Source organism: Ammodytes marinus (genome assembly GCF_949987685.1).
Source record: "Ammodytes marinus genome assembly, chromosome: 3".
Taxonomy (NCBI): domain Eukaryota; kingdom Metazoa; phylum Chordata; class Actinopteri; order Uranoscopiformes; family Ammodytidae; genus Ammodytes; species Ammodytes marinus.
In genome coordinates this window covers 2068838-2213016 of record NC_137232.1, presented here as the reverse complement: position 1 = coordinate 2213016, position 144179 = coordinate 2068838, and the positions used below count along the sequence as shown (strand labels likewise).

At 42.5% G+C, this 144179-nt stretch overlaps 1 protein-coding gene across 1 annotated transcript; it reads left to right on the top strand.

Moving 5' to 3' along the window:
• Positions 1-52987: 52987 nt before the first annotated feature.
• pipox (pipecolic acid oxidase) lies at positions 52988-143473 on the top strand (the record flags this gene model as incomplete). Its single annotated transcript, XM_080053960.1, has 8 exons — positions 52988-53098; positions 69625-69773; positions 73547-73760; positions 82062-82244; positions 91253-91405; positions 97797-97946; positions 106562-106637; positions 143343-143473. 8 exons carry the CDS (start codon positions 52988-52990, stop codon positions 143471-143473), a joined length of 1167 nt encoding a protein of 388 aa, XP_079910086.1.
• Between the last annotated feature and the right edge of the window lie 706 nt (positions 143474-144179).

The window sequence follows — 144179 nt, the reverse complement described above, 5'->3', positions numbered from 1 at the left end:
ACAGGTGTACCTAATAAAGTGGCCGGTGAGTGTATATATATATATATAATGTATATATATACACTCAACAAAAATATAAACGCAACACTTTTGTTTTTGCTCCCATTTTTCATGAGATGGACTTAAAGATCTAAAATTCATTCCAGATACACAATATTACCATTTCTCTCAAACATTGTTCACAAATCTGTCTAAATGTGTGATAGTGAGCACTTCTGCTTTGCTGAGATAATCCATCCCACCTCACAGGTGTGCCACATCAAGATGCTGATCTGACATCATGATTAGTGCACAGGTGTGCCTTAGACTGTCCACAATAAAAGGCCACCCTGAAATGTGCAGTTTTGTCTCACAGCAAAATGCCACATATGCCACAAGCATTGAGGGAGCGTGCAATTGGCATGCTGACAGCAGGAATGTCAACCAGGTCTGTTGCTCGTGCATTGAATGTTCATTTCTCCACCATAAGCCGTCTCCAAAGGTGTTTCAGAGAATATGGCAGTACATCCAACCGGCCTCACAACCGCAGACCACGTGTAACCACACCAGCCCAGGACCTCCACATCCAGCAGGTTCACCTCCAAGATCGTCTGAGACCAGCCACTGAGACAGCTGCTGAAACAATTGGTTTGCATAACCAAACAATTTCTGCACAAACTGTCAGAAACCGTCTCAGGGAAGCTCAACTGCATGCTCTTCATCCTCATCGGGGTCTTGACTTGACTCCAGCTCGTCGCCGTAACAGACTTGAGTGGGCAAATGCTCACATTCGATGGCGTCTGGCACGTTGGAGAGGTGTTCTCTTCACGGATGAATCTCGGTTTACATTGTTCAGGGCAGATGGCAGACAGCGTGTGTGGCGTCGTGTGGGTGAGCGCTTTGCTGATGTCAATGTTGTGGATCGAGTGGCCCATGGTGGTGGTGGGGTTATGGTATGGGCAGGCATCTGTTATGGACGAAGAACACAGGTGCATTTTATTGATGGCATTTTGAATGCACAGAGATACCGTGATGAGATCCTGAGGCCCATTGTTGTGCCATACATCCATGAACATCACCTCACGTTTCAGCAAGATAATGCACGGCCCCATGTTGCAAGGATCTGTACACAATTCTTGGAAGCTGAAAATGTCCCAGTTCTTGCATGGCCAGCATACTCACCGGACATGTCACCCATTGAGCATGTTTGGGATGTGCTTGACCGGCGTATACGACAGCGTGCACCACTTCCCACTAATATCCAGCAACTTCGCACAGCCATTGAAGAGGAGTGGACCAACATTCCACAGGCCACAATTGACAATCTGATAAACTCTATGCGAAGAAGATGTGTTGCACTGCATGAGGCAAATGGTGGTCACACCAGATACTGACTGGTTCTGAGTCCCCAGACCCCCAATAAAGCAAAAAAATGCACATTTCAGAGTGGCCTTTTATTGTGGACAGTCTAAGGCACACCTGTGCACTAATCTTGATGTCAGATCAGCATCTTGATGTGGCACACCTGTGAGGTGGGATGGATTATCTCAGCAAAGCAGAAGTGCTCACTATCACACATTTAGACAGATTTGTGAACAATGTTTGAGAGAAATGGTAATATTGTGTATCTGGAATTAATTTTAGATCTTTAAGTCCATCTCATGAAAAATGGGAGCAAAAACAAAAGTGTTGCATTTATATTTTTGTTGAGTGTAGATACATACTGTCCCATAACCACATACAGTATGTGGTTATGGGACAGAACATGTGACATTAGAGAAAATATTAAATAATCCACCATCGTAGCCTTGTGTCCTTAAAAACACTAAATGGCATGATTTGGAGTCCAAAAGTAAAGATATGACATTTTGTGTTACTGTAAAAGGTTTGCTTATTGCAAACGTTGTGAAGATTGAGCCAAAGTAATGGATAGTTTACAAAGCCCATGTAAAGCACAAAGCTGTAGTATTATATATTATATATGAAATTGATCTCTTCATTGTATTGTTAAAATTCAGGTCTATTCTATGCTTCGCTGGCTTTCATCCATTACACATTATTCTTTCCTGTACATGAGACTGTTGTGAAGTCTAATGAGTATTCTGATGAGTAAAAACCTACAAATGCACACACACACATACACACACACGCACTCTCTCTCTCTCTCTTGGTTGTCCATCGATTTCGATGATGAAGTCCACTTTTAACCTTTTTGTAAACATTTTAAATAAACAGAAAACTTACTTTCTCACTTACTTACTTGTTCCCTATCCTACTACATGGCTACCACAGCCCAAACAGCACAGCCACCTTCTCGACAGACCCAGGCTCTGTACAAGCAAGCTCCAGGTAGTGACAATGCCCATACTACCCATTCCAATTTTTCCACATCTATTTATGAGATTTAATGTGGCTATACAACCCAATCCTAGACCTACATAACAAGTAGGACATGTAAATGTGTCAGTAGACACTGTGGGCTCCACAGGAGTTTTCCTCCTGTCCCTCTTCTGCTGTCTCCTGGCTGTCCTGTCCTCCTCCAGCCCTAGGGTCCCCTCCTTACACACCTGCCGCCATGTGGTGCGGTCAGCAGCAGTAACTTCCAGGTCCTCAGGGCTGATGTTAAATTTCTTCAATGTGGTCTTCATCTGGTCCTTGTAGCGCTTCTTCTGCCCCCCAGCCGAGCGTTGGCCATAACTTAACTGGCCGTACAACACTGCGGGGCAGTCGGTCCTGGGGCATTCTCACCACATGTCCAAGCCATCTCAGCTGGTGCTGGGTGACCAGAGCCTCAATACTTCTACAGTTGGTATTTGCAAAGATTTCAGAATGAAGACGAGAGGGTCTCCCTACGCCTCCGGGTTGTGGGGGGGAAGACTCTGACTGTTGTCTGTGCGTACGCACCAAACAGCAGTTCGGAGTATTCGGCCTTCTTGGAGACCCTGAACGGAGTCCTGCATGGGGCTCCGGTAGGGTACTCCATAGTTCTGCTGGGAGACTTTAATGCGCACGTGGGCAATGATGGAGACACCTGGAGAGGCGTGATTGGGAGGAACGGCCTCCCCGATCTGAACCCGAGTGGTCGTTTGTTGTTAGACTTCTGTGCTGGTCATGGTTTGTCTATAACAAACACCATGTTCGAACATAAGGATGCTCATAAGTGTACATGGTACCAGAGCACCCTAGGCCGAAGGTCGATGATCGATTTCGTGATCGTATCATCTGATCTGAGGCCGCATGTTTTGGACACTCGGTGAAGAGAGGGGCGGAGCTGTCAACTGATCACCATCTGGTTGTGAGTTGGGTCAAAGGATGGGGTAAGACTCTGGACGGACCTGGTAAGCCCAAACGGGTAGTGCGGGTGAACTGGGAACGTCTGGCGGAGGCCCCTGTTCAAGAGATCTTTAATTTGCACCTCCGGCAGAGCTTTTCTAGCATCCCTGTGGAGGCTGAGGGCATTGAACCCGAGTGGTCGATGTTCAAAACTTCCATTGCTGAAGCTGCGGCAGGCAGCTGTGGTCTCAAGGTCTTAGGTGCCTCAAGGGGCGGTAACCCTCGAACGCCGTGGTGGACCTCGGTGGTCAGGGAAGCCATCCGACTGAAGAAGGAGTGCTTCCGGGATATGCTATCTCGGGGGACTCCTGAGGCAGTTGCAATGTACCGACAGGCCCGAAGGGCTGCAGCCTCTGCCGTGTCAGAGGCAAAGCAGCGGGTGTGGGAGAAATTCGGAGAAACCATGGAGAAGGACTTTCGGTCGGCACCAAGGTGTTTCTGGAAGACCGTACGGCACCTCAGGAGGGGGAAGCGGGGAACCATCCAAGCTGTGTACAGTAAGGATGGGACGCTGTTGACCTCAACTGAGGAGGTAGTCGGTCGGTGGAAGGAGCACTTTGAGGAACTCCTGAATCCGACTAACTCTATGTTGGAGGCAGAGCTGGAGGCTGTGGGGGATCATCGTCAATTTCCCTGGTGGAAGTCACTGAGGTAGTCAAACAACTCCACAGTGGCAAAGCCCCAGGGGTTGATGAGATCCGTCCAGAAATGCTGAAAGCAATGGGTGTGGAGGGGCTGTCTTGGATGACACGCCTCTTCAACATTGCGTGGAAGTCGGGTACAGTGCCGAAGGAGTGGCAGACCGGGGTGGTGGTTCCTATTTTCAAAAAGGGGGACCAGAGAGTGTGTGCCAACTACCGGGGTATCACACTTCTCAGCCTCCCCGGCAAAGTCTACTCCAAGGTGCTGGAAAGGAGGGCTCGGCCGATAGTCGAACCTTGGATTGAAGAGGAACAATGCGGATTCCATCCTGGCCGTGGAACAACGGACCAGCTCTTCACTCTCGCAAGGATCCAAGAGGGAGCTTGGGAGTTTGCTCATCCAGTCTACATGTGTTTTGTAGATCTGGAGAAGGCTTATGACCGGGTTCCCCGGGAGATACTGTGGGGGGTGCTGCGGGAGTATGGGGTGAGGGGGTCCCTTCTCAGGGCCATCCAATCTCTGTACGCTCAAAGCGAGAGCTGTGTCCGGGTTCTCGGTAGTAAGTCGGACCCGTTTCCGGTGGGGGTTGGCCTCCGCCAGGGCTGCGCTTTATCACCAATCCTGTTTGTAATATTCATGGACAGGATATCAAGGCGTAGTCGTGGTGGGGAGGGGTTGCAGTTTGGTGGGCTGAGGGTCTCATCTCTGCTGTTTGCGGATGATGTGGTTCTGATGGCATCATCGGCCTGTGAACTTCAGCTCTCATTGGATCGGTTCGCAGCCGAGTGTGAAGCGGTTGGGATGAGGATCAGCACCTCTAAATCTGAGGCCATGGTGCTCAGCAGGAAACCGATGGATTGTCTACTACAGGTAGGGAATGAGTCCTTATCCCAAGTGAAGGAGTTCAAGTACCTCGGGGTCTTGTTTGCGAGTGAGGGAACAATGGAGCGTGAGAATTCTGAGGGCAGCACAATGGAAATGAAGTGCTTAAATCAGTTACAGGGATTAACAATACAGTGACCTGCTCATCAACATGTTTCCTCTCTGAGTAGCTCCATCTGCATAATGAACTAAATATGAGTATAGACTGTGGTCTCCTTCAGGTCCAATGCAGAATTATTAAATGTACTGCTGGGCTGAAAAACATTTTCTGCTGAATGTTGATATGTGAGCTCTGGTCTGGTCTGTGAGCTTCCTGTTGGAAATCTGCATACTTCCTCTGTGATTTGACAGAGTTGCATCTGCAGCCCCTCTATCAGCGCAGCCTTTTACATCAATGGCTTTGAGTCATGGTACTGCTGCCCCTCTGGCTACATACATCCAGTGAAGGCCTTTGGGGCGTCTGATCTCAGCTCTGGTTTTCCAAGCGTTTTAGAGCCAAGGTTGTCCACATGTTGACTGTGTGTGTCTAGCCTTCAGCTGCTGCTCACCTCACTGACAGATGAATCACTACGTCAATGCAGTACAAAGTGTCACACTCACAAACGCAGTGTTGAATCTCCTCAACCTATTTGCTGTTTACACACCTTTGCCTCGCGGCCATGGAAGCTATTCATAGATTAGATCACACATACAGTAGATGCACAGGCATTACTCACCACATTAAAGAGCCAGTGTGCGCTCTCTTTGACCACATACGTACATAGCTTGAGTTAGAGCAAACTATTAGTATTTAGGCTTTAAAGTGTCTTTCACCTAGCCTGGCGCTACCAGACCATCGTACTTCATTTCATTTGTACAGAAGGTCTGGAAGTGCTGTAATTGGCAAACGTTAACTCACTTGGAGGCGGGTGTCTGTTGAAGTTTAAAACTATTGGATCTGCTCAGTGCCACTCTGGATTAGCCAACCAATCGCATAACGTTTGGTCGTGAGCCGGCTTCTGACGGTGCGTTCAGGGAACTCGGAAATTTCCGACTTCACTACATATTGTAGTCTATGGATCTACCGGTACCTGGCAACGGTAACTTGTTAGAGCCTAACGTTTAGTTATTTGGATGAGAAAGGTTGTAGGCGTCCATACTTTCCCGAGCAGATGCACTGGAACACAGACAGGTCGGAACTCGGAACTACCAAGTCGTAAATTTCCGAGTTCCGAGCGTAAGGGAACGCAGCATTCAAGTGAAACTGGAGCGCGACTTCGACCTGTCGTTCTCAGCCACTTCCTCTGTTCGCTGATTGGATACTCAGAAGTCTGTTCGGAAAAATCTCACTAACAGACTGACTACTGAAGGGAAAATGAAATTTGGGCGGAAGTAGGTAGGCGGGCGGAGCCAGGCTATCTTTCACCGCCAATGAAACATGAGTCTGTTCTTATTCTGTATGAGCACAGCTTCTGTAAAGCAACCTCTAATATCATCAGCAAAAGTGAAAAATTAGGATTTAGTTGTACTCTAATATTGGTCCATGTGTTTAATATGTCACCACATTCTACCAACATGGCTGGATATGTTGCTGTCGTTGAACCCTTTTGTTTACACTGGGGTCATCCATTGTCTCTGGACGACACACATAGATTGTGCATGTTTGCCCAGAAGTACTGAGAAAAAAGTGAATCATTTGTTCACGAGAAAACCCGACAATGCACCGTTAAAGATTAATAATTTCTGCATATGAAAACATAAGTAGTTGAACCCATTTAATATTATTGCCCACATCCCTTAACATGCTAGAACATCTGGGTCCATCATCATCCCTTAACATGCTAGAACATCTGGGTCCATCACTACCTGTCTTGTAGGATAATATGGGTTGTGGAATTTGAACTGGGGCGTCAGGCTTTCATTCTTTAGAGACTGTGTGTTTCTCTCAGCTTTAACCCACCTGTGCTGCAGACAGCTTAATTTCCTTCCTGCTGTGCTGTATGCCAATCATCATCATATTATATGATGTGATGTGTGAGAAGAGATCTACATTTCAATTTACCTCAGATTCAAATATTCATTTATATAAGGTTGAGGTTGTCACCGGTAAGAAGTCTCAATCAGGGATAATGTGAATACATGCAGTCTATATTGAGAGAATGGCTTGGTTTTTACATAGAAGAAATGTTTGTGCGACACGGTTTTAACGTGTGTACATCTCATCTTCATCATTTGCAAACAAAGATGATCAGTTTTCCCTTTTGGTGCAAAAGCTCCTACATGTCTATCCGTGGTGGTAAACCTCTGTCCTATACTACCACAACTTGAACACCAGAACTATTGCCGTACTGTCTATTGGGCAGAGGAAGTCTATGCTTACCAGAGGATTAACCTTCTGGTTTTTGGTTTCACACTGAGGACAATCATAAGATACAGTTGAAGATGTTTAGTGTTGGTAGAAGCATTGCTTAGAGATCAATGTCAGACAGCCAGTCCACCACTTGAATCCAAACAGAAATAGCTCAACAACTATCCGCTAACATTTCATTTAGCACTAATATGAGGGAGTCATCTTTGATTTTTGCGAAATTGGCTGTAATGCAACAAAATTGAATTTCATTAGAAATGTGGATTTGTTCAATACTCTGTTTCATATCCAACAGACTCGAATGAACTTTAGTTTGTAAGGACACTCTATGTCTTGGTTAAAGTTAGTTAGTTGCAAGTCGCTGATATTGTAGTGAAACAAATGAAGAATGTTGACGGTATGTATTGCAGAGATGTCGATGGTCAACATTAGTCTGTTACCGCAAATTATTTATTCCCTTTTTTTTCATTGGTGGCACCATAACTTTTCATGGGACTAGCTGTAGGGCTACAACCAAGCCCCAACCTCAGCGATTTTTACCAGCATCCAATAAGGAAGTGACCACAACTGTAGTAACCCGGAAGTGCCACTGGGGGGGTGGTACCAAGATCGAGCAGTTTTTCTTTGACTCACTTGTTAGACAGGCCGTTTTAGAATGCCTCGCTTCTATGGATGCTGAAAAAGCATTTGATAGAGTAGAATGGAATTATTTGTTTTTCACCCTTGAAAAATTTGTTTTGGGTCCTGTTTTCACTTCTTGGGTTAAATTATTATATGTATGCCCTTCTGCCTCAGTATTAACAAACAGCCGTTACTCAAGTAGTTTTGATCTGCACCGTGGGACCCGGCAGGGTTGTCCTTTGAGCCCGCTCCTTTTTGCTATTGCAATCGAACCACTTGCAATTGCCATTCGCGGTAACAAACAGATTCAGGGGATATGGAGAGGAGGAATTGAACATAAGGTATCATTATACGCCGATGACTTACTTTTGTTTGTCGCCAAGCCAGCCACCTCCTTACCGGAGGCACTTTCTGTGTTGGAGGTCTTTAGTCAGTTTTCTGGCTATAAACTTAACTTGAGTAAGAGCGAACTCTTTCCGATTAATAAAGAAGCTCTTAAACTTGATTATACAGCTTTCCCACTCAAAGTGGTGACAGATCAGCTGAGTTACCTTGGGGTATGTTTTACCAGAAATTTTAAAAACCTATTTAAATCGAACTTCCTCGAATTATTAGATCAGGTGAAGCAAATATTATCGAAGTGGTCTCCTCTGGCATTCTCTTTCATAGGTAGAATAAATTCAATTAAAATGACATTACTCCCAAAGTTCCTATATCTATTCCAATGTCTCCCCATCTTTCTCCCCAAATCCTTTTTTCAGGCCCTTGACTCTTTAATGATAAATTATATTTGGAATGGTAAACACCCTCGGTTACGGAAAGCTTTTCTTCAAAGACCCAAACAAACAGGTGGAATGGCCCTCCCTAATTTCCAATACTATTAATGGGCTGCTAATATCCGTTCTTTAGTGTATTGGGTGCATTTTCACCTTGACGACTCAGCCCCAGTCTGGGTAACAATGGAGTCCAGCGCTATTAGCCCATTGTCTCTATCTGCCCTCTTAAGCGCCGCACTTCCACTCACTTCGGCTATTCCCAACAGTAATCCCGTGATTAAGCACTCCCTTCGAATTTGGACCCAATTTAGGAAGAATTTTGGAATGCAGAATTTTTAACTTTTCAGCCAAATTGCAGCTAATCATTTGTTTACTCCCTCGACAGTGGATGGTGCATTCAAGATCTGGCATAAAAAAGGCTTAAAATGCATCGGTGATTTATTTATTAATGATCTATTTGTTAGTTTTTCTCAATTGACAAAACATTTTGGTATCGAAAAGACTAATTTTTTCCGATTTCTGCAAATCAGGCATTTTACGCAGAAGTTAATTCCCCAATTCCCTCACAAACCGCCAGCCAATCATGTCGATTTGTTTCTTTCGGTAAACCCCACATTAAAAGGCTCAATTTCTGTGTTTTTCAACCTTATTTCGAAGTTGCATAGCCCCTCATTAGCAGCTATAAGAACCCTGTGGGAGCAGGACCTAGGTTCTGCCTTCACAGGTCACATGTGGGATTTAGTCCTGGATCGGATACACTCTACCTCCATGTGCGCCCGACATGCTCTTGTGCAATTTAAAGTAGTACATCGTATCCACATGTCTAAAACTAAATTAGCTCGTATGTTCCCCGATGTAGACCCGACCTGTGATAGCTGTAAGAGCGCACCGGCATCACTCTTTCACATGTACTGGTTGTGTCCCACCTTGACTGAGTTCTGGACATCAGTTTTTCAAACAATTTCTGAAGTACTTCAGGATCAAATTGAGCCGAACCCTTACACTGCAATTTTTGGCATTGCTCCAAATCCGGGCTTGCCTAAAGTGAAGTTGAAGGTACTGGCCTTCACCTCATTACTTGCTCGTAGGGCTATCTTACTCAAGTGGAAAGATCCTGCTGCTCCTTCCCACTCACATTGGATTAGAGACATTATGTCATGTATGAATTTAGAGAAAATACGTTATACTACCCAGGGATCCGAGAATAAATTTGACAGAATTTGGCGCCCCTTCCTAAATCATTTTAAAAAACCAACAACAACAATACAAGAGTAGCTACCCCCTCCCTTCTCTTATCTGATTTAATTTTATTTCTTTATGGGTTTTTTTTTTTTTTCATATCGATTGTTTATTTGTTTCTTGTAGCGTGTATTTCGTTTATGTAATTTTTTAACATTGTGTATTGTTTTTTGTTTTTTTTTATGCAGGATTGTTTGTGGTTGGGTGGGGGGTGGGATATGGGCGGGGTGTGTTCGGGGGAAGAAAAAAGGGGAGAAAACTCAATCATTGTACTGTATTTGCTTCGCAAATCCTTTGATGAATAAAAAAACATTTGAAAGAGAGACAGGCCGTTTTCAAAGTCTTATTAAACCTATTTACAGCCTGGTCCACAAAACCATTTTAGTCTGTATGTTTAGGTCATATCTCCATGACAACACTCAGGGGGGTGATTTTTTTTGGACCACGCTAGTTTTTATTTTATCGGAGGTTAAAATGCATTGGCGCGATCTCTTGAGTGACAGCTCTCCGCCCGTTGTCCCTCACTTTGCCTCGGAGATATACGTCAGCTATCTCCCTCCCCCCGACGTGAGGCGGAGTAACAATCTCACAAAATGGCGTGCATTGCACTGTAAAATCACCCGATCATGTTTCAAAATAAAACATAATTTCCAACATAATCTAACTTTTAAAAATTCAAGTCATTTCAAGTCATCTGTCCCAAGTCTAAGTCAAGTCTCAAGTCATGAAGACCAAGTCAAAGTCAAGTCGAGTCTTTTATCAGTGTTAGTCAAGCAAGTCTCATGTCCTCAAATTTGAGACTCGAGTCTGACTCGAGTCAAGTCATGTGACTCAAGTCCCCCATGTCTGCTGAACACATTCAGCATTTTTACGTGTCCTCTTGATCATATGTAATATATTGTTCTGGGCTCCCGGTCAAACCACAACTTATCGTCCTAACAATGGCGAAAACAACACTTTCCCATAGTGTGAAGCTGACGGCAATTTATTAAAAAAGAAAAGGCACAGTGCTTCCTGCATTTGGGTCGGATCGAGTCCGGACAAATTCACACCACAAACGAACTGCAGCAGAGTGCGTATGGAAGCTCTCGACGTCATTGTAAAAGAGGGTAACCCTCAATTGATCTTTCGAGAATAAATAAAGGAAAATGAAGCGCACCGAGACTACCTCTTCAGCTGGGTCTCGGAGCGCTTGTTTGGTCCGCCCCCGAGTGCGATTGCTGTATTCACACCTGCCTGAAAGATGCGCACCGAAGGTGGAAGTGTACCTGAGTTTGTTTCAACCGAACTAAACACGGCATGTGTGAATACGCCCTAAGACTAGCTGGGTGGCTCACAGGCCAACAAGTACCAAAGATCGTTCAATCTTAGGTTATCCACCCGCATAGGAGAGTTATATTCAGTAGGAGAAGACAGTTTTCAATTGGTCAACAGCACAGAGCCCCTTCCCCAAAGATGAATTCTACACAAAAGCATGGCACCTGGGTGCTCTGTGAGCATACCCACTGCGATTAAAGTAATATAAATTTGGTTTCAAAATGTCACCATTTAATTTAGTGGTGTACCCGGGTGTTAATTATCTACACAAAATAATGCTGCTAGTTCTGTATTATGGAGTGAACTCAATACTAAGGACTCTATAGCAGGGCTTTGGACTTGCTTCACTCAAGCTGTTGTATGTTTCTCTTGCTCAGTCCCTTTTTTCCGGCAGGCGGAAGAGTGCAGGACGGTAATTAGCAGATTTAGAACAAGCAGTACACAGCATAGTGAAAGACATATCCATTCCCTTCAGATCAGAGTAGAGCAAGCTGTAATGGATGTAATGTGGAGTGGAGCAAATGGCTTATAGTTCTCTGGCTCCTAACAGCAGCATCACATTAAGGCTCCTCTGCACCTTAGCTCTTACACTGGGGCTTATTTGTCTTAATAAGCAACAGTGTCGCGCCGCTGCTTCTATTACAGTTTTTTTCGATTGCTAACCCACAGTGGGCACAACTGTAGCTCAATGTGCAAAACTCTAACTACAGTCTGCACTACCAACAGTCACTGGAGCTGAACAGTTCACTTCACCTGCAAAATAGGCTCAGTGCAGCAAACACTATGAACCAGCCTCATTGAGATAACACATACTGTCACTCAGAACACACTCAGAGTATAAACACTGGCATCAAACCCCAATACACAAATTACAAACTTTTAATTTTTACTCTTTTGAATAATTTGAGTTACTTCACACAAATAAAGTAATATTTTCTTTGAGCAAAGAGTGAAATTAGTTATTTTATAACATACCAGTTATGTTTAGGTAAACAAAAATAAATGAAAATCAGAAGTTTGCTTCAATAGATACATCTTTTTATTTAATATTTTATTGATTACATTTCCAAATGTAGTATGTATCAGTGTAAATATTCTATAATTGTAATACAGAAATCAATTCCTGTTATGTTGTCATTTACTGTAAGGATGCAACTCTTACATTTTTGTTTGCTTGAAAATTCGTATTACAGATGCAACTTTAGATCTTTGCAGATTGCGTTGCACCCTCAACCCTGCCTCTCTCAATGAGAGACCATGATTCACAACAGGGTCTATCAGTGTTACTGTACATCATCAGAAATTACAGCTCAATGTCTTCAAGGTCTTCCTCCACACATCCAGTCTCACTGCTTCTCTTCTCCCTCCAACAACCTGTCTTCCTATTTTTGAGCTTTCCTTATACTGTATATACAGTATGTTCACTAACAAGTCTAAAACAAGACACCTTCTTAGTGTTTCAGTTTAAATTGCAATCTGCAGTGTTTAAAATGCACTAGGCTGATAGCCATTCTGTTTTGAATGTGTTGTGGGCACAACTGTAGCTCAATGTGCAAAACTCTAACTACAGTCTGCACTACCAACAGTCACTGGAGCTGAACAGTTCACTTCACCTGCAAAATAGGCTCAGTGCAGCAAACACTATGAACCAGCCTCATTGAGATAACACACACTGTCACTCAGAACATGTTCAGAGTATAAACACTGGCATCAAACCCCAATACACAAATTACAAACGTTTAATCTTTACAGTTTGAATAATTTGAGTTACGTCACACGAATTGGGTTATATTTTCTTTGATGAATGAGTGAAATTCTTTCACATGAAATAGTTTATTTTATAACAAACCATTTTTTTTAGATAACAAAAATAAATTACAGTAAAATCAGAAATTCAATAGATATTCTGTATATGTTATTGATAACATTTCCAAATGTAGTATGTATCTGTGTAAATATTCTATAATTGTAATACAGAAATCAATTCCTGTAATGTTGTCATTTACTGTAAGGGTGCAACTCTTACGTTTTTGTTTGCTGGAAAATTCGTATTACAGATGCAACTTTAGATCTTTGCAGATTGCGTTGCACCCTCAACCCTGCACCCTCAACCCTGCCTCTCTCAATGAGAGACCATGATTCACAACAGGGTCTATCAGTGTTGCCCTTACTGTATTTCATCAGAAATTACAGCTCAATATCTTCTAGGTCTTCCTCCACACATCCAGTCTCACTGCTTCTCTTCTCCCTCCAACAACCTGTCTTCCTATTTTTTAGCTTTCCCTATTCTGTATACACAGTATGTTCACTAACAATTCTAAAACAAGACACTTTCTTAGTGTTTCAGTTGAAATTGCAATCTGCAGTGTTTAAAATGCACTAGGCTGAAATCCATTCTGTTTTGAATGTGTGGTCTACAGTTGTGACAGCAGTGTGTTAGCATTTGAGCAAAGTGCTAGAAATCCACAGTGTTGTGCAGGCTGTGGTTAAGTCATGAGATAAGTGTGTAAAGTTTTGAAAATTGTGTTTAAGCAATGAAAAACAATCTAGAGTTTGGTCCACATGAACCGCTGCTGTGCATAGTGTAGTTAGAGTTTTGCACTTGTCGTTCCAGTTGTGCCCACTGTGGTTTAGCAATCGAAAAAAACTGTAACCATGGTTAAAGAGGAGAAGGCTAGATTGCCCCAGTGGCGCCTCCTCAAGTCCTGCTGTCTGCCAGGACATTAGGGACAACATCTCAACACTTAACAATAAGGGTACATTAATTAACTGTAAATTAATGCTTAGTCCATGCTATTAACGGTTAGTCAGTGCTTAGTTTTTAAACGGTTTGTTAATGATTGCTTAGGCATTAACAATGTTTAGTTAACCAATTAGCTAAGCATTAACTAAGCACACCAGTTAGTTAATGCTTAGTGAATACGTATTAAGCAATACCTTAGCATTTATTAATGGTTAGTTATGACAAGTTCATTTTAGTATCCATTATCTAACACTTAATTAATGAAGCCTAAGTAAGTGGTATCATACTTCACATTCAATTCAGTTTATTTAAGAAGGGGACAGTGCAAATTAATAAAACACATGATCATACATGGGTTAAAAATGCCAGAATTAGCCAAATGGCTATTTTTCATCTGTAGTCCCCTGACATCAATGTTAAAAGAAAATACAATTAAACAAGATACATCTAACCTGTGTTTTGTATATGCCAACTCACATTGTGATTTCAAAGTTGCTTGAAAGAATGTGGAAAGAAAGTTCTATTAACATATGGGCTGATTTAGTATGCCACTACACCCACTACATGTCTCCTGCTGAACAGTCCAGCCAGGTTACTGCTCAGTGAACAGAGGTCAGCTCATGTCCCTGTCTCTGCTACCTGAACAGGTGTGGCCTGCATAGCCTGGACTCCCTATGGCCGTGTTCACACTATACTTAACCCTTATGCCCCGTAGGTGGAAATTTGTGTATCTGGGGTCGCATTTTTGAGATAAAGTTGGCAGTGATTGTTTCCTAGCCATAACATTTGGTAAGGAGGTGTGTTTTTCAATGAAGTTTGGATATTCGGAGTTTCATCCATATCTACTTCATTTTGACTGTGTGAGATGTTTTTGTTACACTGGGACCGTTAACGACACGATTTGTACCATTGACTTCCATTATAACTACATTTTTTTATTGGTATTTTTGCCTGCCTGGTGTATATTAGCTTTGGGACAAGCAACCAGCTTTTGCTCATAACACGCTGTTTATATTCCCCACAGCAGTCTGACAAAGCCTCGTTTTTAGCAAGACAAAGTATAGGAAGGTAATAGAGTCGAAGTCTAGCTTTGAAGCTAATTTTTTCACTGATTTTTCGTGATATTTTTAGTCGTTAGCTTCCGAGCTAGCTTCGGGAAAAGCATTGATATTTTGCCCATAACAAGCTCTTTATATTCCCCACAGCAGTCTGACAAAGCCTCGTTTTTAGCCAGACAAAGCATAGGAAGGTAATAGAGTTTAAGTCTAACTTTGAAGCTAATTTTTTCACTGATTTTCGTGATATTTATAGTCGTTAGCTTCCGTGCTAACATTCAGTACAGGCTACTACTACAGGCTATGGACCCGTCGCTTCCAGAGAGGGGCGGGGGCAGCTCAAAGATTGTATATTTACGAGGGGAGCTGCAGCTCGGTTTAAAAAATAGGCCATCGTGAGATTAGCTGAACATCAGGGTATATAGGCATACTACAATAAATGATCTGAACGTTTTTTTCAGCAAACAACTAAAGAAAAACGTATTAAGGACCTCTAAGACCATATAATATTGACAGAAAAGTGTATAATATGTGAGCTTTAAAATTAAAGTGAAAAATTATTTCCCATTTCTCTGTAGTAAACTTGATAAACTTAGGTAAAAATAAGGTCAATAAAAAAAATTACCCATTTTAGAAAATTTAAATGTTCATATTTTCTGTCAAACTTCTGGATTACTGGCCACTGTGACAAAAAATCTAAAGAAAAATGTCAAAGGTGTTCTGATATGGATAGTATGGACTGATGCCTGCATGTCCATGACAAAATAAGATTGTGTGTGTGTGGGGGGGTGTGTGTGTGTTTGCATGTGTCATACGATATTAGGTAGCTGCAAATCTGTACCCCTTGTAATTTCTCTCCTCTCATACACACACACACATGCACTTACACGTGTGCACACACACACATAGACACATACACACACTAAAAAAAAAGCTGTTATTTTGTAGTTTTAGTGATTGGTTTTCATCATAAAAATTCATATTTTGATGATAAAAGGGATACAATGGGTAAATTTTACTATTCTCTTTCATTTTACCCAATTGCATTGTGTTTTCTGCAGTAATATGGGAAATCAGAGGCAAAAACATTTTTTCACTTTAATTTAAAGGCGGGTTGCCAAAAAGTTTTGTTATAATGTAAGTCAATGGTAGAAATCTAACTTTTTTTATTCAATTTGACAATATTCAAAAAGTAATAATTCCCCAAATTAAATTTTCTCACTTATTGTTCAGATGGGTGAGCCGGTTAATTTTTAATTGTGATTAATTAAATCATGACATAGATTGAACAACAACCCCTTCATGAAAAATATGGGAAAAAAAATTGTGAAAAAATATTGATCTTTCATAATTTTAATGCAATTTAAAGGTCAAAATACACAAAGTGTAACTTTTTTATTCAATCTGACATTAAACAAAAAGTAATAATGCACCAAATATAATTGTCTCACCTATTATTCAGATGGGTGAGCCGGTGATACTAATAATAATCAAAGTTTAATAAAAAAGTTGAATATTGAATTTATGTGTATTTTTCAAAAAAGCGGTTAGTGGTATATGATCAAAAATGGCATCTAAAGGGTTAATTTTTATTTGTGATTTATTAAATCACAACATAAATTGAATAACAACCCCTTCATGAATTATTATTTTTTTTTAATTGTGAAAAAATATTGATCTTTCATCAATTTAATGCAGTTTAAAGGTCAAAATACACAAACTGTACTTAACGGTCCCAGTGTAACTTTTTTTTAATAGGGCATAAGGGTTAACAGTGGAGCTGTTGTTATGTGATGCAGATGTGATGTGTGTCATCAGCGTGAGCAGCATATTGATGCATTAAGTGGGCAGGTTTTCAATTGAATTTTGGCCTGTAATGGTAAAATCAAACTTCTGTTTGCCTGCCCGGCTTTTACTTACGTTTTAATGAAAAAAGATTACAGGTTTCATCTTACAAAGACCAAGGGTGTGTGTGTGTTCAGGCAGAATTCAAAGGTAATTTCTTGCCTTGTATCATTCAGACAAATATGGATGTTTGTGTGCACCTTTGGACACGTCCACGGACTCATCCAACTGTAGTGAAAATGCCTATGCTGATTTCATCTTCTCAATGAACTGGGGCCGGTTTCCCGAAGCCTTCTTAGAGCCTTCTTAACCCTACGTCATTCGTAACCCCTTCTTAGAGTTCCTACTTAACATTTCGCCTGTTTCCCGAAACGTTCTTTGCTACGAATCTCTTTCGTACGTCATACGTTGGTAAGGTTGGTCTGGAGCGCCCTCAGAGCCTTCTTAGCTCTACCGTAGGGATGTTTCAGCTCTCACTTGTGTCATTTAACTAATAAATCTGACTGTATTTCATATCAAACGGACACAGCGATGACTGTATTTAATAACAAACTGTTAAAAACGATACAACTGTATAGTGTATATCACGTATATTTATTTATTTATTTAAAGTAAGCTATTTGATATTTCAGCAGAAATCCATTCACTCTGATTCACAAAGTGTTCAAACTATCATGAACGCGTACTTTTTAGTCATCTAACTGACATTAACTGAATGTTTGCGATGTCCGTCAATATGAAAATACTTTATATGTGATTGCCTGCAGTCGGATCGTTTTGATCAGTTTGATATTTAATACAGTCATCGCTGTGTCCCTTTGATATGAAATACAGTCAGATGTATAAGTTTAATGACACAAGTGAAAGTCCCTGCGATCGCTGTGGTATCGCCAGAGATACAACAGACCGACACATATCCTTCCGTTAAAGCACCATGCGTAAAACGGACACGAGTGACATCCCTGTTGCGCATGGAACTGCCACACATTCATGAAGAAAATAATTGCTGGAAACAATCTTAATCTTAATCTCCTCCGCTGTTTCTATATTTTCTATATCTTTTTTTAAATCAGTATAGGCTATGGTAGGATGTTGGACCATGGTTAACACTAGAACCTCCGCACTGTGTTCCACACGGCTCGTCCGGCTCAGCTGAAAGCAGCCGGGCAGAGTGCGTCCAATCCTCCGCCTCAAAACATGTAAACGTGTGAAAAAATTAATTAATAATCAATTAAAGCTTACCTTAAAATAAGTGTGCCATGTTAATGTTTATTGTATGTAGGATTTTAGCTCATTTGGACGCTGTTTTGGCCGTCTGTTTTTATTGATAGGCTATTGGCGATATTATATCTACTTTCAGTTTCCTTACTGACCCACCACGAAACGTGATTAGTGTTCTTAAAGATACTTAGATTATAACACAAGAGGTCCAAAACACAGATGATGATTAAACAAACTAATGTATGACTTTATATTACACTAGAAATGCACGGGTAGATTTGATCATGCCGCATATAAAGAGAACGCTGGCGCTTCTAGTGTTAAATAAATGTTTCGGCCTAGAAGGATTTCTAGCAATCTTTTATTCGCACTGCAATACGTTTTATAATATAGCCTAGAGTTGTCATGCAGCTGCGCAAGAAATGAGCAGGAAATGGAAAATCGAACTCTGAGCAATTGATTTCAGCAGTGTACGAACGACGTAAGGAGTGTTTCTCCTAAGAGACCGTTCGGGAACCACGATTACAGAGGTAAACAACTTTGGTAAGTCATAACGTAGGAGTCTTCGTAGCTCGCTAAGAGAGGACGTTATCGGGAAACCGGCCCCTGGTCTCTCACATCAGACGCCATTTTCTTAATTCACAGAGCGACCGTTGTGTCGGACAACGGGACAGTCTTGAGTTTTTTCGGATATTCATCATTGCCAAACATGGTCAAAATCCAATTTTCTGCAGTTGTGTATGGCTTTTTTTAAATTAGCAATGCGAAGAGCAACTTGATATGAGGCTTTCAAAGCAAGCTCTCCAACTCTAGCTGTGTCCCTCATCACTGTCTGTTGTCCTTGAAGAGACTGCAGATGAGCCTGAAAGTATTCCAGTGTGGTGGTGTGGTTGCAGCTTTGACGGTTTCAAGCTTTCGTTTGAGAGTGTTGCTGCACAAATAACACACAGCAGCAACTCCTTTGCTTCCCTCTCTGTCTAGTTAAATCCCAACTTAGTAGTTTGTTGAGTATTTTCGGGACTCTGAATCTCACCTTCTCCCGCTGGGGCAAGAGCCTCAGGAGGACCTGTAAGGCCTGGAACACACATCCTGCGTCTACCTCTGGAGCGAGTCTGGGTCCGTCTGTTACTGCTGCGTCCCTCTTACTGTTTTCGGCCACACATACAGTACAACGTCTCAGCTGCTGTTGCTGCTGCTGCAGTGCTGCTCCTAATAGCCCTGTCACAATAATCAAAAAACCTTGATCATGGAAATTTTACTTTGAAAGGCAAAACACAGTTTTTTTAGCTTAAATGGGCTTATATCTTATTCCTTGTGTCTCCCTTCTTTACAGGATGAGTCAAATGGATGGCTCTTCTTAAATATGTGGTCACATTTCCAATTTCTTCCACGGTTTTCTAGAAACAAGGGGTGGCACAACTTCCAAAATGCACTACTTAGGCCACTCTCCCCTACCAGGAGGGGGTTTAAGTACATGTTTTTTTTGGCCCTGTGATTTTGTATTTCATCAATAGATATATTGTGGTGTAGACAAACATGGCTTCTGTATTGTAAGACCGCCGCCCGGGGGGGCCTACGAAACCTCTCAGCCCCAGGGCCTAGTGGCAGGTAAAGGCAGCCCTGCTTATTATTGCTTATTAATTCTTGAAGTTTACTCAATATTGTTTGTCTCAAAAATAGAAATACCATTTTAATTATTTGTATGACAATGTTAAATATGTGTTGGGGACCCTCTGCAGTACCTCCACGGACCACCTAGGGGTAGAAGGGGGGTTAAAGACCACTTAATGTTATACTGATACAGAGCGGATTGCCTTCCTAAAGAAATAGGATTAAATTGAACTTCCTGCAGTGGTCCTGTCCTGTGAACACTCATTATTGCTTCTTGACAGCAGGACAGTGCTGTGAGAGCTACCACTATAAAGGTGACAACAGATAGACACCAAGCTTCACATCTGTTTACTCAGCTGCCAGATTCTTCATGCATCTCTAGACACACACACACACACACACACACACACACACACACATACACACACACCTACACCTGTCACCAATGTGAAACCATGGTAATCACACCTGGCAGCAGAAACTATTCAGAAATGCCGTGCAGCAGAAACTAAATGTTTGGCTCTCATGTCTATGTGACATTAAAACTATAGTGGATCTACAGCTCCTGTGGCCAAAGCTCACTGTGATACACAAACACAATCATATTGGATATGTTTATTCATTTGACTGGGTCAGGTGCTTGTCTCATAATCATTACGTTTAGTTTTGATACGTTCAAGAATGTCAAACAGTATAATGGTGCCCCATCTGCTGATATTATTTATAGAAGGTCATCAAAATGCCTTTGACAGAGAGGGAGATAATGAAAAGATGTTGCAGGGTGCTGACCTCATACTCTTAGACAGTCTTCATATGTGATGCTTGACTTTTTCTTTTCTTTTTTCAGATATGATAAAAGGAAAGCTTATCTGAATGTGTCATTCTAATGCATATCAACACACTGTGCTCTGATATCGAGCATTTATCACTACACATTCATCCTTACACTAGTCATGGGACTGATCATGGTGCACAGTCCTGACAATACATCATTATAATCTGAAGCCTTTTAGTTCTTTATCAAGGGGAAAGGGAGAAAGTTCACTGGGAAGATTAGAAGAATTTTATTTTAAGAGCACTTTCCTTCACAAAGTTACAATGTGTTAAGCTAAACATTAGCCAAGATAAATATAAATTCAGTAAAAGTGTTTTAATGTGTTTAAATGCTAAAATACGCATGACATCTTTCAAGTGAAGGATTATTTAAAGGAAAAATGTAAAGAAGATGTAGCCTTTAAAATCTAATACCAAAGACAGAGTTCTTCCAAATCTGCAGAGGATTTGACAACAAGCATTCTCCAGAATGGCTGACTATCTTTGACGTGCCAAAACTAATCTGTTCAAATGAGATCCATTTGCAAATATGACAGATGGCAGTGTTGGCGGACATTTTTTGTTGGCGGATGCTGGCTGTACGGAAGAGGATGAACATTTGTTTTAGGTATAATAACAAATGTGAAAATGTATATAGAAGTGCATGAAGTATATTTATTGGGCAAATTTGGAATAATCAATGATTTTTGGTTCTCATTCTAAAAACTTGATGAAGCAGCCATGTTTTTTTCATTGGTGTGCCAGGTCCACAGAGAGGGATACGGACAGCTGTCTCACCATCCCCCACTAGAGGTTATAGGCTCACATATGCTGCAGTATCCAGAGAGAATGACAGGGGAGAGACTTTCCCAGCACTTTTTCATCTATAAAAACAAATAGAATTGGAAGGAATGTTATAATGTCAGCGTATTACACGGTCGCCCATGAAGTTGGAATTAAACAATTGTGACCTTTTCTCATGAAATGATTGTGACAATGTGAATTATTCTTGATAGATAAAGTGTATATCTCCTCAAAACATTATTGATCAATCTCATCCAAACATATCACAGTGAAAATTAAACCACAATTAACCTTTGCAAACTGTGTTTTCAGGCTTAAACAACATTGGGGCAAGCCAGGGCATCTTCTAGACCCCTTCTGCATCAAGAAATCCTCTCACTGCAGCTGCCCTATGTGGTCTGTGGTTGTGGTCTTGCAGCCTAAAGTTGTTCCCAGACCATTCTTACTTGTGGGAGGCAATAGTTCTCCAGGATGTCCCTGTACATGACTTTTCCCATCCAGCACCACAAATGGTGTTTTTCCTCCATAATGAATACTGGCCCATACATAGTAACATAGCTCCGTCTGCATATTTCCACCTACGCAATATCAACCGTCTCAGCCCGTCTCTCTTACCCAACAGCACATACCCATGCTAGTAAATGCACTGGTCACCTTCCGTATAGATTACTGAAACTCTCTCCTATCTGTTCTCCCTCTCAAACTCCTCCATAAACAACAACTAGTCCAGATCACTCTGCCTGGGTCATAACCAGAAGCCCATCTATGAAACACATCACCCTGTCAAACAACTTATAGACTTTCAAAATGATCCTCCTAATTTTCAAAGTTCTCTATACCATGGCCCCCTCTTACCTCTCTGACCTCCTCCAGAAATACCCTCAAATTTCTGTTTCTTGTTCAATTGACCAAGTTTTTAAAAAATGTAATCAAAACCCTTCCTATTGTTCAATACTCCATATTTTGTTTAAGCCTGAAAACACAGTTTGCAAAGGTTAATTGTGGTTTAATTTTCACTGTGATATGTTTGGATGAGATTGATCAATCAAGTTTTGAGAAGATATACACTTTATCTATCAAGAATAATTCACATTGTCACAATCATTTCATGAGAAAAGGTCAAAAATATTTTATTCCAATTCATGGGCGACCGTGTAGATAAAATAAAATAAAAATGTATCCGCAACACGTCCAGGCATTATCAATAACCTAGACATAAAAAGACAAGCAGGGTAACTGTTAAAGTTGTACAACCACAAAGCCACATATGTGTATATTTATGCCAGCATCTACTGTAAAGGGATGGAGGAGAGCAAGTGTGAACTGCTATCCATAAACCCCGGTGCTGAAGCTTCCCCTCAGTGAGCCTATGTACATCGATCTGACAGGCAAAGAGCAGCCATTAAAGCTGGCAGCATGTAGGGGCCACACAGGGAGAATGGAGCACTTCATCCTCCAGCAGTGTGTATGAAGCAGGGTCAAACACAGTCATTAACACAGCACAGGCCAAGTGGAGCCACTGTGGCCGTGGAACACTGGAAAATATACATTAGCACTGCAGAAAGAGAGGCTGCTATACCTGCACACACACACACACACACACACACACACTCCACCTGAAGACTGACACTGTTCCTTATTCATGAGGCTTCAGTTATTCATTAGATGTTCCTGAGCACACTCTCCTGTTGGTACGGGTAATAATGAATATTTGCAAAGAGGGCCCCTTGATATTTCAACATGACTGGGAATACATTGCCAGCGGTAAATGCCAGGTAAATAGCAAGTGGAGTAGTACTTGAGTCTCGGGGAGAGCTGGCTTCCTCTTTTTTTGGTTGCATGACCTTTTCTCAAATGAAAGCTTATGACACCGGGTTGGATTTCTTGCCAGATTTCAGGCAGCCAGAATGGTAGATAAAGCTGGCAGTCACCAAGTGAGACATTAAAATATGTCCAACATTTCAAAACTGTAAATCCATGCGAGGGTATAAGTAATCATTTAGAACGGAGCCCCCATGGTGAGACAGCTGTCGGTACCCCTCCCTCTGGACTTCTGTCATGAGCAACTCATAATAACAAACTTGATTTTTCGTTCCACACGTCGAGTATTCTCAAGGCAAAACGTTTGCTGGGTCATTCTATATTTCTAGGAAATGACCTTGTATAGGCAACAGTAAAGACCACACACACACACGCACACGCACACACACACACACACACACACACACACACAACATTGTTACATTGGCAAAGTCATTTCTAGTAAATGCTAGAATGCTAGGCTCTAAAAATCTATTTGAAAGGAAAAAGTTGTCCCCAATAAAGATCCAGACCTGAAGGCATCAAAGAATGAAGCAAAGATTAAGCCAAATATGCAATCCGTTTATTAGGCCCACATAGCTTAACCTAATGCAGTCTGATCCAACAGTCTATGTAGTCAGACCTATTCATAGAATTGAGGTTTGGCCAATTAACTTCAACACTCTGTGAAGACATACAGTGCAGCCTCCAAATGATCAGTTGAGTCACTACCTCTCTAAACATTGTTAAAGGTAACATATTATGCACTTTGCTGTCAATTTTATATGGTCTAAGTAGTCCCTAATACTTATTTTTTTAGATGTTTGCTGAAAAACCCGTTCAGATCATTTATTGTAGCAAGCCTCTATACCCTGATTGTCCTCTGGTCTCAGGATGACCTATATTTGTGCGATCTGGCTGGCCCCTCCCACCTCTCTGCCGGGCTTTCTTTATATGGCCATGGGGCTCTCCCACCGTCTCTGCCGTGCTCTCGCGATACTAGAGAGACACTACGTGAGTCGTGACTGCGAGTGTTTACTAGGAGGCTCCGGGCCGGAGCTAAGCTAAGAGAACAGTTTGACATGACCTGACATGATGACATGATTAAAACCAGTGAAAACAGTAGCTTCAAAGTTTGATTTCTAAAAACGAGTCATTTTCAGAATGCTGTGGGGAGTATAAACAGCGTGTTATGAGCAAAACTTGGTGCTACAACAGAAGCTACATGGGCGCTAACGCTAAAAATAAGACTCAGACGATAAAATAAACTAAAAGTGCCACACAAATCAGTGAAAAAAATATTTTCAAAATTGACTTCCACACTATTAAGTTACAATCCTTTGTCCTGATAAAAACGAGGCATTTCCAGACTAGTATGGGTAAAAGAATTATGTTTTTATGACCAAAATATCATTGCTTGTCTCGAAGCTAGCCCGTGAGCTACCGACTAAAAATACCACACAAATCGGTGAAAAAAATATTTTCAAAATTGACTTCCACACTATTAAGTTACAATCCTTTGTCCTGATAAAAACGAGGCATTTCCAGACTAGTGTGGGTAAAATAATTATGTTTTTATGAGCAAAAGCTGAATGCTTGTCCCAAAGCTAAATAGCTATACACCAGTCAGGCAAAAATACCAATAAAAAAATTTCTTTCAGTTTCACTGTTTGCAAAAACCCACAAGTAGCTTCCTATCCGTTGTGTTATTAAAAACGAGGCATAGACTGCTGTGGTTAAGATAAATTAGTGGAGTATGAGCAAAAGCATTCTGTGTTGGTGTATTTAACATTCAGGCTGTAGGCTATGGGCATCTTGTCGCTTAGCGGGGAAAGCAACATGGCTGTTGGTCGGAAAATTTTCCACAAGATCTCATGGGATCTCGGGCACGGGATCTCGGGGCCGTGGACCAATAAGAAATGGGGGGGTGGGGTTATCATAGACTACTGCACGGTGGAAATTTCTGGTTACTAATGTGGGGGGGAAGCATCGGAAGCATGGACATATTTAGAAAATATGGGGATGTGGCTGTGCAGTTTATGACGTCATAAACCGCGAGAATTATGAACAGAATATATTGGGGGGGGAGGGGTGGGGGTTTCAGAGAGGGGGAGAGTGAGAAAAGGAGAGATTGTTTTTTTTTTATATTTTGGCAGTCTCTAGGCACACCGTGGCCCCATGGATATGTTAGAACACATTTAAAAAGTGCATTTAGCATAATATGTGACCTTTAAAGGTTCAGTAAGCAGAATGGTCAGTGTAACTAACTTCCTGTCACTGACTGCAGTTAGCCGTCCCCTCCCTCGTCCCCACGTCACCACATTAATGCACTGCGGTCTTCAAACAGCGAGTTATCTAGCATCATCTCAGATCTATAAGTGTGATAAAATATGATAAAAACCATCAAAACAGACATTGGGAAGGATTTTTACCTGCTCCGCCATTGTAGGCGCATACACATTCACCCATCTGTTGCTCTTTATGTGCACCGGCAGTGAGACGGGTGTCGGTTTGTAGTGTTCTCTCTTCTGATTGGTTATCAGTAGTGGGATCCCCGAAAGGTTTATTTGATGATTACATGCAGAGCGGGTGACTGAGAGATCGGCTTTATGAAACGTGCACACTATATAAGTCCAATCCATTATTATTATATAAGTGATCACTGTATGAATAAAGAGTGATTTAACACTTATATTAACATAAATAAATTGCTGACTTCACCTTTAACAGAAAGTCAACATTAGAAACCTTATGATGGAAGGTTTTACTGCAGCACTGTTATATCAGACTGTAACAATACACCACAGATATTAGATTTAACAGACCATCTTTGGCATGAAGTTACCTACAGCATAGCTTACAAATAGCTCACAACTAGTTTACAACTAGCTAACCTTACCGTTGTGTTGTAGCAGCAGCTCAATACCATGTTGAAAAGTTTCAAGTCTTCTGATGACTACGTTTTTAGGTTTATTAATAAAGGGTTATTATCATTAATATATGATCATTAAACCTGGGAAATGTTTTTAATAAATGTATCTGAAAAGTCGCAAAATGGTCACATTGAACATATATTCAAAAATACACTAACCTACTGTATCCACTCATGGCAATTTAATCATGATTAATATTACTAAGATATTTTTAAGAAACTGAAAGCATAGCCTATAAAGTTGAGAGGGAATGAATACCTTGAGTGTTTAAAGAGGCTCTATTATGCTTTTTCAACTTTTATGACCTATAAACGTTGTTATAATGATTTATAGTCATGTTTAACCATAATAAAGTGTCTTATGACTTACATGCATTTAGACGTATTCCCTGCTGACCGTCTGGGGTGGCTGTGCAGAGCGCTAAACACTAGGGCAGCCGGTCGCGATTCACATGTTCAAATTTCCGGGATTCATTGCGTAGAAAATCCGGATTTTTCCATGTATGGTAATGCTGCAACGTGCTCAGGCACGCTCCGGCCATGCCCCCACCTGCCTGCTCAAATCTGCCCGCGCGCCGATTAAAGTGTTCCGGAAGGTAACCAATCACAACGGAGTGGGGTTTGCAGGAGGGGGGCGAGAGGGCGGAGAAGCACAAAGCCGAGTGTGGAAAGAGAATGCTGAAATCGCTGAGATGAGAGGAAGAGCTTCCCGAAAATCTACATGGTTTTTTGTGCTGTGATTCGTGTCAGGTTGCTCTATAGGAGTCATTAATGAGAAATTAAGACCAGAAATGTAGTATAATAGGAGATCTTTAAGTAACCTTAACCTAACCAGCAGGTACAACACTTTAAACACCAAAAGAACTAACTCATCTGCAGTGTTTGGAATAACACTGCTGCTCATCTGTACAACTTCTCAATGGTCCAAGAAAACATTGGGCAGCAATTGCACTTCCTCCAAAAAAATTTTGGCGAGACAAATGGTATATTGATATACAGGCATAATATAGGAGCCACAGCCAATATGTGTGCTCCGTATGGATTGACTCCCGGGTGACTTGGCTGACGCGCTGTGATGTTTCCCTCAATGTTTGTAGCCTATCATGTAGCTGTGTAGCAATGACTGAACCAAGCGATCATCTCCGATTTGCAACCCGTTTATTCTGCTCACCATGACACCAATTATTGCACATGTGAATACGGAATACATTTGTTAGGTTCCTCAGTGATAACAACAACATTGACAATTGAGCTTCTGGCGGTCAAAAACCGTATGCCCTTCCGGGGTCAAACAACAGGGGTAACCCAAATGACGTACCCTTTATACCTGTGCCTGCAGTAGGACACAGCAACACTCAGTGGTCAAAACATACATTACAACACAAATGGCAAACAGGAAAATGGCTCTTACACATAACATGGGCCGTTTAGTAAAGCTAAATCGTAAAGATCATGAAATGAAAATGAAATCACACTTTGCTACACCTATCCAGAACACACTATAAAGGACAGATCCACATTTTTTAAAAGCCCAACAAACACAAAATGTACATTGATAGCTTTAGTGATTGCTGTAAATGTTGTTCTCCTCCACATGTACTGTAGGAGATAGGGACAGAATCCACAGGCCTCTTTCTGAGCAAAGAATAGGTTGCATTCTAATACCCTTATCCCACCAAAATGAGCGGGTCGATGCAGGTTTTTGAACGCTGATCGACCCTGATTAAAATAGACAATTGTCCCTTTTCCCACTGCCAGCAGACCCCGCTTTGATCTCCAGCTGTGCCGTGAGATGAACAGAGAGAGAGAAGAGAGAACTTTCCTTTATAGTTTTGCTTTTTACAGTGATCATTAGGCTACTGACTTTATTTTAGAATGACTATAGCAGCTATACTGTATATAGCAGCTACTATAGCAGCCGAGCCACTGTCCAAAAGCGCCTGCAAGGTTTATTATTTTTATTTTTATTTATTTATTTTCATGCGTGTCAGGTGTTTGGTGTTTTGTGCCCCCAACAAGGCCTTAAAGGCAGCTCTTGTTAAGGTTAGGTAAGGGTTAGGGTTAGGGTTAAAGGGGTAGTTCTGAATTTTGGACATAGGGCTTAATTTCCAAGTTAGCCTGTGTGTTACTTACAGTGTTGTGCCTGAACGCGTTCAATGAACGATCGTTCATGAACTCGTTCATATTTGGGACGAACGTGAACTGAACGTATGTATTTCTGCCTGATGAACGTTATTGCGAACGCGTTCATTCTGCCGTTTGTGAACGGCGCTCTTACAGTCGTTCAATCGTTCATCGAGTGCCAGATTTCCATAGAAAACCCAGCTAAAAGACAGCGTAAACAGCCCTTAATATGTAGCGGAAAAACACCCAATCTGGCAACACCTGCCACCACAGCGTCGCACCGCCGCTGCGTCATCAAAATGCGAAGACTTTGTAAATTGTAGGCTAATTTGTTTGTAGAACCTGAATGGTATATTTTTACAGTATTGCCTTCTTTGAATGAAATTTCATGTGAATTGTTTCCAGGTTTGGAAAATTATAAAAATGGAAAAACATTTGCACCTTAACCGTTTTTGTTTGAATAATTCCTCATTAAAAAGATCATTCAAACAGCAACTTTTTCCTCATGTTTTTGAGAATATACTGTAGGGGTAAAAGCTGCAGCTGGCTTCTAGTGTGGACTGAATGTTATTGAAATGATTTATGTCATATAGGTTCTATATGGTATGTGGCAATTATTTAGAAAAATAATAGCCTGCAGCAACATATTGAAAAAAAGAACTATGAACTTGTTCATTTTTGAACTGTGAACTTAGTTCAGAATTTTGAATTATGAACTGAACTAGTTCATTTTGAAGTGTGATGAACTGAACTGTGACTGAACTTTGAACTAGTTCACGTAGAAAAAGAACTTTCCCAACACTGGTTATTTATCATTGGAGATAGTTTTCAACACATTGCATTCAGACAGTCTAGTTGCAGAGTTCGCTGGTGCTAGGCTAGCGCAATACTAGCCTGCATCTAAAACGATCTTACCCACTCCACAGTGCACCCGAGGCAAATCAATATAACGCCAGACTATAGATGTAGGCCCTATGTCCAAAATTCCGAACTACTCCTTTAAGGTTAGGGGTAGCGCTGCCTTGAAGGCCCCTTTGGGGGCACAAAACACCATGGTTGCGTTCCGAATCGCATACTCTTTCTTTTTTCTATTCTACATACTACATCCGACGATAAAAATAATCTAGTTAGGATGCTGTAGGCATACTATTGGGACATACTTTTCTCTCTTATTTCATCATAACATTGCGCCTTGATCTTGCCTCTTGCTTTTATATCCGTCGCATCCCCGTTTGTTTTCATATGGAGGCTTTGTCGATGTTACGTCACTTCACGTGCGCACTGGATTGTGGGTCAGAATCGCCCAAATAGGATGCACTTTTCAACACTAACAATCTTGGCCGCATGAAGTAGGACATCCGGGTACTTCTAACTATCCTAAATCTGGCCACAAGAATCGGGACATCCTAAATCTTTTTTCTACATACTATATAGTAGAAAGTATGCGATTCGGAACGCAACCCATGTGTGGGCCAGAATGAATAAGGTTCAACTGAAGTTGTGGAAGAGTTAACAAAAAGTTTTGAGGCACAGGCTTGCAGACCAGTCAATGGAATTGAGAGATGACAGGTCTCTGTTTACTTGTATGCTGATCGTAGCTCCATCACAGCCAAAGATCAGCCTTAAAAAAGCAACTGGCCAGTATGAGTTTACCTCCAAGCTTCCAAGTTTGTAAGAAAAAAAAGATAAAAAAGGGAAATAAGACATTTGTAAAATCCTAATAAAACACCTGAAAAAAGGAAATTCTGGGAACTTTGTTTAACAAAACTAGTGATCCTAAATTCCAAGGTGCTAAATATAAACTTTGTCAGAAAAAATTGAGATTTCTTTCACTGAATCACCCAAGAAGACCTTCCTAACACTCAAAATACAATTTCAAACCTACAGAAATACATTGGCTCCCCTACTATTAGGACTAAAAATTACTTCAATGCATTTAGTGATGTTTTGCTTGGTGAGTACCCACACACTGTTGTATGGGAAAAGTCAAGAAGGTTGGCTGATTCTGTGATACTATAACTGCCAGGCCCTGCACTGCACTGATAGGCGTTCTTATCTTAAAGCTAAAAAATGGTAACTTGTTTTGCTCATTTTACCATTCATCTGAACTGAAATAAATATTGTCTTTTCCAGAATGCTTACATTACATTTTAAAATCACAAAATGTCACTTCTGGGGGCATGACTTCCTTTTAGGGGTTTAGTTTTCGGGTATCTTTTTCATGCCTTATGAGTTTGCAGGTATGTAAGTAGAAAGGAGTATAAAGCACAAGTAAAGGGGGTTATGTGATTTATTTTAGAGAGATATGTTCATCAAATAAACTGATACAAATATTATTTTGATAATGTCTCATAATATTACATATAATATGTTTCTTAATTATAAAGTCATCACATGGGTATAACCTACTAAGGTCATTACTGTTGGCTCACTTAGTCAGAATAATAAGAAAATAAATCATCAAAATTGACTTTCAAAAATCAATTTGAATTTTTAATATAATGATTCCTAAGTCACTAATTTCCCTGTCAGACAATGGCATTATAACACATTATGAAATCGAGGTTGGCCCCTCTTATGTTGAGAATAAGTTGGTTATTTATGTAAGGAAGGGTCCTGACCATGTAATATCCATTCATACCATAATGAATCGTGTCACTCTATAGTGGAATATAGAAGCAAGTGCATTCGGAATAACTGTGCAACATTAGTGATTTGGTCCTTATAAGGTAGAGCTGTACACAGAGGGGTGAATATGCAGTGTGAGGTTAATACTGTGTGGCATGATGTAGCAGGATGGTGGCTGTAGGGGGGTTCACACTTGATGTGTGTGTGTGTGTGTGTGTGTGTGTGACACGGTGAGACAGCGGGGAGTTTGACTAGCTGACCCTCTGCAGCTCTGTCTTCTTCAACATCCATCTGCTCAGCCTGCTGTCTCCAGAGTCGTACTCCCATATGGTTTATCCACAATTAATTTGACGTACCCACCTCCAGGTGTGATTACGGCCTCTTTCATCAAAGGCAGCAATTATGTGCAGTCAAGCAGTTCACTTACATTGTGCTGAACCTGTTGATATTGTCCTGTATGTTTTGTATTTACCTTGTACTTTTTGACCCATTCATTCAAATGCACATAATGGTTTGTGATATACAGGGGATTGCAAAGGGTCTCGCACCACTTACTTAATCAAATAAACAGAAAATACAGTTTACAGTATTTAATGCAATATTTAAAGAACTGGGGCCGGTTTCCCGAAGCCTTCTTAAAGCCTTCTTAACGCTATGTCATTCGTAACCCCTACTAGATTATGAACAAAAACAAATTATGCTACCATAATTATGCAGACGACACACAAATTTACATAACCATATCACCAGGAGACTATGGTCCGATTCAAGCACTAAGTAAATGCATTGAACAAATCAATGACTGGATGTGCCAAAACTTTCTTCAATTAAACAGCGACAAAACTGAAGTAATTGTCTTTGGTGCCAGGGATGAACAATCAAAAGTCAGCGCACAGCTTAAATCTGTTATGTTAGAAAGCACACACCAAGCTAGAAATCTTGGAGTAGTGATAGATTCCGACTTGAATTTCAAAAAACACATTAAATCAATTACTAAGTCAGCCTACTACCACCTTAAAAATATATCGAGAATTAAAGGGCTAATATCTCAGCAGGACTTAGAAAAACTTGTCCATGCATTTATTTTTAGTAGACTTGACTACTGTAATAGTGTCTTTGCAGGCCTTCCTAAAAAATCAATCAGACAGCTTCAGCTAATTCAGAACGCTGCTGCTCGAGTCCTCACTAGGACCAAAAAAGTAGATCACATTACCCCAGTTCTTAGGTCTTTACACTGGCTTCCTGTCACTCAAAGAATTGATTTTAAAATATCGATGATGGTCTACAAAGCCTTAAATGGTTTAGGGCCAAAATACATTACTGATCTGCTGATACGTTATGAGCCGCCCAGAGCCCTTAGGTTGTCTGGGACAGGTCTTTTAAAAGTCCCCAGAGCTAGGACTAAACAGGGAGAGGCGGCATTCAGCGTTTATGCGCCCAATGTCTGGAACGGACTGCCAGAGAGTCTGAGGTCCGCTGAGACTCTCAGCTCTTTTAAATCGGGTCTCAAAACGTTCTTGTTTCCCTTTTAACCTGTAATTTTTTTTTTTTTTTTTTTTTTTTTTTTTTTTGGTAAAATGTTTTAATTCTTTTATTTAAATGTTGTATTTTTATCCATGTTTTAAATTTGTTCCTTTTTTTTTTTGTATTTGTATTCTTTATTTGATTTTAACCCTGTGAAGCACCTTGAGTGGCCCTGTGCCTGAAATGTGCTCTATAAATAAAATTGCCTTGCCTTACTTAGAGTTCCTACTTAACATTTTGCGTGTTTCCCGAAACGTTCTTTACTACGAATCTCTTCCGTACGTCATATGTTGGTAAGGTTGGTCTGGAGCGCCCTCAGAGCCTTCTTAGCTCTACCGTAGTGATGTTTCAGCTCCTGACACTAGTCGCCACCACTGTACAGTTACCCAGAAATCTCTGTTGCGCATGGAACTACCACATTGCCAGTGTTGTGTTTCACCAATTGTTTAGAGTCATTCATGAAGAAAATAATTGCTGGAAACAATCTTAATTTTAATCTCCTCCGCTGTTTCTATATTTTCTATAGCTTGTTTTAAAATCAGTATAGGCTATGGTAGTATGTTTGACCATGGTTAACACTAGAACCTCCGCACTGTGTTCCACACCGCGGCTCGTCCGGATCAACTGACAGCAGAGTGCTGTCAGATGAGACGGACAGAGAGCGTCTGAGGGATCCTCCGCCTCAAAACATGTTAACTTGTGAAAAAATTTATGAATAATCAATTAGAGCTTACCTTAAAATAAGTGTGCCATGTTTTGTATTTAAGATTTGAGCTCATTTGGACGCTGTTTTGGCCGTCTGTTTTTATTGATATTGGCAATATTATATCTACTTTCAGTTTCATTACTGACCCACCACGAAACGTGATTAGTGTTCTTAAGGATACTTAGATTATAAAACAAGAGGTCCAAAACACAGATGATGATTAAACAAACTAATTTATGTCTTTATATTACACTAGAAATGCACGGGTAGATTTGATTAGGCAGCATATAAAGAGAACGCTGGCGCTTCTAGTGTAAAATAGCCTAAATGTTTCTGTCTAGAAGGATTTTCTTACAATGTTTTATTCGGAAAGACTGCATTACGTTTTATAATATAGTGCTGTCTATCTCTCCACCCAGCTACATATTCCATATGTATGGGGAATGTCCCCCACCTGACAGATGACATGGATAACTATTGAAGACACACCAGTATAATACCACCAAGCAAGGGTATATAAGCCGCAGGTGTGCATGATCACTCTGGTTTCCTTGATCAACACCTGATTCTGTGCGACCTTTTCACTCAGAGAACCATTGTTACAATGTCTATCGTATCAAGAAGATCTTTCCACCCGGCAACATATTACATATGCTGTATGGGGATTCTGTAAGATACCTCGCAAAGAAGCAGAGCAGTCGAGAATCCTGAAACCATCGCAAGTGTTCTGACCACATAGACAACCCAATGGGCACACGCCATGCTTCAAACAAACTATACTCAAATGTATAGTAAATACAAACCCCTGGCCAGCAGGACAGTCAGACGCTATCTGCTGTTTCCGTTTACTCAGGTGCTTCAAGCGAAGTCAAGTTACTCCTGAGGGCCCGAAACGCCGCCTTCAAAACAAAGGACAAGGGTCCAGCGTGGCGAGAGCGTACCTGAGGAGAGGCTTTAAAGGTGCGAAGAAGGCCTACAAAAGAAAGGTTGAGGGCCATCTGACAAACAACAACCCACGTCAAGTATGGCAGGGATTAAAACATATCACAGACTACAAAAGCAGCCCCTCTGTGACCATCAGTGCCGACGCCTCGCTGGCAGAGGAATTAAACCATTTCTTTGCCCGCTTTGAGGCAACAAGGCCTTCGGCCTTTTATATTCATTTATTATGACATTGCCTGTCTTTGTCTTGTTCCAAATGTTTTTCTTGTTCTTTCTGTGTCTTGTTTTTTACTATTTCTAACTTTAATTGCTTGTTTGTTTTTTTGTATGTGTAATGCACCTTCAGTTGGCACTCCCAATGTTGTTGTAGGGGAGAACGGGGTAAGTAGGCACACTTTTTACTCTAGTGAGAATTGCTCATCACCTAAACATCTTTCAATAGTCATTCCTACATTAAATTGAAGCTTAAGGTGTTGGCTTGAAATGTGTACCCCTCACTTTTTCTATCTTATTGTAATAAAGAAGAAATTAATCATCAAAGACACCCTTACACATTGTGACAACCAACCCCATCAAGGGGTCGGTTGTCAAACACTATGGGGTTGTTTGTCACAATGTTATCTTAATGGGAATAATCTTAAAAAGAAGGCAAGCAAGTAGAACTAAATTAGAAAGTTTAATTGCATTGTCAAGTTGACAAATAGGCCTACATAACTTAATGTAGCCTTGGCAGCTGGTCTAGTTTGGGATGCACTGGGTTGTTTTGATTTTGTTGCCCTTTTTTCTTTTGCATGCTAGCTGCCTTTTCCTGCTCTATTCTTTCATTCTCTGGGGTGTCAGTGAGGATACAGCTTGACAATTTATTTCATTATTGGGTTCCTTTTCTAGCTGCAGCCTTGAGATAACGTGACAACCAACCCCCCAAAAAATTTGACGACCAACCCCAACTTGAATTTCTTGCTAACATCAAGGCCAACAACCATCTGACAACTAATTAGCTTGCTAACCACAATCTAAACTATAGTTTACCCTTCACACTTTGTATGGGTAACAAGTGTTTTGTTATAATCCCATTGTGTAAAAGCCTAGAAGAAAAATACTGAGGAGCTAAATATTTTCAATTTGACATGAAAAACACAAACAATCGTCTCACCTCAAATTCAGCAGTCTAACTCCAAGGAAGACTATGTAGGTGACCTCTGATCCCAATTCTGGATATTTACATACCAAAATTTCACAGACAGCGCCTTCTGGTTCCGAGATATAACGATTGTGACAACCAACCCGTGTGACAAATTACCCCGTTCTCCCCTATAGTACAATGACAATAAAGCCTATGTTATCTTTTCCTATCTTATCTATCTTACCTAGAGCCTCACTGGCACTTAAATGTGCCTATGTCAGTGACCCCCAGGGTAAGGAGCCGTTCAAGCTAGCCTGCCCCAAGCAAGGCTAATCGACTGGGATATAGCAGCACCCTGACACAGACCACTGACAGCTGGGCCAGCAGACTTGTTGGGGAACCCTAAACGATACTGTATTGTTCCGTGTACTGTTCTGATGAGTTGCACACAAAACCAACTCCCCAAACGTAGTGGATGCAGCCACATTCAGATGGTAGAAGTGGGTGAATGGAGCAGACCAAGTAGCTGCTGCTCAGATCTCTGTTGGAGATGCTGCTTCCCACCTGTACATCGTCCTGACGAAGTCATGATGACCCCTCAGTCTCGGCAGAGTTGTTGCAGTTCGAGGAGAACAACTCTCAACCCCCGATTTATCTGCTGGCTCACCCAGCAGGCAAGTCCCTTCATTGACAATATCTTAACCCATAGGGGACACGTCCATGATCACCAGCTCGAGCCCTCGAAAACCCACCACCTTGTTTTGGTGATACATCTGGGGACATCCACCGAAGCTATACACCCAGCATCTCACACCCTGGCTGGCATTAGGCCCATGAGGTGAAGACAGAGCCCCCAATCGTCCTGAGAGTGCCACCAAGCATGGCTGAGGCACATTCAGAATGCCTGCTGCCTCTCCAGGGTCAAACTAATGGTCGCCCTCCTTGAGAACAGACCCATGCCCAGAGAGATTAGGCTCGTTCGACCTAACTTTCAGCTCGTCTGGAAAGTAGACGAGAGTAGCCGAGTGCAGTCGGGGGAGTGACGAAAATGCCTGACTGAAGCCGGACAGCTCCGAGTCGGACGTAGCGTCCTTGTTGCGGATGCAGTTCGTTTTCTAGTTTTATTTTGAAGGCCTATTAGAAACATATTCGCAGGAGAGTCACACATGCTACAACCGATTAGAAGCAGAACACAACACAAAGACGAGTAAACACTTTAAAAGCGAGGGGCATTTTCAAAACAAGAAACGAGATATAATATCCCCATTCCCCACACATCTTTATCTTTCTTGTTACTTTACTAGAACACCTACTTTTAAGTGATAAAGAATAATTTACAAATCCAAATAAAGGAGGTTTAGTATTTCTCCCTTCACATAACGAATATGATCGGCCTAAATAAAGAAGGTCTAAGAAAAGATCCCTTATTATTATTGTAGAGATGGATATGATGAACTGTATTATGATGTGTAACAAACAAACTACTTGTTGTAGTTTTGGTCTGGCTTTGCGACACTACATGTAAAATACAATTCCCAGACCATTTAGATCACTTGAAATAAGCCTATGATTTAATCTTAATGGTATAAAAATCACTTCACCAAGATCTTATGTGACTCAAGTTTGTGTTCACTTTTAAATATATCTATACAGGAGAGTTACACATCCAAATTATTTCTATGTCAAGGGTTCAGAGGTTTAACTCTGATTAAGTACATTTCTGCTTAAATGCATATTGTGGCGGCCTAATGATTAAACATAAATTAAAATCAAAAAGAATGGATCGTAATTTAATTTTGAGCGGTGATGTCAGACTTTTGCCTAACCAATTGGGGAAACGCATCAAAGGCACGAGGTTTAAACTCCCAATTAGCGCTCAGCTCCGCCTGTCAGCAAGACGTTTCCCATCAGACATTTCGCTCCCGCAGCCCGTGGGGAGCAACTGCAGCGACTTGCTCCAGTGTCTGTGTCCGTCTTGATACCGCGGGACTTCAAAGTCTCAAGCAGCCGAGCCGCAGCCAGCCACGGGTGCAAGTGGGACAAAAAGTCTAACCATAATGCAGTGCGCTCAGCAAGACGAGCGTCATAATTGCGCAGGTCTTAGCAAGACGGCGACAGGTCGAACGAGCCTATTGTCTTTTGGGGAGGCTGGAGCTTGCTCTATTAGGAGTTTGGATTTGAAGTAAATGCTAATGTTGCTTTGTAACTGTTTTTCTTACAAATAAGGCTGTGTTTGCTAACAAGTTGCATTTAGTAGTCGGATGGCCATAGGGAAAAAGCTGTGCAAATGTCTAGTTTTAAGAGTCCTTAGTGACCGCAACCTCCTGCCTGAAGGGGGAGGGGCGAAGAGACCGTGGCCTGGGTGTGCAGGGTCAGCCATGATCTTCCTGGCCCTCCCCATAGGGGAGGGCCAGGAAGATCATGGCTGACCATGCAAGGGGCATGCAAGGGGCAGCCAATCAACCTCTCTGCCGAGCGTATCACCCGCTGCAGCTTGGCCTTGTCCTTGGCCGCTGCAGCGGGGAACCAGGTGGTGATGGCGGAGGTGACGATGGATTCTATGATGGCCGTGTAGAAATTCACCAGCATGGGTCTAGGCAGTTTGTATTTCCTGAGCTGCCTCAGAAAAAACAACCGTTTTTGTGCCTTTTTAGTGAGGGCATCGATGTTTTGCCCCCACTTCAGATCACGAGAGAGCGTCACTCCGAGGAATCTGCAAGACTCCACTGTGGCGACTGGGGTGCCTCCCAGTATGATTGGAGTGGGAGGGGGCGGGTTCCTCCTGAAGTCCACTATTAACTCCACTGTTTTAAGAGTGTTTAGCTCTAAATTGTTATGGTTGCTCCAAGAAACCACCAAGTCGATCTGGCTACTGTAGGCAGCTTCATCCCCCCTGGAGATAAGCCCTACCAGTGTGGTGTCGTCCGCAAATTTAAGGAGTTTGACCGACTGGTGGCTGGAGGTGCAACAGTTGGTGTAGAGGGAAAACAGAAGGGGAGACAGGACGCAGCCCTGCGGGGAACCGGTGCTGATCGACCTCGGCTCAGAGATGTACTTCCCGAGCTTCACCCGCTGGGTCCTGTTGGACAGGAAATCTGTAATCCACCTGCAGGTGTAGTCAGGCACCTGCAGCACAGAGAGCCCACTCTCCAGTATAGGTGGCAAGATGGTGTTAAACGCCGAGCTGAAGTCCAGGAACAGAATTCTGGCGTAGGTCCCTGCAGTGACCAGATGTTCCAGGACGTAGTGTAGAGCCATGTTGACCGCGTCTTCCATGGACCTGTTGGCCCTATATGCAAACTGCAGGGAGTCAAGGAGAGGGTCTGTGATGGACTTCAGGTGGGCAAGGACGAGGCGTTCAAAGACCTTCATGACCACAGAGGTCAGGGCAACGGGTCTGTAGTCATTCAGCCCTGTGATCCTCGGCTTTTTGGGGACAGGAATGATGATTGAGGCCTTGAAGCAGGCTGGTACCTGGCAGTGCTCCAGGGAGGAGTTGAAGATGTCACTGAACACCGGGGACAGCTGGTCAGCACCTCTTGAACAGGCGATTCACCTCCCTCACTGAGACAGAGAGGTGTGGGCGGGCAGAAGGGGTAGGACACAGGGGTGGAGAGGGGAGGGGAGGGGGGAAGGATGGGGAAAGGGAGAGGGAGGGAGGGGGGCAGGAGCAGAGGGGGCAGACTGTTGCTCGAATCGGCAGTAAAACTTATTCAGCTCGTTAGCAAGGAGAATGTTATCCGTGGTCTGAGGGGGTTTTGGTTTGTAGTTGGTGATTTGTTTTAGACCCTTCCAGACAGAGGCGGCGTTACCATCTGAGAATTGATTTTGCAGTTTCTCAGAGTAGTGATGTTTTGCCCTCCTGACAGCTGCCTCAAACTTATACCTGGCGTCTTTAAACCTGCTCTTATCTCCCCTCCGCCAGGCATCCTCCTTCTCCAACCTCAGTCTTCTGAGTTGGGCAGTGAACCAGGGTTTGTCATTATTATAACTGACCCTGGTTCGAGTTGGGACACACGCTTCCTCGCAGTAGCTGACGAATGACGTCACAGTATCAGTGTACGCATCCAAGTTATTACCAGCCTCATCCCCCGCCCACTCCACATAGCCCATATCACAGCCAGCTCGCTCTAACCATGCGCTGGTTCTCTCCTTAGCCTCGCTATTCCATATACTGTACGTCTTAACTACAGGTTTTGACACTTTAAGTCTCTGCCTGTAGGATGGGATCAGGTGGACAATGTCGTGGTCAGATTTGCCCAGCGCAGCTCGGGACACCGCGTTGGTATGCGTTCCTGATGGTACAGTAGCAGTGGTCAAGCGTCCTCTCCCCCCGAGTGGGGCATTTGACCTGCTGCCAATATTTAGGGAGAGCCCGGCTCAGATTGGCTTTGTTAAAGTTCCCTAACACGATCACAGCACTCTCCGGGTATATACGTTCTGCATCCATTATATGCTCGGCAATAAGGCAAGGAACAAAGGAATGACAAGGGTTATATATACTAGACACAACGAGACACAGGTGTAACACATTAGGGGAGGGAGCAGTAATCAAACAGGAGGGAAACTTGACAGGACATGGGGAGGAACAAGACAGACATACCAAAATAAAACAGGAAACACAGGGAACCACCAAAACAAGACAGGACAAAGACAGACCATGACAATAAGTTCATCTGGGATGTAATCCGAGGTTAACTGATCACGTCACGTTCACGTCCATGGCATGCACGTGTATTGAGTTTATTTCAAAATATTTGAAAATGGGGCTGCCCTCACTTGCCCATGCACTGTGAATAGTCTATTATAACCTATTTCAGCCTCGTCTGTGGAAAAAAAGATAATTGGACAACAGAGTTCTTCTGCTTCGTTCCTCTCACTGCATTTAAATGAATTCATTATATAACAGAAAGATATGTCCCGTAAAAGAAAAAGAGCACCAAGCCTATCCCAGAGGACCCTGCATAATATTTTATTTCAAATTTATATTTTTATGGAAAATCCATGTGTCTTTCTTCAATAGCTTCTAATGCATCCGACCCAGTGTCTCAAAATTATTTGTTCACACAAAATTCCTCAGATTTAGCCTCTTAATTTTCCTCTCAAAGTGCACCAGATTCACGCATTTCACTTTAAAAAGGTAAAAAAAATCTCCCCTAGCAGGGTTGTGACCTCGGCTGGCTACTATTTTCACCCAGCTGGACATCGGAGGCAATAGTGGAAAGCTGCTGGTAGCAGTGCTATCATGGTAACCCCCCCCCCATACAGAAGCGATGTGTCTAAAAGCTTACATTACAGTAAATTTGCCAAAAAGCAGGCATGGAGATCTTGCAAGGGCAAAAGAAACATGGGTTTCTCTGCCCACCTACTATTTCTATGTGCCCACCCTAATCCTACTGCCTAGAACCGGCCCTGTTGTAATGGTGGCCTGCCAGAGGGATGAAATTGAAACAAAGGAAAGATGGGCAAGGCCTGGATTGATGGGAGAGGAGGAGAACAGAACAACAAGGATATTATATTTGCATCAAAGCTAAAAGTCTGCACACACTCCTGTCCCTCCTTTGAAGACTCCAACACTACAGGCACTGTCCCCAACCTCTATGAGACACTGAAGAGGTTGAGAAATGAGACATGAGCCAAACAACGTCTCGATATAGGTAAGGCTTCCCCTAAGTCTTCAACCTCTGGCTCCTCCACAGAGGATGTGTTGGTCGGGTTCAGGGTTACCTCAAAGCGCTACACAATAGTCCTTATCAGGGTCAGCAGCTCTCCTCCCCACTCCGAACATAGCCTGAGCCATGCTTTGCCTTCCCCTCCTGAGTTGCCTAATAGATGGTAGAACTCCTTCCACAGCCTCGCGACCAAAGAGGTCGGAGTAACGGGTGAGCTCGTCCTCCAGGGGCTGTTGTAGCGCTGAAGGAGCTATCGCCGCTACTTTGATGGTGGGTCAGCTTAATTGGCTTTCCCCCACTGTGTGTAGCCGCTAAGATATAGCTTCCCTTGTGATTTCCTTGATAGAGACAGCTCGGCTGTTTTCTGAATTGCCACATGTTTTGTCTGGTAAACTTTTTAGTTTTGAAAAAAAAAAGAGAATCTATTTTCAGTTGCTTTCCAGTGAAGACAGTGCCCTCGCGTCCTCTCCTGGTAACACTGCTGTGTATCTCTTTTCAGTCACTTATCGGTGAAGGCTGCGCTCTCGCGTCCTCTCCTGGTAACACTGCGGTACATTTGAGTTCAGTCACTTAGGCTACTGGTAACACTGTACAGCGCTTAGCGTGTCCGCTCCCTTCCGGCACTTGTAGCTATTATTATAGCTTCCCTGTTTGCTAATAGAAGCAGCTCGGTTGTTACCACATTTTTTTTAGTAACTATTTTTGTAAAAAAAAAAAAAAAAAAAAAGGATCGTTCAGTGTATCTCTTTTTCAGTCACTCTCCAGTGAAGGCAGCGCTCTCGCGTCCTCTCCTGGTAGTACTGCAGAGTGGTTTTTTCGGAACCCACCCTTTGTATTGATTATAATATAACTTTTTAAGTGTACAGTTATGAAATGCTTAACTTAAAGGTTAACACTTGTTGTTAACACGACACTGCTGTGTATTCTGTTCAGTCACTTATCGGTGAAGGCTGCGCTCTCGCTTCCTCTCCTGGTAACACTGCTGTATATTTGAGCTCAGTCACTTACTGGTGAAGGCTGCGCTCTCGCGTCCGCTCCTGGTAACACTGCCGTGTATCTCTTTTCAGTCACTTTCCAGTGAAGGCTGCGCTCTCGCGTCCTCTCCTGGTAACACTGTTGTGTATTTGAGCTCAGTCGCTTTCCAGTGAAGACTGCGCTCTCGCGTCCGCTCCTGGTAACACTGTTGTATATTTCTTTTCAGTCACTTACTGGTGAAGACTGCGCTGTCGCGTCCTCTCCCGGTAACACTGTCTTGTGTTTTTTGAGTAAGTACCTTACTGGTGGAGGCAGTGCTTTCGCTCCCTCTCCCAGTATTCTGCTGATGGCTCATGTGTGTGGTGCCTGTGTGGCCCTCCTAGAGCCTGACGATGGCCATGATCGCTGCCCCTCGTGTCTCGGCTTTGAGCATTTGCGGGAGGGCCTTACTGAGAGGGCCTGTATGAACTGCAGCTCCATGCCCTTGGCACTCAGGGTGGCTAGACTGGCAGCGGCGGAGCGTCTGACGGCTGTCGACCTTCCCTCAATGACACTACTTCCTTCCTTTGGCCGGTCTTGGCGTCGGAGTAGAGCAGTGCCTCCCCCCCCCCAGGAAAAGGGCTAGGAACGAACTAGCATCCAAGGTGGATCGCTTGTCGTCCGACATGGTGAGAATACAGGAGCTCCTCCTGACCCTGCAACCTGGGGCGGTAGCCGTGCGGCTCTGGCTCGCTTGGGGCTCGATGCTCCTCAGGCAGAAGTGGCTCAGCCTAGCGCCTTTTTCAGGTGCAGCCCTGCCACAGCCTCTTTCTCTGTCCCTCTTTAGGAGGAGTACTTAAAGGAGCTAGGCATCCTAGTCCCAGTGCTCGGGCCTTGGCTGCTATGCGGGCTCCAGCGCAATATGGGCTGGGTCGCATGCCACCCGTTGAGCCTGCCTTTGGCTCCCGATGAAGCTGGATGCCAGGTGTCCCCGGCCCCAGTGCAGGGTCGCGGACGACCTGCTTTTAAAGGCCTACGATACAGCGGCACGTATGGGTTGGGTAGGCGACTCCCTCACCCACCTAATGCTGGCGCTCTCAACCTCTCTGCAACAAGCTGCAGTTGAGCCATCTCTGCAGAGGCGTAGCGATGCGTCACTGCAGGCCGTTGCCCTCATGTCCAGGGACTTAGGGCACGTTATGTTCACCCTTGTCCAGGCTGGCTAAGTCGCCTCTGACGGAGAGGTGCAGGAGGGCCCTCCACTGGGCCTGTGACGCCGGGGGAGCTGTTTAGATCAGCTGCCCTGGAGACGCCGGAGCGGGCTACCCAAGCTTGGCAGACCAGCCAGCAGCTTTCGGGTCTTCGCAAGAGTGTGTCCACTCCTGGCAGGCCTAGGGACTCCTCGGCTGCCCCCCCAGAGCCACTCTCAGGCACGTTCTCATCCAGCGAGAGACGATAGCCTACGCGAGTCTCGGCGGCCCACTCAGCGGCCCGCCCAGCAGCCTACTGATAACTTTCGTGCCCCCGCCCGCCCGTCCTCCGGGCAGCCTCGGGCCTCAGAACCTCACCGTTACCCCCCCCCCTTCCCCTGGGGGGGGGGGGCCTGGGGGCCAGGTGCTCGGGCATCAGGGCCGGCTGCTGGCTGTTTTTCCCAGCAGCAGCGTAGTTTCTGGGCTGACTGTATTATATTATTATAGACCCCTGGGTGGTTTCCACCTTAACCCGGGGGTAGGAATTGCAGCTCCGAAGCCAGCCACAAGCCTTGGCCGGGTCGGAATGACAGACCCTCAGTGATGCTTCACTGCAGACTTTGCATTATGACTAAGGAGCTAGGCAGGGTGAGGTCAACTGTTACGTTGACCTCACCCTGTTACCCCAGTCGGAGGTGTGTCAACAGACCCTCCGTTCTATTCCAGTTGGCCCAGGCCAGACGTTGGGCCAGCGGCACCTCAGGCCCCAGAGTGAAATGGTACCTCTGTGGTACCCCGTGCCGATAGCTTCAGCCACGTTCAGGTGGACAAGCAATGGGCCAGCGCTTCTTAGCGCATTTTGACCAGCACCGTAACAGTTACGGCGCTACAGTCGGCATTTGAGGCGCCAGGGGGTCTGGCGCCCAGCCTCCGCCCCCCCAGGGCCCCTAGGGGCGCTAATCGATGCTCGATAGGGTCTACCCAACCTATTTTCTGGTACCAAAGAAGGAGGGCGGGTTCGCCCCATTCTGGACTTGAGAGGGCTGAATCAGTTCCTCTATGTTCTTCCCTTCCACATTCTGCGTGTTGCAGATGTCTTCCAGGCTATCGCTCAGGTGGACTGGTTTGTTTCATTAGACCTGAAAGATGCTTCTTTCACGTCCCTACTGCCCGGGGTCACAGGGGGTCCTCCCCCTTTGCATTTCTGGGCAAGGGGTACCAGTTCAGGGCTCTTCCGTTTGGGCCGTCCCTGGCTCTGCGTATATTAAGTGGTATGTGGCAGCAGCCCTGTCACCATTACAGAGACACAGGCAGAGGAGGCTCAGGGTACCTCAGCAGTGTCTCCCCTTCTCTGTCTCGATGTAGACAGAGGGCATATCTGTTGGCGGGCGTGCCCATGGGCGCAATTCCATTCCGCCGGGAGATGGTCACAACAAACGCTTGTCTCTCAACTGTTAGAGCCACCGTCTGTATTGGTAATTAGCAGCAGGGTTCACACTGAATCTATTTTCTTCCACTCAGTCACTTACTGGTGAAGACAGCGCTCTCGCGTCCTCTCCAGGTAACACTGTACAGGGCTAAGCTACTTTGTTGATGAGGCAGCACCTCAGCTCCCCTCCAGCATTCGTAGCTGCTAATTATAGCTTTTTTGTTTGTGGATAGAATCAGCTAAGCTGTGTTCTAGGTTACCACATTTGTTTGGTAACTCTTTCTTTTAAAAAGAAAAAGAAAAGGGAAGGCTGCTTTTCCATTCAGTCACTTACCGGTGAAGACAGTGCTCTCCCGGTAACACTGCCGTGTTGGTCTGCTGCTCAGGCTCTGCTGCAGCTCACCTGGGCACCCCACTGACAGGAGGGACCTTCTGTCACAGCTGGGGGGTCAGATCTGGCATCCTGACCCACGTCGCCTTCAGCTCTGGGCTTGGCCACTACAGGGCCCGACTCACTGCTGAGTGATTGCACCTTCAGGGTTACTGTCCTGAATGCCAGGACAGCATCAACAAGGAGGCAGTTTGGGAACAGGTGGAAACTGTTCTCCAATTGGTGTGCAGCTAGAGCTGTGGACCCAGTGCACAGTGTTGTGTCCCCTGTTCTGGAGTTCTGCAGCCCCTCCTGGATAGTGGCTGCTCTCACTCCACCTTGGGAGTTGAGGTGGCTGTTATCTGCTCCCCTACACGAGGGGGTTGATGGTGCCACGGTAGGATGCCACAGGTTAGGGTCCCTCTTTCATTGAGGGGCTTTGAGGCTGCGTCCCCCTAGGGCCCCGAGGGCTCTGGCATGGGACCTCCCACTGGTCCTGGAGGCCTTGTTACCTCCCTCTAAGCCTTCGGTCCAGAGGAGGTCGAGGTGGCTGTCCATGAGGGATGCAATTTCACTCACCTTAGCCCCTGCAAAGCGGGTCAGGGAGTTGCATGCCCTATCTGGGAACGGTACATGCCGGAGGTGTAACTCTGGCTCATGTATCACCCTGTGGCCAAAGGCTGCGTTCCCGCCAAGTCGCTTCCACGCAGTCACCTTAGCCAGCACATCCAGCTGGCATGCTTTCCCCACCCCCTAGCTGAGGAGGGCAGGTCTGAGCTACTGTGTCCGATGCGGGCTCTTTGGGCTTATATTTCTGCTACCACCTGTATTCGTCAGTTGGAGCAGCTCTTTGTTTGCTATTGTGGCCCTAACAAGGGTCAGGCTCTAAACAAAGCAGGGGCTGTCCCACTGGATTGTTCATACCATTGCACATGTCCATGGGACCAGTGGACGCCCCCCGCCATCCATTCAACCAGGAGTGTCTCAGCATCATGGGCTGCCCTGAGAGGGCTGCCCCTGAGGACCATCGGTGCCAAGGCATCGCCTAGCACATTTTCCAGGTTTTCAACGTCGCCATTCTGCTGTCTCCAACCAGTGAGCTGATTGCTTGGATTCTTCGTGACGTTGTTGGTATTGGCCATCCAGTGCTTAATGCACCGCCTCTGGCAGTCAGTAAGGATGAAATAGAACGCAGAGTTACGTATGTAACTACAGTTCTATGAATCCTGGATGACCGCCAGAGTAACAGGTCACTCAGAAGTCTTGTGGTTCGCGAGAAGATTCTGGGAACAGATCCTCTGTAGACACCGGGCTATATAGCCCTTCAGGTGTCACAAGGGTCACAGGTGACTATTTTGATATAGGTACTCGAACTGCGCATGCGCTAGATGGATATATCCAGTGCTTTATGCACCGCCTCTGGCGGTCATCCAGGATTCATAGAACCGGAGTTACATACGTAACTCTGCGGTTTATCCTGCACTACGCCTAGCCTATTTTGTTCTCAACAAAAGTAGTAGAGGAAACTGCTGAATGTACCGTGCTGATCTGCTATCACTGGATTCACTTAAGGGGTGTCGGCTAAAAACGTCAGACTATGAAGCATGAGACGATGAGAGGAGGAGTAAGGATTTATCCTATGTTTATTTCCTTCTTTAACATGCAGAGCAGCATACAGATCCCAGGAAAATAACAGTAGCAATATTCGGCTCATGATGACACGCTAAACAGCTGTTGCAACCGGCGAGTTACTGCGGCAACGCGCACGCTCACACAACAGAGAGAGAAAGAAAAAGAAACTTCACTAAACATGCGCTCCGGCTGACTGACGTGACGGCGCTAACTGACAGTTATAATGTCATCCACACTGAATAAAACACATCTTAAAACAGCATAAGAAATAACAATCGCTTATCTTGTTGTTAACCCACCGTTCTCCTTACTAGCAGTTTGTGTAGTATGGAGCCAGGGGTGCTTTCGGATTACACAGTTTATTCAATCAATTCATAGTAACGCACCGCATTTAACATTCAGTAACGATAACGGCGTTGTAACGACGGAAAAAGTAATTAGTTAGATTACGCCGTTACTGAAAAAAGAACGGCGTTCCCTAACGCCGTTATTTTAAACGGCGTTATTCCCTACACTGGTGCCCACCAATAAATATCCATTTCTTGAATGGGCGTAGAAATATATAACAACATGAAAATGAGAGATGGTAAAGTTGTCAAGTTTATTTTATTTTAGCAATACAGTGCGTGCATGTGTGTGTGCCAGTGAGAGAGAGAGAGAGAGAGAGAGAGAGAGAGAGAGAGAGAGAGAGAGAGAGAGAGAGAGAGAGAGAGAGAGAGAGAGAGAGAGAGAAGGATGAAAACTATAGCTCTGATTTAACTGGGTTAAAAATTATAAATAATATATAGGGGAGAGTGGCCTAAGTTGTGCAACTTTTCACTCAAAGTGACTTTAAAGTAAGGCCTTGACAGTAAAGTCTCCAACTCAAATATGTACATATATTTCAGGGTGTTGTGCATCCCTGGCAATAAAAACTTTGGATCTGGAATAAAAAGTTGTCTTGATGCACAACTTGCCCCCGGTGTGGTGTAAGTTGTGCGGTTGGAGAGAATAACATGGGGTGAATTGTGCCATTGATATATATCTCATAAACTGTAATGCAAGACAAATCCATTAGACAATCACTTATTTAAGGTGTATTTAAAGTAAATAAAGTAAATAGTTGACAAAGATTGAAGGACAATTCACTCACCTTAGCCCCTGCAAAGCGGGTCAGGGAGTTGCATGCCCTATCTGGGAACGGTACATGCCGGAGGTGTAACTCTGGCTCATGTATCACCCTGTGGCCAAAGGCTGCGTTCCCGCCAAGTCGCTTCCACGCAGTCACCTTAGCCAGCACATCCAGCTGGCATGCTTTCCCCACCCCCTAGCTGAGGAGGGCAGGTCTGAGCTACTGTGTCCGATGCGGGCTCTTTGGGCTTATATTTCTGCTACCACCTGTATTCGTCAGTTGGAGCAGCTCTTTGTTTGCTATTGTGGCCCTAACAAGGGTCAGGCTCTAAACAAAGCAGGGGCTGTCCCACTGGATTGTTCATACCATTGCACATGTCCATGGGACCAGTGGACGCCCCCCGCCATCCATTCAACCAGGAGTGTCTCAGCATCATGGGCTGCCCTGAGAGGGCTGCCCCTGAGGACCATCGGTGCCAAGGCATCGCCTAGCACATTTTCCAGGTTTTCAACGTCGCCATTCTGCTGTCTCCAACCAGTGAGCTGATTGCTTGGATTCTTCGTGACGTTGTTGGTATTGGCCATCCAGTGCTTAATGCACCGCCTCTGGCAGTCAGTAAGGATGAAATAGAACGCAGAGTTACGTATGTAACTACAGTTCTATGAATCCTGGATGACCGCCAGAGTAACAGGTCACTCAGAAGTCTTGTGGTTCGCGAGAAGATTCTGGGAACAGATCCTCTGTAGACACCGGGCTATATAGCCCTTCAGGTGTCACAAGGGTCACAGGTGACTATTTTGATATAGGTACTCGAACTGCGCATGCGCTAGATGGATATATCCAGTGCTTTATGCACCGCCTCTGGCGGTCATCCAGGATTCATAGAACCGGAGTTACATACGTAACTCTGCGGTTTATCCTGCACTACGCCTAGCCTATTTTGTTCTCAACAAAAGTAGTAGAGGAAACTGCTGAATGTACCGTGCTGATCTGCTATCACTGGATTCACTTAAGGGGTGTCGGCTAAAAACGTCAGACTATGAAGCATGAGACGATGAGAGGAGGAGTAAGGATTTATCCTATGTTTATTTCCTTCTTTAACATGCAGAGCAGCATACAGATCCCAGGAAAATAACAGTAGCAATATTCGGCTCATGATGACACGCTAAACAGCTGTTGCAACCGGCGAGTTACTGCGGCAACGCGCACGCTCACACAACAGAGAGAGAAAGAAAAAGAAACTTCACTAAACATGCGCTCCGGCTGACTGACGTGACGGCGCTAACTGACAGTTATAATGTCATCCACACTGAATAAAACACATCTTAAAACAGCATAAGAAATAACAATCGCTTATCTTGTTGTTAACCCACCGTTCTCCTTACTAGCAGTTTGTGTAGTATGGAGCCAGGGGTGCTTTCGGATTACACAGTTTATTCAATCAATTCATAGTAACGCACCGCATTTAACATTCAGTAACGATAACGGCGTTGTAACGACGGAAAAAGTAATTAGTTAGATTACGCCGTTACTGAAAAAAGAACGGCGTTCCCTAACGCCGTTATTTTAAACGGCGTTATTCCCTACACTGGTGCCCACCAATAAATATCCATTTCTTGAATGGGCGTAGAAATATATAACAACATGAAAATGAGAGATGGTAAAGTTGTCAAGTTTATTTTATTTTAGCAATACAGTGCGTGCATGTGTGTGTGCCAGTGAGAGAGAGAGAGAGAGAGAGAGAGAGAGAGAGAGAGAGAGAGAGAGAGAGAGAGAGAGAGAGAGAGAGAGAGAGAGAGAGAGAGAAGGATGAAAACTATAGCTCTGATTTAACTGGGTTAAAAATTATAAATAATATATAGGGGAGAGTGGCCTAAGTTGTGCAACTTTTCACTCAAAGTGACTTTAAAGTAAGGCCTTGACAGTAAAGTCTCCAACTCAAATATGTACATATATTTCAGGGTGTTGTGCATCCCTGGCAATAAAAACTTTGGATCTGGAATAAAAAGTTGTCTTGATGCACAACTTGCCCCCGGTGTGGTGTAAGTTGTGCGGTTGGAGAGAATAACATGGGGTGAATTGTGCCATTGATATATATCTCATAAACTGTAATGCAAGACAAATCCATTAGACAATCACTTATTTAAGGTGTATTTAAAGTAAATAAAGTAAATAGTTGACAAAGATTGAAGGACAATTTTCTTAAACAAAGCCTAGCAGATCTAATGGTTTTACCTGCAAAGCTCACAATGACAAAGTCACCATCATCATCTTTCTGGCCATCTGAACTCTCATCAGTGGTGTCGTTAAGTGGAATTGAGATGTCACTCTCTTCTGAGCTACTGTAGACAATCACTTTCTTTTGGTGACCAGCGTATTCAGCCATGCCACTGGCACAACTCTCAGAAATGTACTTTGCACTAGTTGCTCCGTGCTTGTGGAACCAACTGCCACCTGACAAATGTGATTCCCCTACATTTCTGCCTTTAAATCAAGGCTCAAAACCCATATGTATACCCTGGTGTTTCCTCCCCATTAACTATCTTACCTCTGCACTACTATCTGTGTTTATGTGGATGTATGGGCTTTACGTCTTTTATTTTGGTTATTGTTATTTTACCTTCATTGTTTACCTACTGAATGCACTATGTACAGCACTTTGGACAGTGCAAACTGTCATAAATGTGCTTTTAAAAATACATTTTACTTACTTACTTATAACTCACCCAGGCCCTTTGGCACAAATCACCCCAATCCCAGAAATTTGGATAATAAGCATGATGCAGCAATTTAGGGCTGACATCGTGCTAACTGTATAGACTCAAGATGTAGCATACCAAAGCACTAAAACATGTGTCAAATGTTTTCAAACTTGTCTATAATTGTTCAGACACAATAATCAAAAAACCTTGATCATGGAAATTTTACTTTGAAAGGCAAAACACAGTTTTTTTTTTAGCTTAAATGTGCTTATATCTTATTCCTTGTGTCTCCCTTCTTTACAGGATGAGTCAAATGGATGGCTCTTCTTAAATTTGTGGTCACATTTCCAATTTCTTCCACAGTTTTCTAGAAACAAGGGGTGGCACAACTTCCAAAATGTACAACTTAGGCCACTCTACCCTACATCTAGGACTATGTTATGTTGAAGGCCAGAAATTCTATCACACCTTGTATTGTGTCAAAATGGGTGAATTAGAAGCAGGTTCTTGTGTACTTTGTCCATTATGGTAAATAAACACAGTCCTTTCCCAACTCCTAACCAATACAAATAGCATCTGTACTAAATTGGGGCAGCAGACCTTGACTTGACATTGTAGGATAAGCACACGTGTTACAAAATATGATAACAATGTCTCTGTTCTATTCCCAGTGTCCCATAAAGTCAGACAGTGCTTGTATGTAGTGATCTTCTTGAGGAGACTCAGATCCTTCTGTATTTGCAAGAAGCATCTGAAGACCGTTTACCAGTTTATAGTACCCATTGCACTATTCTTTGCTGAGGTGATGGCACAAGGGCTAGCCACTCAACCAGCTAAAGGAAAATCATTGGACTGGAATGTCTGAAGTTTGGAGTGCAAAATGGAACAAAACCACATCATACTGTTTTATTTCTTATTACAATGTTGTTTCACTGATATGCATCATATTCTATATTAGCCTATATTTATATCAAAGGTGGAGTCAGCCATCCTAATCCAAAACCCTTCTATCCAAAATCAGTGAATATCTCTTCACCGTCCACTACCTGTCTATAGCCTACTGTGTGTGTGCTAAAAAAATAACAACAAATTGTTGTTACTAACTACCTGTCCAATAGTATTGTTGTCAACAATACTATTGGACAGTAGTATGGATATAACCGGATATAGACAACTTGTACAGCACTCCCGGCAAATGAAGCCAGGAGCATTGTCAAACTCCTCCCCTTCCTGTAGTCTACCGTTTATGCTCCGCTCAGAACGGAAGACAACAGAAAGTGCAAGTGTGTGTTTGATAGCATCCAGCTCCAGCTCATAATGTTGCTGCACACACATGGCACGCGTGTGTGTCATTAACAGTGTTGGTCAGTACCTTTTAGAAAAGGTCCATGTCGGCATCAAATTGCACTATTTTGAAAGGAAGCGTTGCTGCTTTCTGGGCTTAGCGCCGCCCAAGACAATTGGCTGAGTGTATCTCCCTCCTTATCATATGCTAATTATTACTATGTCAACTGTTAACCAGTTACTAACTCAAAAAACAAATGAAGGATTTTAGTTTGTTTGCTTAACAAGTTCACATGAGCCTATCATAAAAAAACATTTTTTTTCTTTCAGTGTTTAAATGTTTCAGATATGTATTGTTGCAGTTGTATAAAGTTGTTGGACTCTCAAGAGAACTATATAAAAAAAGATGATAGTCATATCAGCGAGGCAGATAGGCCTATGTTGAATTTTAGTCCCTATGGCTCTAAAAAACACTGGTTTGTGTACTTTCCATGATGCAACTAGTGTCCCTCAGTTAAACATCTTATCAGAAAAATATTGCGTAGTTTTTGTATTGTTTTTTTTTATTTCTAGTGTGGGTCAGTGGTCATACTGAGGAGTGACGTCTGGCCTGAGTAGACTGTTATTGGTTACATAAGTGTAAAGTTGCACTTTGGTCTTTTTAAAAAGTAGAATGACAGCTTTGCTGGAAATGGCCAGGTGTCGGCTAACTGAAGGCACCCTGCCAGTAGCCAATAGGCCTTTAAATGGGTGACATATTAAAAGGAATACCAACAGAAAGTTTTTAATATATATATGTTGGCCAAAGCATATGATTCATTTCATTTTCATCCTCATCACACCATTCAGCCCCTTATGCTCTATCGTGCTGACTAAAACTTCTAACAATTTACTGACATCTCCCCCACAGATCTAAATGCAGATGTCATTTTATTCACTGTTCCTATGTTACTCGTAGCATGACAGGATTATATCTCTGTATATATAGGCCTACTGTATGCTATATATTCAACTCTTATTATTACTTATATTCCTGGTTTTCTCTGAGCAACTTTACACTTATGTAGTGTACTCAGGCCTAGCATCTAGGCATAACCATTCAATGCTGTGTAATGTAGGCTATACTGTGTAGGCCTAATTACCTATTTTGTATGCCTATTTACAATGAAATAGGCTTGTAAGTAGGCTAAAATTAAGTGAATTTCAAGCTCATATTTATTTTGTTAATGAAAATGTTCCCACAGTAGTATAGCCTACTTTTACTTAGTAATGTTCTCCTGTGCTAATATTAGGTTAGTTGATAAATAACCAAATGAAGGTCTATGTTTAGTTGGGTAGAGCTATTTTCTAACATGGTAGCGGAAGTTTAGTAGTACCATTTGCCCTGAGGCTGGACTGTCAGGCACCTGTGCCCTGTCATGCGTTAAACTGAAACATTTGATTGATAAAGCTAGCTCTGTGTGGGGCACATGCTGCGCCCCTGGCAGACAATACCCGGGGGAAATAACCCACACATTTCCCCGTTCCGCCTCCACTTCTAAGGGGCTGTGTCAGCGACTCCAGCATATGAAAAGAAGTTAAATGTATCTATGTGTTGTACAGTCTATGGTTGTTTGTAGTGCTGAATATATGCAACATGTCGACTGAAGCGGAGTATGACTGCATAGTGATCGGGGCCGGCGTCCAGGGCTCCTTCACGGCCTATCAGCTGGCAAAGCGGAACAAGAGGACTCTTCTACTGGAGCAGGTGTGACACACACAACTCTGTTCTAACTGATTTGTTTTTAAGAGGTACCGCTAAGACACTGCACAGGGCTCAATAAGCTGCTGAAGTATTTAGACATGTATTTCCTATGACCAACTGTGCAGTCTAGGTCCTGGGTAAGATTTGAATGCGCTTCATTTAGCGGAGAATAGGCCTATCTCAACTGTTATAGACTAATATGACCCCATTGAAAGTCCTGAAAATGACCACAACAGGTTACACTAGTATCACACTACGTGGTGAATGGGACTTTTTTTTCTTTATATCCTCATACTTTTTTACCAGATTAATCTTCAAATTAAAGCTGGGGTTGAGAGTTTGCGAGAAAACCCCAACGGCTGTTTAACCAACGCTCTACCTGCTGTAGTTCCTCCCCCCGAACGACAGCTATGCGCGCGTGTTAGGGTCGCCACCGACCCGTTTTGGTTTTCAAATGCATAAAAGAACCACTTACATTTTGTTTATTGCTTCAAAATTTCTTGACTTTGTCAGGAACCTCTATTTCAACAAAATAAAAAATGTTTCACTTAATTATAAAATGCTCTGGTGGAAATTATAACACTGGTGGTGTTAGGGTCGTTTTCGACCCGGTTATAGAATAAGATGTAAAAAACAATAACTAGAGCCAAAACTGAAATCTTAAGTGCACTGTCAGCCAACACAATGACAGTCAGCTCCTCTCCCAATCATGTGAGCTCTGGGGGGGTTCTCATTTTGACTTTGTTTGCCCTTATACCTGCATAAAAGCGAAACAAACAGAAGGGCATATCCAGACATGTGAAGTCAATTCAGTATAGAGTTAGTGACTTGCAGAGTGCACATCTCCTATTTGCAGTATTCAAAAATGAGGAGATATACAGTGAGCCAAGTTCTGGATCATGTTTTTGGTGAAAATGGCCACCTGATTCTAAAAATAAGAGGTGTCAGGTCTGCCGAAGCACTATGGACAGAAAGATAAACGGATTGTGCTTTACCTGCAAGAAATATCTCTGCAAAGAACACTAAAAGTGTTGCTTTTTGTCACACATCTGTACACACATACATACACATGCACACAGAGACTTTTACTCTGTTTCTTTTTACTAGTTTTGGAGCTAGTAATTGATTTCGATTAGTTTGATTTGTTGATTGGTTGTTGTTTATTTGACCTTACAAATCTATATTTTGTGTTGTGACTTGTTCTGGTTTTCATTGTGTGTTTGTATAATGCTGAAATAAAAGTTTTTTTGCTCTTTTCTGAAATAAATATTTATGGGTCGTAATTGACCCATAAACACCATAGATGTTAAAAAGGTCAATAATATTAATATGAAAAAATAAATAAAACAAATTTTGTTAAGAAATGTGTTCTCATACCCCTCAGTAATAATCAGGTAACACAACAACCAAATATTTATATATATGATTCTCTTAAGGTTCATTTTACCATTTTCTAAACTGAAATTGAGGCGCATACTGACAAAAAAAAGGCCCAGCCGCCTACACCAAAAATATTAAAAACAATATTTTCATGGATAAGGAAGCCTAACAATGTAACCAAGAGATGAGAAACAAAAAGGATGATAGATAATTGTTTTTAGTGTTTTTTACAGCTAATTTCAGACACGGGTCGAAACCGACCCGCTAACACCATGGATGGTAGCAGAAAGTTAACACAGGAGGAAGGTTAATGTGAATTCAGTTACATTGACAGTCGACAAACACCATGTCCGATTCCGAGGTGATTAAACATTAGTAATGATAACTACATAATATTGAGCATCTACAGCTTACTCACAGGCATACCATGTAGGCCTATGTTAGCTTAAAATCATTGTAATTGTGCTGGTAGGCCTAAGAAAAGTAGCTGTAACAGCCAGGCAAGATAGCAAACTAATTGTAACTGTAACAGAGGGGAGAGCAGTGGCGATTTTGGTTTGGAAACTCTGGTGGGGCCATGCAGGAAAATCTTATGACGCAATCCAGAAATACCACATATTACTACCATCACAACAAAAGCAAAGTAGCAAGTGACAGAGGGGACCAAAATGGCAGCTGAATAATGCCATCACTCAAACGCGAATCTGACGACATATATTAGGCTATTAGCCTATATCAATAGCACCACCACTGTTCAAGATTTCACAATATCAAAAACTCAAGATCGAAACAACAACGTGGCAACAATAAAAACACAACGGCGCACACCCTATACACAGCAATCAATAGCCTATACCAAGGGAGTAGGTTTGATTTGGACATTGGTGGGGTCCGTGGGATATGAAAGTGCTTCCTAAAGTTTTTGTATTCGCAATGATAATTGAAAAATAAATCAATAAATCGGCTTAATTAACATGTTTATAATGCATATCTGAATATCAAAAGAGAATATGCATTCTGTAATGTTATAGGTTAAAGCAACTAATGAAAGAAAATGAGTCAACTTAGAAGAGTTTTCAACTTTACTCTGGTTCAACTGTAAACAACATCAACAACATTGTAAATAAATATTTTTGAAATAATACAACAACAGGCGTATCACTAAATGTACAGGTCAGTATAATTTCCTGCTGGGCATTTCTTCCTCCAGTGCCCATGAGCCAGCTGCAGGGTCATCAGCCAGGAATCACTAATACTAACATATACACAGATTAGTGTCCATTGTGCTCTTCCTATTTGAAAGAACCAAACACATGCCTACGTCTTTCTGTAACAGAAATGAACTGCTGATAGATTTCTTTAAGGTCAATGTTGTCCAGTGTCTCCTGATGGACATGGCACACTGCAAGATTGTTCAATCTGACTTGAGTCATGGTGGTTCTCAGCCATGTTTTAAGCCTCCTGAGAGCACTGAAACTTCTTTCAGCCTCAGCTGATGCAACTGGTATGACTAAAAAGCAGCCTGATAAGGGACTCAACCTGATCAAACAGACCTCTCACTTCAACTGTCAATCCTCTCATTATTTCTGCCACTTCAACACTAGATTTGACAGTGTATTTGGACCTAAACATGGCTAGTTGGACCTTTAGTATGTCCCTGTTCAGCTCTGGGTACTGATCTACAATGTCATTCACTTCTCCAGTCAGGAGAGTTTCCTCCAGCTTTTGCAAGACATTTAGATCTGGTTGGTTGAACCTCTCCTCAAACTGAATGTGCACACTATCAAGCATTTTATAGAACTCTGTTCTATAATGCTCCTCTGCTGACTTGGGGATGTGCTGGCTTGCTTCACTCGTGAATCGTTTTGGTGGCTTTCTTTGGTGAGGAATCTGAATGGGCTCAATCCCAAGGGAGTCAACCATAGCCACTGCTTTCTCAAAAACCTCATGAAAGCTCTCCTCATTTCTTTTGGCATGTACAGTAGATTTCACACACTGTATGGCACTTCTCATACCTGCAACAGTTTCAGTCCTTTTTTGAAGGGATGTGTTCAGACACTCCAGCTCCTCTATCACTTCTAATGCCAGACAAAGACCAAGTACCGTTTTCCCTTTCTCAAACCTCTCACGCAGACCATTTGCTCTCATGCCTGTTTGACCCACTTGATGCCATCTCCTCCAAGCTAGACAAAACACGTTCATACTGAGACAGCACCGCTCTGATAGCTTTGCCCCGCACTGTCCACCTGGTTGGACAAAGTGGTCTGAGTGATTTTAATGGTACCTCTGAACTTATGGCTTTGGAAAATATGTTCTTGAATTTTCCTGATTGCTTGTTTAATGTGCCAAGCTCATGCACCCACTGTAAGGAATCATTGATCAAGGGACTGGCTCTGCATGCAGACTGCGTAATCAGGTTAAGACAGTGTGCCCCACAATGCACATACAACGCTAACGGTTGCTGTCTCTTCAGTTCTGCTTGTGCTCCAGAATATTTGCCTGACATATTAGCAGCACCATCATATGTCTGGCCTCTTAACCCAGAAATGGGAATATTGAGCCTCAAGAGGACATCCTCAGCCATTCTTGCAATCTCCACTCCAGTAGTACCAGGGACCTCATACAAACCAATGAAAACCTCCCGTGGTACCAGGTCATAGTCCACATACAATCATATGAAAAAGTTTGGGAACCCCTCTCAGCCGGCATTATAATTGACTCTGCTTTCACAAAAAAAATATAAAAGTGGTATGTCTTTAATTTACCAGGAACAGCTAAGTACTGGGATGTTTTCCAAACAAAGATTTTTTGAAAAGCAGTATTTGGTTGTATGAAATAAAATAAAATGTGAAAAACTGGCTGTGCAAAAATATGGGTACCCTTGTGGTTTTGTTGATGTTAATGCCTGTAACAGCATGTAAAACTGATGAATTTAAACACAAAGTTGGTTGGATTATGTTGTTAAGCCTTGAACCTCATAGAAATGTCTGTTTAATCATGAGAAAATGTATTTTAGGTGCCTAAATGCAAGTTGCACTTCTCTGTGACTCTCTGCTGAAGTGAGACAGAATGGGATCATCAAAACAGCTCCCAAAAGATCTGAAAAACAAAGACTATTCATTGTCATGGTTTAGGGGAAGGCTACAAGAAGCTTTCCCAAAGGTTTCAATTGTCAATTTCTACTGTAAGGAACGTTGTCAGGGAATGGAAGGACACAGGCACAGTTGCAGTTAAACCCAGGTCTAGCAGACCAAGAAAAGTACAAGAGCGGGATATGCGGCGGATTGTGAGAATGGTTGCACACAACCCAAAGATCACCTCCAAAGGCCTGCAAGAACATCTGGCTGCAGATTGTGTATCTGTATATGGTTCTACAATTCAGTGCAATTTGCACCAAAACATCTGTATGGCCGGGTGATGAGAAGGAAGCCCTTTCTGCGCCCACGCCACAGATACAGTTGCATGGAGTATGCAAAAGTTCATTTAGACAAGCCAGCTTCATATTGGAAGAAAATGCTTTGGACTGATGAGACAAAAATTAAGTTATTTGGTCTTTATAAAAAGCAGATGTTTTGGTGCAAATTGCGCTGCATTGTTGAACGATGTACAGATGCACCATCTGCAGCGAGATGTTCTTGCAAGCCTTTGGAGGTAATCTGTGGGTTGTGTGCAACCATTCTCACAATCCTCCACCTATGCCGCTCCTGTTTTTTTCTTGGTCTGCCATGCCTGGGTTTAACTGCCACCATGCCTGTGTCCTTCCATTTCCTGACAATGTTCCCTACTGTCGAAATTGACAATTGAAACCTTTGGGAAAGCTTCTTGTAGCCTTCCCCTAAACCATGACAATGAACAATCTTTGTTTTTCAGATCTTTTGGGAGCTGTTTTGATGATCCCATTCTGTCTCACTTCAGCAGAGAGTCAAAGAGAAGTGCACTTGCATTTAGGCACCTAAAATACATTTTCTCATGATTAAACAGACAATTATATGAGGTTCAAGGCTTAACAACATAATCCAACCAACTTTGTGTTTAAAGTCATCAGTTTTACATGCTGTTACAGGCATTAAAATCAACAAAACCACAAGGGTACCCATATTTTTGCACAGCCAGTTTTTCACATTTTATTTTATTTCATACAACCAAATACTGCTTTTCAAAAAATCTTTGTTTGGAAAACATCCCAGTACTTAACTGTTCCTGGTAAATTAAATACATACCACTTTTATATTTTTTTTGTGAAAGCAGAGTCAATTATAATGCTGGCTGAGAGGGGTTCCCAAACTTTTTCATATGACTGTATCTAAAACAAATAGCCTCTTGTTCTGTTCCTGTGACATCTTGTGTGCCATCAATGATGAGTGAATACTGCAAAACTGGTAGCATCTGGATGGATTGTGCAATACTCCTGACAATACAGTTTCCTAGCATCTGCAAAACCTCGTTTTGCACTTGAGGAGAGGTATAGTCATGACAGCGAGCTAACCAAGTACTGAGACGTACATCATCCCTGGCTTTAAATTTCAGAAGTTGAAATAGATTGCCATCTTTTGTCTCATGGCCTCGCAGTGCTATGCCCTGCCTGGCAAGGTACTGTATTGATCCTACAATATTTTGTAGGCAGTACCTAGCATCCTCTTGTTGCTGTGCCCATGCACTTGAGAGCTGCGAATCCATTGGGCTTCCCTCTTGAGCACTAACTGTCATGGCATGATGGTGGGATTTGGTATTTTGATGCCGCTGAAAACTGGCAAGTGCATTCTTCCAATTATTAAATCCCTTTGACGAAAAGGCAGGGTCTACCTTTTTATATAGTGTGCTTTTCTTTATAGTGTGTGAAAACGTTGAATATTGTATGACTTGTGGCTTTTTTTTTTTTTTTTTTTAAGATATTTTTTGGGCATTTTTATGCTTTATTGATAGTGCAGAGAGACAGAGGTGAAATGGGGCAGAGAGGGGAGTGACATGCAGAGAACGACCGCGGGTGGGAATCGAACCCGGGTCTGCTGCTGGGCCCGGCCCGGGAGGGGGACGCCTTACCAACTGAGCTAAAGGCGCCCCCTTTGTGGCTTTGTTTTGATTCGGATTCATTCGTATGAATATATAGTTCAGTGTATGCGTAATAATTTTGTCATAGAGGCTACTGGGGGGTTTGTGTGGGCCCTTGCGGGCTGTGGGCCCTTATAATTGTCATAACTTACCCCCCCCCCCCCTTCCCCCGAGGGCGCTTAGTAGAAGTCCTTGATACGATTTGTATGCACTTCATTTGGCGAAGAATATCTCAACTGTTACAGCCTAATATGACCCCATTGAACAACATGGGATGTGAGATGTGAGATATTGCCTAATTTGCATATTTTGTTAAATGTTTTAGACTAAGTGTAGTACAAAAAGCATTTCTCTTAATATGAAGATTAATCTGGTAAAAAAGTATGAGGATATCTATAAAGAAAAATAAAAGTCCCATTCATCACGCAGTGTGATACTAGTGTAACCTGTTGTGGTCATTTTTAGGACTTTCGTCTCGGATAGAGATTTTGTCACACATCCCACGTTGTTTACGTTGGTCATATTAGTCTATAACAGTTGAGATATTCTCCGCTAAATGAAGCGCATACAAAACTTTTCCCAGGACCTCCACTATTTCAACAACAGTCCACTGTGTCGGGGTACTAACTCTAGTCACAGGGTTTTTCCTTTTCTCAAATCTTAGGTTCGAGCTGGAGGTTTAAAAGCAGTGTCACGTGGTTACCCTAAACTGAGCTGCGTTCATACGTTGCCTGGAAGCACTATATGTAACAATGTAAACATGCACACTTACATCACTCTGTGCATCACTCCTTGACTATATTGATACTATTGTTGCAGGAAAGTTTTTATTTAAATGTAGAAAGACGGGTCTGGCAAATCGATATCTTTGGCAAAGCAATTCACCAGTTGTTTTTCAGCAGCATTGTTTCTTACTTTGGTGACCTTGTAATTATTTATTGATTATTTTCATTTGTTTTTGACTTTGTCTTTGTGAGGTGAAGTGACACAAAAAAATGACAAACAATCTAGTATGGCAGTCCTTTTTTCCTGTCAATCCATTTCTAAAGTCTGTGAAGCAAGAGGAAATATAGAATATACTCCAGATACAAAATATAGAACAGATGGTCATTATAAATTAGTAAAATATAGCAACAAAGTACCCATAACCATAAAAATCACCAATTAGCTGCAAACTAATATTTAGTACGATATAAGAAATGTTGCTGGTGAAATAAATACACTTAAAGACATCTTTATTACATTGAAAATTAAATTATACACTATGGCTAAACTTTAATATAACATAAAGATGAACATTAAGAAATGTAGTGTGTGTGTGTGTGTGTGTGTGTGTGTGTGTGTGTGTGTGTGTGTGTGTGTGTGCATATGGTGCAGAATATGACTCAAGGAGAACTACACGCACATCACGTATACAGTCCCATCTGATGATTTTCTCTAAGTCCCACACGTGTATCATCATAGATAGTATATAAAATGGATGTAGCATCCGGGCTGATCTCAGTTATTCCAACTGCCAGTTCGTACAGCTTTTTAAGAGTAAAATTCAAGCACTTTTCCAGCACTATCAAGATAACATGTCAACTTTTTCAAGGAAGACAAAGCTTTAAATATACAGTATATAAATAAATGCTTATCATTGCAGTACTTCAAAACATAACTTGACGAGTGGAAATTAGCCATTCAACTATCACAATCTTTTCTCACACAAACAATAATCCAATAAGTAAAACGGTAACTTACATTGAATGGTAAATCAAAAGACACACGGCAACATCTTCACACACTCACTTGTGGTGAGGATGTGGTGGGAACAAAGGGAGAAGGCCTCACTAGGCCTCTATTTATAGTGGGAGGAGCAATCAATTACCCTGAATCACCACTTGGTGTCTCTTGTGGAGGTGAGGTGAAGCTGAAAGAACTGGCAGTTTCTAACAGCCGCCCCCGGATTTGTGCAGCAAATGCGTGTCATTTTGTTTTCATAGTCAAGTGTCTCCACTCTTCGAAGTCGACCTCCAACTCTGATGAGACCAGTATCAGAGTCATATTCAGGAGACAGGGGGGGTAATTTACTACTCTTTGGTATGGCCTTACCAGCTTTGAGGGCATTGAATTCCTCAGGGAAGCTCTCCACTTGGGCCCTTTGCAGAAGATGCCTTTCTAAGCTAATCTAGAATTGTGCTGCATTTGAGTTGTGATTTGCCGCCCCGTATAAGGCAGTGGTTCTCAATTATTTTCTGTCATGCCCCCCCTAGGGGACAGAAATTTTTTCGCGCCCCCCCTAAATTGAAATACTATTGAGAACCTGATAATATTTATTTATTTATCTGCACAAAACCACTGTATGAGTTTCTGGCATGAGCATTCTGCATACAATCACCTTATTATCAAATTAGATAACAAAAATTAGCTGAGATAACTTCTGCAGCAAAAAAATTCAAAGTTCAGTTTATTAGCTCAATTTGTAACATTTAAACAAGTCTCAGCCTGTGTCTCAGGACAGAGAAACAAGAGCAAATGATTCACTGAGGTTTGCATTTCATAAAAAAAAAATTTAAACTGTAAACATAGTTAAGGTGGTGTTTTTTTATTAGTATAGGCCAATAGGCCTTCTGTGATGCGATAACCAATAATTAATTAATGTTATTATTAGTCTACTTGCTTGATTTCTTTTTAAATAGCTTACAGAGACACTTGGAGACACATGTGGACATTTATTTACTGCAAATCGCGGCCTTTCGCGCGGATATGACCATACACAAGCACACATCACGCTTGCTAGCACTTAAAAAAAAAAAAAAAAAAAAAAAAAAAATTTGTCAGTTGGAAATCAAGGCAGCCCGCGCCCCCCCTGACAACTCACGGCGCCCCCCCAGGGGGCGCGCCCCACCATTTGAGAAGCACTGGTATAAGGTATTCTTTGTTTCATGTATCAGATCATCCCAGTTGCTGAACTTCTTCGGATCTGGGAGGTTTGAGATATCTGACATCACTGTGCCACAGAACATGGTTTTTCTGAGTTCCTCAACAGGCTCTGATTCAGGTGGCGCACATGGATTGGCAGGCCAGCAGTTGCTGCTCAGCAAAAGGAATGGAGGGCCTTGACTCCATCTGTGGCGCTGAGAAAGCTCCAGGAGGGTTTTCCCACGGGTTATGTCATCAGCTGGATTATTCTTTGTGTCAACATACCTCCAGTTCTTTGTGTCAGTCAGAGTTTGAATCTCAGCTATTCTTGTTCCAACGAATACCTTGTAGCAACAGGATTCTGATGTTAACCACGTAAGGACTGTTGTGGAGTCTGTCCAGAGGGTCACTGACTGTATTGGGATAGTGAGTTCAGAGCTGAGAAGGTTAGCCAGCTGGGCACTAGGGTTGCCGCGGTAGTAGGTGTTACCGGTGTTACTCGGTGTTGAGGCTCACACCGGTGGGAGCCTCAACACCGAGCAACACCGGATAGTCTAGGCATATGCCTATTAAAAAAAAAATAGACATAAAAGCCAATTGGTCCAATTTCACGTGACGGCGGCAGTTCATTCGGCTAAATAAAAAACTAGTATGTCTAAGGCTACTCTAAATTCTAAGTTATAATAAGGCTATTTAGAAAACGATGAAACTGAAAGTGTCTGCTCCGCTCCGTGCAGCGCAGAGCCGCGTCACAGCAGCGGAGTCTCCCGTAGAGAGTTTATAAGACGATGGCGGAGGACTTGGCTTCAAAGCCCAAAGCAAACGCGCCTATTTGGCAATATTTTTGATGAAACCCCAATACTAGGGAACCTGAAAACGTAGGCTAAACTAGGTAGTCTGCAAACTGTTGAAGATTCAGTAACCGGAGGTAACACACACACTCACACACCCGCGCCTACACAGCGGCAGGCTGTCTGTGTGCTGCTGCTCTGTGTCGATGACAGCTTGCGGTGAAAAAATAATAAATTGTAAAGTGTGGGGGGGAGAGAACATGTTAAGTCCCCAGTGGAATTTACGCCGCAAATATAGGCCTATCCGTGGTAGCTTCACTCAAAACATTTGGAGCTGAAGCCCCGGTAAAATGACGTCGCGTCACCGACACACCTCAAAGTGCACAACAACAGTTATTGACAACACTGTAGAAAGTTCATATGGGTTGGTATGAGTCAAGGATCACACCGAGTTTAAACGAGTGAATTTAATCCAAGCATTCAATAAACTGCGCTCCGATCATGGCTCTGATAGCCTACAGACAGGTAAAAGTGAAGTATCCCATTCTGATTCGATGAGGCAACACAGTACGGTGGCTCTGGTGGCTCATATTGAACACATTGCATAATAATTTAACCAAATGATCTACAAACACTAAGCATTTGTTTTGTTCAAGAATAAATTGCGCAATCTAATGTTTAAGATCAAAGTAAGCGCCTACAGAGCCGACGGACCGTCTTCTCTTGAAATCTGCGGTGAAGCCTAATAATAATTTTTTTATTTTTTATTTTTTTAAGACCCTGTCTGGTGGTGTTACCGGTAACACCGGTGTTGACGCACGTGTATTACTCGGTATGAAAATGTCCACACCGCGGCAACCCTACTGGGCACCAGATAGGGCTGCACATAGTTCAAGGCGAGGGATAGATAGCTGGCGTTTAGGGGCTATGCGAGACCTGGCCATGATGAAAACTACATGATTGTCATTATGCTCGTCTTTGATCTGAAGGTAGGCCACAGCACCATACACACGCTCAGAGGCATCACAGAATACATGCATATGGGATTCTGAGGTGGCTGTGTCATTATTAAGGGGCAGATAACAGCGAGGAAAGTGAATGTCAGTAAGATTTTGCAGTTCCAACTCCCATGCTTGCCATTTTTCCAACAGACTATCTGGTTTGATGATGTTATCCCATTCTCTCTCCTGCTTCCATAGATCCTGCACCAGGATCTTTGCACGGGCTGTGAAAGGGGCCAGATAGCCCAGAGGATCGTATTGACTTGCCAGCACCTTATATACATTTCTCATTGTAGGCTGATGGTAAATGATGGATCGGTTCTTGTAACCCAGCTCTGTCAGCTCTTTGGGGTCTCCATTTCCTGAGAGCCACATTTCACTAGCTTTGGACCTTGCATCTAGTGGGAGATGCTGTATTACAGCTGGATCATTACTTGCCCATTGTCTGATGTCAAACCCACCATCAGCAAGCAGAGGTCTCATTTTGTCAATGAGGGACTTTGCCTCATGAGAGGAAGGAAAGTTTTGAAGGCAGTTATCAACATAAAAACACTGTTGGACTGATTGAAAAACCTCCTCATTTCCATCACGGTTGTCTTTGACATGTTTGTGAACTGCATAGGTGGCACAGCATGGGCTACAGGTTGTTCCGAATGGCAAGACTTGACTGTAGCCAAGTTGACAGGTCGAGGAGGGAGTATGTTTGGTTTGCCTCTCCAGTCAGAATGCCACGATTGATGCAACGCTCCACAAATCCGTCTCTATACTGTACAGGTAATTTACTAATGAGTCTGTCAACATGGGACCCACACCTCAGCTCAGACCCATTAGGGCCCTCCAGGGACAGCAACATTCCAACAAGAGCATGGACAGAAAAACATCAAAGGCCTCTACATCACCTATACGAATGATGGGGGAATTTAATATTGCACCAATTTCACTCTGCACCAGCAGCCTTGGCTGACCATACTTCTCTTTAAGTGATCGGAGAGCGGTGGAATAAGGTCTGGTGTCATGCATGCAGGATCTGGCCAATTTATTTGCTCCTGGGTGCTGAAGATGGTCCAGTAGTACTTGATATTTATACTGCTCAGTAAGATGGGGGTGATTATCAAGGAGGTTTTCAAGGGCCATTTTCAGCAGGGCAAACTCACTCTCTCGGCCACTCTTGAACACTGGAATTGAGGGCCTCGGCATTCCATACGCAGAGGCTATGAACAGCTCCATCATATTTGGGGTTGGACCATGTAAGTCAATAAATGGCGGCTGCTGGGATAACATGGCTTGCACTGCTGGTAAACGGCTAGTGAGAGTGGGCTGTTCAGGATTGGGCAGTGCTGCAGCACCATAAGGGGCCTGGACATTGGCTGGAGGTGCAGTTACATTAGAGAAGGAAGAGGCTGTTACCTGGGAAGGTGCATGGTGACTGGTATAAGGTAAAGCCAGGGTAGACAATGTAGGGACAGGCAATGGTGCAGCTTGAACACTAGTGACTACAGGGGGCAAAGAGGGAGCCTGGGCAGGGGCTATGCTTTGCTGTAGTTGTTGAGGAATAGGAAGGGTTTGGGAGGCACCAGGTGCAATAGTAAGGCTAGGTTCAGGAAGCGGGGAAGTTACTGACAAATGAGAGTGAGATTCGACACCTACCATTCTTAAAGGGGCAGGAGTGAATATCTTGGATGGAGGCAGATCGTAAAAGGAAGAGGTGGCTACATTACGATGACGGGATGAGGTAACAGGGGCTCCGCCAGAGTGTTCATCGTCAGAGAGATTCTGTTGAATGAAACTAAGAGACCAGCTGGGCTGACTTGAAGCTCCTGTTCTTCAATACGAATGCGTCGGTTCATGTCAACCTTCCTGGAAAGTCTCTCTATCTCTCTTTGAGTGCATCTGCTTGCCTGTTCTGGGCATCTGCTTGCCTGTTCTGGGCAGCTCTGGCGGCCTCATCAATGGTTTTGAATTGCTCATCAAGCTCCTTGTTCTCTTGACTTTGTCTTTTAAGCTCCTCAAGCTCATCTCTCTTTTCCTTTTCCTTGAGAATGCTGGTTTGGAGATCACTCAAACTTGGGGCGTGGTCACTTCCAGAGTGCCTACTAACTTGGGAGCCAACAGGGAGGCTAGGAGCTGACCTGGTAAAATAAGTCTTCTTGCTGCGGGAGTGACATGACCTAGGATTGTGTTCCTTGTTGCTGGGGCATTTGAATCCCATAGTATACTGGGGGCTGCCTATTTCTTTTAGGTCTAGCCCCTAGTTCATGGCCAATTAACTTTGTGGGGAGTTGAGCTAATGCTTCACATGGTACTGATGGCAAGGGAATTTGGTGTTCACCAAGGAAAGTAGGCAATACTGGTTTTGGTGGAAGGCTAGGATTTGTTTGGGGAGTAGGTATTAATAGCCCAGGTGCTAGTTGAGACAAATCTGCATTGTCCGGGTAAAGCTGGGTTGAGTCTACTCCCAATTGGGATCCATCCATCATAAACTCAGTAGAGGGCTCATCATCCATATCAATTAGTTTAGCTTCAGCCATTTTAGGTTGGTTAATGTTGAGTGGTGTGGCTCAGTAATCCGGCTCGAAGGACCATTTGTAGTGAAGAGTAGTTCTACTGGAGCCACAAACCACCAGCAAACAAGGTTTACTTTACTTGACTTTATTTTGCAAGCAAAGTTATTTTGTGTTGATGATTGCCATGATGATAGCCATGGTTCTAGACAGAAAGAAATAAGCTTATTCAGTTCCTCTTCATATATGTCAGAGAGTTTGGGACCTCTGGACAGACTCCACAACATTTCTTACGTGGTTAACATCAGAATCCTGTCGCTACAAGGTATTTGTTGGAACAAGAATAGCTGAGATTCAAACTCTGACTGACACAAAGAACTGGAGGTATGTTGACACAAAGAATAATCCAGCTGATGACATAACCCGTGGGAAAACCCTCCTGGAGCTTTCTCAGCGCCACAGATGGAGTCAAGGCCCTCCATTCCTTTTGCTGAGCAGCAACTGCTGGCCTGCCAATCCATGTGCGCCACCTGAATCAGAGCCTGTTGAGGAACTCAGAAAAACCATGTTCTGTGGCACAGTGATGTCAGATATCTCAAACCTCCCAGATCCGAAGAAGTTCAGCAACTGGGAGGATCTGATACATGAAACAAAGAATACCTTATACGGGGCGGCAAATCACAACTCAAATGCAGCACAATGCTACATTAGCTCAGAAAGGCATCTTCTGCACAGGGCCCAAGTGGAGAGCTTCCCTGAGGAATTCAATGCCCTCAAAGCTGGTAAGGCCATACCAAAGAGTAGCAAATTACTCCCCCTGTCTCCTGAATATGGCTGTGTCTTGATTCAGGGGTTGCAGCCTTGGTAGGACGCAGTCTCGCGGTCTATGAAGGCTATAGCCTATGAAGGCCGATTTTAAGGCCGGTTTTAAGGCCAACGAGCCTTGTTAAATGAGACGGTCTCCGCAGGTCTCGGTTTACGTAACAAGCCGTTACCTTGCGTGACGACTCGCCGCTCCTGTGCTGCCTAGCAACCCTGATTGCTGCCAACGGAGACAGCCCTGTCAACGGAGGAAAAAAGAAAAAGAAGTTGCCTACCAGACGAAAAGAAAAAAAAGTACAAGAAAAAAAGAAAGGAAGATAAAAGTTAAGAAGATGGAGCAACACGTTGCTGTTTTGTTATTTTTTATTTTATTTTATGCCATCTCTGAAAAAAACGCAATGAATCTTGGGATATGTTGGGCCACGAAGGATACATCTGATGCAGCCTTCAAAACCGTGAAACGAAGGCTGCATTTCTCGGCCGCATATGAGGAGCCTTGCAAACGGGACAGCCTTTGCGCGCCGCTATGACGCAATCGGTCTTCAAATGCAGCCTACGTAGGGTGCAACCCCTGAATCAAGACACAGCCTATGACTCTGATACTGGTCTCATCAGAGTTGGAGGACGACTTCGAAGAGTGGAGACACTTGACTACAAATGGATTAGCCATTGAATTAGCCATTCAACTATCACAATCTTTTCTCACACAAACAATAATCCAATAAGTAAAACGGTAACTTACATTGAATGGTAAATCAAAAGACACACGGCAACATCTTCACACACTCACTTGTGGTGAGGATGTGGTGGGAACAAAGGGAGAAGGCCTCACTAGGCCTCTATTTATAGTGGGAGGAGCAATCAATTACCCTGAATCACCACTTGGTGTCTTTTGTGGAGGTGAGGTGAAGCTGAAAGAACTGGCAGTTTCTAACAACGCTAGCCCATGCCGTGTTTTAAACTGCTAACGGTCACGTCTGTGTCGGGGGCATAGATAGTATATAAAATCAACTGCCGTGGGTGACAGTTGATGTCGGGAGCAACAGGAGGAGAAACATTGTCCGCTCTGTTCAGAGCCCGCGAGGACACAAACGTCTGCAGTTTTCAGAGGTGTGTGTGAGTAGACATAACGTAAATAACGTAACGTTGGCTTCCTGGCACAAATGAACAGTCCCCTAGGACGTGTTCGCGCGTACACACACACACACACACACACACACACACACACACACACACCATGGACTGTAATCAAGTTGTATTCAAGAATGCACAACCTATAGATTCACCAAATAAATGCCATTATATAGCCACTTGCCCAAAGACATAGTATAGAGACAGACCAATCGAATTATGGTGTGGTAGGTATATATTTTAGTTTGATTTACATTCATTTTCAGTATTCAAACCATCATTTGGATTTTCAATTAATAAAAATAAAAATTTTAAATGTACATATCCACCTTCTGTCCTTTATCTTTCCGTTCGTACAACAATATACAGAGAAAAAAATTCTAATTTTTCGGGCATATTTTGAATGGTATAATTAATCGTGATTAATCCACAGAATCCTGTGATTAATCTGATTAAAAATTTTAATCGTTTGACAGCCCTAGTTTATACTAACCACGTTAAAATGTGTCTCTCAGAGCCAGTGCCCCGCCTAGCCCGTTCCCCGAAATGTCAAAATCGTAAATATAAACAGCTAATGGCTCTGAGCCAGGCTTTTTAAAATTGGTGTTCTGCTCATACTGAGTTCAGTTATGGACAGTAAAATTAAAAGAAGGCTACGCAGTCTATAGGTAAAAAAGATCAAGGTTAGTTTCAGTACCAACTGACATAGGGGACTCTTTGCTGGCCTCAGCTCTTGGGTTTGGAGGGCTTTGGAGTGGAGGGTGTATATCTATCTATCTATCTATCTATCTATCTATCTATCTATCTATCTATCTATCTATCTATCTATCTATCTATCTTCAACATTCAGAATGTTTGAATGTCCACATACCTTCGGCTATTTGGTGTATGTGTTTCTCCCCCAATTCAAAGCTATTTTAGTTGATCCAAATGATGTCCATCTTGTCCAGTTTGTCCTGCCCCACACCCGAGGGAGCTCCCATGGCCAGACCCGCATCATCCGCAGGGCCTACGACCAGGACTACTACACCCACATGATGGAGGAGAGTTATGAGATGTGGGCGCAGCTGGAGAAGGAGGCCAACGTCAAACTGTACAGGTAAGCAGGCAGGAAAATGCAGAGAAAGAGAGAGAAAAGCCATTTCAGTGAATATAACAAAAGCTTTGCCAGAACACAAAGCTGTGTCACATTCAAGGTGCTGCTGCATAAGCACAACGACACCAACTCAATATACGTGAGCCACAAATGCATGACTTTGTCATTACCTTCCGGCGTCCCTGAATCACCCATTGAAACCCACCCACTGTGCCTCTGAATGTGGTATGGGGTTTCTTTTTCATCTCACTAAACCTCTGATTTTCTACAGCAGAGCGGGGGAGGAATTTGTGTGTTAGTAAATATGACAAGCAGTGCTAAGTTTACTTGGTTGTGTTAGCTCAGAGCGGCCATGTTTGTTTTCACTACCAGACAGCTGAATAACACATTGTTTCATTATTCATGTCTCAGGGGAATAGTTCATGGTACCAAGCCACACCCACACTATGTTCCCTACAAAACACAGTGCACCCTCCACCCCCTGTGCATCCGCTCACAGCTCATGAATGACGGGTCCACATGGGAAGGCCACCTGTGCCCTTGGGCGTGAAAAACAAATGTCTACATCACGATGAGAAATGTCCCTGCCCAGGCTGGTGTGAGCAATGTCTCTAGGACAGATGTAGCCATCGAAAAAAAGGCCGGAGCTAAAGCTAAAGTCTACCTTCCAACCTTTTATGTTCTCCGCAAACATGACAACATGTGTGCACATCTACCGGCCCAGCTGTAGTGCCACCAATCACACAGTTTGACAGGTTGGACTAAATTACTAGACCTAACATTTTTTACAATCCTACATACACTGGCATGGCTTTTTCCTTCCTCCGTCACACTCTCGTAAACACACTAGCACACTGGGAGACATAGAGTCATAACATGTTCTGATGAATGGCTGAAGCCTTTAGCTGTGGTTGTCTGGGCCTTATGGCTGGTGACAGATGTCGGGGCAGCCTTTTAGAAAACACTGCTGACAAAGGGCAAGTCAGCCGTTCATCACACAAATGACTGGATTAGCCCCACTGTATCACAACTTCTCACTCTGGGACTCGATATCTTCACACAACGGAGCTGCTGTGATCTGCTGTGTCACTGTCCAGTCCACTAATGATATAGTCTTGCAAAGCCAGACCAAACTACATCAAGTAGTATGGTCTGGAGGCATGCTGTATCTTTTCAGGGATTAGAGGGGGAGACTGGGCTGTCCTGTTTTCATGTCATTAAACCAATGACAATCGTCTTGGGCGGTGCTAAGCCCAGGAATGTTATTTATCTTCAACGTAGCCCTAGTGTTTCACAACCTCTCACTCTGGGACTCAATATCTTCACACAACGGAGCTGCTGTGACGTGCTGTGTCACTGTCCACTGCTCATATGCTGTCTCATCCAATGTCCTTGCTTAGATCCTTTTGCAGGGATCGTAGTTTTAAAGTTTGGGTCATTATTTCAACCTGTATTCATGAAGAAAATAGCTGAGATCTGGTAAGACTTATTACGACTAATAACAACTTCTTGAAGAAACGTAGAACCTTCAACATATGCAACAAGATGTTACATATCTTCTACCAGTCTGTTGTGGAAAGTGCAATTTTCTTTGCAGCAGTAGGACAGTAGGTCAAAGTTTAAAGTATAGATAGATAGATAGATAGATAGATAGATAGATAGATAGATAGATAGATAGATAGATAGATAGATAGATAGACGGTCAAAAGTTGCAGTGTGCTATGTCCATTTTCTCTGGTTGTAGGATTCTCCTCTCCTGACACAGAATAGAGTAAACGTAAATTGTTATTGATTGTGCAGGAATGACCTGTACTTAACTGTATAAGAGTGGATCCCCCTCTAAAACATCCTGCTCTCTGACCAGTAGGCTGTGTAGTGCTGTCCATTGTCTTCAGCATGTTGTGCGTCATCCTACTCTCTACAACCAACTCTACGTATGTGCTCCAGATCAGTCCACAGCACAGTCACTGGCTCTGATGCTGCTGCTCCAACTGATGGCCTTTTGTATTCCTTGCGTGTGACATGCTATTTTGCCCCTTGATTTCAAATCGATTTTCAACACTAGTAGGGGAGAACGGGGTAATCTGAGCCTTTTTCTACATTTGCTCCCCTCTAAAGGTGCCAACACACTGCACAGCGCGGCGGGTGGCCGCGCGAATCGCAGGTTCCGCGCCGCGTGATCATTTTGGCTCATTTGTGTCCGCCGCCGGCCGCCGCCCGATGACTCATTGAATGTGCACGCCCAGTTTCTTCCCGCTATTTACATCTCTCTCATCATCGTCGTCATCCTCACTGATTTGTTTTAGTTGGGAGCGTCTCTGAAGTAGGCTATTCTGCCTTCATCATCTCTGCCATCGGCCCTTGTATTGGTCTCACTGCACCTCTCACACATTTCTCCCCGCCACCTGCCACCCAAGCTTCGTAAACACACCCACACATGCGCCCACCCACACATACACACACAACCCGCCCACACACACACACGCACATATGTATCCATGGCCGTGCATATACACATTCACGCCGGCATATCAACATGTAGAGAAAACCCAAACAGATTTTCAGATGTTTAGGGAAATGTTTGGAAGTGTCAGTTGTCGTATTTAGCTTTTATTGTCTCTGCATATTCACTCATCTGCAGTACATCTTCCCTGGCTTTCTCTCCTTCTCTCTTCTATAATGTGAGTCTATTCCTTGCTCCTTTTACTAAAAGGTGTCTCATTAAACTGCTGTCATACATTTTATCGATGTGTTGGAACTTTCTCTCTCTCTCTCTCTCTCTCTCTGTCTTTTCCTTCTTTTTTCCCTTCATCCCTCCTTTCCCGATTGCACCGCCAGCCAGGTTTCACGTGTCTTGTAGCTCAGCAGACTCACCCGAGTGATGTCGGGAGGAGCTCAACGCTGATTGGCCATCGCGGCGCGGCCGGCGGCGAAAAGTTCAATATTTTCAACTTCTGCGGCGGCCGCAGCATTCGCGCCGCCCCTGGCCGCGCCGCGTGATCCGCTCGCCGCCGATTCGCGCGGCGGCGCTCGAAATACATTGACTTTCTATGTAAACTCTCCGTGCGGCGATGTGCAGTGTGTTGGCACCTTAAGCGAGCTAAAATGATTTATCACTCAAATTTACACATTTCCCATTAATTCAGGATGTTTCCTAGAAATGGGCATTAGCAGAATTTTTTCAAGACAAAGGGCAGTGAAAATATGATTGTTTTAAAAAAAGTTGTGATGTGGCTCACTTTACCCCAGCTGTGGGGTAAACTGATCCACTTACTTTTTCCACTCTGAAACTACCATAACAACACATATTGTAACAGTAAGAATCCTGAAAGCTAGCCACACATTCCGGAACTAATGTCGGACTAGTAAAAGAATGATGGGGTTTGGTCAATTAAGTGAAGTGTCTTGCCCAAGGACACAACAACTATGACACAGGTCGCAGGGAGGGGATCGAACCTCCAACCCTTTGATCATCGGCCGACCTGCTCTACCAACTGAGCCACAGTCGCCCCGTTACACGTTTGGTGATTTGTAAAAGCTTCCATCTGTTTCGCTAATTTCCTCTTATTTTTTAGATTATTTTTTGGGGATTTTCAAGGCTTTCTTGACATTGCAGAGAGACAGAGATGAAATGGGGCAGAGAGGGAATGCCATGCAGAGAACTGACCTAAGCCTCTAGAGGGAAGCTCTAACCACTACACCACAAGCACCCCCCGTCTCGCTCATTTCTTACCAAGATAGCACTTTCATCATGTCCACCGATGTCCCCCTCACAGACAGACAGGCCTCCTGGTGATGGGACCGGAGAACAGTGAGAGTTACCAGATGTTTAAGACCACCCTGCAGAGGAACAAGGTTCCTATGGTGGTTCTGACTCGGGATACCTTCAGCCAGCACATCCCCCACGTCACACTGGCTGATGGAGATGGAGCGCTAGTGGACATCACTGCTGGAGTTCTGTATGCTGACCGCGCACTGAAGACTGTCCAGGTACAGCTCACATACTGTTTCAGAGAGCATTAGGTATGCTAGCTTAAGGAACCTTCATGAGTCATTAGTCAAGGAAAATTATGTGGTCCACTAATGATATAGTCTTGCAAATCCAGAACAAACTACATCAAGTAGTATGGTCTGGAGGCGCGCTGTATCTTTTAGGGGATTGGAGGGGGAAACTGGGCTGGGCTGTTTTTATTTCATTAAACCAATGACAATCGTCTTGGGCGGTGCTAAGCCCAGGAAGCCACAACGTATCCTTTCAAAATAGTGCAATTTGGTGCCGACCATGTGGACATATTATAAAAGATGACGACCAAGACCGTTAATGACGCACGGCGTGTGTGCGTGCACGGCGTGTGTGCGCGCGCACATGTGTGTGCAGCAACATTATGAGCTGGATACTATCAAACCGTATCAAACACACGGGAACGGGAAGAGGAGGAGTTTGACAACGCTCTCGGCTCCATTTTCCGGGAGGGTTATACAAGTTGTCTATATCCGACGAGCCAGACTACTAATGATATGATGTGGTCAGGGCAAATTAAGGCGCATCCTCACAGGTGTAAATAGTTTTGTATCTTTCTAGCAACAGCTAACGTGTGCATAATGTAATGCATAATGCAGTTCTTTGAATGAACACAGACTATAAAACAACACTACAGTCAAATTTATGTAGGATTTCAATGTGAACATCATCTGCCGTTGAAGCACCGTAAAGTGCTGCAAAAGTTATTTGTTTTTTTCACACCAGGAGCACATTTCTCCACCCAAGTCTGCTATGCTAGAGCCGGTCTTTACCATGAGCTACTAACAGCCTCATCAATTTACAATGTTTTATGTGTGCCAAACAACATGTACAACAGCATCTGGGGCGCCTAGTTTGGATATTTTTTTATTCAGGTATATTATCTTCCTGTTCTCCAATTTGAGTCACAAACAGGAGGACAGTCCTTGCTCTTTACTTGCTTCATTTAACACATTACCGTGTCTGTTTATCCAGTTTGATGTTTTTTTAATCTAGTATACAGTACATCCGATTCGCTCACTGCTCTTAGAACAAATAGACCAGACGCCGTAACCTTCACTACAGATCTTGAACGCAGTGTGGCTGGTGTGAACAGTCACATCTGTTAACAGGGGGCGCCGAAACTAAACTAGCTGTGCTTTGCAGCGGCGAACGTGATTGTAATAAGCCTTCATGGAAACAGCTGCTGTTCTTGTGCAGATAGCCTACCTGAATTGGTAAATATTATAAGTTTATAAGTTCTTGTTGTCTACGTCCTCATGGACTTTTAGAATAATTTTGTTGGAATTATTTAATTATTGATTATTATTTAATAAATGAGTAGCAAATTAGCCAGTATGCTATTAAGAAAAACACATTGTTTAAAATTAACAATAGATCCTGGGCTTGAATATGAAAAAAAAAATACAATACAGAATTTACCACAGAACTGTAGGCAAATTCTTATAACATAAACCTTTTGAGAGCATGTGGAAGAAGAGCCAGCCAGTGGCATAAGCAAACTAAGCGGTTGCTTAGGGCCCCCGACCGCCAGGGGGGCCCCCAAAAAAAACATCATGCAAATGTAAATTATCATCCATAAAAAAAGGAATACAATGTTTTGGTCTGGATAGTTATTAAACCTAATAATTGAATCAGTTAATCTGGGAGGTAATCCGAGGTTAACTGATCAAAAAAAGATAGCTGGACAACAGAGTTCTTCTGCTTCGTTCTTCTCACTGCATTAAAATGCATTCTTCATATTACAGAGAAATATGTCCCTTTAAAGAAAAAGAGCTCCAAGCCCAACCCAGAGAACCCTCCATAATATTTAATTTTAAATTAATATTTTTTATGGAAAATCCATGTGTCGTTCCTCAATAGCTTCTAATTCATCAGACTCAGTGTCTCCAAATAATTTTTTCACACTAAATTCCTCAGATTTAGCCTCTTAATTTTCCTCTCAAAGTGCCCCAGATTCATGCATTTCATTTTAAAAAGGTAAAAAAAAAAAATCTCACAGGGGGGCATATCCCCATTGGAGGCAATAGTGGAAAACATGGGGTGTGTGAATGACATTCGACAGAAGTCAATAATTTGACCGGCTCTGTGTGGAAGTGATGGAAGATTAAAAAAGTAGAAAATTTTCTGATTTCATATACATGAACAAAATAGATAATTAGCCTGAAAAATACCAAGGAAGGTTAATTGAAAATATTTTATGAGCATTGTTTTGATCTAATATCGTCTCACACAAGGTTTATCTTAAGCAATACATGCATAGTACTGGACTCTGTTAGCACTGAGGCAAAGCACTGGAGGAGAACAGAGTGAGCCCTGGCTGCCAGGTCAAGCACAAAGCACTGCTTTCCTAATTTGAGGAGAAGCCATGTTCAATTGACTGGACAGATTGTTTACGCCGCTTTTTTCCTGAAGCAGCAGTCAATAATAATTGAAAACGTGTCGTGATCGATGTGCGATACATCAGTAGATTATTACTTTTGTGCATTTTGATGGTTCTTCAGAAGCCTCTTGCCCAGGGCTGTACGCTTATTTTTTTAGGTGGTAGCACTGGTGCTAGCAAGCAAAAAAATTCAGTAGCACAAAAATAAATTTGGTAGCACACAAAGTATGATCGAAAACGTTCATAACCTTAACCCTTGCATTTCGCTCTAATTACCTTTGAGCCTGTCATCTTGGTCTCATTTGAGATTCTCAATTAATATTATATCCTAGTGCAGGGGTGGCCAACCAGTCAGAGACAAAGAGCCACATTTTTTACTGTGTTACTACAAAGAGCCACATCGTACACACGGGTACACACAGTGGCGATTCCAGGAAATTTTGACTGGGGGTGGCCAAGGTGGGCTACAGAGTTAGAGTGGGGTGGCCATCGCACCCCTGAATGAATAGCATGTGATATGCTGTACAACCAATTCAAAGATGATTTATAATCCCAAATGCCCAAATCATGTTAGTATCCATTGTAATGTTTGTCAGAAAACTGAACCCCTGAAGGGGGGTCTGGGGGCATCCCCCCCCAGAAGATTTTTTTGTGTTTTTAACATGTAATCAAAGCATTCTGGTGCATTCTCGCGAAGATAATAAAGGAAAAAGTCAATATTTATTTCAGCTCAGATGAATAGTAAAATTAGCAAGACAACATAACTTGCTAGCAGCCAGATGCCTAACAACTGCACAGAGGGACGGATGACCACTAGCTTTTGACCAAATATCTTGCTAAAAAAATAAACCTTTATTTATGAAAGTCTGCCCTTGCTAAGAACATGTTACACTCGCTAACTACAAACTTTAATTTTTTTATTCAGATTTCAAAAATCTGCTGGGACACGTGCCTATACACATGCATGGGTGGCACGCATGTCACAAGCACACTTATGCTGTTTTCAAGACCTTTGCTGACCAGAGACCAGTTCTAGTGGCCACAGTCCTACCATTAATTTAGTAATCGAAAATTGCAAACTGATCTCATATCATACCTATAAAAAAAGTTAAGAAAGAAAAAAAAATACATATCATCTCTGAACTAGGATACATATCAGGAAAAAAATGTAATTAAAAAAATTAAATGAAAATAAAAACTAACATTTGAACTGGGGGGGTGGCCAGTACGATTTCAGGGAGGGGGGGCGTTTTTATTTTCGCGGGGAGCTTGCACATGCATGCACAAGCATTATTTATTAAAAAAAGAAAAAAAAAAAAAAAAAAAAAAAAGGCCGCCCCTGTGATAATGACAGGACTGGACTAAAGACGACAGGGCAGTCATTTTCAACAATGAACATTGTGTGCACTGCCTCACACACAAACTCTCAGTTCAACCAAGTCCACAAACAAAAATATAACAATTTAAAATAGCGTTTTTCTCTTACTATGCATGTTGCTTTGTGGGACTTACTTTTAGCATGGAGAGAGCTGAAGTGGCGCTGAAGATTTGAAGCCTTGAAATGTGCAAATGACACCTGGCATATAAGGCAGAATGGCTTGGCATAACGTTCAACAAAAAATATGAACTCTCCCACTCTGTTTCGGAGCGAACTTGACACAAATAGTTTACTCACGGAAAACCTCCCTCCAAGCTGAGCGGGCAGTTTTATGGTGCGTCCGCACCAAACGTTTGCGAACGTTATGTTGCGTCCTCAATTAAACATTTGCGAACAGGCATACACATAGGGCCTACACATTAATAAAATTAAAAATTAAATAATAGACAGCATGTAAAACGAACGTAAGAGCCGCATGAAACGTTTGCGAACATGCACACACATAGGCCCACACAACAAAAAAAAGTATAAAAAAAATTAAAATAAAAAAAAATTATAATCACATAATTTGATATGAACTGAAGAGCCGCACGAAGCTGGGCAAAGAGCCGAATGCGGCTCGCGAGCCGCGGGTTGGCCACCCCTGTCCTAGTGTGTTATCCTAATTATGGAAAAATTAATAGGGGTGCACTGATTGCAATTTAGACAAAAGAATCTAACCTGCCAATTGCAATTTTTTGCTGATTCAGAATAATTTCTCCCCATAAAAATATAAAAATAATATGTAGGGGAGAACGGGGTAATCTGAGCCACTTTTTACATTTGCTCCCCTCTAAGCGAGCTAAAATGATTTATCACTCAAATTGACACATTTCCCATTAATTCAGGATGTTTCCTAGAAAAGGGCATTAGCAGAATTTTTTCAAGACAAAGGGCAGTGAAAATATGATTGTTTTAAAAAAAGTTGCAATGTGGCTCACTTTACCCCAGCTGTGGGGTAAACTGATCCACTTACTTTTTCCACTCTGAAACTACCATAACAACACATATTGTAACAGTAAGAATCCTGAAAGCTAGCCACACATTCCAGAACTAATGTCGGACTAGTAAAAGAATGATGGGGTTTGGTCAATTAAGCAAAGCAAATGTTCTAAACACTTGAAAGTAACTCTGAACATAATCAAATACAACATATTATGATTCAAAATGTTTTAATAAGATTCAAATGAAAGATAGAACTAGTTAGATTAGAACACAGTCTGGGGGTCAGAACACAGGACCCTTAGAGCCAGCTAGTGTCTGGGGGTCAAAGCATAGGAAAATCAGAACCAGCAAGAACAGCCTGGGACTCTGAACACAGGAGAAGACCCAACTGGATTATAACATCAGCCTGTCATACTCTACAACTAGGCCTACTCTACATTCCAGCCCTGAAGGTTACAGGGAAAGATGAGAAGGTGCTCTTTCCGTGTGGTTGCCCCAGGTCGTCTTCCTGGTGTATTTCCTTGGCATGGTGGCTTTTCTACAATGTGTATGACATTAAAATAAAAAATATGTCATGTAATATTACATTAAAATATGTTTAAGACTAAACTTAACTTGTGCCTCATGGTGGGGGAAAGTGAGCCACAGCATTTGGCTCACTTTCCCCACAATTTGAGAAAAAACTACCTCTCTTAGCATTTCAGGCTAATCTTCAGTTCACTGCATCACATGGTTTCATATGTTGGTAGTTTATCAACACGTATGATAGAAGTTTTTCTACGTGAATACATTTGCTTTGGCACAACAGTTGATTAAGTTGACAGCAAGAAAATTTACTTTTACTGCAAAATACCGATTTTGGTGAAAAAAACATGCTTACCACAGCACCATGAGGTCCTCTCTTTCAGGGCCATGGGGAAATGAGAGGGGCTTGAAAACATATCTCACATGACCACAAATGTTTTCCGTTGCCTAGATACAGGGGGTGGCTCACATTACCCGATGCCTCAGATTCCCCCGTTCTCCCGTATATCTATATATTTTTTGTATATACATATAATTATTATATTAATAATAATATTTGTTTTTAGAAAATGTCCTTCTGTTAATTAAAACCAAACTTTAAAACATTATACATTGCTTATTAAATAAATAAGTATACATATTGGTACAATTTAGGATAAACTAAATAGGTTGTTGTGAATGTGTTGGGAGTGGCTTTTCAGTGGCTTATTTAAAACTTTGTTTAAATAGACTAGGCTACTGTTGACTGCTCGCTGCAGCTGATGGAGTTGCCTTTCAAGCTAGAGCAGTACAGTGCTAACTTCAGCGCTAACTTCCTGTTCTTACCGGCTTCAAAATAAAAGTCTACTCACGTTTGGCTAGTAACAGGCTTTTAATGTGAAGGCGCACAGGAAATGTTCTGTTTGTACACACGCTAACCTAACTGCGGTAATGTGCCGTCTCCTTCCGGTAATTACCGTTGGTGAAGTTTTTATACGCTAGAATCGCTGCACGAGCATAGATCCCGAGGACACATCTTTCACCAGCTTTTTTTTAAGGCTACTTGTGTTCGGTTTCACTTTCTATCTGAGTTTACTGCTATCAGGCAGTTAAATATATTGGCAGATTATTTACTGTTTGTACAGCATGGTCAATGTTTTTGATTTCGAATCTTGTTAGAATAACAGTAGCTCACTGGCTAACAGCTGAGCCGAAGCCTTCAGTCAGCTGAAGCAGACAGTCGAGCGGGGCGAGCAGACTAGTCTCCCATTCCTAGGTCGTATCCTTGGTCGTTCCTATTTACTGCTCTACGTTTTCATTACATAAGAACCTTATGGGTTTGCAATGACTATTCCAGTCCTAAATCCTTATCCTCCTAAGAAGAGTAAGAGGTGTACAACAAAAATGTGCAAAATATATGCTTCTCTCAACACAATTACAGGTTCACATGGTTATTTATGTGTATATATAATGTTTTTCAGTGCTGTCACCTAGGGATGTAATGAGTCATGGCTCACGATAACAATCTATGACAGAATTTATTTTATTTTATTTCTATTTCAAGCGCAAAGGGTATAAAGGCAAAATACAAACTATGCAATTAATAGGCATGAACCGTTGTAGGGGTTTGCTAAAAAGCTCAATACCGGACTGAACCAGAACCAATAACATCGGCATACAGAGTTAGGGGCTGTTTATACAACAACACGAAACGGTGCATACGCAAAAATATTTTCGCGGTTGTACTATATAATTTACATGAAAACAGCAAAGGCAGGCATGAAACCGCAAGTTTTTGAGATCAACTCCCAGGGAGGATTTTTTGGAAAACACAACGGTTTTGGTTTCTTGTAAACACCGAAACCATTTTCCCTGGTAACGCTGACGTCACGTCTCCACTTCACGTATGCGTAGTCTATAACATTTGCTGTCAAAATATCCACGCGCGTGTTATAAAGTTAGAAGACAACATAACATGCACGGTGTCTCCGCGGCACCGTCACTGTGATCAGCGGAGAGTGTCGTGCAGGGCTCAAATATAACACTCGCCAATTTAGTCTAAGCGATTAGTAAGTTATTGAGACCACCCGCCACTTTGTCTGGGGAAAGATTTGTGCTCTGCCGGTTTTTCTAGCAAATAAACGTGTGTAGCTTCTATATGCCAGGGACACGGCTCTCTCTATATATTAAAAAACACTATCCATAGTTCAGCGCGCAGCGGTTAAGTTACTGTTCAACAAAAGGAGCATTAAGGCTACGGCTTCACAGTAAAAGCAGTTCACTGGCTAAACATTAATAGCATTTCACTGGACAAACGTGAGTCGACTTTTATTTTGAAGTACGCCTAACAGGAAAGTAGCTGCTCACAAAGCCCCTTCACTATCAGCATGTCTTCTGTTTTCACAAGTTCAATGCGGTGAAAAAGAGGACAGAAAGCTTGTAATTTACAATAACCACAAGCTTACACCAACCGCTTTATGAACGTTAATGGCATTAATTTTCGGTTACAGTAAGGTTTTATGCATCAAATTGTACCGGAAGAGCTATCTACTAGGCTAAGTGTCACCGCTGACTATTGGCTTGGCATGCGTACTACAGCGATTTCGTCCCGTTTCCTCTGAAAACATGTGTACGAGTGAATATTTCAAATGAATTGCATTTTGCGTTTAAAAAAAAAAAAAAACTGTCACGTTTTCACCATGTAAAGTGCCCCTTAGTGTCCCACGTCACTCAGCAAGCATTTACTGATCATTTCTGATCAATCGGTATCATATATTAGAAAGCACTAATTACATATTGTTTTTTTTTTCTTTTTCTTTTTTTTAACCTTTATTTATGCAGGTATATCCCATTGAGACCGAAGACTTTTTTGCAAGGGAGACCTGTTTTCCTTTCCCACGTTACCATTCACACACACATTCATACACCGATAGCAGGCTAACTATCGACATTCACAAAACATTTGTGAAAAAAGATTAAACCACTTTTTTTACTCCTAATCTTGCTTTTTTCTTTTCCCAGGGGCAGTTTCAGAAGCTGTGTGGGGTCATCAGAGAGAAGGAGAAGGTAACGGACATCAAGCCTGGCCCTGTGGTAACAGTCTCTACCTCTGCTGGTGTTTATCGAGCCAAGAGTCTAGTGATCACAGCTGGACCATGGGCTAACAGACTTCTGGCCCACACTGGCTTACAGCTGCCACTAAAGGTATTTACAATATTAGTTTCCCAATGTGAATATAGCTGTGTACGTATATATATGCAATATTATACTTTACTTTTTCTCAAAATACTATAGGATAGAATGTGTTGAATCGTTCTCCAAGGTATAAAAGGTAATTTGTAAATTAGATTGCACATGTCTTTACCAAATTGTGGCATTTGTTATTCTATAATGAACGTAGGGGAGAGTGGCCTAAGTTGTGCCACTTTTTACTCAAAGTTATTTTAAAGTGAGGCCTTGACAGTAAAGTCTCCAACTCAAATATGTACATATATTTCAGGATGTTGTGCATCCCTGGCAATAAAAACTTTGGATCTGGAATAAACTGTTTAAGAAATATAGCTTTCGGGAAAAAAGTTGTCTTGTGGCACAACTTTCCCCCGTTGTGGTGTAAGTTGTGCCAAAAGGGAGAATACCATGGGGTAAATTGTGCCATTGATATATATCTCATAAACTGTAATGCAAGACAAATCCATTAGACAATCATTTAGTTAAGGTTTATTTAAAGTAAATAAAGTAAATATTTTACAAAGATTGAAGGTCAATTTTCTTAAACAAGGCCTAGCAGATCTAATGGTTTTACCTGCAAAGCTCACAATGACAAAGTCACTATCATCATCTTTCTGGCCATCTGAACTCTCATCAGTGGTGTCGTTAAGTGGAATGGAGATGTCAGTCTCTTCTGAGCTACTGTAGACAATCACTTTCTTTTTGGTGACCAGCGTATACAGCCATGCCACTGGCACAACTCTCAGAAATTTACTTTGCACTAGCTGCTCCGCGCTTGTGGATCCAACTGCCACCTGACAAATGTGATTCCCCCTCCATTTCTGCCTTTAAATCAAGGCTCAAAACCCATATGTACACCCTGGCTGTTCCTCCCCATTAACTATCTTACCTCTGCACTACTATCTTTGTTTATATGTGGATGTCTGGGCTTTATGTCTTTTATTTTTGTTATTGTTATTTTACCTTAATTTTTTACCTACTGAATGCACTATGTACAGCACTTTAGACAGTGCAAACTGTCATAAATGTGCTTTTATAAATACATTTTACTTACTTACTTTCTTATAACTCCCCTAGGCCCTTTGGCACAAATCACCCCAACCCCAGAATTTTGGATAATAAGCATGATGCAGCAGTTTAGGGCTGACATTGTGCTAACTGTATAGACTCAAAGTCTAGCATACTAAAGCACTAAAACATGTGTCAAATGTTTGCAAACTTGTCTATAATTGTTCAGACACAATAATCAAAAAACCTTGATCATGGAAATTTTACTTTGAAAGGCAAAACACAGTTTTTTGAGCTTAAATGTGCTTATAACTTATTCCTTGTGTCTCCCTTCTTTAAAGGATGAGTCAAATGGATGGCTCTTCTTAAATATGTGGTAACATTTCCAATTTCTTCCACGTTTTTTAGAATCAAGGGGTGGCACAACTTCCCCACCGGCACTACTTAGGCCACTCTCCCCTATAATGAATAGTTATAACCTGTTATAAAGTGTCTGGGCTATATGTCATATTCTTTCTAGTTAGCATGTTAATTATGTCAAGAGTTTCTTCCAAGTGTTGCAAAATTATAGCTGGCTTTATTACAGTGAAACAATTATAATTCTTAATGCTATCCATTTTGTTTCCCATACTCAAGATCATTGGTGCGGTCTAGTTTGTGATTGAAGTGATTGAAAGAGAACAGGGGAAAATACTAAATAATAACGAGTAGACCCCAAAATCCCCAATGAGTTATTGTAGCTAGAAAAACTGCACTGTCAATCCCATCTGCAAGTGCCAATGTCTCTCCAGCTAACGTAGTCCATACAACTCTCCTGATGCGTTTTGACTGCCGGCATATTGGTGAAAACTTCCCATCTTCTCCCATAAGCATGATAACATGTCCACTCTGTGTGCCTCCATCTGCAAGGTTCCCCATTGAGGAATCATTGAACACGACTTGTTTGAGGGAACTGTTTAGTTTTACTGAAACATCAAGGTCACGTCTTCTGATTTTAGTTTTCTGATGAGGGTCTTGACAGTAGCATGCTTTGAGTTAGATGCCAAGATTTGGATATATCACACATTATGTCGGGACTGCTCTGTCTTGCTACCCACAATATCTGTCCAATCTTTGATTTAAGCATGTCAAGCTCGATGTCTGCTAAAGGAGCCTCACGCTGTGTTGCTCTAGTGGGGTCCACAGTAAAAGGTTGAAGACTCTTTATGTACTATGTGCTTGGTTGTACATGTATTTCTTCCTTCAGGGAAATAACCTGTGTTTCAATGTAGCTGAAGCTGTGGTGTTCTTCACGTCCAACTTCAAAAGCAACTTTCAATTGGGGAATGACAGCTATGGAGAACACATTTGAACCACCCCAGATAAAGTCATCCACATGAGCTGCAAGGACCCCTATCACATTACAGGAATCATCCAGCCAGTATAATACTGCTGGATCAACTTTTGACACAGTAGCTCCCAACTACTGCATAGTGTCTTTCACTCTATTGTACCAGTAATAAGAAGCATCTGTTTGGCAATAAACACAGTTTTTGCAGTTTTTCCCATCACCAAATCTGAAAGGTCATTCCTTTTTTGTGGCAGTACACTGATGTAATCATCAAGCCATTTTTCTCCACACACAGTTCTTGTACAGGCTGTGTCAATCACAGCTCCACCATGAAGATGTATCTGTCCCAATGTGGGCAAAACGTTTGAAAACAAAGTAATGTAGCATTCTTCAACATAATTTTTTAGCCCCTCATCCTTTGTAAGTTTTACATGTTCCTTTTTTGTTTGGACAATCCTTTGCCCATTGCACATCTTGATCTCCTCCCATTTTGTTGTGTGGGTTTGTACGGAGCCCCTAAAGGGACATGGAGGGGGGAAAAAAATTGGTTAAAAAAATAATAGGCTATATATGAAAAAAAAAGGATATTCTTTTGCGAGATCTCGCAAAAAACTTTGCGTTATAACGCAAAACTCTTTGCGAGATATCGCAATCCAACTTCCGGGTCAGAATTTAACTTACTGGTCAGATGAACAACTAACAACCATAACAATGGAGCGCACACACCCCTGTGGGAGATTGATCAACGTTTATTTTGAGCTTGGCCTCAAATATTCGGACATTAAATCAATTCTAATTGTCAATACACACACGTAGGCTACACACACACACACACACACACACACACACACACACACACACACACACACAATGTGCAGGCTAGACGGTATAAATTTGACTATTTCAAAACAGTGAACGTTTCCTAGTTTACCCAAATGTTATAAAGCTCCCTGCTTAATTTAATCTTGGCTTGATTGCAAGACGGACACAATGCCGACACTACACCTGAGGAGAACTCTGTGTGGCTGTATTGGCGGGTTTGATGAAGGTTATTATGAGTCGCAAAGAGTCCTTTGCACCGGATTAGGCTATGTCCGCGTTCCCCAGTGACTCCTTATGATCGGATCTTGAAGCACTCAAAATAGTGCAGGCAATATATGAAATTCAACCAGATTATGCAAACTTTATATTTTTCCTCACTTGGAGAGAGAAAAAGCGCTGTTCCCGTGCACTCTGGCAGCACTGCAGCTGTGCCCGGCGCAGAAAACTTTGCGTTATAACACAAAACTCTCTGCGGGATATCGCAATCCAACTTCCGGGTCAGAAGAATAACTAACAACCATAACAATGGAGCGTGCGCACACACACACACCCCTGTGGGAGATTTATCAACGTTTATTTTAAGCTTGGCCTCAAATATTCGGACATTAAATCAATTTTAATTGTCAATACACACACACACACATGTAGGCTACACACACACACACACACACACACACACACACACATATTTTATCTCGCAAAATAATATATATAGCTATATATTTTATTTTCATATATTTTTTTATTTTCTATCGACGCTAGGGCAAGCTGTAAGCGCCAACTGTTTAACTTTCATAAGTCCCGTAGTTTCCAGTAGCTTGCAACACTGCATCTGGAGGCTCCATTCTAAATTTACGTAGCTTGTTGTACCTATGTTCAAGTTGGATGATATAATCCACCATTGAAATAACGCTTGCTCTAGCGATTCTGTCAAACTCTGTGTAAGCCTCCTACTGCCGCTCCTTTTCTTCTTTCAAAAACAAAGATTCCAGTTTAGTCAGAAGTGTAGTCATTCCCGTGTCAGAATTGAAGTCGCCAGCAGCAATTTCCCGTGCACTGGCCTTGGCTCTCTTTAGCGCCAAGGTAACCGCCAAGGCTTGCTTCTTTTTATCCAGTTTGGTGACGAGTCTCCATATTTCGTTTGCATTTTTCCAACTTTCATATGACGTCTTCTCGTCAAACGGTTGAGGAACTTTGCAATTCACCGCAGCGGACATCCTTTGCTACCAATGATAATCCAATAATCACAACTACAGTTGTTTGAGTTGAGACTTTGACTGAACGTTAGCATATCACATGCCCAACCATGGCCGACACCATTATTCACACTCAGAGAACAGCAACAACGCCTTCAGTCAGTGGCGTGCACAGGTAGACCTGAAGTGGTGCTGAAGCACCTGCCCATTTCCCCTGGCCCAATCAAGTGCCCTTTTGAAAAAAATTTAAATTAAAATCTGAAAGTTAGTTTTTTTTTTTTTAACAGTGTATGTGGCCCATGCCGACAGTATCATCTATAAATGCTCAACGATTAAAAACGGTTGACAATAATGCCCCAATAAATATGCGCCCCTCCTCCTCCTCCGCACACACTTCCTTTGTCAACGTGAACGCGCAGAGTGGACACAAACGGAGGCGCGTTTCCGCAGCAGTTCACAGCTGCTGCACACACACACCTACTCCCCGGCCTGTCCTGCCCCACCAGCGAGGTAACACATACATTGAATGGAGTCAAGAGTGTATTGTTTGCCCCCTAAGTTGCCAAGCTATAACTTGCATTTATTTGTCTCTGTTATAAAGTAGCCTATATCATGCAGCGCCACACAGCTGAGCATAAATTAGCCGACTGTCCTGCTTAACAAGCTAGCCAAAAAAATAAAAAATAGATATGACGTGATGAACACAACTAATGTCGGCGGAGTTTGTCATTGGTACAGCATGTGAATCTATCAGTATGCTGAATATTTAGTGTTGTTTAGGTTACTTTAGGCAATATAATTAACACATGCAGTAATTTATTTGCTTATGACAAACAGGCAATTCCCAATGTAGCCTTGTGCCTGGTTGTACGCTAATGTAACCAAGCTCTCTGCTCTCCTGGATGAAAGCATCCACCAGCAGCAAGGAGGAAGATGAAGATGAAAGGTCAGAGTCAAGACCAGAGTCATGTTAACTGTTCAGGGCCTTTTAAAGCTCAGATTTTAATGTTGAACTGTTCCTCAAATGTTATTGAAATATCTTAAAAGCTGTCCACACATTTTATTTTAACTACGCAAAGTGTGTTGGTGGTACTAAATCAGTCATGAAGCTATATAAGCTAATTATATTATTTTGTCCCAAACATAAGTTATTTCTATGTTACAAGACTTGCAGTAATCTTGTATTTACCTTAATAGGATATTATTAGTATGGAGATCTGGGGCCTAACGAAGACTTCAAAGAGAGAATTCGGGATAAGGGATTATTTTAAAAAATCCGAAACTGACTGTTTTTTTTTCAAACATGTATATTTTTTCTTTCTGCTTTTTGGTAATTCTGTGTCTCCAAATTATTCCAGAAAATAGTACTAAATAGCCCACATTGACACAAGTGATTTAGCCTTAGCTTTCTTCTCAATGTGCACCTGATTGATGAATTTTACTTTAAAAGGTTAAAATTTTCTTCCGGGGGAGCATTCCCCCGGACACCCCTAGAAGGTCCAGGGTCCCAAACACAGTCTCCCAAATCCCTTTGAGAAACACTCTATGTGTGGCCGGGTATTAAAAGTCATTAGCCCAGGGGGGGATTTTGTACAAGTACCCTTAAAATGATTTGGTCATTCATCGATAGAATATATTGTGCCCTTTTTTTTGCAATGAGCACCTGCCCCCCAAAATGTCTGTGCACGCCACTGCAGAGCAACTTATGCTGGGCTAACACTACACGACTTTTCACGCGATCTGATAGTCGCAGACAATCTTCCAATGTTGGACTGAAATCACAGAAGTCGTGCTGGAGTTGTGGCTCGGCCACGTAATCTCAGTCGTTTGGTGTATGGTGGTCTTCCGACCCGATTTCAGCCAGTCTTCTTCCCGTCTTGACGTTCCGACATTATCAAACAGGTTTGATATTATCGTTAGTCTTAAGGGGTTGGCTCAAGCGAAATGAAGTAAACAGTCAGTGCGGTTACATGGCACAACTAGATTGGATTATCACATATATCGAACAAGACACTCGAACGGACCGTGTCACTTGTCTGAGTATACATGGCCTTTCAGAAATCGGATAAATGTCCGATGCATGGCTGTCTCCACTATGCTAGGTGGCGCTGTAGCCCTTTCAACCATGCTTTCAACAAGTGGTTTTAGAGCCACGTCCGCTTCTCTTCCGTCAATAACCCATGGTGTAGCCTATCACGCGCAGGCACACAAGCACAGAACGAGAAGTCCGATATGCGATGTCCGATCCCTGTATACATGCAGAGAGAAAGCCGACAATGAACGAATTATCTAGGTGTTCTTATCCGACTTCTCTTGTCCGTTATTGTGCCGATTTGTGTCCGAAGTAGATCGGATAAAGGTGTTTACATGCAGTTTAAAAGTCCTGTTGAAGTCTTATTCATTTAGTTATCCGATTATGAGTCTGCATGTAAACGCACTGACTGTCACACTCTCGCATGCACCAAGCACGACGCAGGAGGAGCGGCATTAGTCGCGACCTGTGTCCGCCTGTGCAGGCACTTATTTTGGACACTTTTTCCTTGAAGCCTCGGCTGGAGAACCAGGCTGACAGCCGCGCAACCTTAACACTTTACCATCAAATACAGGGTTAGGAGTTAAAGTTATTGGGGTACGAGATCAGCAAATAAAGATGGTCAAATAACTAAAGGAAGTCCCCCGCTCGGAATATTGAATTTACTTTTTTTTTATTAAATAATCACTATCACGTTTGCGGAAATAATATTAATCTCAAAAGGAATCTAGTTGTAGTCTTTCAATATGAGACCCCCTGTCTTTTCAAAATCTCACTCTGCGACTGAGAACTAATGACTAGTTGTCTTCAGGTGTGAGTTGATTGTCTTTAGATGTGAGAGGGTTTCAGTCTTCAGTCTTTTCAAAGTCTTTTAAAAGTCCTCTAGTGTAAACCCAGCATTAATCCCATGTGCAAATCTAAAACACATAATTTTATTGGCTCTGCAAAACCTCATTGGCATGAGGTTGGAGGGGATAGATAGCTCGACAAAGCATGTTGGCATTCTTTTCCATGACAACGATTTGTCAACTATAACCAATACATTTGATGTATACAAACCTAACCTAAAGGATAGCTTCTTAGGGCGCACTCACACTAGTGCCGTTTGCCTGTTCCGTGCTCAGCACGATTCAGCACGATTTTGTACACATCGATCGCTCCATCAAATCCAAGTCAGAACTTTTTGTATGGGCAGAGATCGTTTTTTTAAGTGTCTTTATAAAGTTTCTTGTTAAACCTTAGTGTAGGCTATACTGTTTCCTTATCACCGGGCCGCGGTGTGTTGTTTTGGGTGCGTCTCCACCGCCATGCGTAAATGCAGTTATGACAGCTGACGGGAGGAAAAAGAAAAAAAATCATCTGACGAACGTGAGTAAACACGAAAACCTTTTTGCTGTGCTTTCTGAGCCGACCTAATTAGCTCTCTCCCTCTTTTATTAGCCCACACCTAGGCTTACACACACGTTAATTCTCACACATTATAGCTACAAGTCCAAGTGTTGGGCAATTCTGGTGCCGACTAGTAAGGCAGCGGACGTTAACGGACAATGCATCCTTAATAAATTCACGTCAGGAACGCCGCCTGTGCGCTTGCTTGTGCGCGTGTCATCTCATTAGCATCTGTACTTTGGCCACGGCACACCTCTCCCAGGTGGCCGTGGCCAAGGGGCTGTTCCGTGCTGGAATACGGTTGGCGTGGTCACACTAGGCCAAACGTTCTAGACTTTAGTATGCTAATAAGCTTTGGCACGGGGCCACGGCCATAGTGTGAGTGGCCCCTTAAAGGTCACATATTATGCTAAATGCACGTTTTAAATGTGTTCTAACATATTCATGGGTCCACGGTGTGCCTAGAGACTGCCAAAATATTAAAAAAAATAACAATCTCTCCTTTTCTCACTCTCCCCCTTTCTGAAACCCCCACCCCTCCCCCCCAATACACTCCAGTCAGAATTCTCCTTGTTTCTGACCTCAAAAACTGGAAAGCCAGAAGCTTCCCTGTGCAGCCCACACCCCTATTTCTTATTGGTCCACGGCCCTGACAGACAGAGGGCGAGGCGTTTCTAGCTTCGCTTCCGGACAGGGGGCGGGGGGAGCTCAAAGATTGTATATTTACGAGGGGAGCTGCAGCTCTTTTAAAAAAAATAGGCCATTGTGAGATTAGCTGAACATCAGCATAGTACAATAAATTATCTGAAAGTTTTTTTCAGCAAATAATTAAAGAAAAACGTATTAGGGACCACTAAGACCATATAATATGGTGTATAATAGTACCGAAAAGTGTATAATACATTGAAGCAGTTGCTGGATTGTTGGCTGTTTACATAGTAGCGAGGGCTTTAGAAGTCATCTGCATTACGCTATAATAATAATAATAATAATAATAATAATAATAATAATAATAATAATAATAATAATAATAGGTTATTTTCATTTAGCGCCTTTGAAGAAACCCAAGGACGCTTTACAAACGTACAGGTTAAAAGAAAGTAGTAACACAAGTAAGAACTGATAAAAACATCCAGTTGATGATCCATGGTTCCATCCTGGTGGATGGGGGCTACGCTAGTTCTCATTGTGTGCCTGCTTTGTTTAGGTGGTGAAGATCAATGTGTGCTACTGGAAGGAGAAGGTCCCTGGATCCTACCACATCAAGCAGCGTTTCCCCTGCTTCATTCAGACTGAAGGGGAGGAGTCTAAACAACACATCTACGGCCTCCCGTCCAATGAGTACCCAGGCCTGATGAAGGTACGTTACGCTACCGTATGCCGACTTTCCATGAAAATACTCAAATATTAATGGCAATAGTAGTCAATTTATTTTTCAATGTGATTTCATCTATCTGTTTATATGTTTATCGTTTGGCTTTGTTATTCAACATGAGTATCTAAACCAGTGCTGTGTGCACTGAAGCAAACACAGCTTATTTTCAAATGAAGGGACTCGCACACTCTGGAGCACTGCTTATTCATTAATGTGATATAAGAAAATAATACCAGTACCATAAAAAAAAATCCCGATATGAAAAGTGGAATTCATAATCAATAAATTTGCCATGCTCAAATCAGTACATTGATGTAATGTTACTGTGTCCTTTTGCTAACAAGGAGTCTCCTTGTGCTATGTTTTAAAATGTCACTTGTTAAAATGGCACTGGATTGATCAGTGTACTTGAAGACATGTTATGTCCCGCTCCAGTAGGTCATGATCATAGTAAAACTACGTTTTGATGGAAATCTTGTGAAGTTCTAGTTAATGTCCAACACCTGTACCTGTTGGCTGATTATAGGAACAGGCTCTTCCTATTGCTCTCTTTCAGTAAATATACATATAGAAAATTTGAAAGGTTCATGACTATAAAATGTATTTTTTTTATTATTATTATTTTTTTGTAATGCAATATAAAATCTGAACTATGGAATAAGTGAGACACAAGAGGCAGAAATATCAGTCAGTGTAGATGTGTTGAGCTTTGAGTGAAGGAAAAGAACAGTGGTATCAAACATTAACCATGTGTGCATTCATGTGGTTCCAAGGTCCTGATAGGATATCAGGACCTTGGAACCAGAGCTAGTGTTATTTAATAGCACCTGTGCTTTTCCTTCTTACACACATCAGAATGTCTGCTGTGAACAGGCTCTATCATGACAGAAGTTTGACATGTCCATATTTGGAAAAACAACTGGACATTTTTTTTTTATCAAATTTGTATTAATTTATAAAATACAAACCATACAAACAACAACGAAGACATGAGATAGACCTACAAACCCCCCCCCCCCAACCCCCCCACCACACACACACACACACACACACACACACACACACACACACACACACACACACACACACACACACACACACACAGGACTTGCAGACAAATAATACATTATAGTAATAATTTCACACCTTCTGTGGCAGCAGCTAAAATATTAAAATTATTTGGTTTGGTTTTGCACCATGTGTTCTTCCAACTAATTGTTCCATATTGAGAAAAAAGCAAGATACATGTAAAGACATAGGCTACATATATACCATACAGAACCAAGTCTGTAGCAGCCTCACAGCTCCCACCCCGTAACTAAAAGGGTTCAGCCTACATACAGGGTGGCTTACTCCTTAACGTGACATAAAAAATTAAAACTAAACACAAACACAATGTAAAATAGAGGGAGAAAAAATTATACCAAAAAGCGGGCATAATTAAACCATTTACATCCTTACACTGGCTTGTGTATAGAGTAAGACGAATTGTTTGAACTGAATGAACATACACAATACTAGTGAATTGTTTTGAAGCCATACCTGTGAAGTTTTGGCTTTACGCTTGGGTTCATTGAATGCAAGAAAATAAAGGTCTTGCTGAATGCATAAGTTTAGCCTCAAGGAATACAAGGAGTTGTATTCTTTAATTGACATTTATTCACATATTTAGGTGTTTTTAATTTTCATGTATTATTTGTTAATTAAAATCAATACCAATTAACAGATACTTGTGCAGCGGCTTTTCAGGACATGCCACCGCTTGGATTTTGATGCACATCTATTGGTAGTGTTACGGTAGCCGTACACTGTCGTCCTTTTTGGTCACTTAAAACATCAGTACGTCCAAGTCTGACTGGCTTCACCAGGTTTTCACAGTTTTCTAAAGAACTCTGATCCAAAAAACTGAACGGCTGGAGAGAAACTTAAAGGAGAAATACAAACACACACACACACACACACACACACACACACACACAGGTGTCTTCATCCATAGTTAGATGTGTACAATAATAGAAAATCTATTGTCAGAACAGATGTGTGCAATTTGGCAGTTGTTGTACTACTGCTGTTGACTTTAAGTGAGAACTCTGCCTCAAAGTCAAGTGTAAAATGGGATTAGTCCTACATCCAAACCAGATTAGTAGTGGGAGTTGGTGCTGGGTTTGATATCATCTGATGGCATCTCTCTTCGTTTGGGCATTATGATGGGCCAGCAGGAGCTCACTGCCTAATAGCAGACCACATGCGTGGAAGAAAGGGGGGGAACAGATGGTATTGCCACGTCGCATTATTCACTCTGAGACAGTCACTAGAGCTACTGCATGTCAAATGGTTTGGACCCTTTACCATAGTCAAATACCCGTATGAAGCAGAGAAGAGTATTTTAATTACTCTGTTTTTTGCATTTATGTTTTTATTTTTATTTAAGAAAAATATTGTGCTGACTTGTTCTAATGCAGTAGGGGAGAACGGGGTTATATGTCACACGGGTTGGTTGTCACAATCGCATATCTCGGAACCAGAAGGCGCTGTCTGTTAAATGTTGGTATAATTGTTAATATACAGAATTGGGATAAGAGGTCACCTACATAGTCTTCCTTGGAGTTAGACTGCTGAATTTGAGGTGAGAGGACTGTTTGTGTTTTTCATGTCAAATTGAAAATATTTAGCTCCTCAGTATTTTTCTTCTAGGCTTTTACACAATGGGTTTATAACAAAACACTTGTTACCCTAAAAAAGTGTGAAGGGTAAGCTATAGTTTAGATTGTTGTTAGCAAGCTAATTAGTTGTCAGATGGTTGTTGGCCTTGATGCTAGCAAGAAATTCCAGTTGGGGTTGGTCATCACATTTTTTGGGGGGTGGTTGTCACATGTTATCCAAAGGCTGCAGCCAGAAAAGGAACCCAATTACAAAAGAAAATGTCAAGCTGTATCCTCACTGACACCCCAGAGCAGGAAAAGGCAGCTAGCATGCAAAAGAGAAAAAGGGAAACAAAATCAAAACGACCCAGTGCATCCCAAACTAGACCAGTTGCCAAGGCTACTGCACCCCAGTGCACTCCACACCAGCTGGGGAAGAAGAAACAGAAGATGTATAATAATAGCCTAGTTGACTAGGCTATTATTGTTAGACCTATTTTTTTTGTTCTTTATGTTGTTACATACAGCAGGCTGGTCTTAATATGGATTTCCTGTTTGTTTATTCCTTGCTCATTTTGTGTTAAGATGCATAAAGTTATGTAGGCCTATTTTTCAACTTGACAATTAAATTAAACTCATATTTATTTCTGCTTTCTTGCCTTCTTTTTAAGATTTTTCCCATTAAGATAACATTGTGACAAACAACCCCATAGTGTGTGACAACCGACCCCTTGATGGGGTCGGTTGTCACAATGTGTTGGAGTGTCTTTGATGGTACATTTCTTCTAAAAAGTTTAGAAAAAGTGAGGGGTAGGGTTATTTCAAGCCAACACCGTAAGCTTCAATTTAACTTAGGAATGACTATTGAAAGATGTTTAGGTGATGAGCAATTCTCACTAGAGTAAAAAGTGTGCCTACTAGCCCCGGTCTCCCCTAAATACAGATACAACACTGTAGTTATTTTAATCACACAGTCTCCTCACTGTGCCTTTATTCTGTTGGCTAGTGGGGAGTGTGTGTGTGTGTGTGTCATTTTTATGCTTTATTTATTCAGTTAAGCACATTGAGATCAAGATCTCATTTGCAAGTGAGACCTATTTCAAAATACAAAACTCAAACAGAAACACATTAAAATTAAAATAAGAAAATATTTAAATATCAAGACAATCAGACAGCAATATTCCAGCATAAATGGAAAAATGTATACAATTATTTTATACGGATAAATGAAAGTTAGCCATTTTCAAATGTTTGAAAAGGGTAACCTTTCAAGCTGGCAATAGGAGCTTGTTCTGCCTTATTACTTAGCTTAACATCGGTCTTCAGTGCTGCAGAATCCGTGGTACTTACTGTCTGCAGCCTATTTTTTGTGTTTCTCAATTTATTATAATACATGGGTTCCTTTGGTCTGGATTAATGTGACTGATATAAACACACCTTTAAAATACATATTCACTTAGACATACTTGTTGCATTAAAAACCCTGTCAGTCCGTGTGTTAACATTGGATCAAAGATGAATTAAATATTGGTCGGTTTGTCGATTTAACTATTTTCAAAATGTTTTCTAATTCTGAACTAAACATAAAGAATAAGATATTTCATATCTTTTAAAATTGTCCACCTCCTCAAGTGGCCTACGTGGCATTTTTGAAGTTCGTTATACAGTATTTTCTTGATATGTACACTTAAAATGTACCTTTTCAATGAATATCTCTTTAAAATGATGCTGATGGGGCTAAAACTCTACATCTAAGCATAGCACAAGGTGTTACCATTATCCCTGCACAGTTTGATCCTCATAAAGTGAAGCAGAGCAGAATTACAGAGGTTTTAGTACAGACTAGTCAGGCGGACTCTCAAAAATGGTCATTTTGGCACATTTTGGCACACTTTGGCACCAGCTGTGCCATTTGAAGTTTTTGATGTACTGAACTATATTTTTCACTTTTATGTCATTATATGTGATCATCACATACATTTTCAAGAGTTTTTGACTTTTTTTTTTTTATTTATTTTTAATTTTTTCATAACCAACCTAAACTATATACAATTTTCAAAGAACCATAAAAAGCAACTGAAGTTTGAATCAAAATGAAACATATTTATTTATCAACAATAATAAACAAACTGTAAAAAAATAAATCACACAAAACTATTTACACTGACTGTGAAGTCCAAATAAAAACAATATATCAACAATAAGTCCAAACTAAAAACAGCCCCTCCTGAGTCTCCTTTTCCTCTCTACTTGTTGTCGTGCCAGAGCTGGAAACAGTTCTTTTTTGCAGTGAGACAGTGGTACCTGACATTTCCTGCAATACATGGACGTCTTCACCCTCGGGATCCCAGCATTGAGGCACCACTTGCAATGCTTGCGAATTTGCGAGTCATAGTAGATGGGCATGCATGTGGTGGGGATAGAGGCAAGCGGTGGAGTAGCTGCTGAGCCTTCAGCAAACACCAACTTCCTAGCTGCATCTGAGAAGGCAATGGCTCTGTCTGGGAAGATGCAAAACCAATTGTGGAAGGAAACAAATATTATTTAGTGGCCTTATTTTGAAAGTGTAATACATTCACAATATATTCACAAAAGCTATCACAATAGATGTGTGATAATAATAATCTTGGAAGTAAACATAACATGAAAAACACACTCCCTCCCTCCCTCCCTGCCTGTCTCTCTCTCTCTCTCACACACACACCGCACACATATACACACACACAACCACACACACACACACAGGCCGGCACACACACGCATTTATCTAGCATAAAACTGATATTATATACATTATATACTGGTATATATGAACATCTCTTTGAGATGTCTCTCTAGTAACTAATGAATTGAATTGTACCTTGCGCCATGTAGTCACTGTCGCTGCCGAGGTCTCTGTCGTCTGAGCTGGAGTCCCGTGCAGCCTCAGCATTCTCAGCAAATATAATTTCTATCAACTTATCCGTACTGCACTTGTTTCGACGATGTTCTGCCATTTTTGATGATAAATGACCAAAAAATAACAACAAACTATCTCAAAACCGCTCAGTAACCGTCTCACACCGTGCGCTCTGCGTACTCTGCGTAAAGATTGCTACTGAAGCATGTAGCCTAAGATGGTTACGCAGACCAATAACTCGGCCAGTGATTGGTCAATTTGGATGATTGACACCTTGTTTTAACCGTAAGAGCCAATAGATGTTAGGGGTGGTATCGAAATGTGTGCCAGACACATGATTGGCTAACAGTAAGGAAGCTAAATGACACTGGCGCGGAACCTACTCTGCTGCATGCTGAATCAACATAGGCTCCTTCAAAGTAAAATTAGTTAGATTCACGTTGGAAATGGTTGTAAACAAAAGGGGACATGTTGGATTTACTAAATCAGGAGTTTTTTGCTCTGAAGTACAACTTTTCATCAAAATATCGCAAAGGTAAGAGTGAATTTATGTTGCTCGCTGTAAATAAGTAGTTGTTTACCTTTGGCCGCTGGTTCACTGAGTTCGTATCGTAGGGACATGATAGTGGTACTGTTGAACTCGTCATGGTCTTAGCTTTCATTTGAAATGATATTTGTTTGTGTGCAATGAAGTATCGGAGCTGTAGCAATGGAAATGTGGAGAGAGGGTTGAATTTCTGACGCTATTCGGATTTTGACATTTTGATAATTAATATGCTTGGAAAAAAATAAAAAATTTAAAAAAATAATATTGATGATGTCATTGTGTGTGCAGGTATGCTATCACATAGGTGGTGAGACAGACCCAGACCAGAGAGACGCACAGACAGACAGGTCTGATATTGACATCCTGCAGCGCTACGTCGCCCGCTGTTTACCTGGACTGGTCCCTGAGCCCGCTGTGGTGGAGAGCTGCATGTATACGGTCAGTATGAACACACACTTCATAATGGACAATATATAATCCATCAAAGTGTTGAGGATTTGGGCTGCTCTGGTGGCGTAGTGGATAGAGCGCATACCATATTGGCTCAGGCCTCGTTGCAGTGGTCGCGGGTTCAAGTCCGACATGTCATCCCCCCTCTCTCTCTGTCTCCCCATTTCAACTCTGTACTATTAAATAAAGCTTGAAAATGCAAAAAAAAAAAAAAAGGCCTCAAAAGGTAAAGGAATTTGGTGGTATCTTTTGGTCTTCAGGAAATGAATTTAAATGACAGTAATGGCAGAGCTATTTTGAAACAGAGTACGATAAACAACTGATGTAACATTACAATAAGGTTCTGGCACTAGGTGGCTAATGCTGATCTGCAAATCTGAGTCTATCCAAAATGTACACTTCTTTTTTTTTTTTTTTTTTCAATTATGTTTTATTGATTTTCTGTTATCAAACAAAGAACAAACAACACAGCACAGATCTTGTCAAGTTACAAAAGAGTAATGAGATATAAAGGTTACATAAATACATATTTGGATCATATAAGCATTGTTTACAGTGGAGTCATGTGGAAGAGATTATACAAACTATTTATTTGTGAAAACAAGGTGTGGGCGTCCTTTCTGCAAGAGCTCAGCAAGATCATTAGGAATATAATCAAGAAAGGGTTGCCATACATCATAGAAAGCATTGGTGTTACCTTTTAAAACAGCACTAAGACGTTCCATAGGAAAAACACGAAATGTTTCTCTGTACCATTGTGTAACCGAGGGAGGCTTCTCCTGAATCCATTGGAACAGAATACATCGTCTTGCTAAAAGCAGAAGTTTATACAATAAAATCAACTGTCCAGTGGTTAGAGGGAGCTGTGCCGTAGTTATACTCAGAAGGAACAAAACTGGGTCCAACTTAATTTTTTGGTGAAAAATTGAACTAAGCTCCTTAGCGACGTTTTCCCAATATCTGGATATTAAAGGACATTGCCAAATACAGTGGTAGTAGGTTCCTATTTCTTTATTACACTTAAGACAGAGGGGGGAGATCTCAGAATTAATTTTGTGTAGAAATTGAGGAGTACGTTGCATTCTGTGTAATATTCTATATTGACTCTCCCTGAGTCTGTTGCATGTACAGTATATATTTTCTTAGCAGACATAAAAGCATTGGACCAGGCCTCTGTGCTAAGTTCAAGTCCTTTTCCCATAGATCCCTCGCTCTGTCAGAATTAGCAGAGTTAAAAGGCATTAATTTTTCATAAAAGAGAGAAATACATTTCTTGTCATTGAAGGTATTCAAATTAAAATGAAGAAGGAAGCTTTCAATAGGGCTCAACATTGGTTGATCATTCGGTAATTTAAGATTAGATTTTACAAAATGCCTCACTTGGAGAAAACCAAAGAAGTGGTTACGTGATACATGGTACCTATTCTGAATGTGATTGAATGACATGAAATTACCGTTTTCAAATAAATCAGAAACAAATCTTAGGTCCTTTGAGAACCAATCATCAAACATAGTCACTCCAATGCCTGGGGGGAAAGCTTTGTTCCTAGTTAAAGGTTGTAACGCTGATGAAAACTCTCTTCGGCCAATGTGTTTAGTGATATCACGCCAAATCCTAAGTGTGTTAAGCATAATAAAGTTATTTTTAACCTGGGAAGTACATTCATCTTAATTAAGCTTATTCTACCCATCCAGGACAATGGGAGATCAAACCACCTGTCAAGGTCACTTTTAATTTTTGTCAAGGTTACTTTGAAATTTAGTTTGTACAGCTCCTTAATATCTGCTGATACTTTGATGCCCAGGTAAGTAAAACCTGAGACCAACCACCTGAAAGGGAAATTGACAGGGGCCGCCCAGGGCCACCTAATGGTAAGGCCTCTGACTTGTTGTAGTTAACTTTATAACCCGATATCTGGCCAAATTGATTAATGATTGATATCAAGGTAGGGATGGAGTTCTCAGGGTTTGTAATAAACAGTAATATATCGTCAGCATAGAGTGATATCCTGTATTCAATGTCTCCTAACTTGACACCAGAAAGCCCCTGGTGGGTCCTTATAACTTCTGCAAGAGGCTCGAGGGCGAGTGCAAATAATAAAGGCGAAAGGGGGCAGCCCTGACGCGTACCCCTGCACAAGGGGAAAGTGTCAGACACTGAACCATTCACAAGGACCCTCGCAGTCAGAGATTTGTATAATACTTTGACCCACTCAACAAAGCCTGCACCCAAACCAAACCTGTTAAGAACATCGAAAAGATACTCCCACTCCACCCGGTCGAACGCTTTTTCAGCATCCAGTGATACTGCAAGAACCTTGTTTTTTGTATTTTGTGCGAATTGAATAACATTTAGGAGCCGTCGGACATTGGAGTGAGAGTATCTACCCTTGATAAATCCTGTCTGGCCTTGCTTCACCAGGATGGGCAACACCTCTTCCAACCTCCGAGCCAGAAGCTTGGATAAAATTTTACAGTCAACCCCGAGCAAGCTTATTGGTCTATAAGATGCACAAAGATCAGGGGGTTTATCTTTCTTTAAAATGAGAGATATATGGGCAAGATTTAAAGTTGGTGGAAGTGAGCCCCCGTCAAATGACTCCATAAACATGTTAGTTAAAGGACCCACCACAAATTTTGCCATCTTTTTATAAAACTCGGGACCAAAACCGTCAGGACCTGGAGCCTTCCCACTTTGTAAGGATTTAATTGTATCCAGGACCTCTTGGGCCGTAATCGGCCTACACATATCTGTTCTGCTTTCCTCAGATAATGAAGGGAGTTTAATATTATCAAAAAAACTTTTCCTTGGAACTGACGTATTTTGACACTCAGATGAGTATAAATTTTGGTAGAACTCTTTCATTATTTTACTGATCATTTTGGTTTCAAAGTGTTGTTCACCCCTCCTGTCTCTGAGCGAGGGTAAGACATTAGATAATGATGAACCAATCATTGATTTAACAGTTATATGTATTTGTAGATGATTAATAAGTGTTATGTTAACATATCACAAAGGTGTTGTAAGTCATCTATAAAGCTTTAAGTAAATCATGAAATGCTCATTAACAAATCATTGGTAAATAATTAATAAGTCATTTACAAACCTTTCTGCATCCCCCAATCTAAAGTAGTACCCACACCATCTGCCTCACTGATGTCAACACAATTGCAATACATCAGAATTCCTCATCATTGGCCCAAACTCCCTCACCCGCTCCACCCAGGACTTCTCACTTAATATTGATGGTTCCATTGTCACCTCCTCCACTCACATCCGCAAACCTAGGTATCATCCTTGACCCTACCCTCTCATTCCTCCCCCATGTAAACCACATTACAAAAACAGCCTTCTACCACCTCAGGAACATCACTCGTCTCCGTCCCTCCCTATCACTCTCAGCCGCTGAAACTCTGGTCCACGCATTAATTTCATCCCGCCTTGATTACTGTAACTCCATCCTATACGGCTCATCAAAACACTTACTTAATAAACTGCAATATGTTCAAAACTCTGTAGCCCGTATGCTCACATCCACCCGCCGCTCAGACCACATCACCCCTGTCCTCCAGGACCTCCACTGGCTTCCCGTCAAATACCGGATTGATTTCAAAATACTACTCATCACCTTCAAAGCCCTCAACAACCTGCCCTCCCCCCCTACCTCTCTGACCTTCTCCACCGCCTTACCCCTACAAACCCCGCCATACCTCTACCCGTAGAGTCTCAGGTCTGCTGATGCCAACCTCCTCCACCCCATCAGGACCAACTTCCGGTCCATGGGAGACAGAGCCTTTGCTGCAGCTGCCCCCGCACTCTGGAATGCCCTCCCCAACGACATCCGCAATGCCAACAATCTTTCAAACAGCCCTTAAAACACACCTTTTTCACCCTTGCTTTTAACCTATACACTTTATGTTTTGTTTGTTTGTTATGTTAAGCTTTTTTTTTGTTTCTTATGATTTAGCTGCTATTGTGAAGCGTCTTTGACCAGTGGGAAAAGCGCTATACAAATTTGATCTATTATTATTAAAGTGTAAACCATTCGTCAGGTACTAATGTGTAGTAGGGCTGTCCTCAACAAAAAATGTACGTAGTTGAATCTGGTTGGTCGAATCTTGCCTATAGTCGACTAACCGTCAAATCATGCTATTTTTTTTTCCTGCTTATTGAGCCATATTCTCATTTGCCACATTGGCACATTTTTCCCTAAACCACATAAAGATGCTGAAAAATCCAACTATAGTTTGTCTTCTTGAGTTGGCATAAGAATGTATGTCTACTTTAGTCATTGACTCACACTAAGGAGATTGATTAGAAGCTTGCATGACTGTGTTAGTGGACTAGCGGGTATAAATATCAGCCTATTACTGTTAATACAAACTTGAATCCAACTCAAGCTTTTAATCAGTCTCCTTAGTGTGAGTGACTAAGGTAGACAGTACACATCAGTACCTGATGAATGGTTTACACTTTAGATTAGGGGGACGCAAAAAGGTTTGTAAATTACTTCTTTATTATTTACCAATGATTTTACCAATGACAGGGTTCCCGCGGATCCTTAAAAAGTCTTAAAAAGTCTTAAATTCATAAATCTAAAAATAAGGCCTTACATAGCATTAAAAAGTCTTAAATCCATCTTTCAAAGGTCTTACAAATGTTAACACATGGTAAGTAGGATTTTATGACTGTAATTGGTCTCAAATCTAAAAATAATACGTAAAATGTTTTATTTTTTTAATAAATTGCCGAATAGTTTAATGTCGCGCAATCACGAGAGCGGAACATGGACATATAAAGAAAGGAGCAGAACCAACAAAACATTTGTTTGCGGCCGTGACTCAGAGCAAACGCACGTCGCTCAGGTAGCAGTAGCAGCATGAGTAGCAGTCGGCCCGAATCATGGGAAAGTGTAAATTCAACAACATTTGGCTGTCCAACAAGGATTTTTCTGCCTGGCTGAAACCGGTACCCGGCTATTTATACGAGGCACGGTGTACATGCACAGCGCGAAACACAAAGCCTCAAAATCAAGCTGTCAACAAACGCCAGGTATTTCCCTGTTCTGTTCTACTCGTCGTGCCGTGCCTCCACCCCTCCATGCTCCACCTCCGATATCAACAACCGGGACAGCAGCACCAAATCTCCAGACAATGGCCGCGTTTCCCAGATTCGATCGTTCTTTGGGACCAAAGAAGGGTCAACTATAAAGCTTTTAGTAAATCATGAAATGCTCATTCATGGTTCCTACAGCTTAATGAAAGTTAGGGTCACAGTTTGCTACTTTTTTTAAGCTAACTAGCTCTATATCCTTCCGATTTTAACATGGATTTAAAATCTGGATCACTATTTTTAACTGACGGGACTTTCTACACCGTTCGGTTGTGTGATTACTGCCGCTGCTTTGAATGACTGTTGATGCGCCGATGCCGACTCTCCGAGCACGTCTGCACACCGTCTGCAGCAGCAGCAGCTGACAGAGTTTTTTTGGACTAGACGGATACTGAGTTGAAGGAGTTTTTTTTAACCCAAAGACAGCAAAGGTACAACACTTTTATATAGGCCTGCAGTCCAGTGTTAGATATGACCAAATTACAAGCTGCGGCCGCTCACACTATAGCTTTCCCGCACGTGAAGGGAGCCTTCACGTGCGGAAGGCTCGCTGTGGGCGTGCATGAACCTGTCGGCGGCTTGATGTAAACAGTGCCGCGCCTGCGAGTGACTTAGTAATCGCGCGACTCAACGAATCGATGACCAAATTCGTTGCCAACGCTTTTAGTAATCGATTTTAATCGATTTTATCGATTCGTTGTTGCAGCCCTACCGAGAACCCCACTCAGCTCTCTACTTCCAAACCTAAACAGCTTATATTTCTTTTTTTTTATCCTCAAAAGATCAATTGAGGGCTGACCCTCATTTACAATGATGTTGACTAAGAATACAATACACAAACAAACACAATGCAAATATACAATAAGCTGACAAAGAGACAAGAACAATTAAAACAATCAGATCAAATGAGTGAAGCAGAACATTGCCTTATTAAAACAGTTACAGGTGGAGTGGGGCTGATTCAAAATAATATGCTTAAATTGGTTAACGGATGATGGTATTTATTTGGTGTGAATGCTGAAATTGGTGTGATTCTGCGTATTTATTCCGTATTATTATTCCGCCATATTCACGCCAGGCCATATCTTCAATGTTGTGATAGCTCGAGGTTGGACCCAAAAGCAGAACAGATACCAGGTAGTCAGTTTAGAACAATGTTTATTAGGCAGGCAGGCAGGACACTGGACGGCTGAGTGGCGTGGCGATCAGAGGCAAGTGGATATCCGGAAACCCGCAGGCAGGCGAGCAGGAAAGGTGAACAGCGGAGGCAACTGGCACGGAAGGAAAAAAGGAGCAGAGTTAGAACCCACTCCAACTGGAGACATGCAGAAAACAATAACCAAAGATATTCCTGATCTCGGGTAAGTTACCGCTCTGGTACGTAGTAGACTCTGGCGCTGAATGACTGGAGTCCACAGGTTTAAATAGGGAGCCCTGATTAGCCCAACGATCCACACCTGGAAACAGCCTGCCCTGATTAGCCCAACGATCCACACCTGGAACAGCCTGCCCTGGAGTGCCACCACGCCCACATGCCAACAGGGAAGCCGACACATGGAACCACAAAACAAAGGAGAGACAGACGAGGGAAAACACACATAGGAGAAGGAGAGACTGCCCAGCCGTGAGTCATGACAGAACCCCCCCCCTCAACGACCGCCTCCAGGCGGTCTACCTGGCTTCTCTGGGTACCTGGCATAGAACTCCCGGAGGAGTGCGGGGTCCAAGATGAGGCCCCTGGCGATCCAGCTCCTCTCCTCTGGCCCATAACCCTCCCAGTCCACCAAGTACTGGTAGCCCCTCCCTCTGCGCCGAACGTCCATCACCCGGCTGACCGTGAAGGCTGGGTGACCATCAATGGCGACGGTAGGCGGGCACAACTCACTGGCAGTCACTGGCTTAAGCTGGGAGACGTGAAACGTGGGGTGAATCGTGAGAGACTGGGGAAGCTTAAGGCGAATGGCAGCAGGATTAATGACCCTATCGACCTCAAATGGTCCAATATACCGGGGAGACAGCTTCTTGGACTCGACACTAAGGGGAATGTCCCTGGAGCTAAGCCAAACCCTTTGGCCAGGTACGTACACGGGAGCAGGGATCCGCCGCCGATCAGCCAACCTCTGATTCTGTTCCCTAGTACGCAGGAGAGCCGCTCTGGAATCCTGCGGATCCTACGCACGTTGTGCTGAACAGAGGGCACGGCGATCTCGATCTCCTGAGTGGGAAAGAGAGGTGGTAAGTAGCCCAGAGATGCTTCAAAAGGTGTCATACCTGTAGCAGCCGACGTCAGGGAGTTGTGAGAGTATTCAACCCAGGTGAGATGTGAGCTCCACGACGCTGGGTTGTGTGCGCAGATGCATCTCAGAACCGTCTCCAGGTCCTGATTTGCCCTCTCGGTCTGGCCATTGGACTGGGGATGATGACCAGAGGAAAGACTGACGGAGGCCCCCAACTCCTGGCAAAACGCCTTCCACACTTGAGAGGTGAACTGAGGCCCTCGATCCGAGACAATGTCCAAGGGAATCCCATGGATCCGGAACACATGGTTAAGCACCAGCTCAGCAGTCTCTGCAGCCGAGGGCAGTTTTGGAAGGGCCACGAAATGCACCGCCTTGGAGAAACGATCCACAATAGTCAGGATTGTGTCATTACCTTCAGACGGTGGTAATCCAGTAACAAAGTCCAGAGCTATGTGCGACCATGGGCGACCAGGCACAGGGAGCGGATGCAGGAGCCCAGCTGGGGGACGATGAGTCGACTTGCCACGAGCGCAGATGGTACACGCCTTCACATACTCGCGAGTGACGGCAGCGATAGACGGCCACCAGAAATGGCGTTGGATCAGGGCCAGGGTACGGGAAACTCCAGGATGACAGGCGAAACGTGAAGTGTGACCCCACTTCAGCACCTTAGGACGAACAGGAACAGGTACAAACAGACAACCCGGAGGCCCACCCCCAGGACCGGGGTCCCCTTGGAGAGCCCCCTTAACCACGGACTCAATCTCCCACGTCAGAGAGCCCACCTGGCAGGACTGGGGAAGAATAGTATCCGGAACTGAGGAACTGCCGTTATCAGGGTTAAACTGTCTGGAGAGGGCATCAGGTTTAACATTCTTGCTACCAGGTCTAAACGTGAGGTTAAAGTTAAACCGACCAAAAAACAGAGCCCAACGTGCTTGGCGGGAGTTTAACCGTTTAGCAGTCTGAATGTAAGCCAGGTTCTTGTGATCTGTCCATACCGTAAACGGAGACGGGGGGAGTGGGGAGGGGGGGATCGTGCTGAATCTTCCTGCAGCACGGAACAGGCAAACTTGCCTAGTGTGAGTGCACCCTTAATTTGATGTTGTAAGTTGTTCCAGGAGTCATATTATACAAGCTTATAGAAAAGGTTATTTACAGTAAGGTCCAAACTGACAGCTTGGTCAGGAGTTCCTCCTACAATCTGCACCCTCTCATTTGAATTTTCTCATGTTTTCTTGTATTTGCAGCTAACACCTGACAGCCATTTTGTACTGGACTGTCATCCCGACTTCAGCAACATTGTGATTGGAGCAGGATTCTCAGGTACAACACACAACACAACATAGAAATAAGTCTATACATGTAAGAATCCTCTTTGACAAACCACATAGCTATTCAGTCACTGAACTGAAGTAGGTCCAATGTTCACGACACAGCTTGTTTCAAATATTAAAGCAAGGTTAAGGCTGGACTTCTGATTGGCTAATTTTGACCATTGATATCACCTGAGGTCAGACCCAGTGTTGGGCAAGTTACTTCAAAAACGTAATGCGGTATTTATTACTTATTACTGGCATTTCAAAGTAGTTAGTTACATTACAATATTACTGTCTTTGAATTGTAAGGCATTACACTACTTTTACATTACTTTTGCATTACTTTCACCAAAATAACATGAAATATGGATTTGGTGTTCTCAATAGATCTTCTTGTGTTCAATGCAGCTCATTACACAGCAGGAGGTGACATGGTATGGCATAATGACTGAGCTGGGCTTAAGGCTAACACAAGTAGGCCTATGCTATATAATATAATGGTCACAGTTATGGCTCATGGTGCAATACATTTTATAATAGAAATACTGTATCTTTAGGTATTTATTTAGCCTATATTAATATCAATAGAGCTAGAGCCTATTACTGTAGATTGAAAAAGTAAATTGAAAACTCAAAGATTTGTTTCTTGCGTTCCGGCGACTTAAAAGCACAAACAAGTTGTTCACATCATCATCAACTTTTGCCTTTTTTAGTTGTTCCAAAGAATCTGCCTTATCATCTTGCCATCTAATCTAAATGATAACTGACCATTATTTTTGTTTATCGTCTCTCTTGCATGACATTTTATAATAACAATAGTAGCCTAAATATATATCTCCTTTGCTAATTCAAAGCATCCACTCATTATGTTGGGAGTCGACGTGTGTGTCAGAGGCATGAATCGACAAAGCGATCAACTCTTATTGTGACTTTTTTGCTGCAGCACTTTTAGTGCTGAGGAGAGCTTGCCAACTGCGCTGTCCTTTACGCACCATCATTGCCGCCGTTATGTTAAGATTTCATAATTTGCATCAAAGCAAACCCTTTAGGCGCCGGGTTTTATTTTTAAAAATACTAGATTTTGACACTTAAATTTCAGAAGGCTCTGGATTGAAAGTGGTTTGAGATAGAGACAAAGTGTAAATGAGACAAATATTGAGAATGACCTAAAGTTTATCTGGGGATTAAATTTCCCCATCTAATTAGCATATTATGACGTCATATGGTGGCGGCCATGTTGTAGGCTATTATGTAATTTCCATGAAATACCTGATATTTTGAAAGAGAGTTGAACTTATTTAATCAGATTCACCCCTCCATCCATTTGTAATGATGTCCACTTTGTTGTAAGCCAACAGTTGTAAACTAGAACTAGAACTACACCACAAAACTCATATAAACAGTAGGCGTTTATGATTTTTTTTTACCCACCACCATTTTTATTTCATTTTTCTTCTATTCTTCATTAATATTATTATCATCATTATTATCATTATAATATGATAATATTAATATATATATATATAATGCTGCGTCGCATGGCTGCACCACTGCTGCGCATGGACGCACCGTGACCGGGGCCGTAGAAAGAGTGAACACCAACTCCCTACTCGTCAACTTTTTGCTTGCCATATCTCTAAATAACTCCTAAATCCAGCAATACCGCTTCAGCATAAATAGCTTCGTGGCACACTATCTCCGATTTTGCACCTAACAACAGCGCGATTCATTTGCAGCCTGAACGCGGAGGTGTGTCACCTCTCTGCTCTGACAGCAGGCTGGGACTCGCTCCGAGGGGCTGCTCCGAGACTGACCGCCTCCGAGTGCCCTTAGACGGGGAGGGGCTCACGGCAGCACCCGCTGCTCGTTGAGCACAGAGTCTCCAAACACTACAAAAGTTTTCAATAACTTGGGCAGTGAGACGGAAGCCAGTAGGCTAGCGCATCTTTGGAATCAATTGTAGCAGCAAATCGAGTTTTCTTCTCCTCTAGCAGTAACATTAGTGTGGGTTTTTTCTCCTCTGCGAAACTCGCGGTGTTGGCCAATTTGTATAAAAACAACAAACCAGTCAATTTCGGGTTTAAAATGCATTGTAACGCGCGTTTCTGAGCTATGTACCGCGTTACATATTACCATTTTTTTTGCTGTAATGCCTTACATTACCGCGTTACAGCAAAACGTAATGCATTACAGTAATGCATTACTTCCTGTAACGCGTTACTCCCAACACTGGTCAGACCTAATTTAATGTTTAATGTATTCCTTTGAATACACTTTATCAGTCTGTTACTGGGAAACCTGGGAATTCTAACTATGATGATGATAATTATTCACAGAATGGTTGCTATTCACATTTACATGTGAAACTCATATATTAGAATATCATGGAAAAGCTATTTTTTAAAGCTCCCATATCATACACTTTTCGGTTCTATTATACACCATATTATATGGTCTTAGTGGTCACTAATACGTTTTTCTTTAATTGTTTGCTGAAAAAAACTTTCAGATAATTTATTGTACTATGCTGAAGTTCAGCTAATCTCACAATGGCCTATTTTTTAAAAAGAGCTGCAGCTCCCCTCGTAAATATACAATCTTTGCGCTGCCCCCGCCCCCAGTCCGGAAGCGAAGCCAGATACGCCTCGCCCTCTGTCTGTCAGGGCCGTGGACCAATAAGAAATAGGGGTGTGGGCTGCACAGTGGAAGCTTCTGGCTTTCCAGTTTGTGAGGTCAGAAAAGGGGAAAATTCTGACTGGAGTATATTGGGTGGGGGAGGGGTGGTGGTTTCAGAAAGGGGGATTCTGAGAAAAGGAGAGTGTTATTTTTTAAAATATTTTGGCAGTCTCTAGGCACACCGTGGACCCATGGATATGTTAGAACACATTTAAAAAGTGCATTTAGCATAATATGTGACCTTTAATGTAATTTAATTCAAAAAGTAAAATGTCCATATATTCTAGATGTATTAGACATGCAGTGATATATTTCAGGCATTTTTCTTTTTATCCTGAAAAGTTAATTTTCAGGATTCCGGCTTACAGCTCATGAAAATGAAAAATCCAGCATCTCAAAATATTAGAATATTCCATAAGGCCAATCAAAAATGAATAACACAGAAATGTAGCACTTTTGATAAGTATTTTCATTCATCTACTATAAACTTGGTCTGGGTTCTTATTTTGCATGAATAATTGCATTAATGCGGCATGGCATGGTGACAATCAGTCTGTGGCACTGCTGAGGTGTTATAAAGCCTTGGCCTCTAGTTGTGTCTCATCTGCCTACAGACGAGCTGAAGGCCACTATCAAATAAACCTGGGCTTCCATAACACCTCAGCATAACACACAGACTGATGGTCACCATGCCATGCTTCATTTATGCAATATGTCATGCAAAATAAGATCCTAGACCAAGTATATAGCAGATGAATGAAAATACTTATCAAAAGTGCGACATTTCGTTATTATAATTTTTTTTGATTGGCCTGTAACCTGGAAAAGTTCAACATTAAACAAAAAAATGCCTCAAATACATACTATATGTCTAATACATCTAGAACATATGCAACTTTCACTTTTTTTATTAAATTACATTAAAATAGCTTTTCCATGATATTCTTAGAATATGAGTTTCACCTGTATTTATAGTATGTGCCTGCCAGGAGGGCAGATGAAGGTACACTACAAAAAATGCCTCTTTGCCATTGAAGTCAGCCAGGGATTTCTTGAGCTAATTTGCATTAAGTGAAAAGGTTATTTCACGTAAACTTTTTCACCTTTCGGATTTGCCATTACCTCATTTGCATGAACTATAATCCAGTCACGTGGCATCATGTTCATGGATTTTCAGCCTGTCATTACCAAATTCGGTATAGAGCCTTAGCGGACTGACACACACACACACACACACACACACACACACACACACACACACACACACACACACACACACACACACACACACACACACACACACACACACACACACACACACACACACACACACACACACACACACACACACACACACACACACACACACACACACACACACACACACACACACACATGTATTAAATTCCATCAAGTTTGATCAAGGTAAATGGCCGCATTGACCAAAATGTCTTGGCAAGTTCAGGGCTTGGCTGCTCATTTGCCGTAACTGTGACCCGAACAGATCCTGATCCATTATATATTTAAAATGTGTTATATTGTGTGGTAATTTTGTTTATTATTCCTCTTGTTCACATTTGCGGTACAACCTTGCAGCTTTTCGGCATATCCTCCAATCAGTTCATTCAAGAGAACAAACAAAATAGCAGTAACCACATCTCAGTTCAAGAGATTTTTAAATCTCTTGAAAAACAGAAGATGTTTCATCTTTGGTCATTACACTTCATTCTCCAGGCAACATACCTATATGTTTGTACAACGTTTCATAGCAATCCATCTAATATGTGTTTAGATAACTCAGTCTGGTGGGCTCATTTAAGACCCATAGAAATAAGAGAAAGACAAGGATTTCTGTGTTCAGATCCATTCAAGGACACATGTACTGTCGCTCTTACCTTCTTATCATGTAGTAAAGGGACATGTCATGAAGATAGTATTAGAAAAGAAAACACAAACAGTGTCAGTATTTTTGAAGGCGATGGAGTCAAGTAGAACATGTGGATGTCAAAATGAAAATGTCAACAGCTGGAGCAGACAAAGAGCAGAAAGTGGTCTGTGGCGATGTGTACACCAGATGTGTGCTGATGAGAGGCAGCAGCAGCCAAGTGAATCAGCATCACTTGTTCCCTCCTCACCCGGGAAGAGCACAGTGCCAAGAGGTTTACAGTAACAAGATGACAGAAGGATTTAGTTGACAAGAGGGAAAAATAAATGGCACTAGAAGCTGCTAACATTAGGGCTGGCCCGAATTATTCGAATATCCGAGTATTCGTTTGTTAAATTAGTATTCGGAGCTCAATTCAGAATTCGGAATATTCTTTTTTTTTTTTAACATTTATTTAATTTTTTTTTGCAAAGGTAGCTCAAATTGCAGTATATTTTGTCAGCAAATAATATTTGGATACACAAGTTATAAAACAATTGTAAAATACAAATTAGACGTTCATTTAAAATATATTATCGAATTATTTGAACTTTGACCTAGTTGGCCGCTGCCCTTTCAAAGCGCAACCGGTGATATCAGCTATAGGCTACATGATGAGGCAAACTAAAAGCGGCACCAAGCGCAGGAGGGAGAGAGAGATGGGGGAAGAATAGATTGTGTTCCTAATAACTCTATAGGCTACCACAACATTAGCGCGATTTCGGAAGGAAAGGTAATGCTTGACGTAATGCTAACGTTAGCTTAGCACAGCTGTTTACATTCTGTTGATTTGGAATGGAACAACAGCTTTTCGCCTCCACGGGGAAAAAGTAAGGAACTCCGACTTTATAACCGTTCGAAAGTTATTAAAGCATCAACAAACTACGCAGCTTGCTGTCTCGGCTCACACACTCGGTTTCATTGAGTACATGCATTATTAATGTTGCTTTGATGGTGTGTTTTTCTGGAACGAATATCCGAATATTCGCTTGGAAAAACCAACGAATATTCGAAGCCTGAAAAATGGCATTCGGGCCAGCCCTAGCTAACATCTAGCCTGGAAAACCAGAGCCACATCTAGAATGATGTAGGGTCTGGCGATGAGCAATTGAACTTCCCAACTCAAGGGGCTGCACCAACGCATGCATTTCAAATACCCCTGCACGCAATTGGATAGCACTACGACCAATCAGAGCAATGAACAACAAGGTGATGTTTGCATTCCCGATTGTTGCAAACAGTTAACTGGTAAACTTGCCGTGGTCGGTCGACAATACAGCAAATTCTTCTTTCTTGCTAATGAAAGATTTGAGTGCCGTCTTCCAAATCGTTACGTGTCGAGGCCACAACGCCATTTTTGTATTTACTATCACCACTTCGAAGGCGCATGCACAGCACTGTCGTCATCAGGTTACGCCAGCCCCAAAGCACCATACATAGATAGGGCTCTGGCCTGCCCATAACAGATAGTACGATTTGATTGGTAGCTCGGAACTTTCTGACATAGTTAATGAGCTCCAATGGTTCATGCCCAGTCCAGTAAGCTGAGCAAATTTAAATTTGCCAGCGGCAGGTTTCCAGCACAGATAGTATATAAAATGGATGTAGCATCCGGGCTGATCTCAGTTATTCCAATTGAATCCAATCGTCTTGGCCTATGTGCGTCGCCATCTTGTCATCTTGTTTTAACTCAGCCTCATTTCCTCATACCAAAAAAGGGCATTGATATGACGTTGGGGGGAGGGAGATACGCCCTTCTAGCTGGCGTATACCTCTGAAGCGAAGTGAGGACCAGCAGCTAGCTGTCACTCAAGAGGCCACGCCCCTAATTATTCATACATTTTAACCTCCAACAGAATAAAAAGTAGCCTGGTCCAAAATAATTCACCCCCTTTAGTGACTTTGTGGAGAAATGACCATAACATACCGAGTAGAATGTTTTTTTTTTGTACCGGGCCTTAAATAAGTTTAATAATGCTGTGAAAAAGGCCTATTTAACATGGGAGTCAATGAGAAATTGCTCTGTTTTGAAACCTGCCCCTAGTGGCCACTCCGTGAACTGCATTTTGTATCACTTCCGCATTGGATGCTAGTAGAATTTGGTTTCACTTAGTAGTCCAGGCAAAATAGCGTTTTTCGACAGACAAATTGTAAAAGAATTTTTTTCAGCTCAGATAATTTCTATGAGGTGTCCAGAACAACATACTAAAAGTCCTAAGAAATCCTAGTTGAGGAAATATGTTTAATTCTCATCAATCCGAGATGTGTGCCAATAAGGCGAAACACCAATAAATCCCAATAGGGCTATTTTTTTCCTTTAGTCCTATCAAAATGAAACTTTACACAATGAAAGTATCCATGATAATCAAACATTTTTGTATTACAAGTTTCTTTGAAAATGAATTGTAATATGCAAATGAGCTATACACTAATCGTACATGCCCAAAATAAACCCAAATAGGCTTAATTTTTTCCTTTACTCCTACCACAATAAAACTTTACATAGTAAAAGTATACTAGAAAAGTCACTTTTTTTGTATTACAAGTTTCTTTTTAAATTAATTTGAATATGCACATGAGCTCCACACTTATTGAATATCCAATCATCCTACTGCCAATGGGTGATGGCGATGCTGCTTTTAGACTGGCCTCTAACCTGAAAAACTGCCTGGCTTACCTGCCAGGGGTATAACAGGTGCCTCTCATGAATTAGATTAACCCCTCCCCTAGATAGTGTAATGTTTAACTTTTTTCAGTGCCATTCCCTTTCCTATGCCAAATAGACAAGACTGAAATGGCATGGATAGAGGAGATTGTCACACACCTTGGGACCAAGTAACTCCTTTGTCTACTTTATGCACCATACAGTGCTGCTTGAAAGTATGTGAACCCCTTGAGCCTTTATGAATTTTATTTATCAATACCAGTATTTTTATTATGAAATAACAGATTTTTGTTTATCAATTAAACATTTTTCTTTTCCAGAAATCAATTGTTAAAACAGATTTAAAAAAATAATTTGCCAACTTTTGTATGTGAAAAAGTTTGTGAACCCTGAGCTGCATTGGTTAACAATTTAACCAATGCAGTTCAGGGTTATGTTTACCTGCTCAATAGCAGGTAAACATAATCAGGTGGGCCAAATTGAGTGATGAAATGGACCAATGTAATGAGAGATCTTTAGGGAAGAAATTGGGCGGCACTAGATAAAACAGAGATCAAACCAGGTCAGTTTAGGCTCACCAAAGTGAACCCATACAGGTCAGACTTGCCAAAAGGGAAAGACAATCTCAGAGGATCTCATGAAGAGAGATGTGATGTTGCACATTTGTCTGGGGACAGCTATACATTAATTCATTTGGTTCTTGTGCCATAAACAGCTTGTGTGCATTCAGATCAGCATGATGCAACAAGAGTACTATCAAGTCTGTGTCATTACCTACTGACACTGTGTCTTTTGTTCTGGCAGAGGCAATGGCAGTTTGGACAATGAGCACATCTGCATCGTGCTTTGCATGGTTTGTGAAACACCATTTTTTATCTTACAAGTTTCTTTGAAAATGAATTTTAATATGCAAATGAGCTATACACTTATCAAATATAGGCTACCCAAAATATATCCGCTTAGGCTTAATTTGAACCTTTACTCCTACCACATTAAAACTTTACACAATGAAAGTCTACATGAAAAGTAAAACATTTGTATTAGAAGTTAACTTATAATGGTCAAGGCTTTCCAGAAGGGGTTGGTCGAACGTCAGAACAGGGGTCACATCATACTGCAGAGCTTTAGTTGCCACAAACCTCAATGTTGAGTATATGCAGGATTCATCACTGGGATCAAGATCAATCAATGGAAGGAATGTTACTGAAGCTCTTCCAGGGTGTTCATCTAGAAGATGCAGGACCTGCATCATACCAGACCATGATGGCCTTTGAGAGTGAAGGAGTAGGGATGTCTTCCACAAAACATCCAGCTGTGATGTTTTGTTATCTGCTGGCAACAGAGCCAGTGGCTGATACACAATAGGAGGAATCATAAAGTACTGAATGTGTATGCGACCAACCGCAGCAATATCTGCAGCAGTCACTTGGATCTTTAAAGGAAAAAATGAAGCCTATGCGGATATATTTTGGGTAGCCTATATTTGATTAGTGTATAGCTCATTTGCATATTAAAATCAATTTTCAAAGATAAAAATGGTGTATCACAAACCATGCAAAGCACGATGCAGATGTGCTCATTGTCCAAATTGCCATTGCCTCTGCCAGAACAAAAGACACAGTCTCAGTAGGTGATGACACAGACTTGTTAGAACTCTAGTTGCATCATGCTGATCTGAATGCACACAAGCTGTTTATGGCACAAGAACCAAAGAAAGCCACAAAAACAAGATGGATATGGTGCATAAAGTAGACAAAGGAGTTACTTGGTCCCAAGGTGTGTGACAATCTCCTCTTTCTCCATGCCATTTCAGGCTGTGATTCTACATCTCGTCTATTTGGCATAGGAAAGGGAATGGCACTAGCCTGGCAATCCAGACCTGCCACTAGGCGCTGGCAAGTTAAATGTGCTGCGCCTGTTGGTCTGGGCACTCTCCATTGAAGCTCATTAAATATGTCAAGAAATCCTGAGCTACGTTTCAATTGGTTGTATCTGATATGGGAGGGCCAGAGCCCTATGTATGGTGCTCTGGGGCGGACGTAAACGGATGACGACAGTGCCGTGCATGCAACGTCGAAGCCGTGATAGTAAACATCAAAGATAGCTGCGGATATGTTGTTTGAGTTTGAGACGGCTTTGGCCCTTTACAATTTGGAAGACGGCGCTCAAATCTTTCATTAGCAAGTAAGTGGAATGTTCTGTTTTGCAGACCGACCACGGCAAACGTTTAATTTAACAGTTAATCCCGCTGTTTGCTAAACGTACGGGGCTTAATGTCACTTTGTTTATTGCTCTGATTGGTTGTAGTGCTATCAAATTGCGTGCAGTGGCATTTGAAGAGACAAATCTAATTCATGAGAGGCACCCCTGGCAGGTAAGCCAGGCAGTTTTTCAGGTTAGAGGCCAGTCTAAAAGCAGCATCGCCATCACCCATTGGCAGTACGATGATTGGATATTCAATAAGTGTGGAGCTCATGTGCATATTCAAATTCATTTAAAAAGAAACTTGTAATACAAAGAAAGTTACTCTTCAAGTATACTTTTACTATGTAAAGTTTTATTGTGGTAGGAGTAAAGGAAAAAATTAAGCCTATTTGGGTTTACTTTGGGCATGTACGATTAGTGTATAGCTCATTTGCATATTAAAATTCATTTTCAAAGAAACTTGTAATACAATTTTTTTTCACTTTCATGGATACTTTCATTGTGTAAAGTTTCATTTTGATAGGAGTAAGGGAAAAAAATAGCCCTATTGGGATTTATTGGTGTCTCGCCTTATTGGCACACATCTCGGATTGATGAGAATTAAACCTATTTCCTCAACTAGGATTTATTAGGACTTTTAGTATGTTGTTCTGGACACCTCATAGAAATTATCTGAGCTGAAAAAAATTCTTTTACAATTTGTCTGTTTTTTGGCCCAAAAATGGGTTACTTTGCCTGGCCTATAGGTGGAAACAGTAATTAGACGTTTTCTTGTGAAATGTGTGTAATATCCTGCTCCTTGCTGCTGGTCTCATTTACTGTCGATATAAACTCAACATTCCCTTCATTTTATTCTTTAAATTCAGGTTAGTTATTTTATTAGGAAACAGCAAGGTCGTCGTGAAATCATCACCACTTTGCTGCTCTCAATTTCAAATGTTTAGCACAATTACTGTTTTTACTCTTTACTCCTTTCCCACCAAAGTGCCAGCTCCGGGCTGGTTTCACCCTGGCACATTCTGGATTGGCGTTTGTGAAACTGACTAATCCATAGTGACTAGATTAGATTTTGTCAGGGCTGGCTTTATCAGTCATCATGGATATCTGATTTCCACTTTTGTGCAATAGGCCTCTGGTGCAAATAATGAAAAAAAAGGATAAAAAAAAGAGCTAATCAATAACAAAAAAAGAACAAGATACACTGTTTAAACTTGGATAAACAAACAATAAGGGCAATATCAGGCAGTTATCCCCATAGATCCCAATTCGGGATGGCATGCTATAGCACGTTGAAGGCCAAAGCGATGAGCAGAAATACAGGCATGGAGCAGCCAAATCATGCAGCTTGCAAGGGCGAGTAGAAGCGTAGCAAAACAGCGCTGTAGGTAATAGATTTGAATACAAAGCCGTGTGTCACCAAACAATCATCAAAAGCATTTCTCAACTACAGTAAACAGGCAAAATCGCCTCCGGGCAAAACAGTTTAAGCAAAACAACAGTGTTTCTGTGCTTTTAGGGCTGACAGGACCTGGGGCCTCATTTATCAACGCTGCGTACGCACATAAGAAGGCGTACGCCACCCAGTACGCAACCTTTGTGATTTATCAAAAGTCCTCCATGCAAACTCTGTAACTTTGTGTTTTGAAAGGGGCTGTGAAGTTTATTATTAACCCTCTGCTGCTGTCACTGCCCCGGGAGGAATTCCCCTAATCAGTTTCTCATGGGGGGGTCTCAGTGTCCTCGCTCGTGGCACAAACACTGCTGTGTGAGGATGCACTTTTGCGTCCACTTTTATGTCGAATCGCTTCTTTTTTATTTCGACAGCAGTCCGACATTCTGAGGCTGCAGCATTAACAGAGATTGCCACAAGCTGACATCTTGACGCCTTTACGCACTGTGTCACCAAACTATATTTTGTCTGGTCTCAGCCTCCCCAACGGGTACTTCGGCGTGACCGCAGTGATCCACACCGTGTGGAGTCTATTTTTCCATTTCCCTTTCAGTCGGTATTTGCCACGATCGCCTTCATGCACTCAGTAAATGATATTAATTTTCGGCGTTTCTATGACTACTTAAGGGTAAAAATGGGCGTTATGTGAGCCTGCAAAAGGCTGCGCCACATTTAGGATTGATTGTGATTTACAAAAGGAAACAGGTGAAGGACGTGCGTGGGCACTTTTTCATAATCCGAATCTCTCTGCTCACCCATTGCCCTAAATCCTATGAAAGCAACCTTCCAACGCAAATCCTATGCACAGTTTGATAAATGAGGCCCCGGGCCTGGTTCCTGCCACATAAAATAGGCCAAATGTATACATAATAATGGAATGCATAATTATTAGTGACGAGAATGAGAGCTAGATTCTTTAAAATCATCACCAGGCATACATACCGATCAGGCAACGTTGCAAATCACAGCTGAGGGAGAGGTGCGCTCACGTTGGAGCATCACCAGCAATCGCGAGCCGCTCGCCACCATAGGGAAGCACCGCGCCAATAGAGACATCCCCACTAAAAAAAGTCAAAGTTAAAGTATACTTCATTATCCCATAGTTGGGAAATTTGTGTGGTCAAAAGTGCAGCACATTTAAAGGAATACTTCACCCATACGGAACCAGCGTTCTATCATTATAAAATCACTATTATAATATAATGAATGAGGTTTTACTTCCCTCAGTCTTCCCTTATGCCTCGTTTCCACCGAGTAGAGCGGGTCGGAGCGGTTCGGTCCGGGTAGTTTGGCTTTTCATTTGCCAAAAGTTGGGTAGGGTACGGTTTAAGCGCACCTAACCGCTCTGAGCCGCTCCAAATCTCAGTACTCCTCCGTAGGGGTACTAGCCGCCTGAAAGGGTGCCGAAAATGCGGAGCTACACACTGCCGTCATTTGATTGGCCGAAATAATCATTTCCGCCTTGTGTAGTCACCTCGGCAAGAGTCTTGTGTTTTGGCGAAAATGTGAGCACAGCACTGTTTATTGTGTGGTGTTTTTCCTCGTCAATAAATTAATCAGTTGGTTACACTGTGTCCCACTGCGTAGCTGCCGCAGCCAGCACTGTTCGCTCACTGTCTCTATATGAGTTGCACCGAGCCGTCTCTGTGTGTTTACACCATAGCCTAGATAGTAGTAAATACACGCTCACAACAACACGGGGGGAATAAATAAAAAAGTGGCTGGTTTGACCGAGCAAAAACGAGAGACCGCTGGCTTGACCACAGTTGGTCGAAAGAATCATTTCCGCCTTGTGTAGTCACCTCGGCTAGAGTGAAGAGAGTCAGTGTGTTTTGGCGAAAATGTGAGCGCGGCACTGTTTATTGTGTGGTGTTTTTCCTCGTCATTAAATGAATCAGTTGGCTACACTGTGTCCCACTGCTACGATGTCACGAAGCTGCCGCAGCTAGCGCTGTTTGCTCACTGTCTCTGTCAGTTGCACCGAGCCGTCTCTGTGCTCTCAACAACACGGGGGAATAAATAAAGAAGCGGCTGGTTTGACCATGCAAAAACAAGAGACCGCTGGCTTGACCACAGTTGTTCCACAGCCCGATAGTTTGACCCACATTCTGGCGGCGGCTATAGCAGTCCAGCCTAAACCCCGCCCCACCAGTAAGGGTAGGGTCGGCGGTGGAAACGACACCGAGATTCTTAAAAGTGAGCTGTCCCGCTCTGAGCCGCTCCGACCCGCTCTACTCGGTGGAAACGAGGCATTAGTCTTCCCTTGGCCCAGCTGTCCTGTTAATCCTAACAGTGATGTCACAAGAAGGAAACTGTAGGGTTAGACAGTGAGACCATAAAACACTCTTTCTGCCTTTTCTCAGGCTAAGATGATCCGATTAATTTTTTTTTTTGCACATTTATACTAAATAGGATCTCCGAGTTCAATACACCTTCATATTCCAACCGGTGAAGTAGGCCTTTAAGACACATCGGAATACAAGTGGCCACGCCACACGCACAACAACAACATTTAAGAATAAATAGTTCAGTTCATCAGTGAATCAGTAGCAGGCCTAAAAACACCATTCCAAAATTAAATTAAAAACAGTAAAAGAAAAACACAGTGTTCATGATCTTGACCTGTGTATTTAATTAAAAAGTCTAATAGCAGAGGGGACCAATGACAAGCTAAACCTTTTGGTTCCGATTAACCTTTGCAGCAGCCTACTACTGCCACGGTTGCTGAGTTGGAACCTCCTATATAAGAGGTGGGTAGGATCACTGAGTATCTGCTCTGCTTTATCAACAACAAGATCTGACCATAGCTGAGTGACTTACGTCTGACTACATCCAATAATTTTGCTTGCTGCCCCCCACTCAGTGAACAACCTGCAACTTGCAAATTAACTGAATGAGTTCTACTGTCGCTTTGAAAGACCAAGGGACAGTCCTGACACCATCCCCCGCGACACCCTCTCCCATCTCACCATTCCTCCTACCCCCAGCTCAGCAGACCCCTGGGTCTCTCCACTTCACACCTCTGAGTCCCTCCCCTCCTCTACCACAGTGACATCTCTCTGCCTGCATGAGAGGGACGTCCACAAGCTCTTCAAGAGACAGAACCCCTGAAAAGTAGTCGGACCAGACTTAGGGGCCACTCAAACTAGGGCCGCGGCCCCGTGCCAAAGCTTATTAGCATACTAAAGTCTAGAACGTTTGGCCTAGTGTGACCACGCCAACCGTATTCCAGCACGGAACAGCCCCTTGGCCACGGCCACCTGGGAGAGGTGTGCCGTGGCCAAAGTACAGATGCTAATGAGATGACACGCGCACAAGCAAGCGCACAGGCGGCGTTCCTGACGTGAATTTATTAAGGATGCATTGTCCGTTAACGTCCGCTGCCTTACTAGTCGGCACCAGAATTGCCCAACACTTGGACTTGTAGCTATAATGTGTGAGAATTAACGTGTGTGTAAGCCTAGGTGTGGGCTAATAAAAGAGGGAGAGAGCTAATTAGGTCGGCTCAGAAAGCACAGCAAAAAGGTTTTCGTGTTTACTCACGTTCGTCAGATGATTTTTTTTCTTTTTCCTCCCGTCAGCTGTCATAACTGCATTGACGCATGGCGGTGGAGACGCACCCAAAACAACACACCGCGGCCCGGTGATAAGGAAACAGTATAGCCTACACTAAGGTTTAACAAGAAACTTTATAAAGACGATCTCTGCCCATACAAAAAGTTCTGACTTGGATTTGATGGAGCGATCGATGTGTACAAAACCATCCGGATACATATGGTCTGATGACGGGCCGTTATATTAATAATAAACAGCGTGCTGCACACATATGAGACTGTCCACCGCGACCTATTACGTCAAGGCTACATTTAAAAAAAAACAATAGCTTAAGGATTCTCGTTGCTCTAATGTGGAAGTGGAATATTTAATGCAAATTTGGCCGGATGAAAATATTCACAAACAGTCGTATAGCCTACAAGTAGACTAAGCTCCAAATCCTAAACGCGCACGGTGACGTAGGCAAGGTGCAAGTGTGCCCAGGCCACGAGCAGTGTGAGCACGGGCCTGCGGGGGGAGTGGGGAGGGGGGGAATCGTGCTGAATCGTGCTGAGCACGGAACAGGCAAACGGCACTAGTGTGAGTGCGCCCTAAGTCTCTCGTTCCACCCTGAAGCACTGCGCTGACCAGCTGTCTCCTGTATTCACGGAGATCTTTAACACCTCACTGGAGACATGTCATGTGCCTACCTGCTTTAAAGTCTCCACCATCATCCCCGTCCCAAAGAAGCCAAGGACCACAGGACTAAATGACTACAGACCCGTTGCACTGACCTCTGTGGTCATGTAGTCTTTTGAGCGCCTTGTACTGTCCCACCTCAAATCCTTCACCAACCCACTCCTGGACCCACTGCAGTTGGCCTACAGAGCCAACAGGTCTGTAGACGATGCAGTAAACATGGCTCTGCACTACACCCTCCAGCATCTGGATTCCCCAGGAACATATGCCAGAATCCTGTTTGTGGACTTTAGCTCTGCCTTTAACACCATCCTCCCAGCTCTGCTTCAGGACAGGCTGTCCCAGCTCCACGTGCCCGACTCCATCTGCAGGTGGATCACAGACTTCCTGTCTGACAGGAAGCAGCGTGTGAGGCTGGGGAAGCACTTCTCTGAATCACAGACCATCAGCACCGGATCCCCCCAAGGCTGCGTTCTTCTCTAGAGGATGTTGTAGTGGATTTAAATGGCTGTATTCACCAGAGTTGCTGAGCGTGTATATCTAAAGGTTGGGGTCACTGAAAAGAGACGAAAACAGTCTATGTAAGGGTTTGTTATTGGAACTTGTTGTGATGAGACTACATGTCCAGGGTTTTTCCTGGATCAAAATGGGCCTTTGGGGGGTGACTACGCGGACACATGTTGGTCACAAAACTTTTTGGGGTAACAATGAGTGTCAAGGCAAGACATGATGTGGGTTATCTTATCTGCTGATTTTGCTGTTATTTTTATTGCAATTAAATGTTTTGTCTATTTTATTTAGTAAATTAAACACCAATCAATAAAACTGTTTTCAAATGTTTATTTTCAGGGATGGGAGTAGAATGAGGGAGGGAGAGAGAGTTGTATTTGGAAAAAAGGGATGTGGGTTTGGCAGAAGGGAGGTCTCTACTGGCAGAGGTCACATCCTGCTACAGAACATTTGACCCTCCTTTTTTTGTTTGCCCGGTAAAAGGACCTGACAAGACCACGGTAATCGATGTCGTCTGCATTTGGTCCATCAATGGCCACCCTGCAGCTCACATGCTTCCCCTACCATCTCTTTCCCTACCACTATCCCTGTATGGACCTGGGCCTCTCCTGACCTAGACGTACTAGGCCTATTTCATTGTAATAAGAGAGAGAAAAAAGGTTAAGCCTGTATGAATTACTGAAGCACTTATATTTTAATTAATTATAAGAGTGGTTAATTCTAAGATACATTCACCTTTCCTCATCCCCCTCTTTCCTTATATTTTTTTTAAAGAAAGCCTCGATACCAGTAGTTCTCTTCATGATCCAAGCTGTAAAGAAGACTTTGAAGTAAAACTTGCACATAGGGTTGCCACCTTGGACTAAGGAAATCATAATCATGTCATAATCTGACTATGAACCAACCGGTTTCTACAATCTTTTTTTATTTTTGCGGGGAGCATGCACAAGCATTATTCATAGAAAAAAAATGTGGGGGGCCCCACACAGGGTCTTGAAACGGGCCCCGAGATCGTTAAGACCGCCCCTGCACGCTTGTCGTGCCGCCTGACGAAACACTGCGCCTTCTCTCTGCCCGCTCGCCTCTCCATTGAGAATACATTAGTGGGCGCAACAAACGCCTCGGCCCGTGTGAAACGGCCTTAACTACTGAACGAAGGAAATCAAATGAGGTTCTGGCATTTTCCCCAAAAAACGGGACAAATTGTGTCCCGGGAGAGATTTTTCTTTTCCCGGGACAGCTGGTGAAAAAAGAGAACAATTTCGGGAAAAACAGGACGGGTGGCAACACTACTTGCACACCAAACTATTCATTGACACCATTATTCATTGATTGTTACAGTAGCCTAAGCATATGGGCTAAATGTCAGGGGACCATATAGCCTAAACTACAGTTTTAAAAAAGCCTATAGCCTATAGGAAGGGCTTTAGATATATATTTATTTATTTTTTCATATGTAGTCCTATCCTAATATTTATAAGAAAACCTATTGCGCACGTGTTTGTGTGTGTCAAACATCATAATTAACAGCTGTTAGCTGTCCACTAACAGCTGATTCAGAGATGTAAGCCATTAGATCCCCGACCTGATTTCTACCATAGGCTATATTTATACACACCAAAAGTGTTTTATTGGAAACTAACCTCAAACCTGATGTAGGCCTACCGGTAATACGACGGAATCCAAAAGTTCTGTGGGTCTGAGTTCCCTGTAGTCAGCCTGTCACTCACTGTCCGACGCTGCCGTTACAATGGCACTTGCAATTGCGGGAAACTTCGCGGGACGAAATTAAAAATAACTCCTGGATATAAAGCCAACATGTTGTTGATAACATGTCAAATGAAGTGATTTTTTTTTACAACTGAGATTGCAAGTAATATGACTGGAATGAGGCGGAAATGGGAAAACATTTTTTAAGTAGATTTTTATTTATTTATTTATTAAAAATAAAAATAAAAAATCACTTTGGCGCTGAGGATTTTCCTTTGGCGCTGGCTAAAATTCCTTTGGCGGGCGCCAAAATTTTTTCAATGCAGGAAAAACCCTTGTCTATTTGCGAGTTAATAATACACCTGACACCCCACTCACACAGAGATATAAGACATTGGTTGGGGCTATCGAGAGTGCCATTGCGGCCTCAGCCTGCTGCTACTATGCTACTATGAAATCCTCTGTATGTCTGATGGAAGCTCCTGAAATAAACCTCTCTGAAACCAACCTGGTATCACGCCGAGGCGTCTAATAGACACGCATGGACCGGCGTCTAACTCACACGCCTTGCCTGACCAGGGCGTGTGAGTTACACGCGCACCTCCCGCCGTCTAAATGAATGGAGGAATAGTCTAAATGAACGGAGGAATAGCACCAACAGGGGCCGACATGTTCTCCCAGGAATAGCACGACATGTTCTCCCAGCATTTCAATACTATCTAGCTGCAGCCCCCTCGGTGGTTAGGGTTAGGGCAAGGGGACAGGGAGAGGTTATAATATAGATAAAACATTGACGGAAAACCGCGGCCGCCATTTTGACTACGGGAGGTGCGCGTGTAACTCACACGCCCTGGTCAGGCAAGGCGTGTGAGTTAGACGCCGGTCCATGCGTGTGTATCTCACGCCTCGGCGTGAGATCGGGTTGCTGAAACACAATGATGAAGTCCAGCCTGTTCGAGTCTTTGTCAAGCCATGGGGAAGAATTCGGCTACTACAATGTTCTTCCTGCGCCAGCTGAAGAAATACAACCTGTGACCAAAGAAATGGCATAAATAATCCAGTTTCAGGCACTTAAAAAAAGGCATTTAATTCATTGCTCAAGATATATTAATACGTTAAATGTATTAAAATAATAAAGAATGATGAATGTTGCTTTCTTATAAATTAATCCAAATATTGTCAAGGCAATCTGTGGAGATTAATAAATAATATGCTAAGAAATCTTTTTTTTTTCATAGGATATTAGCATTTTTGTTGCTTTTGTTTTAGTTGAGCTGAACCCAAACTGTCCCTTACCTCTGTACTGGATGCACCCAGATGAAACTGATATGATCCTCTCATTTTACCCTGGGTATAGATGGCAATGTCAGACTGTTCCTTACACAGTATTTATTTACAGTACAGTCAACTATTTATGGAAAATTAAAAAAAGATGATTTCACATTGCTTCTGTTGTGGACCGTCGCCAGGATCGGGGTTACCTTGGAGAGCCACCTTAACCAAGGACTCAATCTCCCATGTCAGAGAGCCCACCTGGCAGAACAGGAGAAGGATGGTCTCAGGAGCTGAGGAACTGTTGATGTCTGAGTAAAATTGTCTGGAGAAGGCATCAGGTTTCATGTTCTTGCTACCGGGTCTAAAGGTGAGGGTAAAGTTAAAGCGACCAAAAAACAGAGCCCAACGTGCTTGGCGAGAGTTTAACCGTTTAGCAGTCTGAATGTAAGCCAGGCTTTTGTGATCTGTCCATACCGTAAACGGAGAAGCCGCACCCTCCAACCAGTGGCACCATTCCTCCAGAGCTAGATTAACCGCTAGCGACTCTCTGTTGCCGACGGCGTAGTTCCTCTCCGCAGGGGAATGCTTCTTAGAGAAGAAGGCACAGGGATGAAGCTTGTTGTCTCCCTCGGCTCTCTAAGACAACACAGCTCCCACTCCAAGATCCGAAGCATCAACCTCGACGACGAACTGGCGAGCTGGGTCGGGCTGAACCAGGATGGGAGCTGAGGAGAAGCGTCTCTTAAGCTTGCAGAATGCATCCTCAGCTGCAGGCTACCAGACAAACGGAACAGACAGAGAGGTTAGTTTTGTGAGGGGGGTTACTACCTGGCTGTAGTTCCTCACGAACCGTCTGTAGAAGTTGGCGAAGCCCAAGAATCTCTGGAGCTGCTTCCGTGAGCTAAACTGCAGCCACTCCGTGACTGCCTGGACCTTGGCAGGGTCGGCCCGCACCTGTCCGCACTCCAGAATGTGAATTGATTTCCAACTGACAAAAAAAAAAATTATGATTTATTTTTTTTATTTTTTTTGTGCTAGCAAGCGCGATGTGTGCTTGTGTATGGTCATATCTGCGCGAAAGGCCACGATTTGCAGTAAATGATTGTCCACGTGTCTCCAAGTGTCTCTTTAGGCTATTTAAAAAGAAATCAAGCAAGTAGACTAATAATAACATTAATTCATTATTGGTTATCGCATCACAGAAGGCCAATTGGCCTATTATAATAAAAGAAACACCACCTTAACTATGTTCGGGGCAAACAGGGCAAAACTGTGTTACTCACCAAAACCCCGTTTGTGACTGGTGATGACTTGGGTTTAACCGAAGGGAACACCTAGCCCGTTGATGTCCAGGTTCACCACAGTAGAGGCACAGACCACCCTCGAATCTTCTACTCCGCTCGGAAGGAGTGAGTCGGTTCCGACACAACTGCATGGGCTCTTCTCCTGATGGGGGGGGGGGGGGCAGCTAAAGAGAAACGGGGAACAAAAGGACCTAGAGAGCGGCCGGTCTTTTCTCTGCGGCGCTCTCGGAGGCGATTGTCCGGCCTGATAGCTAGGGCTACGAGCTCATCTAAGTCTGCTGACTCATCCCGCACTGCTAACTCGTCTTTAACGGAGTCGGCTAAACCGTTGAGAAAAACCCCCTGTAGCGCCTCACCGTTCCACCCCGTCTCCACTGCTAAAGCCCTGAACTCCACCAAATACTCTGCAACACTGCGAGCTTCCTGTCGTAGTTGACAAAGGCATTTAGTGGCGTCTCTAACGCAGACCGGATGGTCAAAAACCTTCTTAATTTCTGCTACAAAGCTAGAAAAACGAAAAACATATGGCGGACTGTCTCTCCCACACAGAAGCTGCCCAAGTCAAAGCATGGCCAGAGAGTAAGCCTAGGAGTACAATCAGGCGCCGAATGACTGGAGTCCAGAGGCTTTTGTAAAGAGGGTCTGATTAGCCAACCAGCTTCACCTGGAGCTGCCTGCCAAGGAGTGTAGCCACGCCCACATGCAAACACAGAGACACAACAAGGGGGAGAAACCATAGACATAATAAAGGATAGACGCCGCGTTGGCCGCTACTGCCTATTGGCGCTGACGAGCCGTGGGGCCGCCATCTTGAACCGGTCAAACTCCACTCAGTGTAGTCTGTTTGGCAGGTGCAATGAACTGTCAGTGCATGTAATTAATCATATCTCATTAAATACCAAACTGATTTTCACGCGGTTTTCTTTGCTGCAAAGATCATACATGTAACTAAGATACAGGGCACAAGTTTCGACGTGTTTTAATATTCATAGTGGGCTTTACAGTCATAGAAGATTCTGATATGTATATCTCATTATAAGAGAAGACAACATGAGTGTTCATGTAAAAATATGTTTTATTTCTCTAATTTAAAACACAAGCTTGTTAGGCAATTGCCTCTTAAAAGAGGACGGGATTATTTAAAAGCAAAGCCTTCTTGGTTGTCCAATGTTCTATACTAGGGGGGGAATACCAAGTTCAGTCTAGTCTCGAGTTGGTTCCTCAGACACAGACAGGAAATAAATGCGTGCCTTGCAGCGCGGTAGCCTACATTTAAAAACACATTCAATACAAAACCACAGCAATCAAAAGTATTAAATTAAGGGAAAATCAAACAACAACAGCAAACAATAATACTCAAATGCATAAAATAAAGTTAACCATCCTTACAATCGCATTTTACTCCGAAGAGAAATAAAAGGATTTTGATTCTGATCTCTGATTAGCTAAAACCCCTGAAAGAGGACTGTTTTACAGAGCTTCTTTCTTGTGCTCCCTTTCTGTAATTCAAGCGAGGCGAGTTTGGCAATGTGGTGCAGCCTTAATTTGTGAAAGACAGACACAACCAATGACAACTAGTCGGAATGGTGGTTGTCGATGCCAAACTGTGTCTCCTCAATATGTTCCCCAAGCAGAAACACATCCTCCGTTCCAATCTCCTCCCGGACGAAGTGTGTGACTCGGACGTCTGGTTACTTATATCTTATCAGAATCTTCTATGACTGTTAAGCCCACTATGAATATTAAAACACGTTGAAACTTGTGCCCTGTATCTTAGTTACATGTATGATCTTTGCAGCAAAGAAAACCGCGTGAAAATCAGTTTGATATTTAATGAGATATGATTAATTACATGTGCTGACAGTTCATTGCACCTGCCAAACAGACTACACTGAGTGGAACGTTTGACCGGTTCAAGATGGCGCCCGCATTTCTCGCACTCAACGCCCAACGCGGCGTCTATCCTTTATTATGTCTATGGGAGAAACAGGAGGAAGAGACAGACAAGGGAAAACAGACAACACACAGAGGAGAAGGAGAGGCTGCCATGCCGTGAGTCATGACATGTTGTTTGGGAAGCCACTGGCCTTAAGCAGCCAGCTATAGATCACATACAAATGGCTACCAACCATGTCTCAACCAAATTTAGAAGTCACAAAGAAAAAGTTGTAGTATCTAATATTTATTTAGGGCTACTTTCAGGTACTTTATATCCTTCACCGTCAACAGCTACTTGCTAGCATTGAGTCCCATTTAAATCAAGTAAATCAATCAATGCAACAAATTCAAATAATGTTGAATGACTGGTTTAAAACAATCATCTTTCAAAATCATTAGTAATAAAACAGTTTATAAAAGGATACTCTCACGTGCTGGCACATTGTTCAGAGCTCCAGAATAAGCACACACTAGACACACTAAAGCTTCCACACATTCTAGGGGCATAGATCCTTAACTTTTAATGAGATGTTATTGTCCATTGTAAAAACGCCTTTGCTTTGGGTCCACACTCATGTTGTCCTCCAATTAACATGGAACAGAAGGCCCGCTTCACCTCTCCTTCAATGTCTTTCTGCAGTCATGTCCTTTACCTCATCATATCTGTAATGAATATCCTGCTCACAGTTCTCTGAGTACAGAGCAGCTTGCTCTGGGAAAAAAAGAAAAAAAGTTTAAAAAGGAACTGAAACACCAACATTACATGACATAATAATGGCTGTTCTAATAGCCTTATGAGGATTAGAGCTAAAAGTGTTTATGTGACCCTGCTAACACAACAAATGTAAAAGTTCAATATTGTGTGCAATAAAGCCATGTGATACAATGGACAGTGCAGCAGCTCTGGACTTCGTTGCTTCATAGCCATGGCAACATGCATTGCCCCAATGTTCCGATTCCATTCTGTGGTTGGGTTATGCTCTGCCTCACTACTGCATTTGATGTGGTTGAAGGTGGCAGGAGATAATTAACCACTATTCAAAAAGGAAAGGGTTAACCTCCTGGGGACCGTGATCATGCTCAGATATTTTGATTGCAGTCTCTTCCCTAGAGGACTGTAGCCTGGCACCGCCCACCAACCTACTTCCACTCAATATTCATTTCCCTTCAGTAGTCAGTCTGGGTCCGCGGTATATTCGCGGGTTTTGTCGGACAGATTTTTGGGCTGTCCAATCAGCAAACAGAGGTTGTGCGCCAGTTTCAGTTGAAGTCAGAAGCCGGCGCGTGACATACGTCACGTCCACGTGCGCAATTGGTTGGCAGATCCAGAGTGGCACTGGGCAGATCCAATAGTTTTAAACTTCAACAGACACCCGACTTCAAGTGAGTTTACGTTTGTCAATTGAGCGACCTTCAGTACAAATGAAAAGAAGTACGATGGTCTGGTAGGACCAGGCTAAGAGGACTGGTCAGGGTGTCACCAATTGTTTTAGGGATCGTCTTCTGTCAGTTACATGGCAATTTTACTAGACATTTTCAAAATATCTTTAAAGATGATGTATGAATATGGTGAATTATTCAGTTGACATGGCAATCAAGCTCAAATGGATATTTTTACTGCAACTATTCTTGCACTTAATCTTAGTATGGATGTTGACAAATGGCAGAGATCCCCTTTAATTCCCTTACTGACACGTTCATTGTTTTGTTTTAAATAAGTCAATAGGATTGTGAGTTAGACTTGTGACTTGTGTTAAACTTGTTAATGCCAAGTAGTGAAAAGTGATTACAACAGTAAATCTCAATCAACTTAAAAAGGGCATAATATGTAGCCTGGAAATCCAGACCCATATCTAGAACGGTAGAGGGTCTGGCCACGATCAATTGACCTTCCCAACTCAAGGGGCGGCACCTACACGTGCGTTTCAAATACCACTGCACTCAATTGGATAGCACTACAACCAATCAGAGCAATGAAAAAGGTGATGTTTAAGCCCCGTTCGTTTAGCAAACAGCGGGTTAACTGTTTAAACCTTTTGCCGTGGTTGGTCTAAGCCGAAGCCGTCTCAAACTCAAACAACATATCCGTATCCATCTCTGTTGGTTGTTTACTATCACGGCTTCGACGGCGCATGCACGTCGTCATCCGGTTACGTCCGCACCAGAGCACCATACATAGGGCTCTATGTATGGTGCCCATATCAGAAATAACAATTTGAAATAACAATTTGATCAGTAGCTCAGGATCTCTTGACATATTTAATGAGCTTCAATAGAGATAGTCCAGACCAACAGGCACAGCAAATTTAATTTGCCAGCGGAAGCTCTGGATTTCCAGGCTACATAATGTTTTCTCAATGAACAATTACTCTGGAAAACAACTTTAGGCTTTGGTTAGTCTGTTTATTAATCAGTGTTAATAATTCTCTTTGCTGTTCTGATTCTAGATCTTCTCTGTAGCAGCAGTAAAGAAGCTCATAGCCACATTAGTTCAGGGGCTTTTCCATACTACAGAAAAAAATGTATTATCTTCCTCTCCCTCCTTCACTACGTGCATTTGTCATCAAAGGCCAACACAACTGCTTTATAGCAAATACTGGGGAGTTGCCATGGCTACAAAGTCACCCTGTGGGCTCGGCTATCTATTGAGCTTTTCAAATTCTCCTTCTCTGGCGAGATGAAAATTCATGTGGCCAAACTGTCAAAGCCAAGCTTTTATGACTTCAAAGCCAGGCACAAGCCACAGGAGCTCTGAGACCTTTGTCAGGCGGCAGTGTGCTGTATGCCTCCGGCCCTGATGACATTCACAATTTTCCTCTCAGACCTTAGCAACAAAGGACAATCAGACGGCTGCAAAATAAATGCTCTCTCATCTCACTGCTGGGCTTGAGCACGTGAAGCCATTACACAGAGAAAGGAGAAATATTCATTCATCTAGCATTTAGTCCAGGTTCTCTAAAGTGAATAGATGTTCAGTGACAATCTCAACAGCTTTGCTCTTCCTTTGTGTATTGACTTTGGCCTGACTCAGACAAAGGCCCAGAGATGCAGGCTAACTACAAGGTGCAAGGCATGGATCTGCTCACATAATAATAATCATAATAACAAAAACAACCACAACACCTTACTTTATGTAGCACCTTTCAAGTGACCCAGGGCCGCTTTACAAAGTCGACATAAAGCAAGCAAACAAACTAGAAAATCCCGCGGAGATTTTGAAAGTACGGGCAGCCCTGCGCAGGCCGCCAATCCCCGCTTCGGCGGCGCCCCGCCCGTCGGCCGGGCCAGAACGCTTCTACGAACCGCCGCTTCTTTCCGAACTCCAGTCCCGAGTTGTGGCCGTCCCCTGATGCTGTGTATACAATTTGGTGATGATAGGTTGGAAATCCACAGAGTGAATGTGACTTCACTGTATTTCAGGTCATGTAAGTTAGGGAAGAAAGAAGGGGGGGCGAGGGGCGTGGCCTGTCAAACATTGCATTTTTGAATGATGGTTTTCGCATTTGTGGGGGCCCCTATGGGTTAATCTCGACAAGCTTAGAGGGCCATGCTACCACATGTCTTCTGCACATATCCTGCAAGTTTCATGATGATAGGACCTATGATCAATTAGTTATGGCCAATTTGGGTAACACTTTATAATAACTATCCGTTGTAACTCGTTAATAGATCATTAGTAAACTCTTAATTAATGATTATTAATGATTTGTTAAGTGTTTGTTAGCAGTTTGTTAAGGATTTATAACAATGGTAGACAGAGCCGGCCCGAGGCATAAGCGAACTAAGCGGCCGCTTAGGGCCCCCGACTGCCTGGGGGGCCCCCTAAAAAAAAAACATTTTTTTTTTTTTTTTTTTTTTTTTTAGTTTGTGTGTTTGATATTAACATCATATTATGCAAATGTGAGTTATCATACAAAAAAAGGAATACAATGTTTTGGTCTAGATAATTAATAGCCTAAAAATTTAATCAGTTCATCTGGGAGGAAATCCGAAATTATCTGATCATGTCACGTTCACATCCATGCACAGTGTGTATTGAGTTTATTTAAAAACAATTGGAAATGGGGCTGCCCTCAGTTGCCCATGCACTGTGTATAGTCTATAGCCTATGTCAGCCTTGTCTGTGGAAAAAAAAGATACAGTAGCTGGACAACAGAGTTCTTCTGCTTCGTTCCTCATACTGCATTTAAATGAATTCATTATACTACAGAGAAATATGTCCCGTAAAAGAAAAAGAGCTCCAAGCCCAAACCATAATATTTTATTTTATATTAATATTTTTATGGAAAATCCATGTGTCCTTCTTCAATAGCTTCTAATTCATCTGACCCAGTGTCTCCAAATTATTTGTTCACACAAAATTTCTCAGATTTTGCCTCTTAATTTTCCTCTCAAAGTGCACCAGATTCATGCATTTCACTTTAAAAAGGTTAAAAAAATCTCCCGGGGGGGCATACCCCCGGACCCCCCTAGGAGGGTCTGAATCTCGGCTGTCTAATATTTTCGCACAGCCGCACAGTGGAGGCACTAGCGGAAAACACTGGGTGTGTGAATGATATTTAACAAAGATCTATAGTTTCAGCAGCGCTAACATTGGAGAGGGGCCCCCTAATCATATTTCGCTTAGGGCCCCCTGGAGGCTTGGGCCGGCTCTGATGGTAGATAGTTAATAGCTTAATAATTGAATCAGTTCATCTGGGAGGTAATCCGAGATACCGACGAGGCTGAAATAGGCTATAGACTATACACAGTGCATGGGCAACTGAGGGCAGCCCCATTTTCAAATATTTTTAAATAAACTCAATACACACTGTGCATGCCATGGACTTGAACGTGACGTGATCAGTTAATCTCGGATTTTTTTATTTATTTTATTTAACCTTTATTTAACCAGGAAAGTCCCATTGAGATTAAAAACCTCTTTTTCAAGGGAGTCCTGGCCAAGAGGCAGCAACAAGTTACATGTTCACTCACAATAATACACTCACAACATATAGACAAAAATTAAAATGATAAAAAGCTATTATCAAATAAAATCAGAAAAAACTGTTTTCAATTAAAATAATAAAAAAACAGTTCCAAGTAAATAAAAAATCATAAAAAACAACTACAAGTAAAAGAGGTGGTCTGAAATGCTCTCAGCTTAGATTTAAAAGCGTTCAAAGAAATCATTTCGGTTAATTTAAAATCTTTTTGTAGCCAGTTCCATGTGGTGGGAGCAGAATGGATGAAAGACCTTTTTCCTAATTCTGTGCGTGCAAATGGAACTGACAGAAGCATCTGATTGTTTGAACGCAGATTGTGGGAAGCAACACTTTTCTGTGTGATTAAGTTACAAATATAGGAGGGAAGTAGCCCTAACATGGCCTTATAAATAAAAGTGCACCAGTGTCCCAGCCTCCTGGTGGACAAAGAGGGCCAACCCACTCGAGAATACAAGTCACAGTGATGGGTCAGGGCTCCACAATTAGTAATGAACCTCAGAGAAGCATGATAAACAGCATCAATCTTACATAGACATTTAGCTGAGGCATTCATATAAATCAAGTCTCCATAATCTAAACTGGATAAAAACGTTGCAGTGACAAGCCGCTTTTTGACCTCAAAAGAAAAACAAAATTTGTTCCTGTAGAAGAAACCTAATTTGAGTTTCAGTTTCTTCACAAGATTATCAATATGGGGTTTGAAGGAAAGGGAGTCATCAATCAACACACCAAGATATTTGTACATACGAACCACCTCTATGACATTTCCCTCAAGAGTGGACACTGTGGGGACAGTTTGAGGTACTTTTTTAGAGGTTGAAAACAACATTTGTTTAGTCTTGTCAGAGTTGAGGACTAGTTTTAACTGCAGGAGTGTTTGCTGGACTACATCAAAAGCTTTCTGCAGAGATTCAACAGCTCTAGCAGGAGTTGAACCAAAACAGTAAATAATTGTGTCATCTGCATAAAGATGCATGTTAGCATCTGACACAATTCTTCCCAAATCATTAATGTACATAATGAACAAGAGGGGTCCTAATATTGAACCCTGTGGCACCCCCTTGTGGACACTCACAAATTCAGAACACAGACCATCATATTTAATACACTGAGTCCTGTCACTCAAATAATCTGTGAACCAGGAAACTACATGATTTGACAAACCCAAGCAAAGAAGCCTATGCTTTAAAACAGCATGGTCCACAGTGTCAAAAGCCTTCGACAGGTCAATAAAAAGTGAAGCACAGTGCTGCTTTTTATCAAGACCAACTAATATATCATTAATCACTTTTGTAGCTGCAGTGATGGTACTATGCTTTTTCCTGAAGCCTGATTGCAGTTTTGAGAGAAGATCATTGGAAGTTAGAAACTCTTTTAACTGATCACACACTACACAATTTTTGACAAGGCACACAGATTTGATATTGGCCTGTAGTTAGTTAAAGCCGCTGGATCACCTCCTTTTAATAAGGGGGTAACAAAAGCTGACTTCCAAACGGATGGGATTTCTTTGTTTTCAATTGAGAGATTAAAAAGGATTGTAAGAGGCGGTGCTACAAAATCAACTGCTAATTTTAAAAAGTAGGGCTCTATTGAATCAGGTCCAGGGGATTTTCTGCTATCCAATGTTTTGAGGGCCTGATGCACTTGGTGCACAGTAAAAGGTACAAAATTAAAAGGTTCTCCTATAAACCTTGGAGCCTCTGTGCAGGGAGACACAGGGGCAGCTCCTGTAGAGTCAAACAAAGAACCAGATGATACAAAATGATTGTTAAAACAATTTAGAACCTCAGTTCTATCATAGACTGGGACCGAATCTTTTAGAACAAATGTCGGAAGAGCCTGAGGGCTTTTACTTACAGATATAGATTTAATCACTTTCCAAAATTTCTGTGGATTATTAAGGTTCTCAGTTGTGACAGATAAGTAATATTCAGATTTAGCCTTTTTGATAAGGGAAGTGCATTTGTTCCTTAATTGCCTGAACATAGACCAGTCAGAGGCAAAATCACTTATTCTGGCTTTGGCCCATGCCACATTACGTTGATGGATGGTATCTGACAACTCTGGGGAAAACCAGGGATTATCTCGTCCCTTAACCCTGAATTTCCCGATGGGGGCATGTTTATTTACAATTTTCACAAAATGTTCCTTAAAGAATGTCCAAGCTAACTCAACATCAGGCAAAAGACCTATGTGCCCCCAATTTACCAAAGACAAATCATGATGAAAAGCCTGTCCATTAAATATTTTTAAATTCCTCTTGAAAATAATGCGTGGTTTACGTTTGGGGATTTTTGTGTCCCTGCAAGTAGCAGCAACACAATGATCACTCAAATCATTGCAGAAAACCCCCAGGGATGAGAATTTATGAGGAACATTTGTTAGAATTAGATCAATCAAAGTGGACTTTTCAGAATGTTTAAGATTTGGCCTTGTAGGTAGGTTGACCAGCTGGATAAGATTAATAGAGTCACAGAAAGATTTAAATTCATCCGAAACTGCATTTAGCCAATCCCAATTCAGATCTCCAGCCATTAAAAGCTCATTGTAATTTAATTTGGACAAAAGATGCTGCAATGACGACAATGCCTCCTTTGTGGCAGATGGAGGCCTATAGCACCCAACAACAGTCATAGAGAGGGACTTTGCTATTTCCACCTTCAATGCCAAAAATTCAAATTGCTTACAGATAGACTCAGACAGAACAATTGAAGTATCAAATCTTGATTTAACGAAAATGGCTAAACCACCACCTTTCTTGGGCCTATCAGTACGATAAACATTGTATCCGAGTATGCTAATGTCTTCATTTGTAATAGATTTTGTCAGCCAAGTTTCTGAGATGACCACAATATCTGCATCTGTTGATCTAACCCAAATTCTGACCATGTCCATCTTTGGTACTAAGCTACGCACATTAAGATGAATACATTTGAGACCAGTCATTAATTTAAAATCAGCGGGAGTCTGGATACATTGCAATTCAGGACCAGGGTTTGATTGCACATCTCCAGACAGAAGTAAGAGTAGTACAATCATCACTCCTCGTCTCACATTACATTTTGAAGCAGTTTGTTCATGTGTTAAAGCCAGGGAATGCCTTTCCTTAAGGGAAAGAGTAAGATTATATAAGGTAAAGAAACGTAGAAGTTTAGGTAAGTCCTTGGGTGGGTCCGACCACAGGTTTGAGGCCCAAACCAAATCAGACTGTGGTTGCTGAAAATGCCCGGCAACATTAGCATTAGTGCCACTATAGTAAGTGTCTTGCATGCTCGACTCATAGCTAGTGGTACTCACCAAGGGGCAGTTCCTTGGACTCAAGTCCCAAAATGTCAACAAACACACTAAAGTTAAGAAAAATGCCATTGTCTTTAAGATACTAAGTTTACTATGCTAGCTGCTGCTGCTGGGCCTTGATGTGTTAGCAGAGCTGCTGCTGTTGCTGGGCCTTGATGTGTTAGCAAAGCTGCTACTGCTGCTGCTGGGCCTTGAGATGTTAGCAAGGCTGCTACTGCTGCTGCTGGGCCTTGAGATGTTAGCAAGGCTGCTACTGCTGCTGGGCCTTGGTAGTTAGCAAGGCTGCTACTGCTGCTGCTGGGCCTTGGTAGCTAGCAAGGCTGCTACTGCTGCTGCTGGGCCTTGATAGTTAGCAAGGCTGCTACTGCTGCTGCTGGGCCTTGAGATGATAGCAAGGCTGCTACTGCTGCTGGGCCTTGGTAGTTAGCAAGGCTGCTACTGCTGCTGCTGGGCCTTGGTAGTTAGCAAGGCTGCTACTGCTGCTGCTGGGCCTTGATAGTTAGCAAGGCTGCTACTGCTGCTGCTGGGCCTTGAGATGTTAGCAAGGCTGCTACTGCTGCTGCTGGGCCTTGATAGTTAGCAAGGCTGCTACTGCTGCTGCTGGGCCTTGATGTGTTAGCAAGGCTGCTACTGCTGCTGCTGAGCCTTGATAGTTAGCAAGGCTGCTACTGCTGCTGCTGGGCCTTGAGATGTTAGCAAGGCTGCTACTGCTGCTGGGCCGTGGTAGTTAGCAATACTGCTACTGCTGCTGCTGGGCCTTGATAGTTAGCAAGGCTGCTGCTGGGCCTTGGTAGTTAGCAAGGCTGCTACTGCTGCTGCTGGGCCTTGATAGTTAGCAAGGCTGCTACTGCTGCTGCTGGGCCTTGGTAGTTAGCAAGGCGGCTACTGCTGCTGCTGGGCCTTGATAGTTAGCAAGGCTGCTACTGCTGCTGCTGGGCATTGGTAGTTAGCAAAGCTGCTAATGCTGCTGCTGGGGCCTTGAGATGTTAGCAAGGCTGCTGGGGCCCAGCTCGCCCTTTGTTCTAGCCTTTCAGAGTCCAGGTAGTCCACATTCATTTCATGTGATGAATGATGATATCCTTAAATCTATTGTGCTCAGTAGTACTTGATGCAAAAACAAAAAATGAGTAGCAGAAACAAAATAGCGCAAAAAATGAACATAAACAGAGAGACAAACTCACACACAACCTAACATGCTGCCATCTTGGATTCTCTCCCAGATGAACTGATTCAATTATTAAGCTATTAACTATCTACCATTGTTATAAATCCTTAACAAACTGCTAACAAACACTTAACAAATCATTAATAATCATTAATTAAGAGTTTACTAATTATCTATTAACAAGTTACAACGGATAGTTATTATAAAGTGTTACCCCAATTTGTTATTAAGCCCTGCCACTGCATAAACGTTTTAGTCAATGGCGGCCATGTTTTCCAAGCTATCCTACTAATATTTTCCGGAGACGTGCGTCCAGTGGCGGCTCCTGACAATAATCTCAGGGGGGGCAATTGTTGCCATGATGGGAAATATGACCCAAAATTAACCTAAATCAGATAGCATATGACAATGTCATATTGCATTTAACTGTTTGTTTTTCCTGTTCATCTGGCATAACCACTCTGGCAACATTAGACAAGCATTGCACTGTACAGTATTTTTGGAAATTAAGTTAGTTAATTTCTTGAATAAAATTATTTTAGCTCTAAAATGATTTAATTATCCGGCTGTGGCCATCACAGATAACTTGTCATCTACCAGTGTGCTCCTCAGATAGGCTTCCTTTAAAAGTTAGGAGACAAAAATGGATGCTGGCATAGCATGTGCAACATTAAAGGCCTACTTCACCGGTTTGAATATGAAGGTGTATTGAATTCTGAGATCCTATGTAGTATAAATGTGCAAAAAAAATTGAAATTGGTTCATCCTAGCCTGAGAAAAGGCAGAAAGAGTGTTTTTTTAACCCTATATTAATCTTACTGTGACATCACAGTAAGATAAATATAGGGTTAAAAAAAAACCTTACTTTGTAAATATTACTGTGATTTCTCCTACTGTGACATCACAGTAATATTTACAAAGTAATTTTTTTTTAACCCTATATTTATCTTACTATCTTACTAAAAAAACACTCTTTCTGCCTTTTCTCAGGCTAGGATGAACCGATTTTTTTTTTTTTTGCACATTTATACTACATAGGATCTCAGAATTCAATACACCTTCATATTCCCACCGGTGAAGTAGGCCTTTAACAGTGCTAATCATCACATTGGTTTGGGTTACTACTGTCTACAGCACTTGGTAGGCGGGTTTATGTCGGACGGTGAAAGCAGCTGTCAGCTAAACGACGATCAACAGCTGATCGCCGTTCAATAGCCGATCAGCTGTTGAACGGCGCTGGCTCGTATATGCAGATTGATGTTTAATGTTTGTTTTACCTTTTCTGAGAGATGATGCATAGGGGTGACACCCAAAGTTATCCATGCGGTCTCTGTGCTGCCATCAGGATGGATAAAAAGCCAGTATACAGTCCATATCATCATGCAGCGGCAGCAGGACAGAGCGTTAGCACATTAGCATCCTGCTAGCCTCGTTAGCCGTTCAAACGAGCCCCGTGAAAATCCGCGTTTATAAGATCCCCCAATCCATCTTGGTAGATACTTGCTTGATGGTTACATTTTGTCTGGGAAAGACCTAGTCCGAGTCCGATCAAGTAAGTAGCTTGCCAGCCTAGCCTGAGTTGATATAAAGTTGTGTTGGTCTTGAATATGACCGCTCTGGGCTGCATACTGGACATGTGACTGTATTAGTCACTGTAATTGGTTTATTGTTTACTGTACGTATGACGACAACACGTTAGGGCGAGCACCCCCGGAACCCATAGAGATTGCATTGCGAGGCTTGCAGTTTGAAAAAAAAAAGTTTTACATTGAAGTCTATGAGAGCGCTGGGGGCGATTTTCAACCAGCCCGACATCGCCCCAGAGTGACGGTACAGAGCACAGACGCTGATTGTACAATGATATTCAGACTTAGATGCAGGTAAAAACTGTATTGAAATCATAAATTATGATTATTAATACAAAAAAAAAAAAAAACATTATTATTCATTATTATATTTTCGTTTTTTGCTGATATGGCTCAAGGAGGGCGGCGCCCTATCGCCCTCTATGGGCGAGCCGCCACTGCGTGCGTCATAGTCCCCCGGGGCTTCGTGAGACATTTGGTGTTGATAAAGTAAAACTTGACAAAGTTGTGGATAAAACCCTGTTTTTCAGTTCATGCTTATTAGCGAAAATATTTCCAGGTTGACTTTAATGATCCAAGATTTTTTGTAGAGCACCCTAAAATACACCTGTGGGAGAAATTTCAAGTCAATCGGACTTACGGTGTGCGGGACGTGGCCTCTCAAGCTTTCTTCAGTCGGGGCTTAATAACAGCATTTGTGGCGCCCCCTATGGGTTAATCTCGATAAGCTTTGAGGGACATGCTACCACATGACTTCTGCACATACCCAGCAAGTTTGATGATGATAGGACCTATGGTTAAGGAGTTTGGTAAAGGGGAGGAGCGTAATGTGGTAAAGGGGGGGACCCTAATTTGGTAAAGGGGAGGAGCCTAATTTGGTAAAGGGGAGGAGCTTAATGTGGTAAAGGGGAGGAGCCTAATTTGGTAAAGGGGAGGGACTTAATTTGGTAAATGGGAGGAGCCTAATTTGGTAAAGGGGAGGAGCTTAATGTGGTACAGGGGAGGGGCCTAATTTGGTAAAGGGGAGGAGCTTAATGTGGTAAAGGGGAGGAGCCTAATTTGGCAAAGGGGAGGGGCTTAATTTGGTAAAGGGGAGGAGCCTAATTTGGTAGGGGGAGGGGCCTAATTTGGTAAAGGGGAGGAGCTTAATGTGGTAAAGGGGAGGAGCCTAATTTGGTAAAGGGGAGGGGCTTAATTTGGTACAGGGGAGGGGCCTAATTTGGTAAAGGGGAGGAGCTTAATTTGGTAAAGGGGAGGGGCCTAATTTGGTAAAGGGGAGGGGCCTAATTTGGTAAAGGGGAGGAGCCTAATTTGGTAAAGGGGAGGAGCCTAATTTGGTAAAGGGGAGGAGCTTAATGTGGTACAGGGGAGGGGCCTAATGTGGTAAAGGGGAGGAGCCTAATTTGGCAAAGGGGAGGGGCTTAATTTGGTAAAGGGGAGGAGCCTAATTTGGTAGGGGAGGGGCCTAATTTGGTAAAGGGGAGGAGCTTAATGTGGTACAGGGGAGGGGCCTAATTTGGTAAAGGGGAGGAGCTTAATTTGGTAAAGGGGAGGGGCCTAATTTGGTAAAGGGGAGGAGCCTAATTTGGTGAATGGGAGGAGCCTAATTTGGCAAAGGGGAGGAGCCTACTTTGGTGAAGGGGAGGAGCTTAATGTGGTACAGGGGAGGGGCCTAATGTGGTAAAGGGGAGGGGCTTAATTTGGTAAAGGGGAGGAGCCTAATTTGGTAAAGGGGAGGAGCTTAATGTGGTAAAGGGGAGGAGCCTGATTTGGTAAAGGGGAGGAGCTTAATGTGGTAAAGGGGAGGAGCTTAATGTGGTAAAGGGGAGGAGCCTAATTTGGTAAATGGGAGGAGCCTAATTTGGTAAAGGGGAGGAGCTTAATGTGGTAAAGGGGAGGAGCTTAATGTGGTAAAGGGGAGGAGCCTAATTTGGTAAATGGGAGGAGCCTAATTTGGTAAAGGGGAGGAGCCTAATTTGGTAAATGGGAGGAGCCTAATTTGGTAAAGGGGAGGAGCTTGATGTGGTAAAGGGGAGGAGCTTAATGTGGTACATGGGAGGGGCCTAATTTGGTAAAGGGGAGGAGCTTAATTTGGTAAAGGGGAGGAGCTTAATTTGGTAAAGGGGAGGAGCCTAATGTGGTAAAGGGGAGGAGCCTAATGTGGTGAAGGGACATGCTACCACATGACTTCTGCACATACCCAGCAAGTTTGATGATGATAGGACCTATGGTTAAGGAGTTATGGCCAATTTGTGGATAGGCCCCGCCCCTGTGGCGCCCCCTATGGGTTAATCGCGATAAGCTTCGAGGGACATGCTACCACATGACTTCTGCACATACCCAGCAAGTTTGATGATGATAGGACCTATGGTTAAGGAGTTATGGCCAATTTCTGGATAGGCCCCGCCCCTGTGGCGCCCCCTATGGGTTAATCGCGATAAACTTCGAGGGACATGCTACCACATGACTTCTGCACACACCCAGCAAGTTTGATGATGATAGGACCTATGGTTAAGGAGTTATGGCCAATTTGTGGATAGGCCCCACCCCTGTGGCGCCCCCTATGGGTTAATCGCGATAAGCTTCGAGGGACATGCTACCACATGACTTCTGCACATACCCAGCAAGTTTGATGATGATAGGACCTATGGTTAAGGAGTTATGGCCAACGTGTTATTAAGCCCCGCCCCTGCGTAAACTATTTGGTCAATGGCGGCCATGTTTTTCAAGTTGTCCTACTAATCTTTTACGGGTATGTGTATTGTAGTCCCCCGGGGCTTCACGAGAAATTTGGTGTTGATACAGTCAAATTTCAGAAAGTTGTGGATAACACGCTGTTTTTCAGTTTATGCTAATTAGCGGGAAATATTCCCAGAAGAATTTTTATGGTCCCAGAGGCTTTTTTGTAGAGCACCCTAACATACACCTGTGTGAGAAATTTCAAGTCAATTGGAGTTACGGTGTGCGGGGCGTGGCCTCTCAAAGTTCTTTCAGTCGGGACTTCATAACAGCGCCCCCTAGCGGAAATTCAAAAAACTGTATAATAGCACACCCCGCGGGGTTGGGGCGCACGTTGTGTGAAATTTTTGCATGTCTGCGTGAAACGGTGTGGGAGGAGAAGCAGCTAGAAAATGTGAGGAAGAAGTCAGAAGAGGTAAGAATAAGTATGGTGGAGAGTAATAATTACGGGTCCTCTGTAAACAGAGGACCCGTACTTAATGAGGCATATATAAAAATAAATAAAAAGGACCAATAGTAGGGAGGTGATGGGTTAAAGTCCAAAGGCAGTGGTTGAACAGATGGGTTTCCAGTGTGTGAGAGGCTGTGTTGCGGATCTCAGCAGGGTGAGAGTTCCAGAGGGCGGGGGGCAGCAACACGGAACACTCTGTCCCCCAACTGTTCAGAGGCCAGAGAGGGGGAGGGAGAGCAGGCCCTCGTCTGACGACTGCAGACTACCGGATGGGTTAAAAGGGTGGAGGAGTTTGTATTTAATGCTTGATTTGACCAGTGGAGGCGTAAGAGGGTGTGGGGGGGCTGATGGGCTGTCAGGTCTAATGCGGTTGACAACCCTGGCAGCTGAATTTTGGAACTCCAGTTTTTTATTTCATGTAGGCCGCTGAGGAGAGATTGAGGGAGGGGGGTCTGGGTGGATGGTTTGGTGCAGAGATAGAGTTTAGTGTCATCAGCATATGGGTGAAAAACACACAATGACATTCAATCATCCAATATGGTTTGATAACCTAAGTACTGTATACTTTGCTCATTGTTATAACTTTCCTTCCCCAGGTCACGGCTTCAAGTTTGGACCCCTCATTGGGAAGCTTCTGTGTGAACTCAGCCTGGGAGAAGTGCCCTCCTATGACCTCTCACCCTTCCGGATCAAGCGATTCCAGGCAAAGACTAAATCGGCTTTATAGATATGTAGATGAGCAATATTAATTGTAACTTTGACATTGTCATGGTAATGAAGCTATTAAACACAATGACCACATGTTTACTCTACTGCTTTATTCAATGTCAGTGTGTTCTGCCTATTCCACATAGTTCATTGAGCTATGGATCATTCAAGCGTCCATTCAGCGTGTTAAAGGTCTCATATTATACACTTTTCTGTCAATATTATAAGACGTTTTTCTTTAGTTGTTTGCTGAAAAAAACGTTCAGATCATTTATTGTAGTATGCCTCTATACCCTGATTTTCAGCTAATCTCACAATGGCCTATTTTTTAAACCGAGCTGCAGCTCTCCTCGTTTTATATACAATCTATGAGCTCCCCCCGCCCCTGTCCGGAAGCGAAGCAAATTGGCCTCGCCCTCCGTCCATAGGTCCATAGCATGCCGTGCCTGTTACCACGGTTAGGTTTACCTGTGAGAAGAACCATATCTAGTGCTAGTAACGCAGGAGCTCACCGATGACCGATCCTTGTCTACATGAAAGACTATGTTCATTAGGGCTGGGTATTGTCAAGAATCTCACGATTCGATTCGATTTCGATTCATTACGTCACGATTCGATTCGATATCGAATCGATATTGATTGAAATGCTTCGATATCGATTCAGTATCAAGTAGAAATACACAAGAAAGAGTAAAATAATTAAAATTTTATTTAAATAATTTTCT